The 144179-nt window shown below is 42.4% G+C and overlaps 1 protein-coding gene across 1 annotated transcript; it reads right to left on the bottom strand.

Moving 5' to 3' along the window:
- Positions 1–91102: 91102 nt before the first annotated feature.
- On the bottom strand, positions 91103–136291 carry KCNK1 (potassium two pore domain channel subfamily K member 1). The gene is made up of 3 exons (XM_062211378.1): positions 135936–136291; positions 95497–95892; positions 91103–92083 (listed from the first exon to the last, which is right to left on the bottom strand). The coding sequence occupies exons 1-3, from the start codon at positions 136288–136290 to the stop codon at positions 91824–91826; spliced, it is 1011 nt and encodes a 336-aa protein (XP_062067362.1). The 5' UTR covers position 136291; the 3' UTR covers positions 91103–91823.
- Positions 136292–144179: the final 7888 nt, after the last annotated feature.

The following is a 144179-nucleotide window of genomic DNA, read 5'->3' as shown; positions in this document are numbered from 1 at the left end:
GTGCAGCGTACGGGCTGAATAAATAACGCTGCAGTAAGGAGGCAGAGCCCATAAAGTGTGACACCTTGTGGTGCAGGAGCACTGCTGGCCTTGTTGGCCTCTGACATCAAGGACACGCCTGGCAGGGCTGCCTTTGAGGCAGAGTGGGTTCCACAGCATCTGGTGTCTGGAGGCAGAGACACAAACACACCAACAACCTTATGCAGAGCTCAGTGCTCTGGCTCAGGCAGAGCAGGGATTTCAGCTTCTCCACTCAACACTCACATGCACTGTGCACCCATTCTGTTTGCCTCACCAAAAATTACCACTGCCTCCCGCCTTGCCACACTGTGTGCAAAAGCACATTTTGTAACCATGATATAGTTTATTCTATGGTGTATCAGCTCAGAATCTAGCCACGGAAGAATGCACAGAGTTTTATCTTCCCATTTATATTGAGTTCAAATGATAACTTACACCTTTTGAAAAGTGAACTTATTTTTGTAAAAGATCCAAGAAAGCTGAACTCCACATTCGATTATTCTTTACTGTTCATCTACAGGGTAGGGTTTTCCTGATATTGCCTCTGAAATTTGAAATAACCATTTAACACACCCCCCAAAAAAAACTTTTAAAGAAAACAATGTGCAAAATAGTAACTTCTGCACTGGTATCAGGCTATTTGGACCTTTGTGTTGTGCTCTTGCAGAACCACTAGAGGGAGCACGAGTTAACTAACATGCTGCGTCCTCAGAGCCCGGACGCATTTGAGGATATCCACAATTAAATTGGAGAAGATAAAACGTGCATTCATCTTGGCATCTGCTCTATAAAAACACTGAGGGAACTGGAGAAGAACTAGGTCATCAGACAGAATGCACCCGTCACCATCAGAGTGCCCTTAGTTCCTAGAAACTCCAGGCACATCATGAGTTGCAGCAAAATTCTGGGCTTGATCCTGGTTGAGAAGCTCCGGGGCAAGAGCACCCAGGGACACCTGGGGCAAGAGCCCCAGGAAGGACAACCTCTTTCCTGCTCTCCTTCCCTGGGGTGGTCGGAGCAGGTGTGGATTCTGGTGCAGAATCCAAGCTTGTACTCATGGAGAGAACGGAGGTGTAGAAAGGGAGATTGTGTCTGTGTGCGTGTGCGTGCGTGTGTGTGTGTGAGTGTGTGTGTGTGTGTGCGGGTGGACGCTGGCTCTGATCTGCCAAATTCTTCCTGTGGTCTCTTGCCCAGTCAGGAGCTGGGAAACACCTCCTGAGTCCTAATTGCCAGAAAGAGTTCCCAACGAGGGCAGTAATGGGGTGCTCGTTTTTGGTTACTTTTAAAAACTAGCAGCATAGCCACGGCTCACTAGGCTAATCCTCCGCTTGTGGCGCCGGCACACTGGGTTCTAGTCCTGGTCGGGGCGCCGGATTCTCTCCCGGTTGCCCCGCTTCCAGGCCAGATCTCTGCTATGGCCCGGGAAGGCAGTAGAGGATGGCCCAGGTCCTTGGGCCCTGCAGCCGCATGGGAGACCAGGAGGAAGCACCTGACTCCTGGCTTCAGATCAGCGCGGTGCGCAGGCCGCGGCGGCCATTGCAGGGTGAACCAATGGAAAAAGGAAGACCTTTCTCTCTGTCTCTGTCTCTCTCTCATTGTCCACTCTGCCTGTCAAAAAAAAAAAAAAAAAAAAAAAAAAAAAAAAAAAAAAAACAACTAGGAGCATAGTAAATACTGTCTAGCTAGTTTGGTGAAACTGATAAGCAGTTGATTTCTCCCAGGAAGAAAATACCATGCCCAAGTTACATGGTCACTTTCTCATTTGTTTTCTAGCAAGAGGGATTCTTCCTTTTTTATGCTGAAATTAGACTTCACAGGACTTTTAGAACCCCCCAACATGGTTTTGGCAGAAAAGGAGCCCAGCAAGTTCGCTTTAAGATAATATTCATGTAAGTAGGCATTTCTTCATCGAGCCATCACTTTCTGAGTATCCACTAGAGCCACTTGGGTAAGACACCCTCCAGGGGCTGGTGGACAGACAAGTCGGTGATGTACGGAGTCTGGCACGTGGTAGTCAATCAATCAATGTCTTTTTAAGTGAATGAGTGAATGAACAGATCAATGAATGTTCTGAAAATTCCAGGATGCCAAGGAATCGAGAGAGGACACAGAGCCTGGACTGGGGTGAGAGTGGGCTTAGAGGAGGAAGCACTGGGCACATCTGGGCAAGATGAGACCTGAGCAAGGCCTGAAGGGTGACAGCAAGGCAGGGGCCAGGAATATGAGGGTGGCAGGGAGGGGTGGGGTTGGACTTTCTAGGCAAATGGTGGTGAATGTCCAAAGGTAATGAACGTGATGGAGTAAGTACATTGGAGAAACTGCAGGAAGCTTAGTATAATAGAACAAAGATGAGCAAGATATTACAAAAGACTTAAGTAGAAAAATTAATTCATAGGTAATTTTGACATTTGTTAAGCATTGTAACAGCTAACATCTAGGCTAGTACTAAAGGTTTTCTGCATATCAGCACTTAACTTCATATCTACATTTGGTAGTTATTCTTTTTTTTTTTTTTTTTTTGACAGGCAGAGTTAGACAGTGAGAGAGAGACAGAGAGAAAGGTCTTCCTTTTGCCGTTGGTTCACTCCCCAAATGGCCGCTACGGCCAGGAGCCGGATGCTTCCTCCTGGTCTCCCATGCGGGCGCAGGGCCCAAGCACTTGGGCCATCCTTCACTGCACTCCAGGGCCACAGCAGAGAGCTGGACTGGAAGGGAGCAACCGGGACAGAATCTGGTGCCCCAACCGGGACTCCGCAGGCGGACGACTAGCCAAGTGAGACGCAGCGCCGCCGGCCATGGTAGTTATTCTTATCTCTTACTCTCCTCATTTTTACAAAAGAAGAAACTGAGGTGCAGAGAATTTAAGAAACTCACAAAGTCACATGAATTTAATGTGCTACTACTATCAGGTACCTAAAGATTTTTCACAGTAGGATGACACCCTGGGAGCCTGATATCACAAAAAGATGTTCTTACAGTCTATAATAAGCTACCTCTTGGCATGACTTCAAGGATTGAGATGAATGGATCACTGCTTTGGCTAATTCTGCTATTATTGGTATTTAGTGGGGGGGGATTATACAATTTATTCTAAACAAAGACCTCCACATCTTAGGTTAAATCATTGTCTAAAGCTTCTATTTTAAATAAGAGAGGTATGGCATTATGTATGATTTAATTTACTCATTCATGAGTATTAATGAATTCCTAGAGAGTTAAAAAAAAATCCTCAAAATCGAAAGAGTAGAGTTGGGGAAGAGAAAACCAATCAATATTTGGACTGAAGAACACTGTTAACTCAGGAAAAGTAAAGCTTCAAATAAATATATATATATATATATTTAAATTTATATAAATATATACATAAATATATGAATGATATATGTAAATATATAATATATATTTGAAGCTGTGTGTGTCTATATATATTGCTTCAAATAAATATATATAAATATATAATATATATATAGAGAGAGACACACACAGAGCTGGTATTTAGAGGCACACATCCTACATCAGAGTGCCTGGATTTGATACCCAGCTCTGATGCGTAAGTCCAGCTTCCTACCAATGCAGATCCTAGGTGGCTCAAGTAGTTGGATTCTTGGCCCCTATGTGTTAGTTCTGGATTGTGTTCCTGGCCCCTTGCTCCATTCTCCAGTCCTGACTCGGCTATGGCCATTGTGAGCTTAAAAGGACTGAACCAGCAATTGAGATTTCTCTTTCCCTCTCTCCTTCTCCTCCTCCCTCCCCTTATCTCTCTTTTTCTATGCCATCCTACTTCCAAAAAAAAAAAAAAGATTTAAAATAAATTAATAAGATTTAAGTAAATTGCCTAGATTTTAAAAAGGACTCAAACCTTAAATATATGCAAAATACAAAAAGAACATTTGCAACATATTGGCATTCCAAAAAATTATAAGAAATGCATCAAAATACAAAAAGATATGGGATGAAAACAAGAATAGAGTATTTATTTTTCTAAAAAAGTAATATAAGTAATAAATGACTGGGAAAGATGTTTAAATTCACTAGGAGCAAAAGAAACACCAATTAAAATATAGCACTTGTTAATGGTCATTTTAATGCATTTATTGGCAAGATAGCAAATCAGTTTTAAATTTTTGGAGGAATATTTGGAATATCTAAAATATTTACACTAAAATATGGCAGGATGCAAACTAAGTCATCAGCATGGAGGGTCTGGGTGGGAAGCATGGGGTGGATTGAAGTGGCTGCCTGGTACCATGGAAGGTAAAAGGAACCAAAGAAAGAGGGCAGAACTAAAATGTGTGTGTGTGTGTGTACATAAATGTAAGGGAATAGAGGAGGATTGAGATAGCTGCCTAAAATTTGAAAAGAAGAAAACTTGATTTTTGGGTTTTTTTGGACAGGCAGAGTGGACAGTGAGAGAGAGAGAGACAGAGAGAAAGGTCTTCCTTTGCCGTTGGTTCACCCTCCAATGGCCACTGCAGCCGGCGCACCGCGCTGATACAAAGGCAGGAGCCAGGTGCTTCTCCTGGTCTCCCATGCGGGTCAGGGCCCAAGCACTTGGGCCATCCTCCACTGCACTCCCGGGCCACAGCAGAGAGCTGGCCTGGAAGAGGAGCAACAAGGACAGAACCCAGCGCCCCGACCGGGACTAGAACCTGGGGTGACGGCGCCGCAGGTAGAGAATTAGCCCATTGAGCTGCGGCGCTGGCCTACTTGATTTTTTTTTTTTAGAGGTTTATTTATTCACCTGAGAGGCAGAGTTACAGACAGGGAGAGGGAAAGACGGAGAGAGAGGTGGTCCATGTGCTGGTTCACTCCCCAGATGTCCGCAATAGCTGGAGCTGAGCCAATCCGAAGGCAGGAGGCAGGAGGCAGGAGCTTCTTGCAAGTCTCTCACATGGATGCAGGAGCCCAAGTACATGGACCATTTTCTACTGCTTTCCCAGGCCATCTCAGAGAGCTGGATTGGAAGTAGAGCAGCCAGTGTTTGAACCAGCTTCCATGTGAGATGCCAGCACTGCAGGTAGATGCTTAACATATTACGCCACAGCGCCAGCCCTGAAAACTTGATTTCTACCTCACAGCAAAGACACTTGAAAGTCTATCCATAGTTCTCCCTAGTCATTCCATTTCAAGAAATTTATTTTAAAATACATATCGTAACTTAAAAAATTAGAGACAAAAGGAATACACAATATGATAGCCTACAATTCAATGAAATTATTTTAGCCTAGAAAGAAGAGAAATGCCCATTAGCGAGGCTTTTCAGTTGAATGTCACCAAGCTCCCCTGTCTGAGAACTTCTGACCACCTTGTACTTGGATTTCTCATGGTAGAAAAATTATTTATTTTTGCTTGGAATTAGACAATTCTATCTGCTCTCAGTACCTTGGAATGTCTCATTAGATTGAAATTTGGCATCTTATTCTTGCCTTTAACTTTGTTGAATTCCTAGCCACTGCCTTGAGTCAGCTACAGCTCATATTACCACACTCCTTATGCACATCATTCAGACTCCCCTATAAAATGGCATTGCCATTTAAAAGTTTTTGTTGTGCTCTCTGAAAAATCGTAGAACACTGTGTAGAAAAGCAATTAAAATATAAAGGTCCACATTCTCCTTGAATAATAAATCATTCACAAACGGACTTGTCCCTTGTAAATTAGCCCATTGGCTAAGTTTAGTAGCTAAAGTCTGTGCTTTATGAAAGTTTATTGCATCTGGGCCGGCGCCACAGCTCACTAGGCTAATCTTCCGCCTTGCGGCGCCAGCACCCTGGGTTCTAGTCCCAGTCGAGGCGCCGGATTCTGTCCCGGTTGCCCCTCTTCCAGGCCAGCTCTTTGCTGTGGCCAGGGAGTGCAGTGGAGGATGGCCCAAGTGGTTGGGCCCTACACCCCATGGGAGACCAGGATAAGCACATGGCTCCTGCCTTTGTATCAGCGCAGTGCGCCGGCTGCAGCGGCCATTGGAGGGTGAACCAACGACAAAGGAAGACCTTTCTCTCTGTCTCTCTCTCTCTCACTGTCCACTCTGCCTGTCAAAATAAATAAATAAATAAACAAATCTTGAAAGTTTATTGCATCTATATAGTAAATAGCGTTGAAAGCTTATAATTGAAGTTGTAGCTAGAAAAATTTATGATGGCTCATGAAACAAGGTGTGTACTCATATATTTATATACAAACTCCCCACCAGTGAGGGAGATATCTCTATTTGTAGGCTGAAAACTAATATTTGGTTGTTGAGGAGGATATATAAAAATCTCAGTTACTATGATAGTTTTCAGCCCTTCAAAGCCCAACCCTACCAAACAAAATCTTCTTCTTTAGTATTAAATTTGTGACTACATAAAAAATTAATTTAATGTGAATTTCTACAATTAAAAATCGTTGGTTGGTTTAGATTTGTTAATTTAATCAATACATATTTAAAATGAATTTCAGTTTAGTGGTACAAAACAAAAAAAGGAAAGTTGAGAAACACTGCAATAGAGCAGTAAGGTGAAAAAGGGGAAAGGAAGGCTGATTGAGGAGACAGCAGTAAATGTGCATTCTTAACCTTCAGGCAATGGGACAACAAACTGAGAGCAGGAAGAGGCAGAGTAGGCAGTACAGGGAGGGGTAGAACACGGCAGCCATAACCGGGAGTTTTCTTTCATCAATGGCCTGCATGCGAATGCTTGTGTCTCCTATTATTGACTTCTGTCCTGTCCCTATGATGTCTTCTCCATCGATCAGATGGGGCTGTAAATACCAAACTGGGATGTTCCCAAGCTCTGTAAACAGGATAACCACCCCTGTCACTGTGTATCAAGTGATCAAAGCATTCTCTGAAACATTCTTCTGGCATTGCCAGTGTATTTTGTAAACATCACAACCTCTTCAAATGAGTCTCTAATCATCTAACAGCGAATACTGTAAAGTTGCCCACAGAACTGTCACCCATTTCTGTCTCTGCGTGGTCTTCCCTAAACTCTATTTAACAGCCTTAACCCTCACCAAGCTCCTTTCACCAACTTCTCTAAGGACCACAGAAGATGCGACATGCTCTAAACTCAGCTTGCACCCAACTGTATCCATCGGCCTAGCCTGTATGGGGCAGGGTTTTGGTGCAATGGGGTTAAGATGCTGTTTGAAATGCCTGCATCCCTTATCAGAACGCCTGAGTTCAGTTCCCAGCCCTACTCTATATCCAAGCTATCTACTAGTGCTCAGCCTGGGAGGCAGCAGGTGATGCCTCAAGTACTTGGGCCCCTACCATCTCTGTGGGAGATCCAGACTGAGTTCCAGCCTCCTGGCTTTAGCCAGGCCCAGTCCTGCCTGTTACCTCTATTTGGGGATTGAACTAGTGATGGAAGTGCTTTCTCTCTCTCCCGTTCTCATTCTTCCCGTCTCTCTCTCACTAACTTTCAAATACATGCAGATAAATGAATGAATCCAGCCCATACCTAGGCATGTCCACTCCTTTGCTCTGACTTCCCTATTTTTCTAACTTGTCTGTCTGCAACGGGTTCAAAAAAATATATACATGATTATTTGATAGACAGAGTTACAGAGAGAGTGAGCTAGAGAAAGAAATCTTCCATCTGCTGGTTCACTCCACAAATGGCTGTGGGCCAGGACTAGTAAGGCAAAAGCCACGATACTGGAATTCCATCTGAGTCTCTCACACGGGTGACAGGGGCCCAAGAACCTGGACCTTCCTCTGCTGTACTCCTAGGCACATTAGCAGGGAGCTGATCAGAAATAGAGCAGCCAGGATTTTCACTGGTGCACCGAGATGGGATGCCAGTGTTGCAAGTGGCATCTTAGTTCCTTGTGCCCCCTTTTTTGCAATGGTTTGGGACAGGGCTGAGCTGGGGAACAGGTGCAGAGCTGTTGCAACTAACTCCTTCTGTGAGCAATAAAGAATACAATGGTACTTGTGCAAGTCTGTGAGAAAATGGAATTAAAGGATACTCTTAGCTTCCCAGGCACGTTAACTTCAAACCACGTCAAGAAAAATTCAATTTCAGACCTTGCAAACAAACTCTGACATTCACACACAGCAACCAGAGAGCAGGCTAGCTAGCATTTAGTGTTTATTTTCTCAAAGACGAGAAAGACATCTCAAGTGTGAAGAAGTGATTTTCCCTTTCGAATGGGCAAGATTGGAAAAATAATAGTGTGTCTACATACGAGCCCTGGAGCTCTGTGGTTTCATTCTGGTCTAAATGCCAATAAACACTGAATCTGGTTGTGCCTCGGTCCAAAAACAGGAAAGAAAGGGATGTGAGGGAAATGTTCTCTATTTGGATTGTAGTGGTTATTACAAGACTATATGTGTTTTCTGAAATTCATTAAGCTATACACGTTAAAACAGGTGAATTTTTTGTGCATAAATGGTACCTCAATAAAGCTGCTAAAAAAATGACAGTGAAGAAAAGGTTGGGTTGTTGATCACTTTTGAATATTAGACATTTACAGCAAGTAGAAGATGTAAACTCAGTAAGGCAATGGGGTGTGTGGGGATGAGCTCCTGTCTTCTCTTTTTCTCACAAAATTCAGACAAAACATAGAAGAGAGCAATGTGGCAGAATTTCATGTGCTTTGTGAGTCTGGAATTGATGCTGATGATCTAAGCTCTAGGGGTTATTTTTAAACTTCTGGTGATGAGATTCTGCAGATTTAAAAGACTAAAAATTGTGTTTTATATACTTTTTAGATTTATTTTATTTATTTGAAAGACAGAGTTACAAAGAGAGAGGTAGAGACAGAGAGAGAAAGAGCGGTCTTCTATCTGCTGGTTGACTCCCAAAATGGCTGTAATGACCGGAGCTGGGCCAGGCCAACCTGGAGCCAGGAGCTTCTTCTGGGTCTCCCATATGAATGCAGGGGCCCAAGCACTTGGGCAATCCTCCACTACTTTCTCAGCACATTACCAGGGAGCTGGATTGGAAGAGGAGCAGCCAGGACTCAAACCGGTGCCCATATGGGATGCTGGTGCTGCAGGCCAGGGCTTTAACCCACTGCTCTACAGCGCAGACACCATGTTTTTATATTTTGGATTATCAGGTATAAATAAATTTTATTCTATATTGTTTTCAAAATGAATTCACTTATAAATCCACCACTCCAAGAAAAAATGTGTGGGAAAGGTACAAGAAATATTTTTGCCAGGTTGGACAAGGAAAGACCAAACTCTCAGCCCACATATGCCTAACATAGGTTAGGCAAGGAAAAACAAGTTATCATCCTGGGAGGGTAATCATCATCACTGGTTTATAAGATCACATTGCAACCATTCCTCTCACTTGGTTTGGATAATAAAGGAGATGGTAATGCTGTTACAGTATTGCAAATCTGAAGTCCAGTGGAGGGGCCCACACTGTGATACAATGGGTTAAGCTGACACCTGGAATGCTCACATCCCATATGGACGCTGACTGGAATCCTGGCTGTTCCCCTTCTGATCCTGCTTCCTGCTAATATGCCTGGGAAAGTGCTTGGGCCCCTGCACCCACATGGGAGACACAGATAGAGTTCCTGACCCTGGTTTCAGCTTAGTTCAGCCCTGGCCATTGTGGACATTTAAGGAGTGAACCAGTAGATGGAAGATTTCTCTCTCTCATCCCTCTCTAAACTGCCTTTCAAGTAAATAAATCTTAAGAAAAAAATCCAATGGAATGTTTTAATCCCTATCCCTGATGCTATTTAAGTGACAAATAAGGAATAAGTTAACACAATTTGAAAGGTAGTTAGATGATTCACATTTTCATCTCTGCTAGTCACTGGGATATAATTTTTTAGACAAAAATGGCTCTCAGAGTTAATATGTGTCTCTTTTGATAATTATTTTTTGCATCCAAGCAACATACCTGGATATCAGCATACAGCCTGAATAATGTTCCTTCAATTATTTGTTGAAAAAACAAAAATATCCCTAAAACATTTTTTAAGCAAAACCATATCTGTTCTAGGAGTGTTGTACATTCAGGTAGAACATATATGTAATTTATATAGAACATATATATAACCTACATCTACACAAAGATTGAACAATTTGGAATCAGCAATGTGTGGCTTGCACATGCACACCCATCTGAGCACAGATGGATCCTGGGAGCACAAACAAGGGTGTTCCTCTTGCTCCCTACCTTACTGTTATATAAGACTTTGCAGCTAACTGAGTCTGGAGGCTAAAAAATCTGGAAGGTTGAATACTGAGTTCCCATTTAGCATGGACCTGCATTGCTCATTTGACCAGAGACCTACCCACTATTGCAGAAGTATCCATTAAATATCATACTTGAGGCAAGAAAAGGCAAAAAAGAAATCTAAAAATTAATTTGAGAGATTAGATGTACACACAGGATGTACAAACATCGAAATAATAAGGCATACTTTTACAAATCATAGTGAAGCAGCCAGTGCTGTGGTGCAGTGGGTTAAGCACCTGTCAAAGGTTCAAGTCTTGGCTGCTCTACTTCCAATCCAGTTCCCTGGTAACACATATGGAAAAGCAGCAGAAGATGGCCCAAATCTTTGGGTCCCTGCATCCACTTGGATGAAGCTTCTGGTTCCTGGCTTTGGCCTGACACAGTCATGGCTGTTGCAGCCATTTGGGAAGTGAAAGCAGACAGAAGATCTCTCTTTTTCTCTCTAATACTTTCAAACAAATAAATAAATATTTTAAAAAGTCATAGTGAAGTCTTCTTCTTTTTTGACAGAGTGTCTTGTCTTTCCATGCCTAAGATATGCTCATGGGCTCTTAAGCCAGATCCGAATGTCTTAAGGGCTGATTCTGAGGCCAGAGTGTTATTTAGGACATCTGCTATTCAATGGGTCTGCTGTGTGAGTGAGATCCCAGTGGAAAGAACAGGACCATCAAAGAAGGAGGTACCTTTCTCTGAAGGGAGGAGAGAACTTCCACTTTGACTATGACCCTGTCGGAATAAGATCGAAGTTGGCGAACCCTAAAGGCTTCCATAGCCTCGGCAACTCATGACTAGAGCCTGGGGAGATTACTGACACCATAAACAAGAGTGTCAAATTGTTAAATCAACAACAGGAGTTACTGTGTACTTTCGTCTCATGTGGGATCTGTCCTTAATGTGTTGTCCAATGTGAAGTAATGCTATAACTAGTACTGAAACAGTATTTTTACACTTTGTGTTTCTGCATGGGTGCAAACTGATGAAATCCTTAGTTAGTATATACTGAAGCGATCTTCCGTATATAAAGATAATTGAAAATGAAAAAAAAAACAACTTGGTTTTAAATTGGAAATTGCATAGAAAATTAAGCAATTTTTAAAAAATATCATGTAGGATCTCTGTCCTTAATGTGTTGTACATTGTGATTTAATGCTATAACTAGTACTCCAACAGAATTTTTCACTTTGTGTTAATGTGTGGGGGGAAACCATTGAAATCTTTACTTAATATATACTAAACTGATCTTCTGTATATAAATAAAATTGAAAATGAATCTTGATGTGAATGGAAGGGGAGAGGGAGCGGGAAAGGGGAGGGTTGCTGGTGGGAGGGAAGTTTTGGGAGGGGGAAGCCTTTGTAACCCATGGGCTGTACTTTGGAAATTTATATTCATTAAATAAAAGTTTAAAAAAAAGTCATAGTGAAGCTTAGATATAGTGAAATGCTCTAAACATTTTAAAAAAGAAACATTAGGACTGTCGTAGTCCATCTGGACAGCCTTATGGAGGCAGTGAGACTGAAGCCTGGGGAGATGGCACCTGAGCACAGCTACTTGCTATGGGAATTATGTAGAAAGTAAGCTTATGACACTGATTTTGGATATTAGAGCAATGAACACAAAGAGGAATATCTAAGTCCCAATGCCTAAATCCTTACAACTAAAAACATTCACAAACCACCCAGGTTAATTCCAACACTTGCACAGTCTAGCACAAGGGTATGAATGGAAGCTATATACCAGACAACTGAACCACATAAAAGTCATAAATCCACCCAACAAACTTACTTGAAATATTCTCTTTCTATCTCATCACCTATGGCTTTATAGTGATCTGAAGATTATGTTGGTATTGAGATTCCTCAGATTAATGAGAGTTCGGGGCTGGATGGTCATGGGCAGGAAAACCTGGCCCCAGGCCTGTCTCTGGCCCACCTCCTTTTCTTTCTGCCTCTGGTTCTAGTCTATCCTACCAGCTCTTTAAGTACAAGTATGGACACCTGCCCTCTCCTCCCAAGTGACATGTGCTTTCAACACTCCCTTGTAGACACTTGTCCCCTGGATCAGCAAGATATTGTACTTTCTGGAGAACAGATGCACCAAAGAGAACCAAACAGGTCTCAGAAGTAGGATTGGGGCCAATTGGGCAGGGATACTTGGAACACACCTAGTGGGGACAGCAGGGTTTCTGCAATGACATGCCCCACTGGTTTATGGACTCCTCATTCCTTTGCAGAGCCACAAAACGAGGAGAGAGACAGAGACATATCTTTTATACTTTGGTGTCCAGGTTAGTGACTCTTACTGCCTGGACCTACAGATGGTACTTGAATCACTAACAATGATGCTCTAATTTGCCTTAGAGACATGGTAAGCACAGGGAAAGGAGAGAAACGGGAAGTTGTGCCTATTATATCCAAGAATTCCAGATGATAGAAAGATGAAAAGTCAAGATTGTTAAGAGATAGTGATAACCACATACACATGGGCTCCTTAGAATGGTACGTGATAGTTTCTCCTGGAAGATCTGGAATGAAACATGGTACAGATATACTCTTCTAGAATGAGAAGATAGGGGATACAAGCATATCTTTTCTACAGAGGCTGGGAAAGACACTGAAACCAAAGGTAATACATGAACCCATTCGCTTACTGATTCATTGAGGACCTTCAATGTGTTAGGCCTTGTTGTAGGCACAGAAGACACAACAGTGAGCAGAACAGACAAAAGCCAAGCTCTCCTAGGATATAAATCCCAGTGAGTAGATGAGGCAGGCAAATGAGCAGGAGAACAAGCAAATCCATTTCTGTTTGGTGCAGGTCCCTGAGGTGAAACTGGGAGGGACCAGAGAATGATGAGGGCTGGTGTGTGTGTAGTGGAAGCTGCTTCAAGGACAGGGATGACCTCAAAGAAGATGATCAATGACCAATGACCACTGGTCCTGCTGCTCTAGTTGTTGGTGTAGAAGTGGCCAGGCTGCAATGGTGGACCAGGACTCTTTGGGGCTGATGTCAAGAATCTGAGAAGCACAGAGTTTCCATTCTGGGTTGAAATCTCAGCTGCACCCCCTCCCCCCACCCAGCCAACTTGTTCTGTGTCTTGGAGTTAATCACCTCTCTTTCCCATACCTCATTAAGGAATTTATGAATGAGGAGGAGAGTGTCTGTTGGAGAATTGTACACGCCCTAAATGAGATCATTCTCGTTAAATAAATAAGCCCAGTGTACTTCTCAATAATAAATGACAAACATTATCGGCATTTCAAATAAGCCTTGATTGCTAGGAATTTTCTTTATTCTCATATGGAGTGTGGTGAGCTTAAATTTCCTAGAAAAGAAAATACAGTTGCAAAATAAAGTGGGTCTCTTCCTCAGATTGAGAATGTCCACTGAGGCCCTCAGCTGGCATGCATGGGTGATGACAACTAGGGAACAGGAAGACCAAGGCTGAATGACAAAGTGACTGGCTGGCTCTGAAGTCCTTGGATGGAGTGCCAGCTCCGCAGTGTTTAGCTACATGGCCTTGGTTCAATCTCTTCATCTTCCTGGGCAGTTTTTGTTTGTTTATCATCTCTAAAATAAAGAATATGTGGAACCAGGATTTTTCACACTGAGTACTACTGGGATCAAAGAAGCTCGTGAAAGTCTGATTCCACGTCCTTCCCTCTCAGAGACTCCGATGCAGCAGGTCTGCAGTGGAGTGAGGCAGGTATGTTTGTCAAGAACCCAGGTAATTCAAAGCTAGGTGACCACAGAACCTGCCTTGAGCAACACTGGGCTAGGTGATGATTTTGTGTCTTGGTAAACACTTTTAGTGAAAAATCTAACCTACGTGTTCATACTACTTGCTCACGCTAAGCATCAGACTACCCCTACATTTTAGCAGAATGGGAATTTACCTTGTTTTCAACTCCCTTCAACTCCCACTAACTCTAGAACGGGTTACTGAATAGATTAATACATTCAAATGGTTTGGGCACCACTGAAGGCCGGCATTGTCTCAACATGGAAATGGATGAGTGGATGTTTGTTCTAAGCTCTAAGGTCCCCAGAGGAAAAGAAAGCTGTGAAAATGCAAATCAGTCTTCTATCCTGGGTTGTAATTTTTAGCAGCTTGGAAGAAAGCAAACCTTGATGCTCCCTTAGGCTCTTCGGAATCCAGTTTTTCCAGTCTGGGGAAGAACATACAGTTTCTGTGCAGCTCACTATTAAAAATGGTAAAGATTTGCTCTCAGAACAATTTTGGAAAACATCACTACCCCATCTCTAAATCCAAAGGATCCTTTTTTATAAAAAAAAAAAAAAATAAGTAAAACAAACAAGCGAACAATGACAATACAAGGCACAACACAAGCCCCAGGACTCTGGCATTTCTGGGTTCCAACTAGTGGCTAAGCAGTTCCCTGACTTGGGGTTCCTTGAGATTTTGTTTTGCAGCATCAGCTCTTTCCACGAATTTGTGGGTCAAGTGAGATGACGGCTATGAGATGCATCCGGACACAGTGAAGTGTTTCACTTCCCTATGTCATCCTAAATAACAGCATCTCTGAAAACAGAGCACCTGTGAGCTTTCTGTGAAGTCTGCCAATCCTAAATGCTGGAGGATGCTGGGAGAGCTTAGGATGACTCAAAGTCAGGGTGGGGGACCACACTGTGGTCCTGTGGGAAGGAACGGGAGCCAAGACTGTGATTATTCTGCTGACAACTGAGAAAATCATCCAACCGCATTCTCTGGGCTGACTCAAACCACAGGGCAGAAAGGAGAGAAGAGAGGCTGGGGCAGGTCACCTGTGTAACGTCATCAGGTAGATGCTGAGCACGGAGGAAGGAGGCCCAAAGACCAGACACATTCCAAAACTGCTTATCCATAGGCGCAAAGTCATTTTCTCAGGCCAACGTAATTCCTCGTCTACTCTTTCGCCCCTCATTCTGTTTGGATATCTGTTTCTATTGTATTGCCCACAGTGGTTGCCTGTCATGACCCCCTTCCCTTCAAGACACCCCTAGTAACCTTGCCCCAAAGCTGACAATTTCCACCTAGAATTTCCTAAGTCACACCTCTGTCGCTCTCTGGAGTAGACACCCTGGCTTCCATGTGGATCTGGCTTCACACCTGTTTTCTTTGTCACCTGTTCCTTTGCCTTTTCCCCACCACTGTGCTGAAAATTATCCTTTTTCTCATTCCTGCTCTCCTTTCCTCCTCTGTTTCCAGCCTTGCACTTTCTCCTCTGAGTTCCAATATTATGTCACTTCCTGGAAGTCCTACTTGATGGGCCAACATTGCTGCAAACTCTGATACTGAACTTATCTGTTATCCTCTCTATCCCCTACCCCAAGACTAAAGCGAACCCAGGATTTCTCCTATAGCATCTCTTCATTTCCTTGTATCACCCAGACTCCAGGCTTCAGGCACAGTTTTGATAATTCTGTATCATCCCTTCATATCTAAAAGGCCAATTATTGGGATTTCGGTTTGAAGACTTTATCTAGTCACGACACAGGAGCACTATACCTCACATACGCAACAGACTCAAAAAGAACAAAAATCCAGATGTCACTACACAGCTCACCCTCTGCAAAGTTACAGCTGCTCTCACCCAGCGAGGCAGCCAATGTCTATTATGGTCTGCTCAGCATAGAAATGTGCAGGGGCTGCTCTCATGTTCCCCTTCGCCTGTGGGCATTAGGCTGGTGTAGCTGTGACGCTGCAATCAGACGGGGCGGGATCTGGACCTCTCAGTGCAGTGTCAGAGGAGAAAGGGATTTGTGGCCACTTCTGATCCAGCTCTCTGCTGTGGCCTGGGAAGGCAGTGCATGATTGCCCAAATCCTTGGGCCCCTGCACCCATGTGAGAGAGCCATAAGAAGCTCCTGGATCCTGGCTTCGGATTGGCACAGCTCCAGCCATTCCGGCCAATTGGGGAGTAAACCAGTGGATGGAAGACCTCTCTCTCTCTCTCTCTCTCTCTCTCTGTAACTCTGACTTTCAAATGAAATAAATAAATTTAAAAAAAAACTTCCATCTTTTATAATTCTTTAAAAACATTTTTAAAATTTATTTGAGAAACAGAGAGACAGAGAGACCCACAGAAATAGAGTAATAGACAACTACATGTGTAGAGAGCTTCCATCCACTGGTTCACTCTCCATATGCTTGTAGTAGCTGGGGCTGGGCAGGAACCCGGCCAGGGCCAGAGTAAGGAGCCAGGAGCTCAATCCAGGCGTCTCACATGGGTGGCACGGATCCAGTCATGTGAGCTATTGTTGTTGCCTCCCGGGGTCTGCTTTGGCAGGAAGCTGGAATCACAAGCCAGAGCCAGGAATCAAACCCAGGCACTCTGACATGCAATGTGGGTCCTATAACTGCTAAGTGAAGTGTCTACTCCCCTCCTCTACAATTCATTACTTCCTATTTATAGCATAATTTGGAAAATGTATATGTTAATGCCTATAGCAATTTTTTTCTACCTAAAAATGACATGATAGGCAAAATAATCTAATTTGTTTTTATCCTTTTGACTAAAATTCACTAACAAGAAACACATTGCAACAACTCTGATGAAATAAATGCAGAAAATAAAAGTGAAAACATTTTTCAGAATGTTCTCACATCATATGTCCTGGACAATACATCCTATTCTTGGTAAAAGTGTACAGTTATACACATAATGGAAACTGAAAATGATTTTGGTTCAATGGGTAAAGAAGTTAAACAATATGAGCTTGAGGGAAGCTCTTTAATAAGATTTATAAATAATGGAAGAACTTATTTCTGCTACTTATTTCACAAAGGGCTTTTTGCCTTGAATTTTATAAATGTCATAATCACTCTCATAAGCAATCCAATGCCAATTTGAAATTCTTGCAGATAAATTAGCTTTGGAGAAAAGTTAGTAAAGATGACCATGACTAATGTCAATGATGGCAAAGCTGGAGGAGGCAGTAATAGTATCCATTCCTTTTAATGCAATGAAAATAGTGAGGAAAATAGTGAATTGTCTTTTTTGTCTCAGAAAATAGTGAGGAAAGCATAAAATACTCAGAAAAACATAAAAAAGCCAAATACATTAAAATGATCTATAATCCAACCATTCAGAAAAATGTAATGTTAATATTTTGCATATTTTAAAAAAAAGATATACATAGCATAGCAAAATTGAGATCATACTGTATTTCCAGTTTTGTATCTTTTTTGTGTTATATATTAGGAAGGATTTCTCATCAGTGGACATGTTCTTTTGGCAGTTTGATTTTTAAAGATGCATATTTATTTGTGAGACAGAAACATGTGACATAGGCATCTTTTCTTAAAAAAAAATTACGTATTTTATTGGAAAGGCAGAGTTACAGAGAGATGGGGACAGAGAGAGAAAGAGAGGTCTTCCATCCGCTGGTTTACTCCCCAAATGGCATCAACGGCAGAGGCTGGGCCAGGACAAAGCCAGGAGCCAGGAGCTTCATCGTGGTCTCCCATGTGAGTATAGGGACCCAATAATTCAGGTCATTCTGCGCTGCTTTCCCAGGTGCACTTGCAGGGAGCTGGATTGAAAGTGGAGCAGCTGGGACACAAATCAGTGCCCATATGGGATGCTGGCACTGCAGGCAGAGGTTTAACCTTCTTCTCTACAGCACCGGCCCCCTTTGTGACATTTTGATACATGTATACATTGTGTAATGCACAGTGTGAATACATCAATTTCTTCAAACATTTAATATTTCTTTGTGGTGGAAACCTTCTAAATTCTGTCTTCTAGGTTTTTAAATAGACAAATGTACAGTAAATTCATATCATATATAGTATATAGTTCACATATATGTGCAACAGAACCCCAGAACTTCTAAGTGCTGCATGATCTCACTCATATGTGGAATCCATAGAAAGGTGATCTCACAGAGGTTAAAAGTATAAGGATAGTTAACCTGAGGCTGAAGAGGAAAGAGGTGGGGGGGAAGTGATGGGGATAAGTTGATTAATGGATACTAAGTTACAGCTAAAGAGGAGTCAAAAGCACTAGGTTTCTTTTTACTTTAAAATTTTTTTAGGGAAGCTCTAGAATAGCCCTTACTCTGGGACTAAGCACATACCTCATCAAATCTCCACCAAATACTTAGGGAGTTCAGTAAAACTTCTCTCCATTTGGGTTGTTGGAAGCCAGTATCTCCCAGAAACGTAGGAACTCAAGACCCATCCTCCAGCTCACATCTTCCTACGAGCTCTTCTTTCCCACATCTCGCCTTGTGCTTGAATGGACTTAATTCCTAGTACTCTAACACCTGACCATGTACCACAGCTTTATGCCACCATCTCAGAAGGCCAGCCTAGGGGTGAAATGGTTGTTTAAAGTACACTCCAAAGATATAGCTAGTGCTTAAATCTGAACATCAGTCTCTGCCTTCTCTGTAATTCCCAAAATGTTCTGTAGCCAAAAAAGAGAAGTAAATTTCAGGAGAGATTTACAGCTTGGGACATGATTAAGAGTTTGCTCTGTAATAATTAGTTCTTGTTATTTCTTCTAAATGAGACTTTGTTTGTTTTGACCAGAAAGTGAAGCTTGAAAAATTAAGCAGTGATTTAATCAACTCTCCTAAGGATTAAGTCAGCATGACTTTTCTTGAGTTACAAGTGGAGAAATGGAGGTGCAGACTGCATGCTAAGTGCATGTGAGTAATCTAATAGTTATTCAAGTACAATAACACTATTGTGTTAGTATTTTTTCCAGTAGACAAATTCTTAGATAATCAATAGTTCTTGTGTCCCATTAGTAATGCTAATGACATGCACACTAATGAAAAACTCAACACCAAACAAATAGTGGGTCCAGCGCTCTGGCATAGCAGGTAAAGCCACCACCTGCAGTGCCGACATCCCATAAGGACGCCAGTTCGAGTCCCAGCTGCCCCACTTCTGATCCAGCTCTCTGCTATGTCCTGGGAAAGCAGTAGAAGATGGTTTAAGTCCTTGGACCCCTGGGCCTGCGTCAGAGTCCTGAAAGAAGCTCCTGACTCTTGACTTCAGATTGGCACAGCTCTGGCCATTTTGGTCATCTGGAGTATGAACCAGCAGATGGAAGACTTCTCTCTCTGTCTCTGCCTCTGTCTCTGTAACTCTGCCTTTAAAATAAATATATAAATCTTTTTAAAAAATAGCACAATATTAAAGTTTAAGTGTTTATTTAAAAAACAGAGGGGCCGGCACTGTGGTGTAGTGGGTAAAGCCGGTTTGAGTCCCAGCCGCTCCACTTCCAATCCAGCTCTCTTCTATGGCCTGGGAAAGCAGTAGGAGATGGCCCACATGCTTGGGCCCCTGCACCCACATGGGAAGCTGCACCCACAGAAGAAGCTCCTGGCTCCTGGCTTCAGGTTGGCACAGCACCAGCCATTGCAGCCAACTGGGAATTGAACCAGCGTATGGAAGATCTCTAGCTCTCTCTGCTTCTCCTTCTCTCTCTGTGTAACTCTGACTTTAAATAAATAAATAAATCTTTTTTTTAAAAAAAGATACCCAAATGTATATTATAAAAATCCATAACAGAGGATCACTAATGAAGTTCAGAGAGTCTTTGAATGCCAGGACTATGTCTGATTATGAGCTGTCATGTATTTCCTGGAGATTGTTGCATAATTGCTCTTGTGTTCCCCTAACAAATCTTTGAAAATAGAAAATCATTTTGTGAAATGGGGAAAAAAAAACTTTAAAAATGATTACCTTATAATTCAACCCCTCTAGTCATCAGTTTTCCTGGGGAAAAGATATCAGGACTGTTAAACAATTGGGAAATTGGATCAGGGGTTCCATAGCTACTGGATGGATAGGGAGGCAAGCACACTGAGCTGGAGGTTATGCCTGGCTCTGGGGCTCCACGGCACCAAAGAGCTATAGAGATATTCAAGAGTAAAAGCTCTACAATCATCTTCAAAATGTTGTGCTTGTGTGAACAAGCTCAACTTTCATCAAACTCTCAAATGATTCATGTACTCCTGGTTACAGATGTTCAACAATGGCACAACAAGGAGTACTCAAGCCAGGAGTGGAGATGAAGACCAGGGTGACAGTGGTAACTGAGGCTCAGCCCAGATCCTGGTCTGGTCAGGAGTGCACAGTGGAACACATCTCCCTGCCCTCCTGGTCACTCCTGAAGCCTGGGGGACTTGCTAGTGATGACATCTGAAAAGCACAGCCATTGCAGCCCTGTCAGTGTCCTGCCCTAACCCTTAGACCATGCCCTGTCCGTGCCCTCCAGGCTACTTTCAGCTGCCAGTTTGCTGTCCCTGGCACCTCTTCTGCCTCCCTGCGTGCTAGACACAAAGTCCAGGAAGCAGCTTTTAGCTGGTGACCTGTGAGAGTTGCTTTGGAAATACTGCATCCCTCACTCCTCAGGTAGGATAACTCTGAAATGTGTGGTTTGTAACACTTCCCAGAGTTCCCGCACAAGACTACATCTGCAAAGCTCACTGTGGGATCAGGCTCCCTAGCACACGTTTATGGGCCAACTTCTCCTCTTCCCTTCACTCCTGCTCTGCCCTACTGGTCTCCTTTACACTTGCCAAGCAAACGACTTGCGTTTGAACCCTTGTCTCAGGGTCCACTTACCGGGGACACAGGAGTAAGAGCAGCCGACCGCTGGTCTTTGCCCCTCAGTGCCAGCAGCTCTTCAGCAAGCACTGTATTTTCAGGCCAGTCATCTTGAGGATGAATTCACTCATGGCATTTCCAAGGGTCTCAATAGGGACAGAGCTTCAACTACCAAGAAATAGCAGAAGTAGACTTGTTTTCCTCTACTCTGAACATCTCCTGGGTCCAGCCTTCTCCTGCATCCCAACCCATGACAAGGGCACAGCCACTTTCGGCCTCTTCACTTCCTTGAAGGGTCCATTCCTGAAGAGCCTTGGTGCCCTCAGGAGCACTCTCTGGGTGCTGCAAGCTTTGCCTTATGTCTCATTTAAGTGGATACCAAGCCTGAGTCCTCCTGGGGAGCCACAGTGATCTCTAGATCTCAGAAGCCCACTCCTATAACTGATCTCTTGCTTTTTAGCCTTGTCTTTCCACGGAGGCATCTGAATTTTTCTTCCAGAAAGAAACCAAATCATTTATTTCCTGAGCCACAGGCACTTTTACCCATAGGAAGAAACTATGCTCATGTGGAAAGCTGCAGAACACCTGCTCTGTGTTCTATTGCTAGCTTGGTGACCTGCAAATCATTCAACCTCTCATCAACAAAATGAGCAAAATTATACTAACAGGGGAGTGATGCACATTCAGAGAGATGAGTGGTTGTAACTGAAAACTAAAACAATCGAGATAACATTTTTCAACATCAGGTTTCCTAAGATAAAAATGCTTGATAACACACCTGGCTGGTGAAAGTGGCAGAAACTGGAACTCTTTCGGATTGCCAGTAGGCATGTGAATTATTTTCACTTCCCTGAATGGGGAAAAACACTGGGCAAAAGCTGTCAGAATTACATAGGCACGTTTATGCCCTTTATTTTAGCAATTTCTCACATTGGAATGTGCTCTTCACTCACACACACACACACACACACACCTGCATATATAGAAGCCATGATTATAATTGCAACATCATTTATGATGGACAAACATTTGAAACAGCCTAATTAACAACAAAAGAGAAAATGTTAATTAAGTCCCAATTCAGGGGCCTGATCTGATTCCACACAACTGCTATAAAAACAAAGCAGCTCCCCGTATCCTGATGCTGGATCCCCACTGCAAAGTAAGTGAAAAAAATGTAAGATGCAGAACACTGTGAATAATGTGTAGTTTTTTTTCTTTTGTGTGTGTGTGTGTAAAATATATATATATATATACATGCAAATAACACACCCCTGGAAGAGATGGGGGGGTGTATTTAGGCAACTAGATAGGTGTGTATGAGAGGCAAGCTGCTACAAGTCCCCAAATGCAATTCTATTCTCCCACTTGTCCATCAAAACACCCCCTTCCCCAGGACACACCTACTTCATCAGGGATCTAAGCGGGGGGGTGGGGGGGGATCAAGAAAATACGGAAATGAAGCTCCACATGGAAGTTGTGGAGGTATCATAAAATCCCCAGATGTCTTCATGCATGTAGAGGCCCCATCCCTACCCCTTATGTCATAAGAGGAGTTAGCCCCAGGGGAAGCTCTTTCTCTCTCTCCCACCATGGACTATGGCTGGAGATGCTTCACAGTAGTCTCTCTCCCTCCTCCATTTCTCCTCTCTTTAGGTAATCCTCTAGCTCACTCATAATGGGTATTTCTCCACGTGCAGCAACCCACACTCACATATATATGTGTGTTCACCTTCTCACCATTTGAATACATTTTCTTATCACTTTGTGTACTTTATATGTGTCTGCAGTTAGAATGCTTGTATTTGTGTGATGCAGAAACCTGGAAAAAAATTAATACATCCTTGCCCACATCAGGACAACAAAACACTGTTAGTGCATGTAGGCACCTACATAGGAAAATTACATGGCTGGTGGACAAGTGAGGTGGTGAGGGGGAGTTACCATCTTCTCTGTACCATTTGACCCTCCTATCATACAGAAAGATTACCTATCCAAAATTTGCTAATAAAAAGCCTAGAAATGTGCATATGATGCATAACATTATTAGATATAATTAGCAATAAGAACAAAAACGAATAATAGTGTTTGAAAAGCAAAAATCCTTCTGGACCTGTACAAAAGGCTGCTCACCACCAGAGACAGCCTCCACACCAAGATGGTGCCAGAATGCTCTTGAGGCGTTGAGATTCTCTTCAGCTTCATCCCAATGTGACACAGCTGTGAAGCAGGAGCCACTTGGCTTCCTCCCTAGAATGTGATACCTAGCAGGTGGCCAGATGATTGGCATGATCCCATCAGAGATTTTCCACATCGCCTTGCTCCATGCTCCTTCTACACACTCAGGTGTTGGCCTGTTGCTGGAAAACCTTTGCAGGGATATCGGCAAGATAACCACTGGTGTATTTACTTATTCTGGCTCTGCACTTGCACTTGCCTGTTTGCCCCAAAGTTGGTTCCCCGAGACTGTTTGGAAGCCCTGTGCAAAATGCAAGATGGGCATCTTTTGGCCTTTCTTTGTGAAGTGTTGCTACTGTGGGTCCCAACTTTCCAAGGGACAGTTAACAGTGCTCAAATACACCTGAGTGGGCTTCCTTTTGAAAGAAGAGCACCTGCAGAGGCTGCCACCCACCAGTCCAGGAAGGGGCCCAAAAGAATCTTCAGAGAAACCTCAGCAGTGGCTTAGGGGTCACTTTGGCTGTGCAAGCTGGTGAGATGATGGTCTTGAGAGCCAAGAAGTGGAATGGGCTAAGGAGCTCTCGGCATTACAGGTTGGCAATTCTCAGTCCTGCTACACCAAGTCTCCCTTCTTATAACAAATGAGAACGCCCTCCTTCCTGTTTTGAAGTGAAATTTATATATAATAAATATATATATTTTTGCCTAATTATGGCAAAAAAGAAATCCACCTGCAATAAAACAATCCACATTTCCATATGCAAATGGCCGGAGTGATTGGCTAGGTGTTTGCAGCTATATGCTGAATGGCCAGGAATGCAGCAGCTAACTGGAGGTGTGGTATATTAGTGACACTGAAGCCAAGAAGGCAATGACAGAAACAACAGGATTTTAAGAAACCATAAATTACCACAGATTTATGTTCTAGATAAAACAAAGTACAATCCTATATTGCATTTTTGGCAATTTTAAACCATGTGGAAAACACTTTGAGTTTATATGTAAAAGGATTTTTATGTGGAAAATGGACTTAGATAAATAGAAATAATGCTTTCACTAGCATAAAGATGCAGTAGGGTACTTAAAAGGTAGGCTGTATTGCAACCCCTTTACTGGGGTCACCCACTTTATTGGGGGTGACTGTCTCATGAATTAAAGATTATATGTCATTCTTGCTCTCTCTCTAAATGCCAGTCAAGAAATGTTCACACAGATTTCAAAACCCACTGAAACAGCCCAAGCAAGTCCTGTCTAGGCCATGCTTGCCCCCAGAGATCTCCTCAACTGGCATCAAAGATCCCCTAGTTTTCCACTCTTAGAATCACTTGTTTAGGTTAATATATTTTCCTCAGAGCATCATTACAAAATGTATGCTACCTGGGAAGGGGTGAGGAGCCAACATTCATTACACATCCATACACTGAGAAGATTAACTGCTATTTTTGAGAATGAATGCATCTTTGAGAGAACTTGAGGCAATAGAAAGTGGGCAGACGTGCTCAGATATGGACCTGGAGAGGAGTGGAGATGGAGCTCCCCCCACATAAAATTCCACAGGGAGGAAGCAGGTCCAGTAGAAACAGCTGGCCTCAAGTGACCATTAGTTCACTCGTCTTCAAGTTTCTTTGTTCAGATAGCCTGAAAGATTGGTAAAATCTACCACCTAGAATGTTGTTAAGACACCAAATATTTTTATCATAAGTTTAGCTTCAAAGGATACAATTTCTGAAGTCTTAACATATTAGTACTTTAAAAGTAACAGTTTTACTTTTCTTTTATAGCCTAAGTACCAAGTTTTTAGTACTATCATCTAATTTATTTCTTTTATGATAAAAATTTTCAAACACAGAAAAGTTGAAATAATTGAACACCCATATATCCATATACTTAAATTCAACAATTAAAATTTACTTATTAAGATGTATGTTATTATATGTATATATCCATCTCTCCATCCCTCTAGCCAAATATCTTTATACATTTCAAAGTAAATTGGAGGGGCTGGTGCTGTTGCTCACTTGGCTAATCCTCTGCCTGCGGCACCGGCATCCCTAATGGGCGCCAGGTTCTAGTCCCAGTTGCTCCTCTTCCAGTCCAGCTCTCTGCTGTGGCCCGGGAAGGCAGTGGAGGATGGCTCAAGTGCTTGGGCCCCTGCACCCGCATGGGAGACCAGGAAGAAGCTCCTGGCTCCTGGCTCCTGGCTTCGGACCAGCACAGCGCCGGCTGTGCCGGCCATTTAGGGAGTGAACCAACAGAAGGAAGACCTTTCTCTCTCTCTCTCTCTCTCTCTCTCTCTCTCTCTCTCTGTCTATAATTCTACCTGTCAAATAAAAATTAAAAAAAAAGTAAATTGGAGATATGAGATATTTTTCCTCAAAAAACTCTAGCACATGTATAATTAAATGAAATTCAATATTTGCTTACAGATTTCTTTTAAGATAGAAATAAAATAAATAAGTAAATAAATAAAATATAAAATGTAAAAACGGAAATAAAATGTAAAAATCTGTATCTGCATCACTTGGACATCACACCTTTCATGATAGAGTTCAGGAGCAGAAAAGATATCACAAAAAAGAAAACTATGAACTAATAATTCTTACGAGTATAGATGCAAAAGTCCTCAACAAAATACTTGCAAACTGAATCCAGCAGCACATAAAAGATTATAGACCATGGCCTGGTGGTATTTATTTTAAGAATGCAAGGTTGGCTTAACACATGAAAATCAACTAATATAATCATTGTTGTGGCACAGCAGGTTAAGCCACTTCTTGGGATGCCCACATTCCACATGGGAGTACCAGTTTGTGTCCCAGCTACTCTGTATCTGATCCAGCTTCCTGCTAATGTGCTTAGGAAGGCATCAGATAATGATCCAAGTCCTTGAGAGCTTGCCACCTATGTGGGAGACCTGAATAGAGTCCTGTGCTCCTGACTTCAGTCTAGCCTAGCCCTGGTCATTTTAGCAATTTGGGGGGGTGAACCAGTGGCTGGAAGATTATCTGTCTATCTATCTATCTATCTCTGTTACTCTGCCTTTCAATAAATAAGTAAATATTTAAGAATACAGGAATAAAAAGCCTATGATCAGCTCAATCAATAAAGAGAAAATATTTGATCACTGTAAAATCCTTTTATGATAAAAAAAATTCCAACAAACTAGGAAGAGAAGGAAATTTCCTCAGCTTGCTTAAGAGTGTCTGTGAGACCCACAGCAACCAGGAAACACTGACTGCTTCTCCTTAACATCAGGATGAAGTGTCTGGTCTCACTACTTCTCAATACTGCATTGGAGGTTCTAGCTAACGCAGTAAGTAAGAAAAAGAAATAAAAGACATCAAGATTGTAAAAAAAGAATGAAAATTATATTTATCTGCAGATGCCATAAACTTATATAAAGAAAATTCTATGGAACCTATGAGTACTAACAAAACTACTAGAATAAACGAGTTCAATAGGTATCAGAATACAAGATGAACTTACAAAATAAATTATAATTGCAATGAATGACATTTACATTAAGGAAATAGATTTATAATAGCATGACAAAATAAAATACATAAGAAAACATTCAATACGAGAAGTAGAACACATGTACACTGAAAACTGCAAAATACCAAAAGAAATGAAAGAAAATCTAGATAAATGGAAAGAATTCCAGTTCATAAATCAGAAGACAATATTGGCAATGTTGTAAAATTCCCAGTATTTATCTATAGATTCAATGTAATTATTAGTATAAAAAATGAGTTGTCTTATAAAAAGAAATTGACAAGTTTATCCTAAAGTTCATACAGATTAGATGTAAAAAAGCTATTGTTAGCTTTTAAAAGAACAGAATTAAAGACCTATGTATCTTTTATTTCAAGACTTTCTACAAGGTTACAGTAACCAAGACTGTCTGGTATAGCTTAATGCTATACATATAGATCAACGAAATAGAATAAAAAATCTAGAAATAAAAACCTTAAATTTATGATTGATTTGTTTCTTACAAGGATGTCGAGATAATTTCGTGGGACAAAGAATAGTCTTTTACACAAATGATGCTAGGACAAGCGGATATCTACATTCAAGAGAATGATGTTGGAACCCTACCTCATACCACACAAAAACTAACTGAAAATGGATCATGAGCATAAATATGAAAGCTAAAACTCTAAGAGGAAACATAAGATTAGATCTTCATAAATTTGGATTGAGCAAAAGTGCAAGTAAAAAAGGCAGAAATAGCAAGCAAAAAAGGTAAATTGAACTCTGTAAAAATTAAATTTCTGTGCTGAAAATATTAAAGGAAAAATGAGAACAGGAGAAAATACTTATAAACTATATATCTAATAGAGGACTTATTAGCTAAAACATGTAAAGAATTTACACAACTCAATAGCAAAAATATAAATAACTCATTTTAATAAATGAGTAAAGGACCGTGGTAGACATTTCTCCAAAGATTATATACAATAAGCACAATGCTTAATACCACTAACTATTGGGGAATTAAAAATCAACAACTCCATTAAATATGATTTTACTCCCATTAGGATAGCTATGATTAAAAAGACAGACAGTAGAGTTGGCAGGGATGTGAAGAAGCTAGAAAATGTAAAATGATGCAGCTTTTGTAGAAAACAGTCTGGCAGTTTCTGAAAATACTCAACCTGGGGGAATCATATAATCCAGCAGTTACATTCATAGATATATATTCAAGAGAATTGAAAACATATTCACCTAAAATATGTGCACAAATGTTCATGACAGCATGTGTTTATAATAGGCAAAAAGTGAACACAACCCAAATGTCCATCAACTGATATAGATAAATAAAATGTGGCATGCACATACAATGGAAGATTGTTCAACTGTAGAAAGAAATGAAGTACTGATTTAGGCTATCGCATGGGCAAACCTTGCAAATATTGTGCTAAATGTAAGAAATGGATCAAAAGACCACATGTTGTCTGATTCCATTTATGTATATTGTGCAGAATAGACAAATCCTTTAGAGACAGGAAGTAGACCAGTGGTTTGCTGTGCTAGAAAGGATGGGTGGGGATAGAATTAGGAGTGATTGCTAATGGGCTTCCTTTTGAGATGGCAAAAATGTTCTAGAATTAGTTAGCCATAATGGTTGTGCATATCTGATTATGCTAAAAAACAACTGAATTGTATATTTAAATGGATAAAGTGGGTGGTATGTGCTAAGGCTTGAATGTTTGTCTCCTCCAAAACTAAAATTGAAATGTAATTATCATTAATTATAATATTAAGAGGTAGAATCTTTAAGAGTTGATTAAGCCATGAGAGCTCTGCCCTTAAGGCTGAATTACCATGGAAGAGAGTTCCTCATAAAGGCTGGCTGATGGGCCATGCTGTGGCATAATAGGTAAAGCCACCGCCTGCAATGCCTGCATCCCATATGGGCTGCTCCACTTCTGATCCAGCTCTCTGCTATGGCCTGGGTAAGCAGTAGAAGATGGCCCAAGTCCTTGGGCCCCTGCACCCACGTGAGAGACCTAGAAGAAGCTCCTGGCTCCTGGCTTCGGATGAGCCTAACTCTGACCGTTGCAGCCATGTGGAGAGTGAACAGTGGGCAGAAGACCTCTCTCTCTGCCTCTGTCTCTCTGTAACTTATCTTCATTTCAAAGAAATAAAATTTTTAAAAAAGAAAAGAAAATGGAAATTTAACTAAAAAAATTAAGATACTATTGTTTGATAGGATTAACATAATAAATTTAACTTGTGTTGGGGCCAGCGCTGTGGCGTGGTAGGTCAAGTATCTGCCTGTGGCACTGGCATCTCATGTGAGCACTGGTTTGAGTCCCAGCAGCTCCACTTCTGATCCAGCTCTCTGCTAACGGCCTGGGAAAGCAGTGGAAGATGGCCCAAGTACTTAGGCCCCTGTTCCCATTTGGGAGACCTGGTAGAAGCTCCTGGTTAATGGCTCCTGGCCTCAGATCAGCACTGCTCCGGCCGTTGTGGCCAACTGGGGGAGTGAACCAGTGGACGGAAGACCTTTCTGTCTCTCCATCTCTCAGTAACTCTGTCTCTCAAATAAATAAATAAAATTTTTTAAAAAATCTTAACTTGTGTTTATTTCCCTTACGAGGACCAAATTATCAAGAGTAAATCTGAGTCAAACATTCCATGTACAAAAAAATTCAGACACTGAGACTACTAGAAGATTAATACATGCATGAACACAAGTGTATTCCACAATGGTGGAGTCTGAGTTGGCTGTGACGTGTGTGGAAATTCACCAAAGGAAGTATATTAAAAATAATAACCCCAGGGCCGGCGCCGTGGCTCACTTGGTTAATCCTCCATCTGCGGTGCTGGCATCCCATATGGGCACCAGGTTCCAGTCCCAGCTGCTCCTCTTCCAGTCCAGCTCTCTGCTGTGGCCCGGGAAGGCAGTGGAGGATGGCCCAAGTGCTTGGGCCCTGCACCCACGTGGGGGACTGGGAAGAAGCACCCGGTTCCTGGCTTTCGATAGGCACAGCGCCAGCTGTGGCAGCCATTTGGGGGGTGAACTAGCAGAGGGAAGAACTTTCTCTCTGTCTCTCTCTCTCTCACTGTCTATAACTCTACCTGTCAAATAAATATAAAAAAATAACCTATTTTTGTATAACTTTCTGTGATTTTTAAATCCACTTTCTGTCTTTACTGTGACACATTGATCCTCTAGCAGGCACTAACATGGCTGAGCTTCACCCTGAAGTTATCTGTCATCTGTTATCATTTATTATTCCATCAAGTCAGTGACATCACAATTTCTCTGCTTTGGGACAACTTGCCCTTCCAGCAGACACAGAGCCTTAATCAGATGCCTGCTGCTATTTCTCCTAATTCCTAAAATGATTATGCTGTGATTTACATTTTGTTTTCATCTTTTCTCCACTTGACTAGATGCAAAACGGAAGCAATTTAAAACACAGTCAATGAAAAACAGACCAGCAGGAGGCCTCCTTTTTGCTGTGGGTTGCCAAGGATCCTGATGTACATTCATTCTTAAACCACTGGACCAGGCTTGCACGTAACTCTCTTGCAAATGGCCAATTTCATTTGGGTAAGTAAAGGATGAAGTGGAGTCATAACAGAAGGTGACCAGAGGCTAGAAACACAACAAATTGATTGGATTGGATACTCTCCTTTGGCTGATGGATGTTTCAGTGAAAGATTTTGCTTCTCTTCCTTTTTTGTGGTGCTTTGCTGTACATGGATGTAAAATATTGGCAGTCATTCAGAACATCCCTTTTGTGATTGGTTCTGGATCTCTTGCAAGGGTGGATTTCACAGACGGACAATTTGGGTCACATTTTATAAATAGTTCAATCACGTTTTCCTAAGAGATGGATCTATTTTTTTTTCCAATGAAAACCTCAAGGAGGAGCAAATAAAACACATAATGATTCCCAGGATATCATTTTTAGAAGTGTTAGGCAGTCTCTACTGTAAGCAAAAATTAATTTCTGATATCTTTTCTCAAAATAAATCCTTGTAAGCACAAGTTCCACCAACACATGGAAGCACAGAACAGCATTAAAAATGTCTTGGCTTGAGAGGCCCAAATCCTATATCAGAGTGTTTGTTCCAATTCCAGCTACTCCACTTCTGATCCTGCTTCCCACTAATATGCCTAGGAAGGCAACAAGTGATGGAGTTCCTGGCTCCTGGCTTCAGCCTGACCAGACTAACTGTTGGGTGTCATCTGGGGAATGAACCAGTGGATGAAAGATCTCTTTCTGTCTCTGTCTCTCTCTGTGTCACTCTGTCTTTCAAATAAATATATTTTTTTGACAGGCAGAATTAGACAGTGAGAGAGAGAGAGAGAGAGAGAGAGAGAGAGAGAGAGAGAAAGGTCTTTCTTCTGTTGGTTCACCCCCTAAATGGCCACTATGGCAGGCGTGCTGCGCCGATCTAAAGCCAGGAGCCAGGTGCTTTCGCCTGGTCTCCCATGTGGGTGCAGGGCACAAGCACTTGGGTCATCCTCCACTGCCTTCCCAGACCACAGCAGAGAGCTGGACTGGAAGAGGGACAACCAGGAGAGAATCCGGCGCCCAACTGGGACTAGAACCCTGGGTGCCAGCACCGCAGGCGGAAGGATTAGCCTAGTGAGCCACGGCGCCGGCCCAAATAAATAAATTTTGAAAAACGAAGATTGAGCATAAATAGTTTAATGTTTAAATAAAATATAATGTAGTTGAAGGAATCTGGCACAAACATTGGTATTGCACAATTCAGCAATTACAGGATATTGATAGATCATTAATCATAGGTGGAAGTTATTGGTATTTAAATTTTTATTCATTTCCATTATATTTAAAAGACAGAGACAGAAAGAGATTTTTCCTCTGCTGGTTCACTCAACTGACTAATAATAACCAGGGCTAGGCCAGTGTGAAGCAAGGAGTCTAGAATTCCATTTGGGTCTGTCATGTGGGTAGCAATACTTGAGCCATCACCTGCTGCCTCCTGTGGACCCCAACTCGGGGCACTCTGATATGGGATGTGGATGTCCCAAGTCTTAGCCACTGTGCTAAACACCTGGCTCATAAATGGAAGTTATGCTCAAGTATTGGGTCCTGATGCATAAGTCCTTGTGCTTCATCTGTCCAGGATCAGCAGCTTCTAATTAGAGCTGCCAGGTTTAGAAAACACAGGATCAAACGGTGTGTGGGATATACTTATACCAAGCAATTATTCAGTGTTTATTTGAATTTATCTAGGCATATTGTCATTGGATTTGATGACCCTATTTTACATGAGTGGGCATAGTCAGAGATGAACAAAATATGGGCATTGGGAAAGTATCATCTAATAAAATGGTAATAAATTTAATACAACAAAAAAAGAAAAACTGACCCCAGTACCCCAGTTTGTGTAATAATAGTATCATCATCAGAAACGAATATTCTAAAAAAAAGAATATGGTTTCATGGATTTGGATTAAACATTAGAAATACAGATCTGGTGATAGATTTGAGTCTATTATTAATTTTTGTATGACTCAGAAATATTAATGGTTTTACAGCTATCAACATTTTGATTGGTAGGCACGTATAATGGAAGAGAGTGGTAAAGCTGGGAAATAAGACTAACCTCTAAATTGAGATTTACTGCTTTATCGACAAATAATTATACAGTCTTATTTTAGTAGTACTGTGCTTTATAATTTTTCCCAGTACTTAGTCCATGCTTAATTTTTTCTCCTGGAAAATTCTGTAAGAAGCTGCTTTCCATATATTAATTTCTATTAGCAACACAGAGATCACTATAGATCCATTTGGAAGTTCTAATGTTAATAGCAAACAGTGGAGCCAGTGCTGTTGCACAGTGGGTAAAGCCACCACCAGCAGTGCTGGCATTCCATATGGACGCAGGTTCAAGTCCCAGCTGCTCCACTCCAATCCGGTACTGCTATGGCCTGGGAAAGCAGTGGAAGATGGCCCAAGTCCTTAGGCCCCTGCTCCCATGTGGGAGACCCGGAAGAAGCTTTTAACTACTGGCTTCAGCTCGGCACAGTTACAGCCATTGTGGCCATTTGGAGAGTGAACCAGTGGATAGAAGACCTCTCTCTCTCTTTGCCTCTGCCTCTCTGTAACTCTGCCTTTCAAATAAACAAATAATTCTTTCAAAATATATATATATATATATGTTCCTGTCTTAGTTCATTTGATTTGGAAATTGCTTTTACTAATATAGTGATTCATTATACCTCACATTTAGTCCCAAAGAAAAATACACTTGTTTTGAGATAAAAAAAAAATTAAAATTTACATTTGGCAATGAGATCCGCATTTGAAAAAGTTATATTGATTCTATTTATAAAAGTAAATGAGGCAGCAAAACTATGATGATTCCTTTATCTCTAGTATGTTGTTTATAAGCTGTCAACTTTGAAGATATTTTAATATGCATTTTAAAGAGAGAGGCATATTAAATATTTCTTCAACTGAAAAGTAAATTCTAAGTTTCAAGAGGAACAATATCTATAAAAGAAATCATTGAACTATATCACTAATAGGAGCTCTTTTGGCATGACAAGTATACATGCAATATCATTTATCTCAAGTGTAATATTTGGCAAATGGAATTAAAAGATAAGCTCACTTTGGTGCCAAGCTTTTTTTGAAATCATGCATATAATGAATCTTTTAAAAGTCCATGAAAATGTGTATTATGAAAAATATGCATGTAGTTATATTAATATCTCCAAGAAAATGAGGGGTCTTTAATTGTGATGAAGTGTTGCCTTTAATACAAAGACACAAAAATCCTAAATACATATGCATCTAACAGGAGAGCTTTCAAGCAGAAATGAGCAGAACTGAAGGGACTAAAAAAACAATGGCATAAATGGCCATAGCTATGGTGTAGTGGGTAAAGCTGCCACCTGCAGTGCCGGAATCCTATATGGGTGCCAGTTCATGTCCCCGTTGTTCCACTTCCAATCCAGCTAGCTGCTATGGCCTGGGAAAGCAGTAGAAGACGGCCCTAGTCCTTGGACTCCTGTACCCGTGTGGGAGACCTGGAAGAAGCTCCTGGCTCCTAGGTTTGGATTGGCTCAGCTCCAGCCATTGCAGCCATTTGGAGAATGAACCAGCGGATGGAAGATCTCTCTCTCTCTCTCTCTCTCTCTCTCTCTCTCTCTGCCTCTCCTTTTCTCTCTGTGTAACTCTGACTTTCAAGTAAATAAATAAATCTTTAAAAAAAAATCAAATCTCATGTCAATTAAAAAAATAAAAAATAAAAACAATGGCACAGCTATTTTAAAATATCTCCTATCTCAATAATTGATAAAGCACTTAGAAATAAAATCAATAAGAATATAAAATATTCTAACATCAACAATAACTACTCTGATCTAATTGATATTTATAGAACCCTGTACCCAATAACTGGAGAGTAAGCATCTTTTCCAGATCCACTTGAAACATTCTCCAAGATAGACTACATGCTGGCCAATCAAGTAAGTGTCGATACATTTCAAAGGATCAAAACCACACAGAGAGGGGCCAGCGCCTTGGCGCAGTAGGTTAATCCTCCGCCTTTGGTGCAGGCATCCCATATGGGCGCCGGTTCTAGTCGTGGCTGCTCCTCTTTCAATCCAGCTCTCTGCTATGGCCTGAGATAGCAGTAGAAGATGGCCCAAGTGCTTGGGCCCCTGTACCCTGGCTCCTGGCTTCGGAATTGCTCTGGTCGTTGCAGTCATCTGGGGAGTGAACCAGTGGAAGGAAGACCTCTCTCTCTGTCTCTCCCTCTCACTGTCTGTAACTCTCTCTCTCAAATAAATAAATAAAATCTTTAAAAAAAAAAAAAACACACAGAGAATGCTTTGTAATCACAATAGCATTAAGTTAAAAACCAATAATAACACAATATCTAGAAAACATCAGGATATTAGAAAATAAGCAGCACATCTCTAAATAACTCACATAGATCAAAGAAGAAAATACATAGGAAATTGCAACATAGTTTGAACTGAATAAAAATGGAAATAGAACACACCACAGATTTTGGGAATGCAGTTAAAGCAGTACTCAGAATGAAAATTATGGTGCTAAATGCCTACATTTGAAGAAAAGGTGAAAAATTAAAGATCAATTTTTCATTTTAAGAAATCTAAAGAAGAGAGAAAGAGAGAGAAAGAGAGAAAAGAAACCCAAAAGTACTAGAAGAAAGGATAGAACAAACAATAAGAGCAGAACTCAACAAAGCAGAAATGAAAGAAAAAGTTGGTCATTTAAGAGATCAATAAAATGAAAAATCTTTAGACAGGCTAATAATGAAAAAGTATACATAGATGCAAGTTACCAGTATCAGGAATAAAACAAGAGACATCACCAGATGCTACTTCTATTAAAAGAATAATAAAAACATAGAATGAACATTGTTATTCTGGTAAATTCAACATTTTACCCGAAATAAGAAAAACTCTGCAAAAAAACCTGAAAATCTACCCAGGCTCACACTCAGAGTGATAGGCACCAGAATAGTCTATGTCTAACAATTAAATTAAACATATAATAAAATTAGTTAAAGAAACATAAAGAAATCTTTCCACACACAAAAACAAACCCAGGCCCAGATAGCTTCACTGGTGAATTAATACTACTGTTACACAAAGTCCTTCAGAAAACTAAAGAGGTGAGAACGGTTCCCAATTCATTTTTTTGATGTCAGCATAATCCTGACACCAAAATCTAATAAGGAACATTACAAGATGCAAACTTCCTCAGCAAAATGTTAACAAATTGAATCTAGAAGTATAATAAAAAGATAATTTACCATCACCATGTAGGATTTATCCAAGGAAAGTAATATTGGTTTAATGTTCAAAAATCAATTTAACTTGGCACATAAATATGATAAATATGAGAACGAAGGCAAAAATTATAGGATCATCTCAACAGATGTACAAAAAGCACTTTGGGAAAAAATGTACATTCCTACAAGGGAATTTCATAATCACTCAGCAAATAGGAGCATGAATACCTTCTCCACCCTTGTGAAGGATCTGTAGGAAAACCTACCTCGTACAAACTGTTAAACTATTTAATGCTTTCCCCCTAAGATCAGGAACAATCTTTGGAAAAATATATCTAATTCCATCACTTTCACTCAGGATTGTCCTGGAGACTACGATCAGTGCAATACAGCAAGGGAAATAAAGAAAGGGCATTAAGATTGGAAAATAGAAGTAAAAATACCTTTATTTGCAGATGACAGGATCATGTACATAAGTAAGGCTAAGTTATCGACAAGGCAACCATTAGAAGTAATAAGAGAATTTTAAAAGGTTGCATATGAGGTCAATATATAAAATATATATTGTTCTACATAATGGGCACACTTACAGAAGAGAATTTTAGAATGATACCTTTTATAAGCATATGAAAGTGTTCAGGGACAAAATTTAAAGAGATAGGAGACATATGCTGCAAACTAAAAAAATGCAGACAAAAATATTTAGGGAGCTCTAAATAAATGGACATGTATAATATGTTTATAGATTGGAAGGCAATATTTTAATTGGTTAGTTGTCTCCAAATCTAAAAACTCAATGCATTCCCAAACTTAATCCCAGTAGCTTCCTGGAGATTTTATCAAGCTCATCCTAAAAGGTAGATGGAGATGTCAATATCTTTCACTAGTCCAAACAATACTGAGAAAGAAGATCTCAGTAGGAGGCCTTCACCTGATTCGGACACTGATTACAATTCTACACTATTTAAGATAGATACTGAGGTAAGGAGAGACGAGCAGATCAGTGGTATTGGATGAAGTTAAGAAATATACTCATATATTTAAAAATATAGTAAATATATAATTAAATATTGATTTAATTAGATATGAATATTTAATATATATATTTTTTCGTTCCTTCGCTCACTTTTCTTTTTTTTTTAACTTTTATTTAATGAATATAAATTTCCAAAGTACAGCTTATGGATTACAATGGCTTTCCCCCCATAACTTCCCTCCCACCCGCAACCCTCCCCTTTCACGCTCCCTCTCCCCTTCCATTCACATCAAGATTCATTTTCAATTCTCTTTATATACAGAAGATCAGTTTAGTATATATTAAGTAAAGGTTTCAACAGTTTGCCCCCACATAGTAACACAAAGTGAAAAAATACTGTTTGAGTACTAGTTATAGCATTAAATAACAATGTACAGCACATTAAAGACAGAGATCCTACATCAATTTTTAATATTTAATATATATTTTAAAGTATATTAAAATAATTCATTTGCAACAAAGATAACAAGACAATTCAACAAGGAAACAAAAATCTTTTCAACAAATACAGATTCAGTTACTGAATAAACACATATAGGAAAATGTGAACTTTAATCTTTATTTTGCACTCTGCAAAAAAAATTAAGTCAGACTGGATCACAGACTTAAATATAAAGCCATAAAACTTCTAGAGGAGAATACAGATTCACTGCGCAAACTTGAAGTGGGTAAAGATTTCTTGATAGGTCATTAAAAATATGGATCATAATAGAAAAGAAAGTAGTCAAATGAGCTTTATCAAATCAAAAATGTTTTTGATGCAATTAAGAAATGAAAAATAAGAAATTAAAAGAAAACACCTCTAGCATACATACATACATTCAGAATATTTAAAGAACTCTTGTAAATCAATATTTAAAAGGAAAACAACCGAATAAAAGTCAAGCAAAAGTGTAGACACTTTATAATAAATAATATAAAGATGTCTATAAGCACATAAAAGGATACTCAGAATTATTAGTTGTTATGAAGATGTTAAGTAAAAAATGCCATTATCCACAAATAGAATGGCAAAAGAAAGAAAAAACAAGCAGAAATCTGACCCATATAAATATGGGTAGGATGGACAACAAATGGAATTTTCATACAATGGGAAGGGGAATGTAAAATAATACAGAACTTTGGAAATTTCACCAAAAAAAGCTAAGCATCTATAAGTGGCCTTGCAAGTCCGCTCATGTATTTCTTGAAAAGATGAAAAGACATGAACCTTGAAAGACTTGCAAAATAATATTCACAATAACTTGTAATAATAAAAAATTAGAAACAACCAAGCGTAAAAAGCAAGAGCGAACGACCTAGGTTTCCCTGCAAAACAAAAACAGCCACGAGTCTGGACAGTCTGCGTTCAGCCAAGAGGAATGTCCCCGGGACACGCACGTGCTCTGCTTCTCCCACAGGCCCTCAGCACTCACCATCATTTTTCAGCCAGCAGCTTGGGTTCCCAACCCCTCAGATTTGCTGTATTTACCATCCGTTTTTCAAGCAGTGCAAGTTCCCTGTTTAGACCGACTTTCCTGACGTCACAAAATCTGGAACCGAAGCTTGGAGTGCATCTCTAATGTCCCGCCTTCCGTCTGCTCTTTTCCTTTCCTGCACAAGTTGTGAGTTTGGGCCTGAAAATTCTGGATTCTAGATGTTACTGAGGAGGCACAGGTATTTGTCCACTACCTCTGCCTTCCCTGACATGGTTTTCTAGGAAAGTGACTTTTAAAATAGGTTAGGGTCCAGCGCTGTGGTGTAGCAGGTAAAGCCTCTGCCTGCAGTGCTGGCATCCCATATGGGTGCCGGTTCACATCCAGGCTGCTCCACTTCCGATCCAGCTCTCTGCTATGGCCTGGGAAAGCAGAAGATGGCTCAAGTCCATGCAGTGGAGGATGGCACAAGTGCTTGGGCCTCTGCACCCACATGGGAGACCCAGAAGAAACTCCTGGCTCCTGGCTTTGAATCAGCTCAGCTCTGGCTGTTGTGGCCATTTGTAGAGTGAAACAGCAGATGGAGGACCTTCCTCTCTGACTCTCCCTCTGACTGTCTGTAACTCGACCTCTCAAATAAAATCTTAAAAAAAAAAAAATTCAGTCATTCTGCATTTATGGCAAACATGATCTGGGCAGCTATTCTCATGTGGGCTGTCAGACCTAGGAGAGAACTCACAAGGTTGGGAATAGAAAACCCGGATTCTAGTGTTGACTGTGTTATATAGGGGTGATTTGGGATCAGTTCCAATCTATTTCCTGATCAGTGTCTACAAATGCAGTGTGAAGGATTTGGACTAAATATTCTCTTGAGTTTCCTTCTCAGTTGAAATTGTTAGTGACTGTGTAAACCTTTAGGAGGGCATTATCTTATTTTATTTTATTTTTTCTGACCAACAAACCTTTGGAAGGTTCACATGGGATGAGAAGGAGACATTCTGAGACTTTACAGAGGAAAGAGGTGCACCTGTTCCTGGGGCTTCCCACACTTAAAAGTGTCATTCAGTGAGCAAAGCAGTCTGTTTCTTTCACTACCATATCCACAGCACTTAAACCAGGCCTGGCACCATGTAGACACTCAGTGCTTATTGGGAAGAACTGTGATGAATTCAATCTTTACATAACAGAGCTAGCACTGTGTCCATCTTGTTCATGTGCATGGTAAATTAATATTTGCAGGGTAAAATGTCATTCTCATCAAATTGTTAGCTACAGAGCCATGACTAATATTGGAAATGTCTTTCTTCCAAAAAAAGAAATTAAAAAAAAAAAGAAAAGAAAATTTGGGGAAACACTCAAAAGAAATAAATTCAGGATCAACAATTCCAGCTATAGCTAACACCCCGAGAGAGCTCTTTGTAGTTCCTCCTTTAGTGGAATGCCTGGAGGGCATAGCTGAGATAAGAAAGGTCCAAGGCCCAGGCAGTGATGGGAATGGAAAAAACTTAAGAAGCACCACCTCCCACCCCCCAGATGCTCTGCACAGGACACCACAAATCATTGCTGAACATGAGAGTTGGATTCAGATGAAGCAAAAGTTAATGAGAACAAGTAGAGGCCAGTGGTGTAGATTGCTCTCCAAAGGTTGGAGACAAAATTGACTTTCTTCTTGGCCAAAGTAACTTCATGTTGAAATCTTCACTATTGGTTTCTGGTTGTCAACTTTGACAAAAGGTTTTGGCACCTTTTTTTTTTTTTAAACTTTAAATATTCAGGCATATTTAAAAGAGGTGAAATTTGCAAGTTAGCTGGGCAGGAGTTTGATGCAGTGCTTAGGATGCCAGCATCCCATATCTGAGCACTTGGTTCAAGCCTCAGCTCCTCTACTTTGGATCCAACATCCTGTTGATGCACATTCTGGGAGATAGTAGCAATGGCTCAAGGAGTTGGATCATTGGCACTCGTGGGGGAATCCAGATCGAGTTTCAGACTGCTGGCTTCAGCCTGGCCCAGCCCTAGCTATTGTGGGTATTTGGGGAGTGAAATAGTTGAAGAGTAGATAAAAGGTTCTCTCTCTCTCTCTCTCTCTCTCTCTCTCTCTCTCTCTCCCTTTAAAATAAAATGAAAAAAATTTAAAAAGTTGCAAGTAGGTAAAAATCGAAGAATGAAAAGACAAAATTTAGGCAAAATCAGGAATTTATTTTTAATTTTTTTATTTTAAAGCTTTTATTTAATGAATGCATGTTTTATAGGTACAACTTTAGGAACATAGTGGCTAAACGCAGAAATTTATGAGAGGTCTGGCATAGCCCCAGGAAAATAAAAATATTTTTATTGGCCTCAGGGTTAAGTTAATCCAGGGACTCAGGACTCCTGAATACTGTTTTCCATTATTAGCTCTAATTTTCTTTCTCCAATAGGCAGAGAACATGGATGTTGGCAGTTCCTATGTCTGCTGCAGTTTGTTGAAAGTTTACTATGTGCCAAACATATTTCTCAACACCTAGGTTATTAAGTAAAATTTCATAACAACTACGTCAGGTATGTACTATTATCATCCCTATTTTATAGACAAGAAAAACTTTATTGGTAGGACATTAGGAGACAGAGAGTTGGAGTTGCCCAAGGTCACATAGATAAAAGTGGTGGAACTGGGATTTCTAGCTCTACTCCCAGAGAGACATTGATTTTTATTCTTGCTCTAGTTTGAAAAGTCTCAGAACATGACTCTGGCATTTCTTGGGTCATAAACCCCTCTCTGCTCCTCCTCCTCCCTAAGGACAAGGCAAATCCCACTAAACTCATACCTAGAACAGAAGAAGGAGCCTTTCCCAGAAGGGACGTGAGGACAGGTTAGGAGAAGATAAGACACATGTTAATAGCCAGGTGGAGAAGCTATTCCAATAGATTGTAGAATGGAACTAACTCTTATCTAACTTGACCAATCTCATTTTGGGATTACTTGTTCCACTGAGTGTATAATTCCGTTTCTTAAATATTCTCTGACACAGATCTTGTGTCTTCCCTTTAGTACTTCCTGTTTGCTCACCCATTAGTTGCTAAATAAGGCTTTTGTATATCCTATCAAATTACATGTTGCCTTTATGTATAGAAGGCACGTGCATTTTCTGACCTAGATAAAAAGTGTGATATTGGCCAGGTGATTCTTTCTGTCCTCTTTTCGTGCAGAACATACTGTCAAATACACCAGCATCCTGACACCACAGCCCACTTGTCCCTTTCGTGGAAGGCTGCCTGTGAGAGGAGTCATGCAGGAAGAGGTGAGGTATGGGGCTAGCAGGCCACAGGCGGGGCGCATCTAGTCAGAGATGATGTTTTCAAATGTGATCTGAGGGGCTGGTGCTTTGGCTCAATGGGTTAATGCCCCCACCTGCAGTGCCAGCATCCCATTTGGGCGCTGGTTTGAGTCCCAGCTGTTCCACTTCTTATCCAGCTCTCTGCTATGGCCTGGGAAAGCAGTGGAAGATGGCCCAAGTCCTTCGTCCCCTGCACTCATGTGGGAGACCTGGAAGAAGCTCCTGGCTTTCGATCAGCTCAGCTCTGGCCATCATGGTCACTTGGGAGTGAACCAGCAGATAGAAGACCTCTCTCTGTGTCTCTACTTCTCCCTGCCTGTAACTCTGCCTTTCAAACAAATAAAATAAATCAAAAAAAGAAGGAAGGAAGGAAGGAAGGAAGGAAGGAAGGAAGGAAGGAAGGAAAGAAGGAAGGAAGGAAGGAAGGAAGGAAGGAAGGGAGGAAGGAAGGAAGGAAGGAAAGAAGGAAGGAAGGAAGGAAGGAAGGAAGGAAGGAAGGAAGGAAGGAAAGAAGGAAGGAAGGAAGGAAGGAAGGAAGGAAGGAAGGAAGGGAGGAAGGAAGGAAGGAATGTGACCTGAGAGTGTTGTCTATTTCTGGCATTCCTACGGCCATGAAACTGTCTACACGCTGAGACTAAGACCAGCTCCCCTGTTTCAGCAGAACAAGAGCCAAATAAGAACAAAGGAACACAGTCACTTTTTGACATCCAAAAGTATTCTTGAAGCCCTTTGCAGAGATAATATTTGCAACAAGCTAGTGCTAGACTTTTCTGAGAGAAAAAGAAATGCTTCTTAGCGCCTACATTTATAAAATAAATCCAGGGAGGGATGATGAGGATTTAATGTTGGACAGCTTCCCTGGCTCACAGGACACGGGGACCAGTGCTGGCATGCAAAGGAGGCAGGAAGGATGTGGAGTGAGGTAGTACTGGATGGACCTTGTAGGGCCCCAATGCCCAACAACATTCCAGTCCTCTTGTGCCTGTGTGTGGGCATGTGTATGGAAGATGTGAAATTAAGGAAGAGCCAATAGAACTTGCCTTCTATTTCCTGTTTGGAACTCCTGAGGGGAAACTACCTCAGGAGGTGCTCCAACCTTATGACAGGTTGGGACAGTGACATAAAAATACGGCCTGTTAGGTTAGAGTGCCAAGGGCCTCTGAAGCCTGCCTGGGGGAAGTAGCAAATGCTCCTGCAAGTCCAGGGTGGGGCATAGGAATATAAAGGTGATGGCAGATTGGAAGAGGCCTAATGTTGGCAAGAGCGTGTTGCAGAGTGCACAGCCTTGGCAATCTGACAGCTGGCAGGGACAAGGGACATCAGCAACAGCTTCCTGCATCCTCCCAGAAGCTAGGTGGGACCAGCGAGATCTGCAGCAGCAATACAGTGACTGGAGAGCATCTCACAAAGATCAAAGGAAATTGTGCTATAGAGAGAGAGATAGGTAGGTAGATAGATAGATAAGATGGAATACCACTCAGCCATTAAAAAGAATGAGATTGTGTCTTTGACAACAAAATGGAGGCAATTGGAATCCATTATGTGAAACAAGCCAGTCCAAAAAGACAAATAACTCATGTTTTCCATGATTTGCAGCAACTAATATACAGAATCCAAAAAAATATAATGCATATGAGCAAAATTAACAGTTTGAGATGTGTTAAGTGTTTATAGCCTTTGACTTTACTCTTGAGGAACAGTGGTTTTTCTACTTACTGCTGGTTGTATTCTTTATTTAGTGGAGGGTTAAGCTTGTGATTATAAGGTAAACTGAAAATATGTCATTGTGGGGCTGGTGGTGTAGTGGGTACAGCCGCTGCCTGCAGTGCCAGAAACCCATGTGGGCGCCAGTTCAAGTCCTGGCTGCTCCACTTCCAATTCAACTCTCTGCTATGGCCTGGGAAAGCAGTAGAAGATGGCTCAAGTCCTTGGGCCCCTGCACTTGCGTAGGAGACCCAGAAGAAGCTCCTGGCTCCTGGCTTCAGATTGGCACAATTCTGGCCATTGCAGCCAATTGGGGAGTGAACCAGCTGATGGAAGACCTCTCTCTCCAGACATCTCTCTCTCTCTCTCTCTCTCTCTCTCTCTGCCTCTCTGTAACTCTGACTTTCAAATAAATAAAATAAATATTTTTTTAAAAAAGAAAGTTTGTCATTGCAAAAATTAAAAATAAAAAGGAAGGTCAAGGGATTAACTGAGGACATCAGAGACAAGTAAAATTACTTTAGGAAGAGAGAGCCATGACTCTACATACCTAGAAAGTCCCCCAGCAAGTCACTAGATAATTCCTCAACTGTGGGAGGCCTTGGCCCATGTCATTCTTACCACCATTAGATCTGATCTAGGACTGTGTGCAAATACCTGTTAACATTAACCAAGGGCAAACACCTGGATTTAAAATCTCTCAGTAGAAACAAAGCTTATTTTGTCCTAGCTTTCTCTATTCACCCGTTAAGTAGTTTCTATTTGACTCATCGTAACCGTCCACAGGCCATTAACTCGCAGAGCTCTCATTCCTTGGAAATATATATAATTAAATTAAAAATATTTGTCTTGTGTAATGGAGTGTGATTCCTTTCCTTCTGTGAGCTCTAGACCTTCTCTTCACTCCTAAGAAGAAGGTGTGGCGTTTCCAGAGAGGTGGGGATATGAAGAGTAACAGGAAACCCAACAGGAACTGAGATGGGAGAAAGTTCAACTGTCCCTAACAGGGCTCTCTCATTTGCACGCAAGCTGAAAGAGAAGCAAAATGGGGTACGCTCCCCTGTGGCCAGGCTTTGTCTGGTGGGGTGAAGAGTAACTCAGCTCCTAACAATCCTTGCCCGTGACCTTCCTCGGCCCCTCTACTGCTGGCTGCATGCCCTTTCTGGCTCTGTGCCTTTCTATTATGACACCATGTTAGCATGGCCTGCTTGTTTGTCCGGCACCCTAGTAGATGAGCTCTTTGAAGATAGTAACATTTGGCTTAATAAACTTCGGTTATAATCCTAGTGTCTTGCACACTGCACAAAATACAGTAGGAATGTAATGTCAAACCAGTGGTGAGAAATGTTAGACTACTAAAGCTTCAATGACCTGTGATTACTTTAAAATTTACTGTATATGAGTGAACTGTTCATTTTTCCATCATTCAATTATTGCTTATAGCCATTGTCTATATTCCCACCAAACTTAGGTCTCTTTGCTCTTTACTTGTTAAATCTCTTATTTAGTAAAGTAGCATGCCTTTTTACTGTAATGTAATTTTAAAACATATTATCTCAAAAACTAAACTTAAAAAGAAGAGAGAGAAGGAAAGAAGGTAGGAGGGAGAGAGGGGGAGGAAGGGAAGGAAGTAGGAGGGGAATATCATTAGGTTCTTAGAATCGTAGCTACAAACCACATTGAATCTGTTAAAAACTAATTAAAAATTAAGATTAAAAAATAAACGAGAATTGAACTATATAAAAGTAGGAAGGAAAGAGAAGAAGAGAGAATGGGTAAGGGAGAGAGAGAGAGGGAGTGAGACAGAATGAAAGAGAACAATACTGGGAGAGAAAAGGTAAGGAAAGGGAATACAATGGGAGGGGGATTTTCAGGGCAAACCTCTGACCCTGAGGATCCTTCCTCTCTGACATTGACTTGGAATTCTCTTAACAGGAGCAGGCGGGGCCTCTGAGCACCCACCTTGCTAAAATTCTCCCCTGCGTCTACACCTTGCCAAAGCTGTATTGAACGGCCTCCATTCTTTTCAGTTTCTCCCCAGCGCAGCATTTTTCAGTAGTGGAGTTATTTTGGGTTCCACAGGCTGCAGAGATCAATGCCTGCCCACTGTCTATGACCTTGCAGGTGAAGGGAAGCTGTTTTAGGTGACGCAAGTACAAAGGGAGAGTGAACGAAGCCATAGGCAATTTGGCCTGCTAAATATAGAGTGGCACTTTGAAAAATGCTATCTTGGCCACTTCGCCTGTCGGAAAAGACCTGTCGGTCACTGCCAAGGGCAAAGGCTCAGCTTTTTTCGGGACTGTATGAGATCCAAGGACCTCTATGGAATTGAAACAGATCATTTGCAACACATCCACTGAAAATTACCACAGTGAATTCCGTGCATGTTACCTCCCAGCATAATTGCCCTGCAGGTGGCTAGGGAACCATTCCTTAAAAAAAAAAAGACCTGTTTCTCCGCAGCCAGCCTTGGAAGTGGGCTGGGGTGTGGCTAACCAGGTTTTATAAATGGGGAAACTGAGGTCTGGAGCTGGTGTCACTTTCTCGGACATCACTGCTGCTGAAGTCATCTCGGAAGGAGATGTCGCTGCTAGAAGAGAAACGGTCACATGAAATAAGGCATCTGCCACAAAACAGAAGGGTTTGGCAACAAAAGGGCAGATTGTTTGTAGCTGCACTAAGTGGCCTGGATGCCAGTGAAATGAATTCCTCACTCGCCCAAGCTGCACTAGACCATGGAGTATCACTCAGCTTCATCCATTTGGGTAATACCTGGAAATCAACAGGAAGTTGTTTATCTACAATCTACAGGTTTTACCTCCTAGCCTGCCATGCGGCTCCTACTCTGAAAGCTGGGGAAAACTGGGTGTTGAGCCAAAGCCAAAGTGTGAGCTTACTCAGAAGTTTGCACAGATGAGTTTGCTTAACTTTAGGCATGGAGACAAAGAGAACAAACTGGATTTGGAATTTATTGTATCCCAAAATCTTTAACCAGGACATAATGCTTGTTTATTCAAAATAGATGTTTCATGCTTCTATGTTTGTATCACTTTACTAAATTATGTACAAATAAATTTACACAGACACTGTCTTAATTTCTAAGATAAATGAGTCAGATATAGGATTTCATTGTGGCATAAATTATGGTTTCTGAATGTTTAGTTTTTTTTTTTTTTTAAGACAGAGTCACAGAGAGAGGTAGAGATAGAGAGAAATGTCTTCCATCCACTGGTTCACGCCCCAGATGGCGGCAACGGCCAGAGCTGCACCGATCTGAAGCCAGGAGCCAGGAACTTCTTCTGGGTCTCCCATGTGGGTGCAGGGGCCCAAGCATGTGGGCCATCTTCTACTGCTTTCCCAGGCCATAGCAGAGAGCTGGATGGGAAGAGGAGCAGCCGGGACTAGAACCAGCACCCATATGGGATGCCGGCACTTCAGGCCAGGGCTTTAACCCGCTGTGCCACAGCACTGGCCCCTCTGAAAGTTTAATTTAAATCCATCTCTATCACTAAGAATCGAGGTGACATCAGCAAACTACTTAACTAATGCCTCCTCTAAAAAAAGGAGGTAGTTCTAAAGCTATTACTATGAGAAGATTGAGTCAAGAGCATGTAAATTGACTGGCACTTGGTATATGGTGGATAAACCACTGTGGTTCTGAATGCAGAGAGCATAGAGAAATTTCAAGAGCTGAGTTTTACAGACAGACACAGACAGAAATAGCATTTCCTGCATTCACTTACGACCAGGGGCCATGGCCTGCTGTCCAGGAGGGCCCCAGCCTCTCTCAGGCAAGCATGGCCAGATTCCGTGTAGCTCCGATGTACTGGGTATACTTGGAAAAACATTCCTACTCTGCATGAACAGAACCACCGTGTCCCACGTACTGAACCATAACTTGCTGCTTCTAATTTCTTCCTCCTACAGAACTTAAAGCAGCTAACAAGACAGAGAATGCCGAAGTTTGCCTGTCTCAGGGCTTTATGAACGCCTAGAAGGCAAAGGGATAGAAGCCTTCCAGGTTTGTATCTATGAACAATACATCAACAACTTTTAATAATTTTCATAAGCATGTTTCAAATGCTTACCTTAAGGATTAAGGCTGCCTGGTGACAGCAGTTCTGGGAGTTAGAAGGGGCCTGGAGAAGTGCCATCTGGCTGACTCAGCACAGTGCGGCTGGTGTGTCTCTGTAGACACTGAGGCATAGACAGCACGGAAGGAATCCAAGCCCCATGCCAGAGAAAGCTATGTGTTTTTCCTTAGGCCTGTGCCTTCCAGAACAAAAATCAGATCAAATAAGAGCAGTAATGATACCTTCTGGCAGGAGGCTCCTTTTTAATCTTTGAAACGGTGTCTGCAAAGGTAGGATAAGGAGCCCGGCTACTAGTTCCTGAATAGAATTACAAATGCATGCACTCATAGGACATTACATTCATTTGCTTAACAAATACTTATTCAATGCTGATTGTACAAAATGCACTGGGATATGTACTCAGGTGGTTCAAATTTTCTTTGGCAAGATATTGAGCATCTAAAAGCAGTCACCCACAATGACACAGCCAGCAGCCAAGCAGTGCTGGAGCAAGTCCTGGTCCGTAATGGAAAGAGCCACCCACTATGGTGATGGTATCTCTGGGGAAAGGCTTTTTGGAAGTGGTTCTTTGAGACACAGAATTTCAATTGTATAGGCCTACTGACTTTGGAGTAAAGATATATATGCTGAAGTACAGCAGGCCTCCTGGGCAATATTGAGTGGTCCACTAATACACCTCAAAGTCTAAGACAATAATATTACTAAACAGATGATTTCTCCTGCCACATCTCTGAAATTGGCTGAAATCTTCCTGGGGAGAGGACCAGAGAAAAGAAGGCAGGGGTTCAAGGGTTGTTAACATTGTTTGAAAACTGAATTATCACCAGTCCCCCAACCCCCTCCTGTGGCATAAAACACTAACTCTATAGAGATAACGATGATTAAGGGAAATGAAAACTCTTTCTTCGCCATCCCACCAAGAGGTTGGAGATGGTTTTGCGAGTTTTATTTTTGCTTGACCTACAAAAAGCTATAATTATGATTGTAAAGCCTTAACATCAAAAGATGGCAAAATCTTAGTGATCAGAATGGAGGAATGTATTCTGCCTAATACCCTATATAACTCCATTCAAATCCTTGTGGATGTAGAGTCTTGAGTAGTCTATACTTTATATTGAAAAGAAGAAAGAAAGAGAAAAGCTAAAGCCGACAATTTATAAATTTGATTCCTTGGAATTTGGATAGAATTTTCTCTGAAAACCAGTAATCAAGTTCTTTGGCCTCAAAAGCACATTTAAGCAATTAAAGCAAAAAAAAAAAAAAAAAAAGAAAAGAAAAGAATATTCTGAAGAAACTGATCCTATTTGAGACCTTAGCAGGGAACAATCCATGCTTACCCTGGTAGACAGCCTCCACGAGGGTCCTTAGTGATCCCTGGCTCTTGGCCTGTGTGCCTTTGAGCGGTGCTCTCTCCCTGAGTGTGAGCAAGAGTCTAGGGACTCTTTCTAATGAATAGAACATGGCGAGATGATGGGATGTCACTTCTGACATCAGGCTCCAGAAGGACCGTGGCTTTCATTCTGCTTCTCCCCTCTTCCTCTCTGATCCTTACTCTGAGGGAACCAAGCGGCCATGTCGTGTATAGTCCTACTGAGAGGCTACAGAGAGACAACAGAGAGATCCAGGGATTGGTAAATCCAGTTGGCAGGTAATGAGGCACTGCAGCCTACAACAGCCACTACGTGAGGATGGTTGGAACTGGGTGCTTCCCCAGCCAAGCTTTCGGATGAGACAGCTCCAGGACAGTCCCGCAAGACCCTGGAGCGAGAACCCAGCCAGGCCGCACTCAGATTTCCAACTCATAGAAGCTGTTTTCAAGTCACTAAGTTTTGGGGTGATTTTTTTTTTATACAGCAAGACAGCAGCACCTCAAAAAGTTTGCAGAACATGGAACTGGAACAAAAAGATAAGTTTATCTTGTTGCAAAAAAGTTGAAATACGTAATTTTGTCACATTACATACTTTTCATGAATTTCTTGAAGACTCCTTGTATAATGGGTTTCAAAATTTTTTAACACTGAAATAAACAGCTTTTAATTTGTTCTCTATGAACTTTTTGAAGTACCCTCCTAGATATCTAACATAATTTCAAAGCCCGTAGAAATGTGTTAGCTGCCAGATTTGTGGTTTCTAAGTAAGGTATTTTGGTTAAGAATGTAATTCCTGGAGTCAGATTGTCTGAGTTTAATTTTCAGTACTACATCTTTTCATTTGCATGTCTTTTGAGAAACTTAAATTCTTAGTGGCTTAATTCTCTTATCTGTGAAATGGAGATTAAGTCATAGGGTTGTTACACAAATTAGATGAGTTTTTACATGCAAAATATTTAGTGTGCAGTCTATTCTAAAAACTCAGTAGCTATGAGTTACTATTATTCAATCCTTAATAATTCTGTAAGGTAGATAATTATTCCTCTTTTATAGACAAGAAAATTGTGGTTAAATTAGAAATGCAGGAATCTCATTACCTACCACAATATACAAAAATCAGTATACAAAAATTAATCTAAAATGGATCATAAACCAAAATGTAAGAGCTAAAATGATAAAACTTCCAGGAAAAAAAAATTAGACAAAAAAACTGAGACTTGGTTTTAGGCAAATATTTCTTAGAAAAGATACCAAAAGAGTATTTCAGGGTTTATCATCTCGGCACAGTGGTTTAAGCTGCCACCTGAGATGCCCGCATGCCATATGAATATCAATTTGAGTCCTGGCTCCTCCAGTTCTGATTCAGGTTCCTCCTAATGGACCTAGGAAGCAGTGGAAGATGGCCTAAGTTGTTGTCCCTACCCCCAACGTGGGAGACCCAAATGGAGTTCCAGGCTTCTGGCTTCAGCCTGGTCCAGCCTCAGGCATTGCAGCTGTTTGAAGAGTGAACAAACAAATGGAAGATCTCCCCCAACTCTGTCTGTCTCTCTGTGTGTGTGTGTGTGTCTCCTTCTCTCTCTGTAATTCCATCTTTCAAATAAATAAATCAATCTTTTAAAAAAGAATAGTTCATAAAATTAAAAATATATAGACTTTATCAAGATTAAAAACTTCTGTATCTTGAAAGGTATTATTGGAAAACTGAAAAGTCACATACTGGGGGAAAAACATTGAGAAATGTATATTAGAAAGAAGACTTGTATCCACAATATATTAAAGGCTCTGTCAATACAATATTAGAATTTTAAAAAGGACAACATATTTGAACAAACACCCACCAAAGAAAACACACACATTGCAAATGAATACGTGTAACAACATAGATATAGCTCATAAGCATTATACCAAATGAAAAAATCCAGGCAAATTTTGCTTACATGACATTCTGAAAAAGACAAAATAATAGGAACATAAAAGCAGATTAGTCAAGGGATGGACTGCAAGGATATGAAAAAACTTTCTATTTAAGGGGCTGTTGCTGTGGGGTAGTAGGTAAAGCTGCTGCCTGCAGTGCTGGCATCCCATATGGGTACTGATTCAAGTCCTAGTTGCTCCACTTCCAATCCAGCTCTCTGCTATGGCCTGGGAAAGCAGTGGAAGATGGCCCAAGTCTTGGGCCCCTGCACCCATGTAGGAGATCTGGAGGTGGCTCCTGTCTCCTGGCTTCAGGTCAGCTCAGCTCTGACCTTTATGGTCATTTGGGGAGTGAGCCAGCAGATGGAAGACTCTCTCTCTTTGGCTCTACCTCTTTCTGTAACTCTGTCTTTCCAATAAATGAATAAATCTTTAAAAAATCTCATCGAACTGTGCATGTAAAAATGGTGGGTTTTATTGTGTAACTTATACCTCAATAAACTGGCATAACAAAATCAAGGATTTGAAACTCAAAGAGATCACATCAAATAAACAAGCTAACACAGATTCCAGGTAGAAGAAATAGCATTCAAATCCAGATTGAATGAGTATAGAAAAATCACTAGCTTCTCAGGGGACATCACATTTGGAGCCCTGAATCTCCAACAGGGGTCATGCAACTGTCCTGGGGTCTTCACAGAGAGGAAGCCTGGCCCATACGTAGGTGTTTTGGCCATGGCCCCACCTCAGGCCCTAAGCGACAGCCAGATATGTGAAAGAAGATACTGCCAGTTTGTTGTAGTGCTCAGGCACTGACGCTTTCTAAGAGGAAACCTCAGACATCATAGCGCAGGGTCAACATAATGCCTTGTCTGAACTCTTGACCCACAAAATCCATAAATGTAATTAGATAGTTTTCTTGTGCCAGCAGGTCTTAAGGTAGTCTGTTACATAACAATGGTGACTGAGCATTGACTATGGTAAAGAGGCTGGGTTTTCGTGTTATTCATAGTGAGAAACCACTGGGAAGCTGTATAGGTGAGGGTGATGCTATTTGATTTATCTTTTAATTAACCTGATGATTATGTTATGATCTGATAAATAACTTTATACCTATTTTTATATTACATCTTTCTGTGTTCAGTTACTATAATTAGAACTATTTAATAACACAATGTGATATATTTTTTGCTAGCCAAAAGTGCATAAATTTATACTTTCACCAAGTTTATTTATTTCATGACACCAGCATTCAATCCTATTGTTTTTAGTGATCTTTCCTAATAAGATAAAAACAGTACCATTTTTTAACAGGACACTGAGTAACAGGACACTGAATTGACATACTTTTCAAACTTTCTCTGTGCTTAATTGGAATCACCTAGACAGCGCAACTAAGCTGTCACCAACTAAGACAGAAAGAACAACTATGGCGCCTGGTCCTGAGCCCTTCAAACAATGGGGAAAATCACAAGTAAGTTGCATTCTCAGAGTATCATTCATAATTGGGTGGGTCTTAAGGACAATAATACACAACTGAAGACATAAAGCTTCTAAATTCTCCTTTAGCCACTTATTTTCAAAGGATGCTTTAAAATATTTCCTTTCAAAACAAGGACTAATACACATGGAAGGTCAACTTCCTGAATTAATAGGTGGTCCCTGATTCATAGCATCCAGCTTATAGATGAATTGCACAGTAAAGTCATTTCTATCCTTTCTCACTACTCTTTGACCCATCCAGATCTCTAGAGAAGCCAGAGAGAAGTTGTGGCCATGGAAAAATAAGGGAATATTTGGCTCAAATGATGGGGTGATCTGGGATTGGAGACAGGAGATACAATGTGACCTGAAACCTAGTGGTCAGTGCAAAAATTTAACGGGGAGGGAACTGCATCCTTTTAGTTGCAATAGCTGTCCTTTTGGGTGGGGAGTTTCTCCCCAGTGACTCTGTAATTAAGCTGCTATTCATTTTCAGTGTGGCCTTGTTCCTATTCAGTCGTCACATGTCCTGCTGAAACGTAATAACATAAGTGGCTCCAAATCACTACAACAGTGGGACCAGCTTTTCAGCTGCAAACAAAGAGTGGAAGTGAGTGTTGGAGGAACATCTCCTCTGATGGACACCCAGAGTAATCAGCAGCAGCAGTAGGTGGAGACCTGCCAAACCAAATACATGCGACAAGCTCGCCATTTTCTCAGGTCATTTTGATGAGTTTTTGCCAAACCATAGATTGTGAGGCATAAGCATATTTGTATTAAAGAGAGATATAGAATCAGCCTGAGAACTGTTCACAATGGTAAAAGTAATAGTTTTTTATTTTAGATTTATTTTTATTTATTTGAAAGTCAGAGTTATACAGAGAGAGAAGGAGAAGCAAAGAGAGAGAGAGAGAGAAGTCTTCCATCTGTTGGTTCGCTCTCCAATTGGCCGCAACAGCCAGAGCTGTGCTGATCCGAAGCCAGGAGCTTTTTCTGAGTCTCCCATGCAGGTGCAAGGGCCCAAGGGCTTGGGCCATCTTCTACTGCTTTTCCAGGCCATAGCAGAGAGCTGGATCGGAAGTGGAGCAACAGGGACTTGAACTGGTGCCCGTATAGGGTGCTGGCACTGCAAGCAGCAGCTTTATCCACTATGCTGCAGTGCTGGCCCTGGTAAAAGTAATAGTTATCAACCTTTCACTGAATTTGACCAACATGGATAACAGAGAACTCAAGTGATTCATCGGGAGTAGGCAGAGATATTCTCAGACTCTCTGTAGGGTCCCTGTAGGAACCGTGTACAGCCAGTAAGCAAAGTATTATTAAAATGCATCTAATCTAGGGGCTGGTGAGTGATACAGATGTTCAGTCCATAAACAAAATTCCAATATCTGCACAAACTCATAGAGCTTTTCCTTTCACTTCCAGTACCACTGCCATCTCTGAACAGTACTCCTGCTGCACTGTCAGTGTTGTAACTTAAATGAAAAATCCTTTAGAATGAATATATGATGCATGTGCTACTTGGATTCCATCTGGGTGTGAAGGGTATTCAGTTGGCATATAAAGTACCTACCATCAATTGACATTCACTCCATCAGTCATCCAAATGACAAATATGTCTTGAGTGTGTAAGGTCACTTAGCAGCTATTCTAGGAGATAAAGAAGCTAAAGCACCTGCCCCGAAAAAATTCACACTCTAGTTACAACTGATAATGACTCTATTGGGTTACTGAGGTACTTCCAATGTGGCTATAGAAGTCCCATTTGGGGGATTTGGGAATGAGACAAGATTTGAGAAACAATTTTTCCATTGATAAATAAGTAGTGCTGAAAATATTTAGTGGGCAAGAAATATTCTGCAGCCCCTACTTACCCACAAATAACAAGACCTAAGTAACAGGGAGATCCAGCAGCCCAGTGAGTTCCCAGCAAGGGTTGAATCTAAGTTCCTGTTGGTCCTGTCAGTCAGTGACCTCCACGTCTTGCAGGAATCTGCCACACGACCTTAGTGTGCAGCTGGCTGATCCCACCCTCACAATGTTGTTGCTGCCACCATAGAGTGACTGATCTGTGCCAGGTGCCAACCAGAGCGCCTGAAAACAGAATGGGTTTCACTGAGTTTACAAGAAACCTCTGGGGAGCCGGCGCTGTGGCGTAGTGGACCAAGCCTCCGCCTGTAGTGCCAGCATCCCAAATGGGCGCCAGTTCGAGTCCCGGCTGCTCCACTTCCGATTCAGCTCTCAGCTATGGCCTAGGAAAGCAGTAGAAGATGCCCCAAGTGCTTGAGTCCCTGCACCCATGCAGGAGACCTGGAAGAAGCTCCTGGCTCCTGGCTTCAGATCGGCGCAGCTCTGGCATTCTGGGGAGTGAACCAGCAGATGGAAGATCTTTCTCTGTCTCTCCCTCTCCATGTAATTTTACCTCTCAAATAAATAAATAAAATCTTAAAAAAAAAGAAACGTTGCCTGAGGTTTCTGTGACCACTTGCTTAAAAATGTTTGTACATTTGATTAAATATTTGCTTTCATTATAACCTACTACTGAAAACAGTATTCTCAGGGAAGTGATGTTTAAATCCTATCTTTCTCTGTCATGAGAGGATCCCCAAGTTTATCAGAGGATCCTGACAACTCAGTTTACCGAATGAACGGAGTCAGTTCTGACATCCCAATGCTTTATTCTTCTCCAGACCTTCAGTCTTTTTTTGTTTTAAAGATTTATTTTAATTTATTTGAAAGGCAGAGTTATAGAGAGAGGTAGAAACACAGAGAGAGAGAAATCTTCCATATACTGGTTCCCTCCCCAAATGGCCTCAACAGCTGGAGCTGAGCTGATCCAGGAGCTTCTTCCAGGTCTCCCATGCCGGTGCAGGGGCCCAAGGACTTGGGCCATCTTCTACTGCTCTCCCAGACCATTCTGAGAGCTGGATTGGAAGAGGAGCAGCTGGGACTCGAACCAGCGCCCATATGGGAAGCCGGTGCTTCAGGTCGGGGCTTTTTTTTTTTTTTTTTTTTTTTTTGACAGGCAGAGTTGATAGTGAGAGAGAGAGAGACAGAGAGAAAGATCTTCCTTTGCCGTTGGTTCACCCTCCAATGGCCACTGTGGCTGGTGCGCTGCGGCCGGCGCACCGCGCTGATTTGATGGCAGGAGCCAGGTGCTTCTCCTGGTCTCCCATGGGGTGCAGGGCCCAAGGACCTGGGCCATCCTCCACTGCACTCCCGGGCCACAGCAGAGAGCTGTCCTGGAAGAGGGGCAACCGGGACAGAATCCGGCGCCCCGACCGGAACCCAGTGTGCCGGCGCCGCAAGGCGGAGGATTAGCCTAGTGAGCCGCAGCGCCGGCCCCAGGTCGGGGCTTTAACCCACTGTGCCACAGTGCTGGCCCCAGACCTTCAGTCTTAGAAAGAGTCCACCTGATACCTCAATCCCTTCTCTCTGCTGGTCCCCAAGAGGTTAATTAAATCTGCAGATCACTATCTAGCATGCAGGCATGCAGAACTCTCACACTTGAGCAGTTTAGATCAGTTAGGGCTGAGCTCAGTGAGGGTAGATTGTAGGCACTGAAAGCCACCTATTCAGAGCTGGAACTGGTTGGGAAGCTGAGTCTTCCGATTTCTCTCACAATGTACAACTCAGAGAACTGTGCACCCTCTTAGGGTCATCCTGAAACAGTTTGCAATGCCATGCATTTACTTCATGGAATCCAACCATTTTCGAAAAATGCTTGATTTCCTCTTGACAAGATTCATGGTTTGTTTTTTCTTTGGGCATGAGATGCCTTAGAAAATGTTACAATAAATCATCATTAATGATGACAACTAATAATTATTGAATGCCTCCTATATCACTTGAGGATATGAGTATGAATGGGCAACAATGAGGTGCCAAAAGTACCAAGAACTAAATCCTCTGTACTGTAGCAGGGATTACTTAATTCCTGTTAAAGAGACACAGAGGCCTCGATTTAAAGCCAATGGAACCCATTGAAAGTAATGTGTATATCCAGACACAGTCATTCAAGGCTGGGGATGTGGTTCTGGGAGTGGGAGCCTTAATGACCCATTACTAAATAGGCTCATGACACACATTTAAACATATTGTGAATACACAATATGTATATCATTTCATAATATCATTTCATAACATAATATATCATATGAACACCCTAAAAGTTTATTGACTGGTATCTATAGCGCCTCTGCCTTCTTTAGAATTGCCTTAGTGATCATCATAGTATGTCCTCTGCTTATTGTAGGTTACTATATCAAAACACATAGACTGGCTGGCTTACAAAACAATGGAAATGTATTTCCCACAGTCAGGGAGGCTGGAAGTCCAAGATGAACAAGCAAGCAGATTCCGTGTCTGATGTGGGCTGTTTCCTGGTTCAAAGACAGCCATCTTCTTGATGAGTCCCCTCATGGTGGGAGCGAGGAGGGAGTTCTCCAGAACCTCTCAAAACAGGAATTCCAAGGGCCACTTCCAGAAGCCCCCCTTCCTAACACCATCACCTTGGGAGATGGAATTCCAATGTCAGAATTTCACAAGGACACAAACATTCAGTCTATAGCTGTAATGAATCTACTTAGTTCTAGAGCATGGCCCATGTCCACCTGAGTACTCAAGGGAGCACTACGTGCAGGGAGTCCTCACTGAGGCAGAAAGGGTTGGCTGGCACCAGAACAAGGGCTTTCTTTGATGAACTATATCCAGAAACCGTACCACATGCTATCTGCTAACTATGGGAGGTGTGTGTTAGTTAGAAAGATGGGTGGGTCAGACACGTCGGTTAGAGAGAAACATGGGAAAAGGAGAATCTCAGACTCTGTGGTGTTAAGCCAACTACTGTCTGTGTATTTCTCAGGATTCTCTGGATATAGGATATATCTAGATACATAAGAAGAGAGTTGTTAGGAGAATGGGCTGATGTGATTATGGAGACCAAAAACATCCCACAATATGCTGTCCACAAGCTGAAGAACCAGGAAAGTCAACCGTGTAGTTCAGTCCACGTCTGAAGGCTAAGGGCAGAAGATGGATCACAGGTACTGGCGCTGTGGTGCAGTAGGTTAATCCTCCACCTGTGGCACCGGCATCCCATGTGGGCACCGGTTCTAGTTCTGGCTGCTCCACTTCCTATCCAGCTCTTTGCTATGGCCTGGGAGAGCAGTGAAAGATGGTCCAACTTTTTGGTCCCCTGCACTCATGTGGGAAATCTGGAAGAAACTCTTGATTCCTGGCTTTGGATTGGAGCAGCTCTGGCCAGGATGACCATTTGGAGAGTGAACTAGCAGATGGAAAATCCCTCTGCCTCTGTCTCTCTGTAACTCTGCCTTTCAAATAAATAAGTAAATCTTTTTTAAAAAAGGATTTATTTATTTATTTGAAAGGCAGAATTACAGAGAGGCAGAGAGGGAGGGGGGGAGGGAGGCAGAGGGGAAGAGAGAGAGAGGGAGAGAGAGAGAGAGAGAAGAGATGTCTTCCATCCACTGATTCACTCCCCAGATGGTTGCAATGGCCATGCAGGTGCAGGGGCCCCACTTGGGTCATCTTCTATTGCTTTCCCAGGCTACAACAGAGTTGGATTGAAGTGGAGCAGCCAGGACTTGAACTGGCACCCATATGGGATGCCGGCACTGCAGGCAGTGGCTTTACCCGCTATGCCACAGCGCTGGCCCCAGAAGACATAGCTTATTAATATCATATTAACATCCCTCACTTTCATTCTTTCCTCTCCAGACCACCTGCTGATTATTCAGCGTCTATTAACAACAGTAAAGCAAAATTAAATATTCTTTAAAATAACATTGTTCTGGCTGGACTCCATAGTGCAGCCAGAGAGAAAGAATTAAGTCACAAGTTGGAATGCACCTAGATCTTTAATCACTCTGTGGAAAACCACCCACTCATTACACATTGTACTGCTGCTGCTTCGGTACAAATTGAACTTTTATCACCATAAATCTGTGACTTTTTACATTTCTTTGTACAAAGAAACTTTGTACAAAAGTTTGTATTATCTTAACTGATACATACAGAAATTTAGAAAACTCCTCATCTATTGAAGTTAACTGCATAGTATTCATAGATTTGATATTTCTGGTAGTATATGGATTACTAATAAGATGATAGAATCCCATTATACGAAGCAACAGAGTACCTCTGTAGATGCATTCAGACATAATAGGAAATACCTACCCATTATCAAACTTACGCAATAAATTAAAAATGAGTTCAATAAAAAATAACTTTATTCTTTGAAGAAAAGATATTTGATGGGGCCAGCACTGTAGCACAGAGGGTTAAGCTGCCTCCTGCAATGCTAGCATCACATGTGTATGTTCGTCCAAGTCGCAGCTGCTCCAGTTCCAATCCAGCCTCCTGCTAATGTGCCTAGGAAGGCAGTGGAAGCTGGCCCAAGTACTTGGGCCCCTGTACCCATGTTGGAGACATGACTGGAGTTCTAGGCTCCTGGCTTTGCCCTAGCCTAGCCCCAACCATTGTAGTCATTTGGGGAGTGAACAAGTGAATGGAAGACCCCTCTGTCTCTCCTTCTCTTGCTCTCTGTAACTCTCCCTTTCTAATAAATAAATAAATCTTTAAAACAATTTGATAAGCAAAAGGATTAATAATCCTCTTTCTAGGAATGAATGCTACATTAAAAGAAACTTCCAGTGCTAGAGCAAGACAAAATCCTGTTACTGAAAATAACACATTATCACAGAGAAAATATAAAAAACAAAAAACATTAGGACAGAGTGATTGACAGCCAGCCTGCTTTCCTTTGTCTTCCTGGAAAAGAAGGGACCTGGGGTGATGGGGAATCAGCTAGTTATTGGAGAGAACACTGATCCAGGAAAAGGGCGCAGAAAACCATCAGTCTTGGTTTCCATCACTCACAAGTTGGAAATCCCTCTAAGTTGACTTCTCTCCTTGTTAAATGTTTATTTACCTCATACATAAAATAAGAACCTAAGTGTGTATTTCCTACATTGGTTGTGAAATGTAAGTAAATAAAATTTACTTTTTTAATTTTTATTTTTATTTATATTAAAAATTACCTCATTCCCCTTAGCTATTTGTAAATTTAGAAAGAATACTAGAAGACGCAATAGATAGTTGTGATGTCCGGGGATCTAATACTAGATTAGTCTGAATACTGTAAGATTATGGTTGTAATAATGAGGAATGTTTAGTGTTAAAAACATGTTTATACACCTTCAATTTGTTCTTCAGTTTTCACTGTACTGAGCCCCCTTTTATGAGTAAGAAAATCAAGGCACTGCAAGGCTTGTGAATAGCAGAGAACTAGGATCTAGAGCTACTCATACCCATTGTGCTTACTGGTACAACAGAAGGAATAATTTGATGTGCTTAGTCACACAGACAGTGTGTCATTGCAGAAACTTACTAAAGCACACAGAGGGGCCCGCATTGTGGCGTAAAGGGTAAAGCTGCCACCTGTGATGCTGGCATCCCCTGCGGGCTCTGATTCGAGACCTGGCTGCTCCGCTTCCGATCCAATTCCCTGCTAATGCACCTGGGAAAGCAGCAGAAGATGGCCTGAGTGCTTAGGCCCCTGAACCCATGTGAGAAAGCTGGGTAAAGCTCCTGACTCCTGGCTTCTGTCTGGCCCATTGCGGCCATTTGGGGAGTGAACAGCGTAAGGAAGATCTCTCTTGCTCTCTTTTCTCTCCCTCTCTCTCTCTGTTAACTGCCTTTCGAGTGAATAAGTAAATTTTTAAAAATATTTTTAATAAAAAAAAGCACCCACATGAAATATTCCAGAATAAGGCAGAGCTTACACACACCTGATACCAAACCATGTGCTGCAATAATCATGTTGACACAGAGTATCTGGTATCTGGTATCCAGAGTTTTACTGGAGTTTCACTACAGGCTTGATTAAATCCTTGTTAATGTGACTGAGCTTAGTAACTTAGTCTCCTAGCCCTGATCCTACCCCTGCAAGCAGAGTTGGCCCACAGTTTCTGCTTCCTACCCATATGACTGAGACTGGCCTCCCATGGCAAGGCCAGCTGAGTACTCCTTGCCAGGCATCTCTCTGCATTGGCTGGGTATTTAGCCTTGGATATGTCTACACAGGTCTTTTTTTTAAAACAAGGATTGTACATTTTAATGTGTGATTCTGTTTTTTTTTTTAAAATTTTATTTATTTATTTGGAGGAGAGACAGAGAGAAAGGTCTTCCTCCTGCAGGTTCACTCCCTGGATTGCCGCAATGTCTGGAGCTGTGCCAATCCAAAGCCAGGAGCTTCTTCCTGGTCTCCCATGTGGGTGCACAGGCCTAAAGACTTGGACCATCTTTTACTGCTTTCCCAGGCCATAGCAGAGAGCTGGATTGGAAGAGGAGCAGCAGGGACTAGAACCGGTGCCCAGATGGGATGCCAGTGCCGCAGGCAGAGGATTAACCTACCGCACCATGGTGTTGGCCCCTACACAGGTCTTTTAAGAGTGAGACGTCTCCCTTTACAAACATTCAACTTCTGCTCCTGACCTTAGGCCTATCTTTTTAAGAGGTTTATTTACGTTATTTATTTGAGAAGCAGGGAGACACACACACACACACACACAGGGAGAGAGAGAGAGAGAGAGAGAGAGAGAGATCCTATATTCACTGGTTCACTCCCCAAAAGCCAGGCCAGGAACAGGAAACTCAAGCCAGTATCACACAGGAGTGGCAGGAACCCAGCTACTTAAGCCATCACCACTTTCTCCCAGGGTCTGCATTAGCAGGAAGCTGGAGTCACAAGTTGGAGTTGGGTATCAAACCCAGATACTTCAATATGGGACTGAAGCATCTCAATCAGTAGACTAATTGCTGCCCCAAAATCTTATCTTAAAGCAAAAACAAAACAAAAGAAAAATTAAAAAAAAGGAGATGGAGTTGGCTGATTGATTTGATATAGGGCTTCTCCTTCTTTGCCAATTATACGAGGTATCCAGAATTAGTACAAGGTGATCTTGGCTCATGGATGCAGAATGGCTGCTCAGACCATCCTGTATTTGCCGGCATATCTCTATCAGTCAAGGAAGTGTGGCAGGGCCTTCTGTGTTATACACAGCCAAGGCCTGGAGCTCAGACCACTGTGTACCTGACTAGCAGAGGCATCCTTAGCCACCAAACTACGAACAATTCACCATGTGTCAGCATCATGTGACAGCTTCAACCTTTCTCTGCCCATCGGCCTTGCTGACACAGGGAGCAGTGAGTTGTGTGGAGAAATGACTCATTCAGAGACGACTTAAGTGCTAAGTGGATGATTTATCAATGTGTCACTGAGCCTCGCACCAGCAAGAACTGCTCCCCAAGGCCTGCCTTCTAGGTCTGTTTTCCTCTGAGAGCAGCAGCATTGGTGAGCTTTAAGATGTTTTCAGGCTTTAGTAGTTTGTCAGCAACACAGTTTTTACTTTGTCTCCTTGGCTTCTTTCCACATAACTGAAAGAACTTCCTGGGAACCCACATCAATGTTGGCTCTTTGCGTAGGAATACATGACCACTGTAGAGCAGTCGGTTGGACAGCCAGTCTGGACTGGAAGTGCAAGGTGGTGATATGGACAAAGTGGGGAACACACGGGAGCCAACGCCTCCTCCTGGAGCCAAAGGACTTCAAGATATTTCCTTCAGCAGAATTGGGGTCAGCTGTAAGGAATAGGTTCTTCATTCTACTTTATAGAAAGCACAGCCATGGTAACCAGAGCCCAGAGTAGCTGTCACACATCACTGCCGGCCCCTGGGTGAAGTTTTTGATTAAGATGAACGTTTCAGTTTTCCATTCAGGCCCCTGTTTGGTTTGACAGCAGACTTTGAGATCATAGGGACACAGCAGAGTGCAACACTGAATCAGAAGAGCTCATGGGGTGAGGAAAAGATTCTTCACTTTAGAAACAAAACGGGCCGGCGCCATGGTTCACTTGCTTAATCCTCTGCCTGCAGCACTGGCATCCCATATGGGCACCAGTTCTAGTCCCGGTTGCTCCTCTTCCAGTCCAGCTCTCTGCTGTGGCCCGGAAAGGCAGTGGAGGATGGCCCAAGTGCTTGGGCCCTGCACCCTCATGGGAGACCAGGAAGAAGCACCTGGCTCCTGGCTTCAGATCGGTGCAGCGCCGGCCATAGCGGCCCCTTTGAGAGGTGAACCAACGGAAGGAAGACCTTTCTCTCTGTCTCTCTCTCACTGTCTATAACTTTACCTGTCAAATTAAAAAAAAGAAGAAACAAAATAGTCACTGGCTGGAGATGCTTTCCCCAGCCTGAATGCAGCGATGCTGTATGCTCTGTCTGTCTGTCAGGAAAACATCCAGGAGTTGGTCTCCCTGAAGGAGGAGGGGTCCCTTGGGGTGAGAATCAGCAGTTCTCAGCTTCAGGCCCCACGGGGTTGGGTGTGAAAGCACGGTGGGTACACCCTGTCTGTAGCATGCCTGTGGCTCTTCCATCCCAGCATTGCTCATTTCCACTGGGTGCTTTCTGCTTGTCTTGAAACATCACAAGAGTCCCAGGGTATTTTCAATTTCCAGTGGAAGGTACATTCACATTTCACAGAATTTAAGAGTGATGTAGAAAGTAACAGGTCATCCGAGAGAGGAACAAAACCAGGACATCCGTTGGCCCTGTGCTTAGAGCAGCCCACTGGGGCCTGGGAGCCCTGGGGTGCTCCAAGCTGTCATCCTGCTTGTTGGAAATGGACCCCTGCTGCAAGAGAAAACTGACAGATTGACTCCAAACTAATCCACAGACGTATCAAGGAATGACATGGATGCAATCTCATTTCCGTGGAGCACTCATGCTTGAGAATCTGGGAGCTGATTTTTCATTTGGGAAAGAGAGAATCTGTCATGTGCCATGTAGTGAGGACAGTTACATAATCTCATCTTCACAGAGGGAACAGAAAAGCATAGGAGCAGTGGCTGGTGGGCTGGGGTATAAGAAAGGCCCAGTTTCTGTCCCAGCGTCTACCCTGCTGAGGCAGACAAAGATAGTGCCCTCCCCCGTCCTCCTCCAGCTTCAGCTCCTGGTCCAGTCATTTCACAGCTGCTTTGCTCAAAGGCTGGCCCCTGCAATCTCAGGAATTCCAGATGTATTCTGTTGGGGTCATGGGAGTTGGGAATCCACTCATGGCAATTGAATCCCAGTGCTAGAGTGCCCACTTGGTTCTGTATTATTCAACCTCCAAGAAACAATACTTTTGAGCAATTTGTACACTTTGGATACACTTATTTCATCCAATTTTTTTATTTGACAGGTAGAGTTTAAGACAGTGAGAGAGAGAGACAGAGAGAAAGGTCTTCCTTCCGTTGGTTCACTCCCCAAATGGCCGCTACGGCCAGTGCTGCACTGATCCAAAGCCAGGAGCTTTCTACTTGGCTCTTCTTCAAGCACTTGAGCCATCCTCCACTGCCTTCCCAGGCCACAGCAGAGAGCTGGACTGGAAGAGGAGCAACTGGGACTAGAACCCAGCGCCCATATAGGGTGCCAGTGCTGCAGGCAGAGGATTAACCAAGTGAGCCACGGCACCAGTCCCTCATCTAATTTTTGAAAGCACAAGTGATGCACCACAAAATTTGAGAAGAAGATTTATCCTCATCAGTCACTACCCAAGCCTCAGATTTGAGACTCCATTGCCCTTCATTCCAACATTGGATTTCAAGACCGAGGCATTGTAAATAGTAAATTTTTTGCTAAATGCCTTTCCCCGTAGGAATTCTGTTTCTGCTTGTGATCTTGTCCACTACACTGGAATCCTGGCCACTTCTTAGGTCATAAAGTTTTAGGCAACAATTGCTTATGGTAGTGGTGGTGACAATGGGGACAAAGCCACTCATCTCAGACACTGAGATAGTGGGAATGGGTCACATCAATCTCTGTGGAAGAGATATCCTTGCCTGGTGACTCCTCCAACAAATAAATGCTCATTGATCCTACACCAGGTCTGAGGATACAACCAAGAACAAGAAAAAGTCACTGCTTTATGGAGATTCTATTCTTCAGAGGACATGGACAACAAGCAAGTAGTTCTTAAATTGCTTAAGTGCTATAAAAGAAATTAACAGTAGAAGGGGGAGGAGAACTTGGGGATAAGGAGATACTAAGCATAGCTGAGCTGCTATGAGGAAGCTGAGCTAGGCAGGAAGCCAAGGCCTGAGACAGCCGCGCCCCGATCTGGGGAGTGCCATTAGATTTAAAACACCACTATTGTACCTCCAAACAAGAAACAAAAACCCTGTATTTATCATTGTAAATTACCACTCCTTATGAGACACATTTGGATTAAAGTGACATTAAAAGGTGTTAAAGGACAGGTGTTTCCTGTGATGGGTAAGCTGCTGCTTGGGGTGCCCACATCCCAGATGGAAATGGCTGGGCTTGAGGCTCTGCTCTGCCTCTTATCCTGGCTTCCTGCTAATACACACTCTGGAAGCTAGCAGGCGATGGCTGAAGTACTTGGGTCCCCGCCACCCATTAACAAACCTCGGTGGAGTTTCAGGCTCTGGGCCTTCACTTGGCCCAGCCCCAGCTGTTTCAGGCATTTGGGGAGCAAAACAGTGACTAGGAGATTCTCTCTCTCTCTTTCTGTTACTCTCTGTGCGTTTCAAATTAAATAAATGAATAAATAAGTAAAAAATTTAAAAGATAACATGTTAAAATACATGTCTTAGAATCAATATATTAGTTCAAAAACCTGGAAATGGGGAGGAAAAGACTGATCTTGTCTGAAAAGAAACTGAAGTATACGTAGCTAGTGAATGAAGGAGCAAATGAGGTAAAAGGATAAATCTTGGGTTTTGCTTTAAACCGTCAATTGAGATAAGAGAGTTTGGGGTTGCCAAGACACCAATTGGGGACATATTTTATATATTTTCAATGGCAGTTGAGAGAGGAGGATTAATAGGCGGTCTAGGAGTTATTGACCTCCTGACTTATGAAGAGGCTTTGGTTGTGTATCCATCAGGAAACCAGGGACTCCTGAAATTGATGGCTACAGAAATTGAATAAGGTTCACCTTGCTGTCCTATCCTTTTCTGCATGTCATTTGCATACCAAATCACCACAATCTGTAAAACGTTAGAGAAAATGCTTCTGGATTTTTCATCCTGATAAGCAAATGGAATCAGCGTGTCCTCTAGAAAGTGGTGTTCCTTCGAGATTCACAGCTAACTTCACAAACTAGAGGAATACAGTTTTCATTCAGGCCATTGGCCTGCGCAATGATTGTGCCTAAGTGGAGTGTGTATACTAAATGTCACTGCATCTGTTATATCACTTTAACCCTGTGACCTTCTCAAAAGGCACTTAGGGACTGGAACTATTACCCACAATAGCACAGATCTGAGGACCGATGTCTGGCTCCTCGTGACGTGCACAGGCAGCAGTAGAACTGGAAATAGAAGCAGCTCTCTATAACTGCAGCCCTGGTTCTTTGCTCCAAATACTAAACCCTTGGCTCTTATATTTCCCTGTTGTCTGTGTCCAACTCCCAAGCTCTGCTTGTACTTCTGCAGTTAAGGTTAAGTCCATCCACATGCTGGACTTTCTTAAATAGCTTTTCTACTCTTCCTGCTACTACAACCGTAAATGACAGAATACAAACGTATTCAAGGTCATTAGCACCCCAACATAAGGGAGGCTGGTGGTTTGCTTTGGAAATATATCAGTCTTTATATTGAGTGTTGTTTGAACAAAGGTTGACTGAGTCTGCTTTCCTCCCCTAAGTACTCAGACCCAGAATATATTGCCTTCATCACAAGAACGTGTTTGAGTGTATTTTCTGGAAAAGATTAAGCGAAAGTACTCTTCACAAGCTTAGAACCCATTAAAGCCAATAGTTTGAAAGCCAGCTATGCAGTAGACTTCCTTGGAGGGCTTTAAAATAATATAGGTTACTTTATTTTTATAGTATTCAAATTTCCATGTTTATGAAATTAAAGTTTCCACGGCTAGTGGAGGAGAGGAGAGATCACATTTTGTCTTAGCTCTGCAGGGATTCCGATGAGTGTGCATTTGGGGAAGCACAGCTTAGATAACCTCCAGGAGTGATTTCAGCTGTTCTCCAGATGAAGGTCCACCACTCTTCACTCTCTCCATTCGCATACCCTCAGGGACTTCTCTCAATCAAATTATCCCATTTTCCTCGTGCGTTATAAATTAGTCCACTTTACTGGTTCCTTCTCAAGACTGCAACGTGTTCCAATATCTTTGAAAACAATCTTTCTTCAATGCTACATCGCCTTCCAGCTGACGCTTTGCTGTAGCTGTGGGATGCCTGCTTTTCTCCCCTCTGCCTCCCACTGCAGCTGCTACACAGTGGGTTCTGCCCTGCTGAGTGTCTCAGCGTGGCTGTCACCATGACTTGCTGGCCACTGCACACTTAGCTCCCTCTTGCTGGACTTCTTGCCAGCGTCTGTGACTCTGACCCTCTCTTTCCTGTTTGGAGCACTGCTTGGTTTTCATGACGTCTTCCACTCTAATTCTTCCTTTTCTGGACACTGCTTCTCAGAGAATTAACATTTCCTCTCTTCTAGCTGACCCTTAGAAGCATTTTTTTTTTATTTCTTAACGTTTTATTTTTGGAATTTTTAAGTATACATAAAAGTGAAGAGAATAGTATGAATTGGGTGGACATGCAACCCCCTTTAGCCCCTCTTAGCAGTTATCAACACACAACTTTGTCACTTTTTCTATACTTCAACACCCGCCCCCTCCCCCTGGGTAAATGTGAAGCACACCGCAGACTTTATCTCATTCAGTATGTAAAAATTTTGATCACATAGAATATCAGAATTTCTGTGAAAGGAAATATAGCCACAATATTGTAATCTCATCAAATATAATTTGAAATGATTTCTTAATAACAATCGAATAACAATCCTGTTTCCATAGTTCCTTCTCTTACAGTTTTTAATGAATGTTTAAATTGAAATCTAAATAATATAGAAATTGGAATTCATTGTGATATCCTTTAAGTTTTTTAAAGATCCTCCTAATATTTTCTCTTTCTCCCTTTGCATTTTATGTTGACCTAGTTGAAAAAAATTGGGGTCATTATTTCCTATCAATTTCAAAAGGCATGCAATTTGATGATGGCATCCTTGTGGTTTTATTTATTGATTGATTCATTTATTTTCACTATTCAAGGCTTGTTTGGTGATTTAGTTGGTATGATGGTTGGATAACTAGTTGCATTGTTTATATGTAGATTTTTCCTTTAATATTGCATGGCAATGTGTATAACTCATACATATAAGATACAAAATAAAATCTTTTAGAACATTTATATGTTATGCAGTAATGGGTTTATATAATATTGGATCCCTGGATGTGACTGGGAAAATAAGTTGGATCAAGCACATTTGGTGAAGGAACCAGCACATAGTAAACACATGCCTGATTGGAAGGCAGCTGGAGCAGGTGCAAAACTGGCAGTGGTACCTCAGAGGTGGTGACCTATCTTACACTAGTCAGTTTAGAATGGCACAAGTATTGGGGCCAGCGCCATGGTGCAGTAGGTCAATTCTCTGCCTGAGGCGCCGACATCCCATATGGGTGCCCGTCCTATTCCCAGCTGCTCCCCCTCCAATCCAGCTCTCTGCTGTGGCTTGGGAAAGAAGTAGAAGATGGCCCAAGTGCTTGGGCCCCTGCACCCGCCTGGGAGACCTGGAAGATGCTTTGGGTGACCGGGAAGAAGCACCTGGCTCCTGGCTTCGGATTGACACAGCTCGGGCCATTAAGGCCATCTGGAGAGTGAACCAACGTAAGGAAGACCTTTCAGTCTCTCCCTCTCACTGTCTGTAACTCTACCTCTTAAATAAATAAAATATTAAAAAAAAAAAAAAAAAGAATGACACAAGCCAGCACCGCGGCTCACTAGGCTAATCCTCCGCCTTGCAGCGCCGGCACACCGGGTTCTAGTCCCGGTCGGGGCTCCGGATTCTGTCCCGGTTGCCCCTCTTCCAGGCCAGCTCTCTGCTGTGGCAAGGGAGTGCAGTGGAGGATGGCCCAAGTGCTTGGGCCCTGCACCCCATGGGAGACCAGGAGAAGTACCTGGCTCCTGCCATCGGATCAGCGTGGTGCGGCGGCCATTGGAGGGTGAACCAACGGCAAAAGGAAGACCTTTCTCTCTGTCTCTCTCTCACTGTCCACTCTGCCTGTCAAAAAAAAAAAAAAAAAAAAAAAAGAATGACACAAGTATCATCCAACATCAGGATGTAGCTGTAGGGTTTTTATGCCGTTCCTATGTCTTCTATTTCTTAAATATAAGAAAGTGATGTTTTCTTCCCCATTCCCAGGACATCACAAATATTACTTTAATTATGGGTCAGATAAAAAGAAAAACATGCACAATCTTCAACTAAAATCCTGTTGTAGCATAGACAGTGAAGTGGTACAACATTAAAGACTTTAAAATTGCTGCTTTTTAAAAATTTCCCCATAGTGTACCTGCGCTCTTATTCAACTGGGCACTTTATCAGGCAGTGGAGTCACCCTCACAACATCTGAGATTCTATTTTGTCCCAAGACAGAAGAAAAACTAAGGAAGTCATAATTCTTTGCTCTATAGAGACTCTTAGTCATGGTGGAAATTGGATTCACCTGCCTGAAATTCTTTAACAGGATAATTTCTATGAGGCCGTAAGGTAAAAAAGAGTGGGAAACATTGTCCTAGATGATTTTGATATGAAGCCAAATTTGAGGACCGTGGCCTTGAATGTTGGTGTTGTTTGGATTCTCCTGCCTGGACCAGCTTCTTTTCTCCTCAACAAACGTATCTGGAAATCACTCCACAGCTCCAATCCCATTGCCACAGATTAGCTCGATCTTCTGGCTGAGATCTATAATCATACACCTAATTGCCTTTTGCCATAAACTTTTCAATGTCCCAAAAGCCCCTCAAAATCAATATGCATCATCAAGAGATAGAAGACAAAACTCTATGGGTCCTAAATCTGAACCATATACAATCTTCCCATAGTTTATTAAATCTCTTTAATTGTAACACTTTGGATGAAATTTATCTTCCCCATTCAGTTGTATGGTTATTCATGGAAAAACTTTATCTTCTGTGATTTTAATATTTCTCAGTACCATAGTATTATATTTTACATAAAAGGTACTCAGTAAACAGCAACATGAAGCTGGATCCATTTCTCAGCTAGCAGCTGGAATCAGATAACAGTAGGTTTAGAGTCACCTCTGCCACATAGTAGCTCTGTGACTATTGGCATGTTTTTCTAGTATTCTGATCACTGAATTTCTCACTTGAAAATTGGGACAATTTATTTCATAGGGTTGGTGAGGAAAAGCTTATACAGAAGCTATCAAGGTGCCAGGCAAATTATTCATGTCCTGTTAGGACCTTCACCTATCACGGGTGAGAGAATGAAGACCCAAAAACACAAATGAATGTTCTCAATGCTATTTGGGGATGGCTTTTACCTCATGGAGTCCATATGATAATTAAATGGGATAACATATGTAAATTAACTAAAATAAGCCTGGCATATAGTGAGTATCCCCTTAAATATAAACTCCATCAAGCAAAGATTTTTGTCTCTTCTTTTCATTACTTTGACCCAAGGACATAGCATGTGTCTACTGTGGAAACACAATACTTCAAGTGTTTGCTGATAAAATAAATATTAGTCCTCTTTTCTCATTTCCAATATTTCACTCACTGTGCGGTTGACATCAAGAGATTTCTGCTCCCACGTATCTTGCTTGTTTTGAGTGTATACGGAGTTCAATTTTTGTCAAACACAAGAGGTAGATAGGCTTGGTGATAGCTCATGTTCATGGCCTGACAAAAATCATTTAGTAGCAAAATATAAAAATCTAACAGGGCAAAAAATAAAGATACAGTGTGAGATGTAGACAAATCTTGCAAGGAAGTGGATTAAGAGAAAATATTGGGATTGGACAGCCGTACTCGATAGAGCAGTTTTGAAACAATAGCAGAAGGCTCTAAAAACAGCAGGTGGTGGCATAAAAAGGAAGAGATTGGAAGCAAAAAATTGGAAACAGCAGGAACAGAGCTGTAACTGGCACTGGCACAAGTGCCGAGGTGAAAGCTGGCTCTGGATCAGGATTAGGCTAGAAGAACCCCAGCTGGCTGCAGTCAGGACAAATGAGCATCAGGCCGGTGCTAACAATGGCAGCAAGTAGTGGAGAGAGAAGATGGAACCCGAAGTGGCAGTGATTTAAAAAGTTAGACAGAGGAACGCATAATCTCAGGCTTGTTTGTTCATTCAAGCATACATGCATCATGCAATTACTCCTTCATTGGCAATATATGTGGTAGCCACTGTGCTAGGGCTGGGATCTGGAACTTTGGTGATAAGACATACAGTGGAGGTATTTACACAGCAAATTTCCCAGCCCAAATACTTAGATTTCCCTTAAAAGTCTTGACAAAATAAACCAAAGAAGACATTTCAATTAAGATTCTTTTGAGATCCCAGACACTACACATTTTCTAAAGGAACACTAGGACCCCAGGATAGGATGGCCTTCTCTGACGTCATCTCACAAGAGTTGAAGGGGGACCTGTGGAATGAAGTCAAGCCCTACCGACATTGTGTGTGTGCATGGGAGTGGGGTGTGAGACTTATTAGTCCCGAGTGGGCAGTCCAGAGCTCTCGAGGTGGCCTTCGCTGTCAGTACCCCAGCAGAGACACTGCAGTGCAATCATGCCAGCCTGGTGATGGTAACAGCCACGGCTCCCTGCTCAGTCTGCAGCCATAGAGTGGGTGGGACGTGAGGTTGTTTCCCTGTGGTGTTTGGTTGGCATGTTTTCCTGGGGTCCCACATTTCACAGCTGATCTGCCTTCTTCTGCCCCCTCTTCAGAGTCTTTTTCCTTTATTTTACACGTAACATCCAGGGTTTGAACTAGAGGGAAGAATAAGGGAAAATATCTCTGTAGGCTCTTTCTAGATGCAGAATTCCAAGTGACTTTTAAAGTTTAGAACAGGGGCCAGCACTGTGGTGTAGCAGGTAAAGCTGCCGCCTGCGGTGCTGGCATCCCAAATGGGTGCCAGTTTGAGTGCTGGCTGCTCCACTTCCGATTCAGCTCTCTGCTACGGCCTGGGAGAGCAGTAGAAAATGGCCCAAGTGCTTGGGCCCCTGTACCCATGGGGGAAGAACCAGAGGAAGCCCCAGGCCTCTGGCTTCAGATTAGCACAGCTCTGGCCATTGCAGCCAATAGGGGAGTGAACCAGTGGATGAAAGACCTCTCTCTCACTCTCTCTCTGCCTCTCCTTCTCTCTCTGTGTAACTCTGACTTTCAAGTAAATAAATCTTTAAAAAATAAAAAGTTTAGAACAAAGAGAAGTGTGGGGGAGTCAATTCTACATAGAAAGGAAAGGAAATTTAAGCAGCAAGACTGACTGTCCAGTGCCACCTTGGAGCCTGTGATAAAGATGACACAGAATTCACATTCTCTTAGGAGGCTGTCTCATTCTAACTTATGTCACCCTTGTCATTACGAAAGTGTCAAACCACCTCAGGAGGTGAGGAGACAATCTAAATTTGGGGAAAGAAAGTCACATAGAAGGTTTTGACCTGAGAATGTTTGAGAAATCAAAGTTGTGGTTAGCAGTCTGTTTTGTCAGATGTCAACACCAAGGAGGAGGGCTAGAAGTCACAGTGGGGAGCCCTCCAGCACTCCAAGGCTCTGACTGCCCTTGGGCCTCTTCCACATCTCACCTTTAGCTGACTCACGTTCCTGGCACAGGCACATCCTCGCCCCGCCATCGTCTGCACACGGTTCATGAAAGCCCTCCCTGGGTCTCTGTAATATCGATAAGGTTCTCATCCACTTTAGGTGCCCCGTGGCTCAAGTCAGGGACAGACTCACAGGAGGAGAGATCCAACAGCCCATCTCTGGGTGGCAGAAATATCTGAAGTTACGAGGCTGTGTTTGGAGTCCCCAGATCCCCAGGCTTTTCAGGACAATAAAGAAGCAGCTGTGGTGACAGGCTCACCTTACCAAACACCCTGTGAAAAATGCTGTAGTCATTCCAAGTCTTGCTTCCCACAGAAATGACGAGGTTTCAGATGATAGATGGAAACTTAAGTCTTCCTGCTACATCTGAAGTCTGTTTATTTGGGAGGAGGAAACAGTGACAGTAAATGTGCTTTGAGAACTCCATGGAAGAAGGCGGTGGGGAGAGAAAAATACCCCCTTACGATGGCAGGGTACAAGATTCTCTGGAATGGGAAGCAAACATGCTTTCTGTTGCATTGCTCGTACTCATCTTTAGATCTGATAATGTATTTCAATTTTCAGGTCACATTTTAAATGGACATTTAAAAAAAATTTTTAATCCAATGAATGTTTGTACTTAAATAGCTTGAGAAACCTACTCTGGGAGCATTTGAATGATATTTTAATTATCTTCTCCTGGGAAGAATCTTGCTGAAAAGAGAAATAGAAATGGTAAAAGAGCCAGTGAGCTACACAGAGAGATAGAATAATGAGTCAGTTGAAAAGAAACAAGGGGAGAGTTTTATTCAATTTGTAGAAAGTAGTTGAACCAGGAGCCCTAAAATGTTAAATTCTGTTTCTTCAGCCTTGAGGTGATCATATCATCAGTGGCACTAAAGCTATTAAGCAAAATGTCTCTTACTCTAAACTCATCAGGCCTAAGCCAGTGCCACATAAAATCTACTGATAAAATGAAATACTCTTTGTGTTTCTGGAGTTTCTTCACTCTAGTTACTGCACTGCTTCATTTTCATTACTCTGTTGAAATCTCTGAGGCAGGCTGCTTTACAAAGAAAAGAAGTCTGGGGGCTGGTGTTTGGCACAGCAATTACGATACTGCTTGGCACATCTATATCCCGTATCGGAATGCCTGGGTTTGATTCCTGGCTCTGCACCTGATTCCAGCTTCCTCCTGTATCAAGAAGGAGGACACCCCTAATGAGTGAGCCTCCCCCATTTTAAATCTTAAACAACAAAATTTAAGTTGTATGGACAAAGTGATATAAAAATATAAAAAAATTCTCTGCCTTCCTATGATCATCTTGCTGGCTCTTTGCCCCCAGATCCCACTGGGCTCAGATGAAGCTCTGTGGCCCTTGTTTGTAGGCTCAGCCATTTTTCAAACTGGGCCCAACACAGGCCGTAGGAAGTGGGGAAGTCAGGCCTAGGAGAGTGTCCAGCACTCCGTCCTGCTTGCTGTGGGCACTAAGGTAACCTTGGCATCCTAAAAATTTAATTTTCTGTACTTGGATAAGACCTTGTTACTACCTGTGTAAGACCCATCAATGACCTCTCATTGCTCTGAGGATGTCTCTGAGGACAATCCACCATCACTTGATCTGTAAGGCCCCTGGCCCCAGCATGCTCCTCTCTTTCTCTGCATGAGCACACATCCCAGGATCAACCTAATGGTCCCTCTCTCACCACAGGGCCATTGTTCCTGCCATTGGCTGTGAATAGAACAGTCTCCCTTTCTTCTTTGCCTAGTTAGTTCTTGTTCATCCTTGACTCGCTGATAATGACCAGGCCAGATGACCCTTCTAGGCACCCAGAACACAAGGCACCTTTGCTTCAGAATACCTGGCACAGCTGCATGTTAGATGGTGATCGCAGGTTAGCTCCCCTGGGGACTGACTCTGAGACACTGAGGTTTGTTTAGATGAAGCATGTTGATGAATGTTCCCAGCGTGAGGGTGAAAAGCCAAGGAATTGGGTGGGATGTCTCAGATAATCCCATGGGGTGCACTGGTGTTGGATGAGCCTTTAGAGTTGTCTGGAATGGGGCAATGGGACCGGGCCTTTACAACACACATTTGACTGACACCTCATACAGATTCTCTCCAGGCAGGGCCTGTAACACTGGGCAAGGCAGCTTCCTTCAGCAGAGAGCAATTACTCTGAAGGACTCAGCAGTGAGCCTTTAGGAGGAAGCTAGGGGAGGGAATGCTTTGTCCTGAAGGGGAACCTGGAGTGTCCACTCAAGTGTCCACTATGGCATTTGTGTTAGTCAGTGCCTTCTTCAATCACCATATTGTAAACTTCTTAAAGAAAGTTTTTGTGTTGCAAACGCTTAACATAGTACTTTGCCCAGTGTGGGATCTCAGTACCTGCAAAATTGAATGAATTGGGCTGGCGCTGTGGCACAGCGGGTAAAGCCACTGTCTTCAGTGCCTGGCATCCCATATGGGTGCTGGTTCAAGACCTGGCTGTTCCACTTCCATTCCAACTTCCTACTAGTGCACCTGGGAAAGCAGTGGAATATGGTCCATGACCTTAGGCCCCAGCACCCATGAGGGAGACCCAGAAGAAGCTCCTGACTATTGGCTTTGGATCAGCCCAGCTCCAGCCATTGCAGACATTTGAGGAATGAACCAGTGGTTGATCTTTCTCTCTGTTTCTCCCTCTCTCTCTTTAACTCTGCCTTTCAAATAAGTAAATAAATTCTTTTAAAAAAAAAAAAAGGAATGGCTCTTTTGATGAGACAGATTGATCAAATATCCAGATTTTCCTGAAGCTATTTAGGTTTAAAACTTAAAAGTCCAGCCTCAGGAAACTCCCCAGTTCTGGACAAACTGGTTTAATGGGCCATCCTGCCACTAAAATTCTTAAATACTGTTTACTGACCCTGAACAGAGTTCCCCAAAGCACTGACATACCCTGTCAGTAGTATATTTGCCAGAGATTGGCTGGAATTATGTCACTACCCTCTTAACCCTAGGAAGGCAGCTAAAACTTGACTTGGGTTTAGTTTTTCTGTGCTTAATACATATATCCTATTATCCCCCCTTTTTTTTTGCAACAACTCTAATATGTTCAGATTCTTGCAGTTAGGATTCTCTAGTCTGGTTTACCCTGTTACCACCTGTGTACTTCTTATTCTCTTTCCATTTTTTTCCCATGTAGAAAGCTTTGGATTGCCGTGATGTGTTTTCTCATGAGAGGTGCTGCTTCACAAAGAAATGATTGTGTGTCCTTTCAAATCTGCAGACTTGGTGAGAATCCTCAGCTGTCTAGATCAGAAACAAGGCCAAAACTGTAGAGAAAATTGAGAGGTCTAGGTAACCCTATTGAATCTGATCCCTTTAGAGATGTGAAGGTTCAAAGAAGAGCTTGCAAACTCTGATACAGATGGTAAGTCAGTATTCTCCAACTTGCACTCTACATAATGCTGGGAGATCACTGGTTGATTCAACAAATATTTATGGCATCCTATATGCAAGGAACTGTAATAACCTCTATAGGCTAACCCCTAACAAGGCTAGGAAACCTCTCTAATCATTCCCAATACAAGACGCTCGGACAACATCTAAAATGCGAATACGTCAGTTTTCCTGGCAACCAATTTTTGGCTTCTTTGGCATGTTTCATTCTTACACTAGTGGTCTAAACAACGAAAATAAGGATATCCCTGCCCCAGTCCCATTCCATATAGCTCACTCCGTGCTATAAGTCTGTTGTAAATGTTACAATCCTTCAATAGCATCCTTTACCCTTGCATTTAACCACATAAATCATTTTATTTTCCATCTCTTACAAATTCTTTTGAATGTGTATAATGGGGTCTCAAATAATTTTAATAAATGACATCCCTGATAAATGTGGAGGTAATTTTTATCTATTGCATTCTAAAGAACAACCGATTAACATGCTGAAAAGACTTGTGACCAGTCTGGCTTACCCTAGCACACAAACCTAGACTTATTGTCTGGAACAGGTGGTAATTTTGGACTTCTTGGCCCATCTACAGGTGAAAACATGCCATCTTCCTTTTAGAAATGTTCTCTCGGAGGGGCGGAGCCAAGATGGCGGATAGTGAGGACGTGTGCCTTAGTTTGGGAAAATAAACTTTCATAAAAGCGGAATTACTGTAGCATCAGGAAAAAACTCAAGAAAAAAACTGCAGAGGAATCGCTTCCGGATCTTGTGGAGGAAACACAGAGGACTTACAGGGAACCCACCGCGTGGAAAACCAACCGAGACAAGCCGAGCGGCAGCGGCGGGAGAGGAGGCAGAGCCACAGAATCTCGCCAGCGCGGGAACCGAGGAGGGTAAGAGAAGTCCGAGACATTGGGGGGAGGGGGAACAGAGGCCTCTCCCTTCACTCACCAAGCAAAACAAAGAGCACCGCGATTTTACATATGTAAAGCTCAGCCAAACTCAGTATCTTTAGCGAAACTGGAGAACACATTGAGGGCTGCATAAACTCTTTGTGTGGTCCCAGGGGTAAATCAAACGAATACTCACAGAGGCTAGATTTCAACTACCCTCAACTCCACTCCCAACTGAGTCAAAAAAAAAAAAAAAAAGAGAGAGAGAGAGAGAGCGTCCCAGCAAGGAGCAAATAATCTGGGAGAGTCGCTCTTTACACAGCCTTAAACCTCAAGAAACAAGCATAGCTCTCTGGCCATACCCATCACAGCCCCTAAGGCTCCAACAAAACAGACAGCTCACTTAGAGGCATAGTATAACGAGAGAAAAAAAACCAAAAACAAAAACAAAAACACCACAAATTATCTCTAACTTGCCAAGCGGGAACGGAGGAGGGTAAGAAAGACAAAAGACCTGAGAAGTCCGAGACATTGGGGGGAGGGGGAACAGAGGCCTCTCCCTTCACTCACCAAGCAAAACAAAGAGCACCGCGATTTTACATATGTAAAGCTCAGCCAAACTCAGTATCTTTAGCAAAACTGGAGAACACATTGAGGGCTGCATCAACGCTGTGTATGGTCCCAGGGGTAGATCAAACGAATACTCACAGAGGCTAGATTTCAACTACCCTCAACCCCACTCCCAACTAAGTCAAAAAAAAAAAAAAAAAAAGAGAGAGAGAGAGAGCGTCCCAGCAAGGAGCAAATAATCTGGGAGAGTCGCTCTTTACACAGCCTTAAACCTCAAGAAACAAGCATAGCCCTCTGACCACACCCATCACAGCCCCTAAGGCTCCAACAAAACAGACAGCTCACTTAGAGGCATAGTATAACGAGAGAAAAAAAACAAAAACAAAAACACCACAAATTATCTCTAACATGCCAAGCAAGAAACATAGAAGCGGAGCTACCAAGAACAAGGAAGGCACTATGACGCCCCCAAGTGAACAAGACATGCCAATGCAAGATTATGAAGATGAAGAGATAGAGCAAATGCAAGAAGCAGATTTCAAAAAATTCACAAGAACATTAAGAAGTTCTCAAAAACAAATTCTTGAACTACAGAAATCCTTAATGGACAAGATAGAAAATCTCTCCCGTGAAAATGAAATGTTAAGGAGGAATCAAAATGAAATGAAACAACTAGTGGAACAGGAAATTGCGATAGTGAAAAAAAACCTCAATGAAATGAAGAACTCAATAGATCAAATGGCAAACACATTAGAGAGCCTTAAAAACAGAATGGATGAAGCAGAGGAGAGAATATCGGAATTAGAAGACAGAGAACAGGAAAGGAAACAGTCAAATCAAAGAAAAGAAGAAGAAATCAGAAATCTAAAAAATACTGTCAGGAATCTACAGGATACTATTAAAAAACCCAACATTCGGGTTCTAGGAGTTCCTGAAGGCATGGAAAGGGAGAAAGGATTAGAAGGCCTTTTTAGTGAGATACTAGCAGAAAATTTCCCAAGTTTGGAGAAGGACAGAGACATCCTAGTACAGGAAGCTCAGAGAACCCCTAATAAACATGATCAAAAGAGATCCTCACCACGACACGTCGTAATCAAACTCACCACAGTGAAACACAAAGAAAAGATCCTAAAATGTGCAAGAGAGAAACGACAGATTACTCTCAGAGGATCTCCAATTAGACTTACAGCTGATTTCTCATCAGAAACCCTACAAGCCAGGAGAGAATGGCGAGATATAGCCCAGGTACTAAGAGAGAAAAACTGCCAGCCCAGAATATTATATCCTGCAAAGCTCTCATTTGTGAATGAAGGTGAAATTAAGACCTTTCACAGCAAACAGAAATTGAAAGAATTTGTCGCCACTCGTCCAGCCCTGCAAAAGATGCTTAAAGACGTGTTACATACAGAAACACAGAAACACGGTCACCAATATGAAAGAAGGTAAAGGAAGGAAACCTCAGAGCAAAAGATCACAGGAATCTCAAACCAGATATTAGAAAATATCTTTGGCAAATGGCAGGGCAAAGTTACTCCTTCTCAATAGTCACATTGAATGTTAATGGCTTGAATTGTCCAGTTAAAAGACACCGATTGGCTGATTGGATTAAGGAACAAAACCCATCCTTTTGCTGCTTACAAGAAACCCATCTATCCAACAATGATCCATACAAGCTGAGAGTGAAAGGCTGGAAAAAGATATACCACGCCAACAGAAATGAAAAGAGAGCGGGCGTAGCCATCTTAATATCGGACAACATAAACTTTACTACAAAAACTGTTAGGAGAGACAAAGAGGGGCACTATATAATGATTAAGGGATCCATTCAACAAGAAGATATAACGATTATCAACGTATATGCACCTAATTACAGGGCACCAGCTTATTTAAAAGACTTGTTAAGGGACTTAAAGGGAGACTTAGACCCCAATACAATAGTACTGGGGGACTTCAATACTCCACTCTCAGAGATAGACAGATCAACAGGACAGAAGATCAACAAGGAGACAGTAGATTTAAATGACACTATAGCCCAAATGGATCTAACAGACATCTACAGAACATTTCATCCTACATCTAAGGACTTTACATTCTTCTCAGCAGTACATGGAACCCTCTCTAGGATTGACCACATACTAGGCCATAAAGCAAGTCTCAGCAAATTCAAAAGAATTAGAATCATACCATGCAGCTTCTCAGACCACAAAGGAATGAAATTGGAAATTGGCAACTCAGGAATCCCTAGAGCACGTGTAAACACATGGAGATTGAACAATATGCTCCTGAATGAACAACGGGTCATAGAAGAAATTAAAAGAGAAATCAAAAATTTTCTGGAAGTAAATGAGGATAACAGCACAACATACCAAAACCTATGGGATACAACAAAAGCAGTGTTAAGAGGAAAGTTTATATCAATAGGTGCCTACATCAAGAAATTGGAAAGGCACCAAATAGATGAGCTTTCAAGTCATCTCAAGGATCTAGAAAATCTGCAGCAAACCAAACCCAAACCCAGTAGGAGAAGAGAAATAATTAAAATCAGAGAAGAAATCAACAGGATTGAATCCAAAAAAACATTACAAAAAATCAGCCAAACGAGGAGCTGGTTTTTTGAAAAAATAAACAAAATTGACACCCCATTGGCCCAACTAACTAAAAAAAGAAGAGAAAAGACCCAAATCAATAGGATCAGAGATGAAATGGGAAACGTAACAACAGACGCCACAGAAATAAAAAGAATCATCAGAAATTACTACAAGGACTTGTATGCCAGCAAACAGGGAAATCTATCAGAAATGGACAGATTCTTGGACACATACAACCTCCCTAAATTGAGCCAGGAAGACATAGAAAACCTAAACAGACCAATAACTGACACAGAAATTGAAACAGTAATAAAGGCCCTCCCAACAAAGAAAAGCCCAGGACCAGATGGATTCACTGCTGAGTTCTACCAGACATTTAGAGAAGAACTAACTCCAATTCTTCTCAAACTATTCAGAGCAATCGAAAAAGAGGGAATCCTCCCAAATTCCTTCTATGAAGCCACCATCACCTTAATTCCTAAGCCAGAAAGAGACGCAACATTGAAAGAGAATTACAGACCAATATCCCTGATGAACATAGATGCAAAAATCCTAAATAAAATTCTGGCCAATAGAATGCAACAACACATCAGAAAGATCATCCACCCAGACCAAGTGGGATTCATCCCCGGTATGCAGGGATGGTTCAACATTCGCAAAACAATCAACGTAATACACTACATTAACAGACTGCAGAAGAAAAACCATATGATTCTCTCAATAGACGCAGAGAAAGCATTTGATAAAATACAACACCCTTTCATGATGAAAACTCTAAGCAAACTGGGTATGGAAGGAACATTCCTTAATACAATCAAAGCAATATATGAAAAACCCACGGCCAACATCCTATTGAATGGGGAAAAGTTGGAAGCATTTCCACTGAAATCTGGTACCAGACAGGGATGCCCTCTCTCACCACTGCTATTCAATATAGTTCTGGAAGTTTTGGCCAGAGCTATTAGGCAAGAAAAAGAAATTAAAGGGATACAAATCGGGAAGGACGAACTCAAACTATCCCTCTTTGCAGATGATATGATTCTTTATTTAGGGGACCCAAAGAACTCTACTAAGAGACTGCTGGAACTCATCGAAGAGTTTGGCAAAGTAGCAGGATATAAAATCAATGCACAAAAATCAACAGCCTTTGTATACACAGGCAATGCCACGGCTGAGGAAGAACTTCTAAAATCAATCCCATTCACAATAGCTACAAAAACAATCAAATACCTTGGAATAAACTTAACCAAAGACGTTAAAGATCTCTACGATGAAAACTACAAAACCTTAAAGAAAGAAATAGAAGAGGATACCAAAAAATGGAGAAATCTTCCATGCTCATGGATTGGAAGAATCAATATCATCAAAATGTCTATCCTCCCAAAAGCAATTTATACATTCAATGCAATACCCATCAAGATCCCGAAGACCTTCTTCTCAGATATAGAAAAAATGATGCTGAAATTCATATGGAGACACAGAAGACCTCGAATAGCCAAAGCAATCCTGTACAACAAAAACAAAGCCGGAGGCATCACAATACCTGATTTTAGGACATACTACAGGGCAGTTGTTATCAAAACAGCATGGTACTGGTACAGAAACAGATGGATAGACCAATGGAACAGAATAGAAACACCAGAAATCAATCCAAACACCTACAGCCAACTTATATTTGACCAAAGATCCAAATCTAATCCCTGGAATAAGGACAGTCTATTCAATAAATGGTGCTGGGAAAATTGGATTTCCACATGCAGAAGCTTGAAGCAAGACCCATACCTATCACCTTACACAAAAATTCACTCAACATGGATTAAAGACTTAAATCTACGACCCGAAACCATCAAATTATTAGAGAGCATTGGAGAAACCCTGCAAGATATAGGCACAGGCAAAGACTTCCTGGAAAATACTCCAACAGCACAGGCAGTCAAAACCAAAATTAACATTTGGGATTGCATCAAATTGAGAAGTTTCTGTACTTCAAAAGAAACAGTCAGGAAAGTGAAGAGGCAACCAACAGAATGGGAAAAAATATTCGCAAACTATACTACAGATAAAGGATTGATAACCAGAATCTACAAAGAAATCAAGAAAATCCACAACAACAAAACAAACAACCCACTTAAGAAATGGGCCAAGGACCTCAATAGACATTTTTCGAAAGAGGAAACCCAAATGGCCAACAGACACATGAAAAAATGTTCAAGATCACTAGCAATCAGAGAAATGCAAATCAAAACCACAATGAGGTTCCATCTCACCCCGGTGAGAATAGCTCACATTCAGAAATCTACCAACAACAGATGCTGGAGAGGATGTGGGGAAAAAGGGACACTAACCCACTGTTGGTGGGAATGCAAACTGGTTAAGCCACTATGGAAGTCTGTCTGGAGATTCCTCAGAAACCTGAACATAACCCTACCATACAACCCAGCCATCCCACTCCTTGGAATTTACCCAAAGGAATTTAATTTGACAAATAAAAAAGCCATCTGCACATTAATGTTTATTGCAGCTCAATTCACAATAGCTAAGACCTGGAACCAACCCAAATGCCCATCAACAGTAGACTGGATAAAGAAATTATGGGACATGTACTCCATAGAATACTATACAGCAGTAAGAAACAACGAAACCCAGTCATTTGCAACAAGATGGAGCAATCTGGAAAACATCATGCTGAGTGAATTAAGCCAGTCCCAAAGAGAAAAATATCATTTGTTTTCCCTGATCGATGACAACTGAGCGCCAAAGAGGAAACCTGTTAAGTGAAATGGACACTATAAGCAACAATGAACTGATCAGCTCCTGTCCTGACTTTAGATGTACAATGTAATACTTTATCCTTTTTAGTATTTGTTGATGTTGTTGTTGTTGTTCTAGTACTAGTGGTTGAACTCAGTAATTAACACACAATTATTCTCAGGTGTTTAAATTTTAACTGAAAAGTGATCCCTGTTAAATCTAAGAGTGGAAAAAGAGAGGGAGGAGATGAACAATTTGGTACATGCTCAATCAGACTGGCCGCAAATGGTGGAGTTAGAAATGTGCAGGGGATTCCAACACAATTCCATCAAGATGGCATGTACCAATGCCATTGCACTAGTCCAAGTGATCAATTTCAGCTCACAATTGATAGCTCTGATAGGTCTAAGAGTCAAAGAGATCACACAAACAAGACAAGTATCTGCTAATACTAACTGATAGAATCAAAAAGGGAGAGAAAGATCCAACATGGGAAGTGGGATACACAGCAGACTCATAGGATGGCAGATGTCCTAAACAACACTCCGGCCTCAGAATCAGCCCTCAAGGCATTCAGATCTGGCTGAAGAGCCCATGAGAGTATAGCAGGCATGGAAAGCCAAGATATCATGGGAAAAAAAAAAAAAAAAGACCTAAATGAATGATCTCTGTGAGTGAGATCCCAGTGGAAAGAACGGGGCCATCAAAGAAGGAGATACCCTTCTCCGAAGGGAGGAGAGAACCTCCACTTTGACTATGACCCTATCGGAATAAGACCAAAGTCAGCGAACTCTAAAGGCTTCCATAGCCCTGGCAACTCATGACTAGAGCCTAGGGAGATTACTGACGCCATGAACAGGAGTGTCAAATTGTTAAGTCAGCAACAGGAGTCACTGTGTACTTACACCCCATGCGGGATCTGCCCCTAATGTGTCGTCTAAAGCCAAGTGATGCTATGACTGGTACTGAAACAGTATTTTTATACTTTGCGTTTCTGTGTGGGCGCAGACTGATGAGGTCTTTGCTAATTATATACTGAAGTGATCTTCTGTATATAAAGAGAATTGGAAATGAAAAAAAAAAAAACAACCTGGTGTTAAAATGGAAATGGCATAGAAAATTAATTATTTTGAAAAAAAAAATTATGTAGGATCTCTGTCTTTAATGTGCTTTACATTGCTATTTAATGCTATAATTAGTAATCCAATGGTAGTTTTTTCACTCGATGTTGCTATATGGGCAAAATGTTGAAACCTTTACCTAATATATACTAAATTGATCTTCTGTATACAAAGAGAATTGAAAATGAATCTTTACATGAATGGAAGGGGAAAGGGAGCGGGAGGGGGGAGGGTTGCGGGCGGGAGGGAAGTTATGGGAGGGGGGAAGCCATTGTAACCCACAAGCTATACTTTGGAAATTTATATTCATTAAATAAAAGTTTAATAAAAAAAAAAAAAGAAATGTTCTCTCACAGATGCCCAACACAAAAAAGAAAATCACAGATACTGTGGTTCTGAAGCATGGAATGTTCACTATTACACGTGTTTGCACTATTGTAGGTGGATGGAGTTGGGGAATGCTGTGTAAACTCAATGGAGTAATCCATACTACTCATTATCAAAGAATTGGTATACATTGAGGTTCATATAAAACTACTACTCTAAGAGGTATTATTTTATCTTTCACTAATGACTCAAAAGGCACTTAAATATTCTGCCTAGTTCCAAGAGAACTGTTGTGAGCATTAACTATCATTGTGCAATAAGAGCCAGTGAAAATAAATTCACAGTTGATAGCTTGTTTGCTATTACCTGAACATAAACTGTGGTGAGGCAGAAGGAAATGTTATTTTGGAATTCTGTCCCTTGTAGTAATGGATTTTAAAATGATCTTCACTCTGAGCAATTCGCATCCTCTGAGCTGCAGCATTGGGTCTCACCACAGGCCCTGGGGACTGACTTCTGAAGTCTGGTCTCACAGCATGGTGGTCATAGTCAAGTGCTCAGTCTGCAGGGTGTCTTGGATAGACAAATGGATTTGTTTGACAAATAACTTCCAGCAGTTAATGGGGTGGGATAAAAATAAAATATGTAGCATAATATACTATACAATATCCAGATACAATTGCTTCTCTAATCAGCCAACACCATTTTGTCATAACCTTCTGAAATTAAGACTCTAACAACATAATGATAAAATAGAATGACATTAGATGCTACATTTGTATGCATGAATGTGGGTATATGAGTGCTGTGTGAAAAACTGGGATTTTATGCAGAGTACAAACATAATATTTAGAGATGGCTAAATATTTCAGAAGATGTAGGGATGTCTATGTCTTTTGCTTCTAATTATTAAATTATACTATTTAAAACCTTTGTTAGGAGCATCCTGTTGTAGGTATTAAGGTCACTATTCCTTTAATTTCCATATCCAGACTGAAAGCCTCTCTTGGTATCCTCACTAAAGTTCTGCTTTCACAAAAGTCCCCAAGTCCACTTTGTAGTTAAATCCAGTATCCTTTTCCTCAGCCCATTTGGATGTTTTCCACCAGTTGACACTGGACATTTTTTTGAGTGTTCACACATTCCTTCCAAATATCAGGCTTTGTACCCATAATCTCATTTCGTCTGCGTGAAAGTCTCCATTATGCCACACCCTACATTATTAACAAAACAACCTCTCCCTGCCTTTTTGAAGTATTGTTATTTTGGTTTTGGGTTGGAAACTTCTGTCTCTTCATCATAATCTTTATGGGTTAGGAAGACATGTTAATTACTCCAAAAACTGCCCATGGCGTCTTACCCTCCCCTATTCCTCCCTTTGCATTCCAGTCAGTCTCCCCTGAATCACCGTGTGCCTTTCGTTCTGTAACAGGGTCCCTCTGGACTCAGGCCCAAGTATGCAGGCACTTTTGCCAAGTTTTCAAAACCCTGTGTAACTCACTTTTCCTAGCCAATTTTTGCCCCACTGCTCCAAAATATGCTTTAGTTGTTATCATTATTATTTAATAAACAAGCTCAGACTTTCTCCATTTGGAATAGTGATTGACTCATACTAGCAACTACATTTCATTATGACACATAATGTTCCAACCACCCTGCTAAATATTTTCAAAAAAATCACTGTTGTCCTTGGGTGGATGAGGAAGCTGAGGATGAGAAGCGTGCCTAAAGTCCCACACTTGCAGTTAGTACCCATGACCTCTCACATGTGATGCACTAAGGGGAATAAATGCACAAGATTTTACCATTTTAAGACTTGGCTGAAAAGTTTCTTTACAATCACTGGACCAGATATTCTGCATACCACTCATAAAATACTCTCCTTTAACTGCCTTAGATATATACTCATGAAAACTTGAGATCCATAAACTCGTGTAGCACAGATCAGCTGCAAAGAAAAAAACAATGTAAGGACCTAGGTTAAGCAGCTGTTTTCCTGAAGTCCTCCCTCAGGGATCTGAAAGTGTTCTAGGTGGTTCATCCAGGACCACTTTGACTGCTGGGCTTGTAATCCTCTAGCCAGTGTCCCTTCCCAGAGGGTGTCACTAATGGGGACTTGGGATGTCTGTTTCACTTGTCCCAAGATAGAGGTGCCTGGGGCAGCCTGTTCCCTTTCTCAGTCCCCCGGATTCATAGGGAATAGCATGGAAAAAAATGACAAACCATGATAAAATGTCAGTCAAGTAGTTTGTAATTGAGTTCTGCCAGCTGCGGCACCTGCCATCAATTACAGTTGCCTTTAAATCTAGCTTGGTCATTGCAGAATGGGTGGGGATCGGCTGAGTTCCAGCTTTTAAGGTCACACTGTTCTAAACTGCAATGCATCACGTTGCGTACTAGGTTGGTTATAACCGCTTAGAGGAAGGCTTTCGTTATGCAACAGTGCACACTAAAAGGGGCTGAATTCAGCAATTTAAACCAATGTTGTCTAGACAGAGTGAGAATAGAGCAAAGCAGGAGTTAACAGTGAAATACACTGATGTTTTTCACTATTCATGGACATATTGAGGCTGATGAGCTCTGGGTTTCTACCAGCTGCTTAGAAACAGAAATCAAGCCGGGTTATATATGTGAAAATACTTATGTTTGTATTTACATATATCATTTATATATATATATACACATATAGACATCAATCATGGAAGCAAAGGGATAGAGAAGCCCAAAGCTCAGCTCATTTCTTCACCTAAAAGTAAATAACCCAGAGGTTCCCTTTATTTACACAAGAGGTTAGCAGCGGTGTCATCCTCATCTGTCACTGACAGCCAGGTGACATCAGTGTTCCGAAACGACATGCCTAGTCCAAGCGAATTTTCTAGGCAATGGACATCGCCATTTAAACAAGTCCCCTAAAGCAAATCTCAATCATTTTAGATGGAAATACGGTAATCCCCTCTTGCGATTTTGCTTCCCAGAAACCAAAGTCAGCTGAGGTCCAAAAATATTAAATAGACAATTCTAGAGATAAACCATCCATAGGTTTTAAGTAATTTTTATTCTTTTATGTTGTAATACTTGGCCTATTATATTACTATTAATCTCTTGCTTGCCTAACTTATAAATTAAGCTTTACCATTGGTGTATATAGGAGTTTGGGGAAAAATGGGGCGTGCACAGAGTTTGGTACTATGCAATGTCACGATCCAGTGGTGGTCTTGGAATGCACCCCCTGCAGATGCTGAGGGATGATGATGGGTCTTCGTTTACTCCGTTGCCTTAAGTGAAGCACATTAAACATGGTTTAATGTTATGAAAGCTGGGTTATTGAAAGAACATCAAAAGAGATGTGCTGTCCTAGAGTTGTCCTGTCCTAGCCATCTGCAGCTGCCTACAGGGTTCCTCTTGGTCTTCCAGGGTGGGGGTGCGGCAGTCAGGGACACTGGTTGCAAGTGTGTATTTGCTACCACATAACATGGTTCTCAGTGAGGGTGTACAATGCACTTGGTTCCATACACTGTACACGGGTGACCAGCAGATGTTAACATGGAAAAATGGGTATTTTTTGAACCAAGCAATTATTCCTATTTTTACAATCATCTTGACCTGAGTATGCCTTGCCATTTGGTCTAGAATAAGTAAAGTTCACTACACGTATGAGACAGATTGTTATGTCTCTGGACGATATGACTGTATACAACTTTCTCAGTATACAAAAGGGTGATGAGACTGTGCTATTCAGACTCTGAGGGCCCCAGGATGCCAGGGGACCATGCAAGGCATGCAGGGGTGATTTGTGGTAACTGAGAGACACTGCTGCTTTATGACTGTGTAAGAATTGCATGGTAGTCATCACCAACTTGCATCTTGAGAATTCACTTTTTTTTTAAAAGATGTATTTATTTATTTGAATGGCAGTTACATAGAGGCAGAGGCAGAGAGAGGGAGAGAGGTATCTTCCATCCACTGGTTCACTTCCCAGATGGCCTCAACAGTTGGAGTTGTGCCAATCTGAAGCCAGGAGCCAGGAGCCTCTTCTGGGTCTCCAATGTGCTGGATTGGAAGTGGAGCAGCCGGGACTTGAACTGGTGCCCATATGGGATGCCCGCACCACAGGCGGCAGCTTTACCTGTTATGCCACAGCGCTGGCCCCACTTTTTTGTTTTTTTGTACCATTGGGAACTGTAACATGGAAAGTGTGCTGACATAATCCCGGAGGGCTATTGGATAACAACTCTCTTTATTTTCTGTGGGTTGGGAAACCAGAGCAATGATTTTAGCAAAACTGTGTGCAGAGTCACTATGCTGAGGCGAAGAGAGGGTTTACTTCCTATTCAGTGCCTGGCCGTGAAACATTCTACTTAAAAGCAGTTTTATTGACTGCCAGGTTTCTTACTATATTTTAGAAAGCTGAGGTAGCCTGACAACACATATTAGATACGTGAGATGTTAGGAATATGTCTTTAGCAAACAACTTCATGTTTTGCTTCACACAAAAGCCTCGGGCATACCAAATTTCCGTAATGTAAAACACTTGGAAAAAAATAAAATGAGTCACTACTCTAGGAAAAACTCTATGTATTATGGAGACAGATTTAAAACTTTACTGTGCCTCATCCAGTAAAGGAAATGGCACATTTTGATTCCAGTTGTGAAGTCCCTAAGACATTTTTGTTTCCCAATTTGTATGTACGTTTCTGAAACCAGATCCTGAAGGGACCACCTTTCCCTAAGCGAGGACATGAGTATTCATCACAGCGCTTCTCAGCGGAGGCGGGATTTGGCAAGAACAAATCCCTAAATGGATGTATCATGCCACACAATCGGGACACTCTGTTCTCCCTGAATTGTGAATAGGAGAATACCACCCGCCAGTGCATGCCTGTACCATACAATGAGCTGTTCTTTGGGGTAAGTATTAGCTGCTTTTGGTAAGAGGCCATTGAACTACTGATAACTTTTAAGGGTTAAAGAGGTTTTGCATGGACTATTTCAGTTATCTTGAGGTCTCTAATTTGTAAACCTGCATATCTGCTTACTCATAGTTTAAAAGGCACAGACTATAGGATGGGTGTTTAGCCTGGTGGTTAAGGCACTGCACCCTAAATTGGGGTGCCTGGGTTCAACTCACAGCTCTTCTATCAATTCTAGTTTCCTACTAATGCACACCCTGGATGGCAGAGGTGATGGCTCAAGCGTTTGGGTCCTTGTCACCCACAAGGGAGACCCTGAGTGAATTCCTAGCTCCTAGTTTCAGCCTAGTCTGTTGTGGGCACTTGGGGACTAAACCAGTTTTTGCAAGCTCTGTCTGTCTGTTTTCCTGCCTTTCAAATTAAAATGAAACAAAAAATAAAGCCACAAAATACACATACCCAATGGCACAAGGTTTGTAGAAATAAGTATGACCATTTTTCAGGCAAAAGAAAAACAGTGATTTCATGTCTTGGTAACCTAATCATCCCCGGGAGGTTTTTTTTTGTTGTTGTTGTTGTTGTTGTTGTTGTTGTTTTTCTAAAGTAAACCTGAGTTTATCTGTTCAGAAATGCCCCCTCCTTTTCTCCCACCTGTCTTCCTCTAAAATTTTTGAACAAAGCCCCTTTTAAATATCTTGAGGCATGACTGCTATAGAGAGAAATCACAGTCTTAGAGATCAGTGTTTACTGGATTCTTTTAGAGAGTGTTCCCATGCTTTGGCCCGTATTCCCTTTTGGAGAGGTTGAGAACTCTCACTGAGGTACTCAGTTCTCTCCTCAAAAATCAATATTCCTACCAGGAGGTTACAACCTTCAAATTCACACAGGTAGCAGTCTCTCTCTTTTTTTTTTTTTAATTTAATTAATTTATTTTTTGGCAGGCAGAGTGGATAGTGAGAGAGAGACAGAGAGAAAGGTCTTCCTTTTTTTTTTTTGACAGGTCTTCCTTTTTGCCATTGGTTCACCCTCCAATGGCCGAAGCCAGGAGCCAGGTGCTTCTCCTGGTCTCCCATGCAGGTGCAGGGCCCAAGGACTTGGGCCATCCTCCACTGCCTTCCCGGGCCATTGCAGAGAGCTGACCTGGAAGAGGGGCAACTGGGATAGAATCCGGCGCCCCGACCAGGACTAGAACCCGGTGTACCAGTGCCACAAGGCGGAGGATTAGCCTGTTAAGCCATGGTGCCGGCTAGCATTCTTAATGACAGTGATCTCTGCTGGTTTTCTATTCCAAAAGCATTTTGTAGGATTCTTGGGAATTCAATCTAGAACACTCGTGCCCCACAGGCAGATCTTGAACTCAGCTCATACTCATCACTCAGAATCCTCCAGATTCACTCTCACCTCCAAGTATAGTCTCTCACCTCCCACTAAAGTGTTCCCAGTGTCAGTTCTAGTACAGTCACATTGCCCTTCCAGCCGCCACCATGCTCCAGGGGGCCCCAGCTCTGTCTGAGAGGTTGATCCAGAGCTCCTCATGGTTGACACAGCTCATTTCTCCCTAAGGGTAGAATCTGTTCGTTAGCTGAGGATAACAAGAAAGCTAGGGGAAAACACTCTCTGGTTTATTTCCTATCTGTTGGGGTGGAGAGAGGCTCAAAACTCATTCCCATGTCTGTGTCTCACCCTTTACATAAACAATAACAACAACGTGAAGGGCATCAAGGTTAAGTGTATTCCTTGCAAATACAACCACTTAAAATTAAGTACCACACTCTATTACTTATTAATGACAGTCGGATTCAGAATTGTTCCCTCATGTGCTTCCTCATTTTCCGTACTTTGAACTCCCCTCTCATATTAAAGCCAAGCTGCTGTGGCACACAATGTATTCTTTCTGCATTGCGTAAAATAGAATGACACCCTCCAAGTACAATCCACCATCTGGGAGATTATATTCTTCAGTGCCTTAAGCCGCTGCACCATACCAAGCAGTGTGATCACCATGAATTTTGCAGATCAATCATATCCATGATGCAAGCCTCTGTTCCCTAAGAAGGCTCTATTTTCTTCTGCAGTCCATGGTCTGCCCCCAGGAGAAGCATGGTCAGAATGGAAGAAATGTGTTTGGGGAGTAACATAACAGATTCTGAACACTGGCAATGACCGCTGACAGAGCTCACCAGCACAGGAGTGAGGAAGTGCACAGGGAGCTACAGAATTGTGGTGACTCTTTGTTACAGCTCCCAAACACGGTTTCATTGTTTGGAGACAAGATGTCTCCTTCTTTATGCAATAAAGAAGGGTCATGTTTCCTAAGTCAGGGGATGTGACGTTCAAAGACATCAGGGCTGGTATGGTTTGCTCATGGTGCTTGACTCAGCAGATTACTGAGTGTCCTAATGTGAGAAAGCATTGCCCTGAGATCAGAATGCTTGGCTGTCTCATCAGCAGGGTACAGCTCTTTATCAAGACCTTATCCACCACTTGGACAGCTTCCCACAGGTGGTAGGACTCAGTCACAGGTGTTTGTTACTATGCAGAGTCTTTCTAAAACACTTGATTGTGGAATAGGCATTTAGCCTAGTGGATAAGATGCCAGCATCCCATATTGCAGGAGCTGTTTCATACTTTGGCTTTATTCCTGATCTAGCTTCCTGCTAATGCAGACCCTGGGAGGCAGCAGTGATGGTTTGTGATTGGGTCCCACGTGGGAGACCTGGTTGTGTTCCTTCATCCCATGTTTGACCATGGCCTGGACCCAACTGTTGCAGGCATTTGAGAATGGGAGTAGATGGGAGCTCTTTCTGTCTATCTCTTTCGGTGTCTACCTCTCAATTAAATAAGCTTAAAATTCAAATAAAAAGTATTAATAGTATTCTGTGTACATTAACAAAGTATTACCTTATGGTTCCCATGAGAGAGTATACTCATTGCATATTCCTACACATTTCCTACAGAGGAAAACATTTGATATATTAAAGCATAGGATTTCTACCAACTAAGATTTTTATTTATTTCAGCTTATAAATTTAAAATTGTTGGATTAATGCAACATAACCTGTTAGCTTGGAGCTTTTATGTTCCAGTTCTGTGCTTTAATACTAGGAATCTGTAAATCACAATTTACTTTCAAAGCAAAATATCTTAACCTTTTAACAAATGCTATCTTCATTGCTTGTTCACTTCCAAATAAACATTGACAAACATATTTAGACATCTGATATCATAGTATTGCAAGAAGGTAGAAACATTTATTGTAACAGAACACCAGGCTATTCACTCTTAAATTTCTTTTTCTGCTTGGTGCAGCAATTCTGGATTGTTCAGTATAAAGAGAGATCAAAAGAAAAAAAAGAAAACTACAATCTTGAGTTAACAAGTAGAATGTGGTTACCTAAACCCTATGTACAGCATATAAACATATTTATACTTTGTATGTACATAGCTAATGGTTACCTATTCATTATAAATAGTAGACTTAACTTAGATTCTACAAAAATAATCATTTAGCATGGCACATGCAAACCAGTACACAGAAACCTATTTATAAAACACATCTCTGCCTTTTTGCTTTTAAATATAAATGTTGCTATTTAGCCATCAGCTAAATGATTTAAATGCAAACCCCAAAGTCCCCAATTTTAAAAGTATAAAATATGTTCTATCCACAGCTGCACGCTGTTTTCAAGCCTTCTTCTCCTATTAGTAAAGTCTAGATGATTTTGTCACATGTGAGTTATAGATACACAACCCATTTCCTCAAGACAGTTACATCCCACCAGACTCAAAGCTTTCTTCATTCTATTTTTTACTTTTCAAAATATTGCAAATAGTAGCTATTTCTTAAAATAACATCATCTTGGCATTTACGTTCTTGTCAAAATGAACACGATTAAGCCTTTGTCTCAGGCCCTGACCCTGGACACTCAGGACAATGCGGCCAAGCCCGTGCTCAGTGGTTAGCTGGGCCATCTGCACAGGCAGATGATGGCGTGGCCACGAAAGGCTCATTTTGCTTCTGATCGTCTTTCATGCCAGCTGCTTGTTCTGTGATGGAGGAGAAGGACAGCTGGTCATGCTCTATAATGTGCACTTGATCTTCATCCTTGTCCTTCTTCACATAGAACATTTTTCTGAATTTTTTCAGCTCATGGAGTTCACAGAAGGTTTCCAGAACTACCAACATGGCAATGAGGCCAAGTAGCAGGTAACCTGTGTGAGAAATATGACAGTGTCATAGCGGAATCTAGTTACAGCCAAATCAACTATCAGATGGCTTACCCACTCCCGGACAAGCCAACACAGAACTGTTAATGGACAAATCAATTGCCAGTTTTTTAATATCTAGGAACATGTTGACGCCCTGGGCTCCAAGTGAAAAGATCCAGAGAAAGACAATTAAGCTTCTAAAACCTTAGATTATTTAGAATCACAAGCAACCATATTTGAGAAGAACCAGAAGTTGGGGCTCATGTAGCATTGCTAAAGACAGAGAACAAACTGACCTTCCATCCAAGGAGGGCTCCAGCTCTACTTTATCAGTGGCTCACAAAAGGCCAGGGGCATTTTAGAAAAGTTTGCTTTATGAAGGAGTGTCCGGAAGAAAGCTTGTCACCTTTTTAGCCCTCAGTGCTCTTATTATTATTTCTCCCACAGAATAAGAAAATTTAGTAATAGAATTTACAACCTGGTGCAGTGGATTAAGTCACTGTTTGGGAAACCTACATCCCATGTGCCAGGGATCCAGTCCCACCTCTGCTTCCCATCCAGTTTCCTGCTAATGTGCATTTTGGGAGGCAAGAGATGAGGGCTCAAGATGCTTGAGTTTCTGACACCAGATGGAGTTCCTGGCTCCTAGCTTTGGCCTGGGCCATCCCTGGCTGTTGTGGATATTCTGGGGGTAAACCAGTGGGTGGAAGATTTCTCTCTGCATTCTTCCCTTTTTCTCTGTCATTCTGTCATTCAGATAAATAAATTAATGAATTACAATAAAGAATTGGCAACAATATTGAATAGGTCCTTGTGTGTGGCTGTATACACTTAACCTACAAAACTACTTGCAAACAGAACTTAAACTACTTGTAAACTGAAGCTCTCCGTTACATGACAGTCATTTTTTGGACATATGACCCATTCACTGGCTAACTCTACCAGCATTTTGTTCTTAAAGAAAAAGATACCTGCTGATTCTGGTACAGTACTATTCCTTGGAACTTGTGATGGGAAAATGATGATTTTAAGTTAGCTCAAAAATCAGTTTCCAAAAGAAGAGAATGTTTATCATGGAAAGAAACAGAAAAGTGAAAATGAAAACTTTAAGAATAACAAAAATCCCAATTTTGTGTCATGGCAGTAAAAAAGTTGAGGAATATTTTCAGAAAATATATGAGCCAGGAAAGCTAGAATTGGCAGAACAGAAATAAGAAGGTTGATTAGCTCAAGAATGCAAAGTTTTGGTATCTTCAGAATTTGTAGGCTCTGATAATAATATAGTGCACACAATGTATTTTCTCATATTTTAGACATAGCAATGAACATGTCAGATTGATTGAATCTATTACATTCCTTTATCATTACTTAGTCAAATTCTCGAGTGCTGTCAGAAATATCCATAGGGTTTTAGTGAAAAGCTGAGGGATTTTATCCTACCCATAACTAATATACCTTTAGAATATTCATTTGTTAGATACTCAAGTTGTTGATATGCAAAATAGAAACCAACCCTGTAAATTGTAAAAAAATATAATTCTATGTTGTTACAACTGATAAAGTGTTATTTAAGGATTTGATATCATATAGAAAAGAAAAAATTGAACTGTTAGACAAAATTTATGAGAAGGCAATTTGCACAAGAGAGAAGTACAGCTGTTATGAAAGATTTTAAAAATTACTATTAAATACAAAGAAAGTTAACGTAACATTTATTGTGTTATCAAATTCACACACACACACACACATACACACACACACGATTCTACTGACCAATATCACCTCAAAGCATTGAAACTTAACACATAGATGGAACTAGAACACTGTAAACTTGTAAGCTCATTTGGAAAGCACAAGGTCAACATGTTCTTTGAGTCACAAAAAGGCATATTCATTTTGGGATAGCAATTCCACTTCTTAGAAGGATAACAAATAGGGAAAGGAAAAGTATAAATATACAAAGATGTCTATTTCAGTGTTATTTATAATACTCTCAAATTAGAAGAAAGCCCAGTAGCCAACAAGAGGGGCATGGATGGATGTTTGTATAGACACCTTGTGAAATATCATAAAGACTCTTAAAATAATAATTATGGTAACTAAAGGAAATAAGAAACTATCTTTGAAATCATTTGGCAAACTTCTATTGAACTTGTACAGCAGCCAGGCACTATGCAAAATGTTGAAGCTTTATGAGTGAAATCTTTGTTCTGAGTGAGCCTGTGGTTTCGTGGAAATGTTAAGATACACAAAATTCAAGCATTTCATGAGGTTGAGACTACAAGGTGAGGCCAGGACAGAGCACGTGACTGCCTGTGTATCTGCTTTGATTTCCTAGAAGATTTGGTCTGAGCTAAATCACGAACTGAAAAAATCATGAGAGGGCAGGAAAAGAAAACTATATTTATGCCATGACTGCAATCCTTTGCATCTTGAAAAGCATGGCAAAGTCTCCTGCAAAAATGAGCGGTTTCTCAAAAATGGGTAACTAACTTTTCCAAAATATTATATTGAATTGAAAGCAAAAAAGATGTTTAACTATTATGTCATTGGCTACCCAAATTTTAATGCCTATTTTATTTTACAGATGTAACATCCTGAAAACAGTGTATACAAGCTAACATTTTCAAAAAAGAACCACATGCACAAATGAGATTAAGCAACTGTTTTCCGATTTTCCTGGTTAATTAAATGTTTTATAGTAACATGTTTTATAGTAACAGGCTCTGAGACCTGACCTAGTTTTGGGATGCTTAACATATTTAATAAAGTAGAGCAATTTTTTGTTGTTATTAAAAATTAGGACTGGCATTGTGGCATAGAGCGTAAAGCTGTCACTTGCAGTGTTGGCATCCCATATGGGTGCCCGTTCAAGTCCCAGCTGCTCCACTTCCCATCCACCTCTCTGCTATAGCCTGGGAAAGCAGTGGAAGATGGCCCAAGTCTTTGGGCCCCTGTACTGGCTCAGCTCCAGCTGTTTTGGCCATCTGGGAAGTGAACCAATGGATAGAAGACTTTCTCTCTCTCTCTCTCTCTCTCTTTCTCTCTGTAACTCTACTTTTCAAATCAAATAAAGAAATCTTTTTAAAAAAGTTAGTCAACAAGTACATTTTGTAGGGAGTATATTTGGACCAAACAGAATTTTTGATGTATTTGTAATGCTTCTTACATTATTTGTAAGAAACTGGTCAGTAATTTTAGGGTGCCTGGTAAAGCAAGTCAGTAGTAGTATTTATGCATAAAGAATTTTCAAAGGAATCATGAAATAGAAGAGTTACAGGAAGATAGTAAAAATGGGAAATGTGTCAATGAGAAACAATTAGCGCTTTTATGAATGATTATTCATGAGTAGACAGAGAGGAGCTTAGAACAGCAAACAGAGACAATAGGTGCAGTCTACGAATCTGGATACTCACACGTGATCCCAATCTTGTAAAGCTCCCTGAATTTTTGGTTGTAGCCTTCTCCAGGAACGTAATCTCCTAAGCCAATAGTGCTCAGGGAAATAAAGCAGAAGTAAAAGGATTCCAGGAAGTTCCAGTCATCCTCCAGGACAGAGAATACGGCGGCTGGGATGAAGAAGAAGCAGGACACGGTGATCAGCCCGAGGAGCACAGCGTGCACGATGGCCACCACCTGCTTGGAGAAGCCCCAGCGGACGTGGAAGTAGAGGACTGGCCTGCGGGTGACGTGCACAGTGACACGCTGGACCACGGCCGTCAGGAACAGGAGCGTGAAGGGAATGCCGATGACCGAGTAGATGATGCAGAAGGCCTTCCCCCCGTCTGACAAGGGCACGGTGTGACCATAACCTGCAAGGGCAGAAAATAATTGAGGTGAAGAGGAACAGAGAGTAGAAAACTACACGTGTCCAAGCCAAGCAGAGGAATGGCCTGAGGCTCTGAAGGTTTTGTACGACCCTTAGGCAGGTGAAGTTCAACAATGGATGTCATAAATTAGGGAGGTACACCGCACTTTGCAAAATCGGATCAGCTCTCCTAACACACCAGAGTCTCTGTTTTTAAAGTTTTATCTATTTTTTTGAGAGTCAGAAACACAGAGAAAGAGAGAGAGAGAGAAAGTTCCCATCTGGAGGTTTCCTCTCCAGAAGCTTACAATGGCAGGGGTTGGACGTAGTCTGAAACTAGGAGCTGGGAACTCAATTGAGGTCTCCCATGTGAGTGACAAAGAACCTACGACTTGCACCATCACTGCTGTCTCTCAGAGACTGCATTAGGAGTCAGAGCCAGAGGTGGGAATCAAACCCAAGCACCCTACAATGGGACATGGGCAACATAACCACCAGGCCAAACTCTTGTTGCAAATCTCTGGTTTTGAATTCACCATCAGGCTGAATAGAAGTTCTGTGTGTGTCAGAATGAAGTCTCACACCATCTCAGATTGCTGCAAAAAACTCATCGCAGGATTTCTCCTTCACCAGAGCTGATCTACCCACTTTTCACTGGCTCCGGGATCCTAACTAGTCAGGCTCAAACAGCAGTCTACATTCATGTCCAAAACAAATTACTCATAGAACGTTCTAATGGGAATGACTGACAAATAAAGAGTGTATGTGTAGGACTAAGCTGATAAGAGTACACTAGAAGGGCGGGGAAACCTCACCTAAGACACACACATAAGAGGAAGGAAAATGAAGATTAAAATATACCAGGCCACAAAACAGGGTAATTCTTTAAAAATATTTTGCCAAATTATCTGGTTAAATGGTACATTCAGAAACCTACCTATTTCCTCTCTTGTCATTTTTGCATATTCAAAGATGCCACAAATTGCTCAAAACATTTAAAAAATTACATTAGGACTAGTAATCAAAGCACACATCTATTTTATTGCCTACTAGGTTTGTGTCATTTCCAAATCAAGCCAATCAACAGATTCCTTTTTTTAAAAGGTTTTATTTATTTATTTGAGAGGTAGAGTTACAGGCAGTGAGAGGGAGAGACAGAGAGAGGTCTCCCTTCCTTTGATTCACTCCCTAGATGGCCACATCGGCTGGAGCTGGGCCAATCTGAAACCAGGAGCAGGTACTTCCTCCCTGTCTCCCATGCAGCTGCAGGGGCCCAAGGACTTGGGCCATCTTCTACTGCTTTCCCAGGCCATAGCAGAGAGCTGGATTGGAAGCGGAGCAACCAGGACCAAAACCGGCACCCATTTGGGATGTTGGCGCCACAGGCGGAGGATTAACCTACTGCGCCACAGTGTCAGCCCCTCAACAGATTTTTCATCCAAGAAACGGCAGCAAGAGAGAACCCTGCTAGGCATGAGGCTTGGTAGACTATTTTAAAAATCGCATGAGCATATTATTCTGAGAGGACTAACATGTCTGAACGAGTCAGTTCAAGAAAAAGCCAAATAAATGCATTTTTTATGAAATAGGATTCTGAAATCTCTCAAGTATGCAAGTATAATTGAAATGTGGTTCCAAAAGCTGAACTCTAAAATACGCTGTAAAAGAAACAATTCCAAAACATTCAGTTGCAGATCCCCCAAATTCTCTGTGTTGTATCTATGGCCCGGAATGTGGTTGTTGAAAGGCTTCCTGGATCACTCTGAACCTGCTGTTCCAGAAGGTATGCCGTTTATGAATAAACCATAGCAAGCTATAGGAATCCTCTGAAATTGTATGCAAATTTTTATATTCACCCACATATGCATGCTTTTGCGGACAGATTCTAGAGCTTTGATTCTTACAAGGAGTACATCATCTCCAAATGGTTAAGAATCATTGTTCAACCATCGGTTCCTGAATCCAGCTGGTCTCTGCACACGCAGCAGCTCCTGCAAAGTCATGGCTAATTTTGAGCACAGCATTGAAGGAGGGAAATGGGTAAGTTGGACTATCCAGAGAATAATGTGAGGTATGCAACATATGGGAGCTGGAAAATATGAATGTTGTTTCATTTTAAGGAAAAAATGTGACAGAAGAAGAAGATTGAGAATGAAGCAGCCCACATCACAGAAACGCCAGAACTCACAGGAGCTATGATTTTAGAAAGGATGTTCTGATATCTGGAAGTAGAACCTGAAAATGGAATTTTATTTAACAAATGGAAAGGCTAGTACAAAGTTAGTTACGAGCCTGTGTCTAAAGTAGTAGGAGGTAATAGTGTTTAATATGGGTGGAGGGTCCAGTAGAGACTGCACAGGATGGATTTTACCTTGGCCAGGATTTTGTAGAGGACTGGCTGAGTCAGCTAGACTCAGACTATGCAGAAGTCTTCAAGTCCATGATTTTATTATCCTTCTGGTAGTATTTTGATTTACTAGCTTTACTAAAAGTGTAACACATCAATTTCGCACAGCCTACATGTTCTGAACCATCTGTTCTGGTAAATTTCATGATTTAGGTTCTAGTAGAGAAAAGTAAACAAATTTCTAGTTTTCAAATCTTTTAGCATACCATTTTTTCTCTCCCAAATTTTGGAAGCTCTTTTTATTTTAATGTTAACTAAACCTCATTCACTAAAATGCTATCTCCAAGCAATAAAGATCATCATCATTACAATACCTTGGGATATCTTTCTGCAGTAATGACATTTTTATGCCAGTCATATATTCTCACTATGAGATTAAAAATCATCAACATGTAGATTCTCACTGGAAGCCATTTTTCTTCTCTTGATGCTTACAGAAATGTGGTTAATAGAAAGTAAAATGTAAAGTTTACATCCCATTTGTACTGTCCACACTTTCAGTGCAGGCCATATCAGGAAAGCCCTCCTCTCTACTGACCACATGGCAATTCTGCTGCAGTAGACAACTTCATGCACCAGATGGAAACTTCCAGTCCTATTGAATTTTAATGAGGTGGTAAATAATTTACTCAAGTTCCATCAATTGAACCTCTAGATAAATCATGAAGCGAAGCTCATATTTTTAAATCTTGGAAAAAATAAAACCCATTACAAACCATGAATTTTTTAGCAAAGTGTTAACAAATCTTCTATATTTGGGGTTCTTCAAATTTTTCTAAGGCATTCATATAATTTTAGGGTTCAAAAAGCCTATTGAGAAGAAACTGACTTCAAAACTTTGGTTATGATTCTGTGATAAATCCCCACATACTGATGTCCTTGTGTTCTAGCCTCCTACTACACAACTGGTAGGCTTCCTGCTATGATGGTGCACCTGTTGGGTATGCTGGAGTACATGGTTGGCCATACCAATAACTGACAGTCTCCTATGAAATCTGGCTTCCCATTTGGCTATTTTATTTATTTTTAAAGATTTATGTATTTATTTGAAAGGCAGAATTACAGAGAGTCAGAGGCAGAGGGAGAGAGAGGGGTCTTCTATCCCCTGGTTCACTCCCCAGATGGCTGCAATGGCTGGAGCTGTTAGGTAGGAAGTCAGAAATGAGCTTATGTGTGTGTGACAAAGGCCTAAGGAGTTGATATCTAGGTCCAGCATCCACATCTCAAAGTCATCCCAATAACCTCCCAGGTACAGCCCAGTATCTGCACTTCAAATGCCCTGCCCCTTCTACCCAATAACCATCCTTCCTCTAGGGCTCCTCTGGGGGCACGGGGTGGGTGGGCAATGCCAGCCAGGCTTCCCCCTGCCTGATAACTTCAGGGGGAAAACTCAGATAGGAATTTTTCATATTTATATCCAAAAGTCCTTTGTTCCAGGAGGAGAAGGCAAGACCCATCCCCTTTACCTCCCCCAACCCCTGCCTCAACTGGACTGCGCACCCAGCCCTCTGCCTCTCTGCTGAGCCGCCTGCCTGGCCTGCCCAGGTGTATTCTTTCCACTCAACCATGTAACCTCGCTCTCCCCCAGTCTGAGTGACTGGGCATGCTCTCTCAGGTTCTGTCTGGAGAGGTGCCCATCCGTTCTTACTGATGTCCCTGCCCTAATAAACCTTGCTATTTTGCTTCCCACTACTCTCTGTCTCATGCCTAAATTCTTTCTTGCGCGAAGACAAGGACCCTAGCTTCTCCAGTAACTGAGCCACACTGATCAGAAGCCAGGAGCCAGGAGCTTCCTCCGGGCCTCACATGTGGGTGCAGGGACCCAAGGACTTGGGCCATCTTCCACTGCTTTCCCAGGCCACAGCAGAGAGCTGGATGGAAAGTGGAGCAGCCAGGACTCAAACCAGAGCCTAGATGGTATGCTGGCACTGCAGGAGGTAGCTTTACACTGGCCCCTTGGCAATTTTTAACTACAATAGGCCTGACACTGTGATAGCTAATATCCAATCTGGGGCAATGCTATGCTGAACATGGCCCTTCTGGTTTTTCTGAAACTTAAGTCCTCCTAAGTGAGGTCCAAATCAGGGAATTTTTTGGGCCCTTATTTAATACACCAAAGCAAGCCAGTGATACTTTCTTCACTTATAGAGATGCTTTAAAGAGAGGTGCAATTTATCCTGTTACAACCCTGTCCATATACTATTCTCATTTATTTATAGCAGGCTATAGAACATTGTGCATTTTCTACATCAAGTTAGCTTGAAGTGCTAACTGAAAACAATGGAGACACTGAAAGGCCACCACAAAATACACCAAACACCAGAGTAAGGAAGAAGGTTTATTGTTCGGTGGGGAAAAACGGACAGGGTGCCTCCCGGTGCACAGTGGCCTGTACTAGGAGAACAGGTCTTATATAGCTTTGCAGAGCTAAGGAAATGGGAGCAGCAAATCCCGTTAGGGTGGGGGTGGAGCTGACGCTTGTGATTGGGCCACTTGGTCACCTGATTTCTAGCAAGCCAGGCTGCGCTTAGGAAGGTGGCACCACTTTACTAACAGACACTCGTATCAGTTCTAACATTTCCTCTTCTATAAAACAGACTTTACGTCTCAATCCTGGACTCCACCTTACTCATTATCTCTTTCCCCCTGGACTGTGTGCTTCTTGGGAGGGAAAATCATGTCTTCCACTGTAAACCTCTCCAGGCACCCCAGCCACACACCACTACCTAACCAGCACTGAGCAGTGACACTGAAATTTAAATCCTGGAGTCCAGAGGCTGGAGAATGCTGGTGTCCGGTGGCAGAAGAAGGATGCCCCAGCTCAAAAAGAGAGAGAATTCACGAGTTCACTCTTTCTTCACGGTGTTGTTGTTTGGGGCCCTCACCAGATTAGACAATGCCTGCACACTTGGGAGAGGGTTGCTCTTCTTTATTCTGTCTACTGAGCCAAATGCTAATCTCTTCCAAAAACACCCTCATGGGTATTATCCCAAAATGAAACTTTACTAGCTATCTAGCATCCCTTAACCTGGGGAGACTGACACATAAAATTAACCATCACAGTTGGAAAAAGTGTTTGAAAGCATAGATTTGATTATTATTCAGGTATGGAGAGGCCAATAGGATACAACTACTCTTGAAGAAAGAGCTTTGCTAATCACAGCTCCCAAGAGTAGTGGACACACATAGGAAAGCACCAGGTCTGTTGGGAGACAGAGCAAGGGAAGCACTTATTCTGACCTCTGCAAAGAAGGGAAAGGCATGATAGGCAGGCTTAGGGCTGTCTTTGTGGATGACTTCCTCAGGCCCTGTAATAAAGGCTGTCCCTAGACATTTGGTACCTTACTCTGGGGTGATGAGGGCAGAGGGATAGAGGCCTAAGTCTGATAAAGTCAGTGCTTGAGGGCTTGGGCTCTGGATTGTTTGTTTTGCATATGAAAAGCGTGCTCACAGGTGGCTTCTTTACTATGTTTAGGGATAGGCTACAATCAAGCGTACAGAACAGAGAGCAAAACAGGAGCCAGGCTCTGGAAAGGTAGCCCGTTGGCTTGCCTGGAAGTAGGACCCTGTCTGGAGAGCTTGTTCTAGTAACAAACCAGGAGGAACCCAGTGTACTGGATAGGAAGTGCTTGACATCACTTCACAAAAGGTCAGGGATTATGGTCCCAGGATAATTTTCATGCCATTATGATGAGCTCCAAGGACCTTTAAATTACCCATATAGTTGTTAACTCTTGTCTTCCTCCCAGGCCTGGGAAAAGTGTTTCAACGAGGAAAGAAATATAAAACATGTGGCATGTTATGACCCAGGCACTGTGCTTTGGCCTTTATATACATTATCTTCACATCAGCTCTCTGAGATAGGCACATGTATGTCCCTACTTTACAAATAAAGAGACTATACAGTTTACTTAGTGTACCAAATAACTAACAGCAAGTGCATCAGAGAAGCAAGATTTGAACCGGGCTTACCAATGTTTTGAGTCTGGCCATGGGTTAATAGTGGTGAGAAGGAATGAGAAAATAAGAGGTGACCTCCAGCTATGTAGAAAACAAAAGCTGGAGAAATCCCTGGGTGCTTCTAGAAATAAAGCCACTGATAGAACAAAGCCATAAGCCTCAGCCATTCTGCTCATTGCCCAAAAGATAAACATTGGAATTTATCTCTTGCCCTTGAATCTTAATTGGGTCTCAGACTCTATTGCCTTCATACCCCATCCCCCAGGGCCACCTGAAAAACCAGTTGCTCCAACACTTGAAAGATAGTTCTAGGAATTCCCTTCCTTCTGCTGCCCCCCCCCAAAAAAAATATAAAAAGGCCTGGCCCCTGGGGTTTGGACCTTCTGCAACGTGTTCCATCAGTGCACGGGGCAGTTGGTCACCCACCTCTATGAATTAATTTTCTCTGAATAAATTTGGTCTGGCTGCAAAATCGTACATTGCTTCGTCTCTAGTCTGCACCTCTTTTCCTAACATTTATGATGTCCCGTGTGAGGAGGCGCCAATCTGCAAATCTGCAACTCTTAACAGTGACACTTTGAGATATATTGTAACTGAAGACAGTAAGGTCAGAGATCAGCACCCCTAAGTCAAGAGCTTTCAAGAACTTGCCCCAGCCCACGTGATGTGTCAGCCTTCAGTGAGGCTGGGCTACCTCTGCAGAACACTGCCTCACCCAGGTGCTCTGCTGGATGTTAGCAATGACATCTGCATGGTGCAGTCTGTATCTCGCTCATTGCCATGCTCCATGGGTGGGTTTTTTTTTTTTTTTTTAATCACCTCTGTCCTCCACTGGTCTAACCTAGATGCAATGTCTAGGACACCTCCAATCTACCTGCCCCAGTTCCAGAAGAATAGCAATAGGAGGACTCATGCTGAATGCATTTGACATAAGCCTCCTGCAGGCATCAGCACTGTGTTGCAGATGAGACGCTGCCAGCCACATGCCCTGGCATTCTCATTCCAGTTGCTGTTGCCATGCAGTGGGCAGCACCTCCACTCAACCCCTGTAGGAATCGGTACACCTGCGAGTGCCTATGCTCCCACCTGCTTGTCTGTCACACAGGGACCCATGTATCAACCCCTGGGGACATTTGAAGCAAGAAAAACCTGACCCAAAGTCTGATCATTGCAGCAAACAGAAAGCTAAAGAAGAATCACACAAAAGACTCTCACATACCCTGTTTTCCTTTCTCAAAAAAAATTTGCCCCTTTCTCTCTTTCTTGGTGACTTAGAAATTTCAACAACAGAGGGAAGAGAAGTTGAGCAGAAGTCAGAGAAGACAGACCCAGTTTTTCCTAAAGCCCTGAAACCTTACTAGGCCTCTCCTACAATTAACCAAAGCAGTATTTCCTCTAACTGCTACTTTCCCCTGGTTGGCCTTCAGGTTACACACAATTATCCTGCAGCCATCACTACCCTGAGGTTTACAAGTGATTATATTGTAAAGGCTTCTCAGCGATGCCCTTTTAGAACAGGGCTTTAACATTCATGCTGTAGGCATTCCCCTGGACATGGATGCTGTGTAAGCAACTCAGGATGAATTTCTCCTCCCCTGAGAACAGTCAGGCACCTTGTCCTGTCCAATACAGGCTCAAAAGGTATCTGGAAAATTCTGGCTGACAAGGAAAAGACACTATTCATTTGTTTGCTGCTGAATTTCCAACTCCTCCCTTCCCAAACCCACAATTAATCAATATGTCTATTGTTTGACTAGAAAACTTTAGAAGGCAAAGTGGTCCTAAACTCTCCTACGTGTAACGGGATGGGAGAACCCCGGATGCACCACCAAATCAAACCAAAGCTCCACTCTGCCATCACAAACTCAAAATCATCACTTGCTAAGGCTTCCAGAGATCCTGGGAAGAACACACGGTGTCCTTTTGGTCTTGGTGGGAACCTACAACTTTTGAAGGCAGAGGAGTCTGGAATAAAGCCAACTCTTCTTGTTTTCTGATGTTTAAAGACTTTGGTTATGGGGATAAGCTGAACATAAAAGAAAACTTGAGCAAATTTAAATTTTAAATAGTTTATTTGAGCATTCATCAATTCATAAATCTGGGCAGCATAATGTATTTGCAAAAAAAATTTGATTGGTTATAATGTAAAGTTCCTAGTTGGAGGTTAGTTGGTGGGTTTTGATTGGTTCCTAATTCCAATTTACTTTTAAAGTACCTGAGCCATCCCAGACGAATGGCTTCCCAATTATATATATATATATATATATATATATATATATATATATATATATGATACTAAAGACTCACATTTCCTACATTTGCATCCTGGTTCTGCCTCTTACTAGCTGTGGGCCCTAGGAAGAATTATGCTTTGGTTTCTTCAATTGACAAATATGAATACCACTTCCTACTTCATAAAGATGCTAAAGGGTTAAATGAAATAATCCGTGTACCACAATTAGCACATACCACACACATGAAAGACCTTGAAGGGAAACTCCTCTATTGATGCTGAAAGACTTAACCAAATGAATTATCTCAAGAACACATATGCTTTATGTGTTGGCCATGCTATTCCTGGTTATACCAGTTAAAAGTTATTGGAGCTGGCACTGTGGTGAGGTGGGTTAAGCCACTGCCTGCAGTGCCAGCAGCTCATATGGGTACCGGTTCAAGTCCTGGCTGCTCCACTTCTAATCCAGCTCTCTGCTATGGCCTGGGAAAGCAGTAGAAGATTGCCCAAGTCCTTGGAGCCCCTGTGCCCAAGTGGGAGACTGGGAAGAAGCTCCTTGCTCCTGGCTTCGGATTGGCGCAGCTCCAGCCGTTGCAGCCATTTGGGGAGTGAACCAGCAGATGGAAGACCTCTCTCTCTATCTCTCTTTCTCTCTGTGTGTAACTCTTTCAAATAAATAAGTAAACCTTTAAAAAAAAAAGTTGTTTGTATGCTCCACTCTGTTCTGTGCACCCATTTAAATTTTCTTTATTCTAATTAATATACTTTCTACTCTAGATATTGAATTACTTTCTGAGTTAGGGCATTTCAACTGCTGACTACATTTTCATGGAGTATATGTTTCTAATTAGAGAACTTCAAAGGTTAAATCATTGCTCCTAAGTTGCAGATTAATTGATAGAAATTCTAGCACACTATTGAATCTATGTGGAAAGAAGCAACACTTTTTTAAAAAATGTTTGATGAACAAGTAAGATCTGTACATTTTAACGGGGTACAGAGAAATATTTCAACACATCACATAATGCAAGGTTAAGCCCACCAAATCAGGTAATAAGCATGTCAACTGCCTTTTCTTTATGTGTGGAATCTGTAAGCTCCTCTCTTCTAGTTCTTCATAGAGTATATAAAATACTATTGCAAACTATATTTGTCCCAGTGTGCTATGGAACACTAGAACTCATTACTGCTACTGAACCGTATTTTGGTATCTTTGTCCAATATCCTACATCCTGCCTTCCTTCACTCTTTCAGCCTCTGCTAATCACTATTTTATGTTCAGACTTTTTTTTCACTTCCATACAAGAGAGAACATGGAGCCGGCACCGCGGCTCAATAGGCTAATCCTCCACCTGCGGCGCTGGCACTCCAGGTTCTAGTCCCGGTTGGGGCGCCGGATTCTGTCCCGGTTGCCCCTCTTCCAGGCCAGCTCTCTGCTGTGGCCCGGGAGTGCAGTGGAGGATGGCCCAGGTCCTTGGACCCTGCACCCCATGGGAGACCAGGAGAAGCACCTGGCTCCTGCCTTCGGATCAGTGCAGTGTGCCGGCCACAGTGCGCTGGTCACGGCGGCCATTGGAGGGTGAACCATCGGTAAAGGAAGACCTTTCTCTCTGTTTCTCTCTCACACTGTCCACTCTGCCTGTCAAAAGAGAGAGAGAGAGAGAGAGAGAGAGAGAGAGAGAGAGAGAACATGGGGCTGGTGCTGTGGTATGGTGGGTAAAGCCGCTGCCTGCAGTGTCAGCATCCCATATGGGCACCAGTTCAGGTCCCAGCTTACTCCACTTCCAATCCAGCTCTCTGTTATGGCCTGGGAAAGTAGCAGCAGATGGCCCAAGTTCTTGGGCCCTTGCACCCACTTGGGAAATCTGGAAGAAGCTTCTGGTGGCTGACTTCAAGACTGGCACAGCTCTGGCCACTTTGGCCATTTAAGAAGTGAACCAGTGGATGGAAGACCTCTCTCTTTCTCTCTGCCTCTGCCTCTCTGTAACTCTGCCTTTCAAATAGATAAATGTCTAAAAAATTTAAAAAATAAAAATGAGAGAACATGTAGGACTTGTCTTTCCGTGTCTGGCTTACTTACACTTATTCCTCCCAAGAGTCTTACAGCTCCTTTTTAATAAGAAATCTACCTTCTCTGGGCTCTAGGTTGTGGCTTGAGTGGGATCTTTCATGAGTGAAGGCTCATCTCACCATCTTGGCCCCAGAATGGAGATGTTGAGGAACAAGAGCCACCTGTACCCATGGAGAATGTGTAACGTGAGCAAGAACTAGACTTTGCTGTTATAGCCACCAAGGTGTGGAGGCCATAATACTTCATTACCTCCTGGAAACAACTCACTACTATAACAAGTCAGGAAATCATTAAAAGAAAGTGAGGGAGGCATGTGGGATGAAGAAAACGGTAACAACAGTTCTCAGAGAGTTGGCAGCTGGCTTGTGTACTCTGTGTATTTGTTACTCGATTCTCTTTAGTTTTGTATACGTTGGGGAATAATGAGAATAAAAAGGATAAGTTTTTCATCTAGACAATCTTTAGTAGGGGTTCTGGACTCACTTATTCCTTAAAACCTTACTTTTGTATAGACAGTACTAAAAGCATCCCTCATCATATAAACAGAAGATAAATTACATTAGAGAGGTGTAGCACTTACAAACACTAAGGTGCTGCCAAATGTGATTTCTTCAAAGCCCTCCAAATCTGTAACGATTATATAACCTCCTCAGATAAAAACAGTTAAGACCTCAGAATGTTCTTCGAGGCCAAAAGTGCAGGGGACAACTGAGCAGAGGGCAATAAATTCTGAGATGTCCTCAGTAGGATTTCTAGGGATTTAAAGTAAATCAGCTGTCTTTCCCTGGGGCAACACGGCCCAGAATTTTCACAGGAGCCCAGGACGGAGGGGTGCAGCACAGGAAGCGTTTCTTACCAGCCTGCCGCCGCTGTGCAGTTTCCAGCAAATGCTATTTCACGGAGGCTGAGGAACTGCCCACAGCCACTCTCTAGCTTGCTGCCCATGATGCTGAGTCTGATTGCTTCCATCACCCTGTGAGCAACCACTACCACCCAGGCACCATGGATCCTTCATAGGCAGAGTGCTAGGCGGACCAGAGAATTTGGAGCCCAGACTCAAAGGGCAAGGCAGCCTTCAGTGTCGTCTATCACGAGCATACCAAGATCCAAACAGAGGGTGAGCATGTGAAAAGAGGAGAGGGCCTTTTGGGGCAGGCAATCTCCCATCCATAACTGTAAGGGACCCAGAGACACGCCCCTTGCTCTCGCTGGTACAGTGCGGAGTCTACGGGTTACTTTAGCCCTGATTTCAACTCCTGTCTATTGAACCCCAACTACATTCCAGCTGTGAGGTTGGACAACACCATTTCCACTTATGTATGAGGCAGCCTTGATTCATTAAGCTAAACGATCTTGCTCAAGGCAATAGCTAGAAAAAGCCAAAGGATCTGAGACTCCCAGGGAGAGATCAATAGGATTTATCTGTGACAAAGTCCTGGGAAAAAGGAAAAAGATCCAAAGGAAAGGAACAGAGGCCAAGATGACATACTGTTCACAAAACCCACTCATTCATAAGGGGATTCATGTACCACATTCCGGAGGGTTAAAGATTTGGTCCAACAAAGTCATTTCTCGGGCTCACTGAAATGCTGGATTTCAAGAAGGAGAGCAGAAGCAATCTGACAGTAAATGGCTTCCTCACTGTTCCAGGTTTGATGTGAAGATCTACCTGCTCACAGAGCACTCACTTCCCGCCCACTGGTTCCACCTGAGCCTGCAATGAAACCACTCTACCGAAACAAGTCTGGTGTCCCATGGCTTGCTACATCCTCAGATTAATTTCATCCCTTTCTTAACCTCCTTTTTTTTTTTTTTTTTTGGTGGGGTAGGGGACTACTTTACTAAGAAGTTGCCAGGGGGTGGGGGAGGGGGCACTTGAAGATGCCTGAGAATGACAATGAAATTGACATCCTGGACTGGGATCTTCTTCTTTTTCTTCTTTTTTTTTATTTGACAGGCAGAGTTAGACAGTGAGAGAGAGAGAGAGACAGAGAGAACGGTCTTCCTTCCATTGGTTTACTCCCCAAATGGCCACCATGGCCGGCGCTGCGCCAACCCGAAGCCAGGAGGCAGGTGCTTCCTCCTGCTCTCCCACGCGGGTGCAGGGGTCCAAGCACTTGGGCCATCCTCCACTGCCTCCCCGGGCCACAGCAGAGAGCTGGACTGGAAGAGGGGCAGCCAGGACTAGAACCCGGCGCCCATGTGGGATGCCAGCGCCGCAGGCGGAGGATTAACCAAGTGAGCAGCTGGCCTCGGGATCTTCTTTTAAAAAATGATTTATTTATTTGACAGTCACAGTTCAGAGCGAGAGGGAGAGGGAGAGGGAGAGGGAGAGGGAGAGGGAGAGGGAGAGGGAGAGGGAGATCTTCCACCCACCAGTTCACTCCCCAGATGGCCGCAGCGGCTAGGGACGGGCCAGGCTGAAGTCAGTAACCAGGAGCCTCATCCAGGTCTTCCAAGTGAGTAGCAGGGGCTAAACACTCGAGTCATCTTCTGCTGCTTTTCCCAGGCCTTTAGCAGGGAGGTGGATCAGAAGTGGAGCAGCCAGGACACGAACCAGTGCCCATATGGGATGCCAGGGTCAGTGGGAATTGCATATAATGAAATAACTATGCATGGATTTCAACAATTTTTTGCTCTAAAATAAAACTTTTAATTCCATTTTTCTACAAATGCCTTGAAGTACTCACATATGTTGGCTGAGTGGTAGCTATGGTTTGTTAGTAGTGGTTGGGAATGAGGCCTAGATGTGATAAGAGAAGTCTTGCAGTAGAGACTAGAGATTTTGAGGGGGAACACTGCTGTGGTTTGGATGTGGTTGGTTCAGCAAGGGTTGATGTGTTGGAAGCTGCGCCGATCCAAAGCCAGAAGCAAGGAGCTTCTGCTGCGTCTCCCATGTGGGTGCAGGGGCCCAAGCACTTGGGCCATCTTCTACTGCTTTCCCAGGCCATTGCAGAGAGATGGATCAGAAGAGGAGCAGCAGGGACTAGAACTGGCACCCATCTGGGATGTGCTTTGGGCCAGGGCTTTAACCTTTTGCGCCACAGCACTGGCTCCCCAAAATATGCTCTAAATCATAGTTCTTTTCACCATTCCCACTGCTACCGATCTAAGCCAGATGACTTTTTTCCTGGATTACTTTACCAGTTCCCCACGTTTTCCCTCTGATTTAGTCCTCCACCCCTGAATCTACCCCGATTCCCGGAGACACTTGCATTGCTTTCCTGTGGCTTCTGTAATAATCACAGCTGATCTTTTTGGTACCGCAGCCCCTGAAAGCATCTTTCTCAACTTCCAAGTGCCATTGGATCCAACTGAGTCTCTCTCCTTCCTCAAACACTTCCTTCCTTCGGCATCACCCTTCCCGCCACACTGCAGTCTCCAGGCTCATGGATCTTTTTTTTTTTTTTTTGACAGGCAGAGTGGACAGAGAGAAAGGTCTTCCTTTTGCCGTTGGTTCACCCTCCAATGGCCGCCGCGGCTGGCGCGCTGCGGCCGGCACACCGTGCTGATCTGATGGCAAGAGCCAGGTGCTTATCCTGGTCTCCCATGGGGTGCAGGGCCCAAGCACTTGGGCCTCCTCCACTGCACTCCCTGGCCACAGCAGAGAGGGCCTGGAAGAGGGGCGTTGGACAGTTCTGGCTACTGCTGCCAACCTAAGACTCTGGCCAGCCCACAGCCATTTACAAGATCCAGTTCTTTATCCTTCCTCCTATGTGAACAGGTAGCAATAGGTATCATAGCTTCAGGATGAGATAAGGAATGGCAACCACAGAAAGGGAGGAAGGAAGTACACCGTTTAGGGAACTGACTATAAGGAAAGTCTGTACAACAGGAACACTATTTTTTGGAAGAAAGTATGAAACTATGAGCTCATATCTAGACATCAACTTTGCTCTGTTCAGGGACTGGGCCACTCATGTGGCTATCCAGTCCATGTATTCAATGTATTCATATAAAACTTTCCCATCCAGTCAATGTATTCCCACTAATACGAATACATCTGTTTTCGTCAGTTTTTTTGTTATTGTAATGAAATAGCTGAGACACAGTAACTTAAAAAGAAAAGAGGATCATTTAGCTCAGTTGTGGAGGCTGAAAGTCTAAACAGCACACCACTGGCTCTTGTTAGGGCCCCCAACTACATCACTTCATGGCAAGCAGCGTCACAATGGGTACACCTGTGAGAGGAAAGATCACAATAGCAGGGAAGGAAGCCAAAGAGGTAGGAAGTGGACAGCCCTCCTCTTTTATAACAATCATCTCATGAGAACTACCTTAATCCTACCAGGCCCTACCACACCATCTCCATCACCACCACTGGGGGCACCCAGCTTCCAACACATCAACCCTTGCTGAACCAACCACATCCAAACCACAGCAGTGTTCCCCCTCAAAGCCTCTAGTCTCTACTGCAAGACTTCTCTTATCACATCTAGTCCTCATTCCCAACCACTACTGACAAACCATAGCTACCACTCAGCCAACATATGTGAGTACTTCAAGGCATTTGTAGAAAAATGGAATTAAAAGTTTTTAGAGCAAAAAATTGTTGAAATCCATGCATAGTTATTTCATTATATGCAATTCCCACGAACTTTTTGAGGACCCTTCATATGAATGAATTTCAAATTCTTTTGAACCAAAATAAATTTACCATTAAAAAATTATTTATATGTTTGGGAGGCAGAGACACAGGAGAGAGAGAGAGAGAGCAAGCTTCCATCTGCTAGTTCACTCCCAAAATGCCCAAAATGATTGGAGTAGGACCAGGGCCAGAGCCAGGAGCTAGGAATGCAATTCAGGTCTCCCACATGGTTGGCCAGAATTTAATTGATTACTTGAGCCATCACTACCTCTTCCCTGGTCTGCCTTGGTAGGAAGTTGGAGTCAGGAGTCTGAGCCTGGTATCAAACCACTAGACAAAATACCCCTCCCTAAATTTATGTTTTAATTCTGTTTCTCCAGAAACTTTTGGAAGTATTCTCATATCTATGTCTCATATAAAACTACCCCGCCTAACCCAAGTTTGCTCCAAGAATGGCTCCACCATCCATCCACCAGATGCCTGAGTCATCTGTACCTTTTCCTGCCCTGACTTTCAAGTGGACACCAAGAGCCCCTGATTCTGGGAGAATTTCCCCAACTCATTGCTTTTTCCTTTTCACCACTGCTATGTCTTAGTTCTGGCTTTTCTCCTATGCAGGCCAGCCCACACAACACCATTTCCCACTGCCACTGCTGAGAGCACAGCTTCTTGGGGTAACACTGGGTGCCCCTCAGCAACAGGCCCGACTTGTCTGTCTGGCCTTCCTGCTCATCTGTGTCAAGATTGAAGTGAACCAGGACACAGGCTCAGAGCATGCCTGCCCTTTCACAGGTGCATGACTGTGCACGTGCCACCCTCTTCATCTTCCTGAGCTACCTACAAGGCCTGCAGGACACACCCCTGGCACATGGTACCACTCTTCCTTGCCTGTCTCTAGCACTCAGCCTGGGAAAGCTACACCGTTCCTTTCCTCATCTCCCCTGAAGCTGAGGGTGACAGGATGGAGCTCTGGCTAATGAGATGTAAGTGAAAATCTGCCGGAGAGAAGGTGATTTTAGGAAATCTTTGTTTCTTCCTGCCTTTATCACAAAAATAAAATAGCTACCGTTGGGCGGCCATCTTGTGTGGCTGGGGGAGAGGGATGGGACAAAACAAGCACAGGAAGAGGTAGGGCAGCAGGGCAGGAAGGGCCTCAGGGACCCGCCATGCTGCAGCCAGCCCAATGCCAACAGCTGTTTATGGCCAGACCTGACAGTCTGACAGACTGCACGTCCCTCCCACCAACTGAAGTCACTGGAAGTTGGGATTTTTGCATCTGAAAGCAATCTTAATTGGTATAGTCACTTGTATTATAACAATCAGTTGGCATATTTCTTTTTTTTAAAAAAAAGATTTATTTATTTATTTGAAAGTCAGTTACATAGAGAGAGGAGAGGCAGAGAGAGAGAGGTCTTCCATCTGCTGGTTCACTCTCCAATTAGCCACAATGGCCAGAGCTGTGCCAATCTGAAGCCAGGAGACAGGAGCTTCTTCTGGGTCTCCCAAGGAGTTGGGCCATCTTCTACTGCTTTCCCAGGCCACAGCAGAGAGCCAGATCGGAAGTGGAGCACCCAGGTTTTGAACCAGCGCCCATATGGGATGCTAGTGCTTCAGACCAGAGCGTTAACCCACTTCGCCACAGCGCCAGCATATTACTCTGCGACAGAAATTGCTTGATTACTTGGACTGTATCCTATCCATCTCTCTAACTCAGAAGTCCTAGCACAGAGGCCTATGAGGACTCAAAACATAGAAGGTGGTACTTGATCAGGAGGATGCCTGTTCTGGCTGAAGATTCTCCAGCAACCTACTTAAGAGATTACAAATACATATGAAAAATGTCACCAAATTCCATCATGAAGATATCAATTCACATAATAAGAAAATACCTTTTGAAGTCAGTTTATTTTATTAACATCTAACTACAATTAATCACTTCTGAGTCTATTTCATCTTTCAAAGGCGGCGCAGTGAGAATAGTCTGCTGAAGTCAAGGTAATCACCTGTCAGAAACAAGGGTAGGCTTCCATGCAGTAGCTGAGTTCCGCAGTGAGAATTCCCGTACGCATTTATTGCTCCACCTGCCCGTCTGGCAAGAGATCAATCTCAGAGTTAAGCCCAGGCCGATATCAATAGTGCACAATTGGTATCTCTTGTCAGTGTTCCCACACCTTTTAGAAACTGTACATGGTTCAAAAACATTTTTTATTAGAGTAGATTTCCATTTTTTTCAAATACTATCCAAAATATTTAATTCTCCCAACCAGAATCATTTGGTTTCCTTACTGCCACTTCCCACACCCCTGGGGGATTCCAGTGTGTCCCCTTTGGAGAAGAGACTTCTCAACTCAGATCTCCCTTTGGATAGAAAGCTGACAGTCCACTTTGCAAATCTTCATTTGAAAAACGAGAACACTGAGGTAATAGCAGCAATCTCCCGCAGCCCCAATGTTTAATGTGAAGCCAGTCTCTTCTTCATTCATCTCAACACCCAAGGTGAGCAAGGGCTCTGGGGAAGAGAGAAGCAGGAGGAAGAACCCCTACAAAAGATGCCGACCAGGTGAGTCCTGACCTGGCACACCTGTAATGAAGAACCATCATGGAGTACTTCCAGGAAGTACATGCTTTCCAGGAATGAGTTCTTTAGGGTAAAAGTCAGGAGTACAAAACCAAAGCTAAAGCCAAAATCAAGCAAACATGCAAACAGCTCTATTTCCAAGTTCATGCGATAACCAATTGTTTTGAAGTTGGTTTTTTAAAAAGCTGGACAGCTTGTGGCTGGCATTGTGGTGTAGTTGGTTAAGCCTCTGCCTGTGGCACCAGCATCCCATATGGGTGCCGGTTTAATTCCTGGCTGTTCCACTTCTGATCCAGCTCTCTGCTATGGCCTGGGAAAGAAGTGGAAGACAGCCCAGGTTCTTGGGTCCCTGCACCCATGTGGTAGACCCAGAAGAAGCTCCTGGCTCCTGACTTCAGATTGGCCCAGCTCCGGCTGTCACGGCCATTTGGGGGGTGAACCAATGAATGGAAGAACTCTGTCTCTCCCTCTCTCTGTATGTAACTCTCTCTCAAATAAATAAATAAATCTAAAAAAAAAAAAGCTAGACAGCTTAAAAAGCATTGATGCTATTCATTATGATGTTAAAGGGAACGAGAAGCACACAAAGACACAGAGAATGCAAGTGCTTTGTCAGATATTAAAATTCTTTAACTTTATATATTTTTGTCAGGTGAATCAGAAAAAAGCATGGCAGTGAAAAAGAAGTGATGATATCTTATCGGGGGTGGGGGGTGGGGGGAGATGGGTTCCACAGGCAACAATAAAGTCAGAAACCAAACCCTCTCATATCTAGAGAATAAACACGGGAACACCCTTTGGTTCTCATGTTCAGGCCACCATGGCACACTTACTGTGTATCAGATACTTTTGAAATGTTGAATGTTCTTCAATGAAACAGAAGACCAGATCCACACACTCATGTCTTATTAAAAACAGAATAGTGGAGTAGGCGTTGTGGTGTAGTTGGTCAAGCTGCTGCTTGAGCCACCTGCAGCCCATACCAGAAAGCCAGTTCAGGTCTGGGGTACCCTGCTTCAGACACAGCTTCCTGCTAATGCATCCTGGGAGACAGCAGACAACAGTCAAGTGCTTGGTCTCCTGCCATCCGCATGGGAGACCTGGATGGAATTCCAGGCTCCTGGCTTTGGCCTGGCCCAGCTCTGGCTGTTGCAGACATTTGGGAAGAGAACCAGTGGATAGACGATCTCTCTCTCTCTCTGTCTGTCTTTTCCTGCCTTTCATGTTCATGAAAATAACATAAACATAACATAACATAACATAACATAACATAACATAACCATAGCAGAGAATATTTAGAAATACAAAACAGCACATACTTAGAGATCAAATGAGTGCAGAAAGAGGTGAGCAAGCACTGTGTGAAGTCAATGTTAGCCCCTTCTTTGAACTGATTTAGGGTCATGTGGTAAAAAAGTCACATCCTGTATATCTCTCTTCATTCAGTGCATCAAGACTAAAATCCACAAGTCACAGGTGAATATGAAGATTCTTCCAAAAGTTTATGAAAAAAATAGAGTTAAAAGATAAGTTTATTTTGGTGTAGACAATTGTGAAATCCATGCATTGATTTTTTCACACCTCATTTCCATAAGCTTTTTGAAGACCCATCAAATGAATGAATTACAAAATTTCACCAAAAAAAAAGTCTTTCTTTTAATTTCATTTTCATGAACTTTTTGAAGTATCCTCATATACATGCACACAAATGTGGAAAGACTTCCTAAGACTTTGGTCAGAAATTAATAATAATCATTTCTAGGCTTCTTTTTTATTTTCCCAAATAGGGAATGTTATAGTTTGGTTTGTAGGCAATTGCATTGAGGTAGCAGGAAAAATTGATCTGCCACTTCTGGACAGGTTCATTACCACATATAGCCAAATGTAGGAAGAAGAAGTTGCTTTGGTAGAATCAAGTAAATTCCTTCCTTTCAAAAAATATTACTTCCTGACATAGAACACTTTGCTGAGCATGGCTCCATCTAGTCCCAGAGCTCATGGGTGCAGAGCTGGAATATTCACCATGTTCTGTGGATTTCCAGGCTCCCCATAGCCCTGCACCTGTGCAAGATGGCAACTGAGCCCAAAAGGGGGCCAGGGAAGACCGGGTGGCTGGTAGTCTCCATACCTGTCAACTTCCACAGAGCTGCTGTACAGTGGAACTTACTCTTTAGTCCAACTAGGTTTAGGAAAGAAAGCATTCTGACTTCTGCACGATCATGATTTTTTGAGTTGGATTTCTTCTCTTTCCTTTTTTGGAAATTGGTCATCAAAAAAAAACAAGGGAAAGAGCAAAAAAAAGGGAAAATACTCACTTCTCCTTATTTTCCTGTCAGAAACTTCTTTGTGTGACCCCAGGAAGCAGCTTTTGGTGGGTTCACTTTAGATCAGGTACCCCAGATTCGGGGGGTCAGGTACACTGGGGTCTCTCATTTTTAAGCATTTCAAATCAAATGCTTTTTTCTTTTTTTGTTTTTCTCATTTAACATATGAACAGAGGCAACTACTTAAAACAGTATTTTATTAACAACTTTACAAGTATTTTATTAACCATTTACTAATTATTAAGTAAGTACTAATAATTTTAGGTACTTTACTAATACCCCCTTAGATAACTAACACAACAGAAAGAAATCTACCAGAGAGAAGAGGCTGCTTCTGCTGAGCAGGAGAGGGAGTAACTCTATCTTTTTTCAGTTTTCTGTAGCTCTGGACATTTGGCCCAGTATTAATTTCTGTGATTTACATAATAAATAATATCACTGGTCATGGGGCTGGCGCTGTGGTGTAGTGGGCCACCTGCAGTGCCAGAATCCCATATGGGCACTGGTTCAAGTCCTAGCTGCTCCACTTCAGATCTAGCTCCCTGCTAATGTGCTTGGGAAAGCAGTGGAAAACGGCTCAAGTCCTCAGGTTCCTGCACCCGCATGGGAGACCTGGAAGAAGCTCCTGGCTCCTGGCTTCAGATAGGTCCAGCTCTGGCCATTGCGGCCATTTGGGGAATGAACCAGCTGATGGAAGACCTCTCTCTCTCTCTCTCTTTCTCTTTCTCTCTCTCTGCCACTGCCTCTCTGTAACTTTGCCTTTCAAATAAATACATCTTTAAAACAAACAAACAAACAAACAAAACCTATCACATTGCTGGTTAGCTTTAAAATGAAAGAGAGAATTGTTGGTCTTAAAGGCTTCAAAGATTGGATCTTACTAGTCAGCCAAATAAAACCATTTAAAATGTAAAATGAGTGTCTTGCCCCTCAAGTATCTTAATTGGGCTACTCTTAATCCAGAAGTTCCCAAAGCTATCTTACATTCTAACTATTCCTTTGTACCAAAAAGCAGAATTCTTATTCTATAGGTTTTGAGGGAAATCAGGATATTTTCCCTCAGAATGTAAAGGGTTGTTGAGCTGACTTGGAGTGGAAATTCCAAATACACATGTAGCCTAAATAAACACTAAAGATGACTTTTAGTTTACCGTTAAACATCATAATTAATTGAGCTATTCCAAGTTACACACTCCTACCCGAGCAAATAAATGAGATAGTTACATGAAAAAAAAGCATAGCCTTTCCATTAGAGATTGGTAAGTGCTATTAACAGTACTGAAGCCATTCCTGAAAAGAAAAAAAAGCACCGGAATTTACTTACTTTAGCTACAATGAGAATGCCACTTTAAATAATTAGACTAAATATGGATAGATTGAAGTGCAGAACTACTTGTAAATAACATTCTTCCTTCTTTCAGAGTTGAGCCAAGGGGTCGATGCTTTGATTATCGATCAGGGTTATAATATCAATTTAACTTTGAAAAGAAAGAATCATTTCTTTGATAAGGTGTCCTGTCTGGATAACATGGTCACTTCACACTCATATGCCCCAGCAGGACACACTGGCCAGCTGAGAAACTTAGGCAGGCATATGTCTACTCCCAAGAGACGACCTGAGTTTTCCTTATTAAGTGAGTCTCAGAAAGTGTATGTGCAGGAACATTAGGAACTGAGGTCTCCCTAGTGAGCCTTATTACCAACTTAATAAAGTTAAAGTCACTGTTTGAGAGGCTCAGGTTCCCATGAACCCTGCTTCAACTTACTACTCTGTCATCAAGTCTGGCAGACTCAGAGAGTCTCTGGGACTGTCACTTGGGTGTGAGTCCTGCTTCATATTAGACAAGACATTTACACATCTTGGCCTCAGATTACACATCCAGAAAAAAGAGAGACAATTAAGGTCTGCTCTGCTATCCACACAAGAGTATTTTAACAATCAAAGGAAGTCATGTTAGTAACATCAGTTTGAATACCTGAAAAGTCATGTCAAAATGTAAGTATTCTCTTTCTGCATATCTATTTTTTAAAGATTATTTATTTATTTGAGAGGTAGAGTTACAGACAATAAGAAGGAGAGACAGAGAGAAAGGTCTTCCTTCCGTTGGTTCACTACCCAAATGGCCGCAACAGCCGGAGCTATACCGATCTGAAGCCAGGAGCCAAGAGTCTCTTCCAGGTCTCCCACGTGGATGCAGGGGCCCAAGCACTTGAGCCATCTTCCACTGCCCTCCCAGGCCACAGCAGAGAGCTGGATTGGAAGAGGGGCAGCCGGGACTAGAACCAGCGCACATATGGGATGCTGGCGCCATATGGGATTAACCTACTGTGCCACGGCACCGGCCCCTGCATATCTATTTCTTATTGTCTGTTTCTTATCTTTTTCATTGTTATTACCCAAGCAGCTGTCTACATATTTTCTTGCTCCCAGTTAATAATGAATAGTAAGTAGAACTACTACTTATAAACCTATGACCTCAAATAGTTTCCCCCTGGTACCTACTATCAGCAAGGCTTAGTGGCTTCTTCTTAAATCATGTGCTTTTTGTATCCCCTCTCTTTTAAAAAATGTTTTATTTACTGAGAAGGTAGAGTCACAGAGAGAGGGGAGACAGAAAAGAGGGAGAGAGAGAGAGAGAGAGAGAGAATCTTCAATCTGCTGGTTCACTTCCCACATGCACACAGCAGCCAGAGCTGGGTAAGGTCAAAGTCAGTAGCCAACAACTTCATCCAGGTTTCCCACATGCATGGAAGGAGCTCAAGTGCTAGGCTAACATCTGCGGCCTCTCAGGTGCATTAGCAGAAGGCTAGATCAGAAGCAGAGGTAGAACTTGATCTTGGGCACTCCAATAGGATATGCTGGGCTTAATCTGCTACTACATAATGTCCACCCTTGCATCTCCTCCTTTAAAATCTTTTCTAATCTCCCTAAAAAAACACTCCCTCCTCCACAAAAAAAAAAAAAAATGGAATTTCAGGCATTAGAAACTACTAAGCCTTGCCTCCTTTTCAAATGTCCTCCAAATTAAACATATTTAATATTTTAGAAAGTATCAGTCAAAATTTTAGACAAATTTGTACCATTTTTATTTTCCAATAGAGAAGAGATAATCCTATTTGACAATAGAACTGCAAAATCTATCATAATTTGGCAGTTTTAGGAGTGTAACAAAGTCAAATATTCTTAGATTCAAGAAATATTCCTCAGAAAAGCAAACATTAAGTTTACCGGACTGTTAACATTTCACAACTAGATTATGCTAATTGGGTTTATTTTAATGTGCTGACCTATATGAAAATACCCTGAGGAAGAATCCCATAATACACATTTTAATGGGTTTTCCTCCTAAAAATGCTAATTTTTAAAACATACTTGTTTGTTCTATATATTTAAGAGGCAGGCACATGACAAGTCTTTTGAATATGGAATTGGATGTCCAAGGGGCACAAAATGAACCAGTATTATTTGTAACCTTCTTTCCACTCCATATTTCTTCAGGATTTCACTGTTACTGTCCTATGATTCATTCACTACCAGTCAATAAAATTTTCATTGAAATGGCACATGGAATAAAACCCACGCTAACAATAATTAGCCTAGCCATTATGAGGGCCAAGGAGGAAGCTACAGAAGAGCAGAACTGACACAAGACACTGGTGTGAGGAGACAGATGGACCAATAGATGGTTAGGTCAGTCAGGGTCAAAATGAGGAAAGGGGAAGTCTTTTTAAGAAGGTGCATGGTGCTTGCTTCTCCCCAAAAGCTATCTTTAGCAAGATAAAAGTGCCAAATCCCACTCCTGAGTTTCCAGTTTTATTACAGGAATAGCAAGGAAGTAGGGATTCCAACCTGAGTTTTGGTTTATTGTGAGAATACAAAGGAGAATTTACCAATCACACCTTTCTGATGGTGTTTTGTTTTATCATGTACAAGCTAGACAGAATAGACAGGATTACAAATCTGGTCTTTTGATGAGTTTTTTTCTCCACGCTCTGATTGATTGTTAACTGCTATTCTGTTTTTCTCCCCCAAAATTGTGCTTAAAAGACTCCACTTCCACGGGTTTCTCAGATCTGCCTCTCTTGGAGTCCCCCTCCTGGCTGCTGCGGCAGGAGGTTTCTGACGAATAAATCTGGCTTTGCTCACTGCCTTGTCTGCTTGGAAATTCTTCTTTCATGTGAGACAGAACCAAGGTCACCTTTGTTCACCGCTGTTTAACCCGTAGCACTGGGAAGATGGATTTCAAAGCATGTTTGATGATGGGGGGGATGCTCTCCTAAATCATATCTTTCAATGGAACAACTGCCTAACAGATAGGAAGCTCCCAAAGTTAAGTTCTGAGAGTTGAATTGCAAATGAGAAGATGAACTGGAGGACCAAAAAGGCAAAGGTGCAGGTCATGAAATTGCCCTCTGAGATCCTTCTGAAAGGAAGCACAAAGCCCCAGTAATCAGAAAGAGCGGCTGAGATCACCACGACCTGCATGTGGACAGCAGAAGCTCCCAACTCAGTGAAGGCCCAGGCAGCCATGTCCACTGGGTAGCATGCAGTGTGTGGGCAGCAGCAATAGTAATTACTTGAACCACTGGACCAGATACCCTTTTGAAGTTCAAGCAGCAAATAGGAGCAAACCATTGCAAGGAGAGCCAGCAGCTGTGCCTGCACTGGTTCCTGACTGAAATTACTGACAGTTAAAAGAAATGTGAAACCCAGTACTGGAAGGGTTATGAAGAAATGAGCCCTTGAGGCCTCTAGCCGATTGACCTTACCAGGCTATTTGGTCAAAATGACTAACAAAACATTCTTTTTGATCTATGCAGAGAACTTGCTTGTTTGCATGTCAAAACTTATTAGCTTCAAATTAGAGCTGATATTTTTAGAAAAAAGCAGTAGAAAACAGGGTCACTATGTCCATGTAAAAGTGAATTCATGCAGAACCTATCATCAGAGAAATCATTAACTAAGGCAGCAGCATCCAAAGGGAAAAAACAAGAGAACTCCCTGACATGAGAGGACAAAGCTTGCATGTGGAAGTCTTCAAAAAGTTCATGGAAATCTATTTTGAGAAAATTATGCATGGCTTTAAAATACTTATAGGAAAATTAATCTTTTCATTCCATTTGCCCATCAACTTCTTGATGAGCCTCACATTAACCCATGTAAAGAATCTCTGGTCAAAAGTAATACTGTAATATTCTTAATTAGCAGAGGACACAGTAATATTTTCCTTTTGCCACAGTACAGCAGCACACCCAGGAAACAAAGTATAGGAGGGGCACACTTGCTATGGCATCCCAAACATGATGATTCTTCTGTTGGGATTAGGACGATGGTACCCTCTGCCCAGGCCAAAGGGACCAAATGGAAAGACAACCTCAGTTGTTGAAGTTTCTGATTGTTACACTTCCCCTACCTCTGCAAAATCTATTAGCATGAATAGACATATAGGACAATCTTAATATCCTCCTAATATCTGCAAACATGAGAATATTTCTATAGAAACACAGATTGATTCTACCCCAGCCTCATGTCACAGATGAGGAAATGAGTGGCAATGAGCTCAAAAACAAATGGGCTGTCTCACAGGGTACCCTTATACCCACCTCCTTTTAAGCATACTCTTTTTTAAGGTATCAGGGCACACAGTGAGTTAACTTTCTTTGCTTTGGAGCTCATAACTATGGGCTTAAAACCCTACCACTAAAGAGAAACACAGTGAGGTAGGTCTCATGAAACTCATGTGCCTTGGGAGTCTTCCTTGGGAGTCTTCCCTTTCCTCAACAGCTAAGCAAACATTAGACATTCATTGAGAGCCTCTCAGGGGCATATCATGTCAGAATCCCACACTTGCTGGCAAAGCAAAACATAGTCATACTCAGTAGCCAACGTGCCTAGTAGAGTTAGTAATCGCCACACAGGTAGAAGTAAAACAGACTGTGTGTGGGTGACACATAATTTCCAGGGCCAGAGGTAATGCACGGCCTTTTCCTTTCCAGGAATGGAAACAATTATGACATCATCATAGTCAACCTTACTAAGAGTCAACCTCACACTAATTGTTATAATTGTTTTAGAAATGCCAATAATCTACCTCTGATTTGCTGTAAGCAAGCTATGCATCAAGTTTCTATGGCACTCGACTGCCTTTATGATACCTGTGACTAATCAGACTTATGGGACATGTCTGACATGGAGATTTACAAGAGTGGATCCATGAAGTTAGATGGAGGGTCAGTAAGAGATTCAAAAGTGTGGTCAACTTTGCCCTGATTTTCAAATATTTCCACATATCTCTCAAACTTGTCTGTGAACCATGGAAATGCCTTGGCTACAGGGACAACTACAGGTTCAATATGGGACTCATTTCTTAATTTCACAGCTTATAAATACAGTAGCAAAAGGGAAAAGGAGTGTGATCCTGTGTGTACTCAAAAAAGTTTCACATAATCACCATCACCAGAAGAAAACAGAATAAGATTATAAATGTAAATATTTGCTCAAAGTGATGCCTTTTCCTTGAAGCATTTGCAAGTTTTCATACAATAGTTCTACCTTTCCAGTTCCTTGTGAAGTGAGAATGGATTTCGTTATACTGGGTGTCTTTCAGCAAAGATGAAAGCACGAAGAGATTAAAGAGAGAGAAGAAGGACATCCTTACTCTGAGCTCAGGTTACAAAGAATTATCTTGAACAACTACCAAATGCAAATAACTGCATTTATAACATCCATGCTTCTTTTAAAGGCAAGGGGGAAATACAGCTTAATTAAGTTACAACTTGGTAATACAGGGTCTACACTGAAGTTGAGGTTTTCCTATGACAAAAAAAACCTAAAGTCAATGAATATAACAAATACAGTTAGAATGCCTATTCTACCTAGATCATTTCAAAACTTCTTAAATGTACCTATGTGTGTCTAACTGGCACACTAATTACACGTAGTGCATCCTTGAGAGCTTATCTATCATCTCATCATCTCATCCATGAGATTTCTGTGTGAGGGACCCAGATCTTCCTGTATGTCCCCAAGAAGACACACAGAGTCTGGGGCTTGGTCAACTCACACAGGCTTGAGGAGGTGAAGGAGCACAGACCGGGGATCATTTCCGGAGAGCAGATAACACTCCTCCTTACAGCTACAGCTTTGCTACTTACCTAGGTCTCAAGTCCAATTAGGGTTGTGAAATTTGATGTGTCAAACCCAGGGCATATCCCAAATTCCACTGGGTCCTACGGCTTATGTGATGAATTGCCATTTATGCCTTCCCAAGCACTCTGCAAGAGAGGGTCTGCCAATGGCTTTCTCCCAGCCTTAGGACTCTGTCTTTACATCCTAGGGATCTGCTTGTCAGTGCTATCTCTTCAGTGCCAGCACCCTTGGGTTTGAGTGACTGCAAAAGCTTTATAGCTGTGTTGCCTGACTCCAGCTATTCTCATTTCAAGCCCATCTGTAGGCCAGGCCATTTGTCATGGAGCAGACCCAGGAGCCTACAGTGGCTCCCTATTACCTGTGAGATCAGGTATCAACCTTCATTCTGTATCCCACCTCCAGGTCAGGGCCTCTCTCACTGGCTACCTGTCAGCAGGTGGCTCCCAGCACTGAGAGGCTGGCACCCTTCCACTCTTTCCAAGGCCAAGTTCACATCCATTTCTGGTATTTGTGCTTAGCACATGTCCCTGCTTAGCAGATGTTCATGGCCCCCCAAACTCTTTGTCATTTGACCTAACCTTACCCACGTAAACAAGCAGGTTTATCTCAATTCACCTCCTCCATGAAGCTTCTCTGACCTCTTCAGCCCACAACCCATCTTCCTCTCAAGATTCTACAGATGTTTCCAGGGCCCTGAGCAGTATAGGAGTTAGGTACCCACACTCCACACAGCTGTCCACACAGCAGAGCCTTCCTGAGCAGCTGTGTACTATTTGAGGTCAGGGTAATTATTCCATTGGGCTGTTTTCTCATGTATCCCCACATGTTGGGATGTTGGGTATAGAGCAGGTATATGGTAGACAGTGAACACTCCAAGACCTACAGACAAAGAGTTAGACCTGGGTCTAATTCAACCCTCTCATTGTTCAGACTCTCCTCGACTTTCAATGAGGCTATGTCCTGATAATGTCATGTTAATTACACTAATTGCATTAATTATACTTAACACACTGAATATCATAGTGTACCTTCAACATGCTCAGAACAATTACATTAACCTATAATTGGCCAAAATCATTTAGCATAAAGCTTATTTTACAATTAAAAATATATAAAATTAAAAATCAGAAGATAATTTCTACTAAATATGTATTGCTTTAGCACCCTTGTAAGACTGAAAAATCTCAAGTTGGGGACCATCTATATAGGTGAAGGAACTGGGCTCTAGAGTTATGAATTTTTGTTGATGATGACTTGTCTGAAGAGAACTCAGAGCCCCATCCTGAGTTCAACGCTTTTGCACCTCCTTTCCAAACACATGTGCTTTGTCTACAAAGGGTCATTCAGTACATCTGAACATACACACTTTTCCTAACAACCCTCCACGAGACTCTGGACTTTTTCATTGTATGAATTCAGTCTGACATCATCCATGACACTCAGACTTACCAACTCCATGCCTGAGTGAGTGTCGGGTACAGGGGAGAGCTGCTCTGCCATGGTCTTGCCCTTGGCCAGCCAGGAATGTAGGGACTGAGACACTTGAGCTGGGCAGGTCAGAGTGCAGAAGAAATCCCACAGGCACTCCACCACCCTGGGTCAACAGCACACACAGCTGGGGCTCAGTGCACAAAGAATGAACACACACCAACTCAACAAAACATAGCTATGAGTGCAGGGAAGAAGCACACCTGCACTGGCAAGTGCCAAATACATCTCAGCCTCTTGTGTTTACCTTGACAGAGACGTGGGAGTTCAGCCTGAGTTGCTGAAAGAACAAATGCAAATTTCAGTCATGCCCCAGATGCTCCTCAACTTTCGATGGGGCTGTATCCTGATAAGCCCCCTGGAAGCTGAAAATATCACGTCCAAAGCTCAGAAATTACACTTCACATGCTGAACACCATAGCTCGGTCTAGTCTCCCCTCAGCAAGCTCAGAACACTTACATTAGCCTACAATGACCAAAATCATCTAGAGCAAAACTTACTTTATAATAAAGAATAACAGAAAATTGCCTCTTTAGTCTCCTCCCCTTTTCTTTAAATTTGTTTTCTCTCTCTCCATCTTTGTTGGTTTGACGCCTCACCATTAGCTGCCCTGAAGTGGCAGCGGAGGGCGAGGGGGAGTAGCAGCGGATGACAGATTGCTTATCCATGCCACAGCGCTCATCCCCGCTGTTGGCAGGGTGGGAATCTGCACGGCTCATCCGCACCGCCCACCTCCTGCAGCGAGGTGCATCTGCTGAGCTGGCCTGTGGGCGACAGGCTGTTTTTCTGAGATGCCTCGTTTGGAGCACTGGGTGGCAGGTGGGCAAGTGATATGGGGGCTTCTCGCCCCTGCTCAGAATTTCTGAGTCAGTCTGACATGTCGGCAGCTGCAGAACAGCCTCCCCAGCATCTTTAATTAACTTAATCCACCTAACCAAGGCCTTTAAATAATTGAGTGCCTTGGTAACTGGTGTTCAAACATTTGAAGAATTTCTATTGCAAGAATATTTTAACCTTTTAATTCTAGCTTAGAACAGTTCACTCCCCCTCCACCACCACCTTGTTATTCTCAAGCTGAGGCCACATCAAAAATATAGTATTTAAGGAGAAAAAAAGAGGATGCTTGGATCATCAACAATGAGCAAGGAACCATATTTAAACAGCATCATCTGAAACCATAAACCAGCCAATTTGAAAGCATATGGAAAAAATGAAAATGATGCAGTTGTTTTTCTGAAAGGCACATGACAATTTTCCCATCTTTTACAAACTGTAAAAACTATTCATGTGTTCATTTGAAGCTGCTAGACTCCAAAGATGTTAAGTTCTCTTGTGAAAAATAAATCGCATTTGCTTATTTACTTCCTTGATTCATTCTTTGGTAACTTTGTTTAATATAAGCCATTCCCAAAACATGTACTGAAAACATTTACTTATTGTTCTTTAGGCTACATAAAATGTAGTTTCTATACTGAATTATTACATCAAATACTAAGTATCTTACAGTTAAGTATAAGAAAACATGAAACAAGTGCTTTTTTTTCTCAGTTTTTCAGAGTCTTAAGTAATATTAAATTGGGAAACAATACTAGCTTTTAGATATTCTTTCTTAGAATACAAGCTGGAGCATTTAAATTGTTGTAAAATATATTCATGGAATGGCAACTAAGCTTATAAAGAATTCACACTCTCAATCTGAAATCTCTTCTAATGATTGACATTTTATTTTTCCTTCAAGGTCAAATTCAGATAGAAATTATCCTTCAAAAGCTTTCTTGGGCCTCTGAGGTCAGGTCACCAACATGTCTGATATAATCTGAAATCCTGAAATGCTGTACAAGTGGAACTCACTGCCACCCACCCCTAAGTGTGTCCTTCTTGATGCCACATAGTGGTGGGTTGTGTACCTCATGTAGACCCTGCTACACATCCAGTAGGGATCTCAAGTTCAACAGGCCTGAATTCCAGACCCTCCATCCAAAATCTGCTCCTGCAGCCTTCCCTCTGTCCAACGAGAGAAACCCCAACCTGCTGGGGCTCAGGACAAAAGCCTTAGGATCATTCTTGACTGTTCTTCCTACACTGCACATGCAATCCATCAGCAAGCTCTGTTGGTTTTGACATGAATACTTATCCAGAATCTGCCCACTCCTCATCACCCACTTCCACCTTCCTCTGAGCCACAAACAGGCCTCCCCTAAATTATTCTAACAACCCCTCTGCTTTCACCCTTGCCCTTCTGTAGAATCCAGAGTCACCTTGCTAGGATGGTTGGTCAGATGATATCACCCCCTTCACTCAAAATCTGCCAGTGCTGTCCACCTCACTCAGAGAAAGAACAAATACTTCATAATGGCCGAAGCAGTGCCCCACTATCTGATCCCTCCTTTCTGGGTATCTCATCACTCGCCCTCTCACTCAGCTCCAGCCCCAGTGGCTTTCTAATTGTACTTTCAATAGAGGCCTTTGTTCTAGAACACAGTTCCCCTGATAACTGTCTAATGCACTCTCTACCTCCTTGCTCTTTACTCAAATGTCATCTTCTTAGTATGGCCTTTCTGGACAGCTTAGTGCAGACTGCAATCCTACAGCTCATCACATCTCAAGCACACACTAATTCCACTTCCTCACTTTAGGAATCTCTCAAGCATTTATCTAACCGACTGTGCATTTTACTCATTATCTCCTGGGCTGTTGCTCCCTCCTGCACTAGGCTGACACACCCAGGAGGGAAACCACTGCCTCACTACAATAATCCTGGGTCCCTTATCAATTCAAGGGCTCAACACTTACTCAGGAACAAGGGCCTTCTCTTTAGATCATGAAGGGCCTTACATGGAGCACTGAGAATATATGAGGTTCCCAGATATTATTGATTTTCAATGAACAACTTCAAAAGTCATTTCAACATTTAAGCCTCTGTTTCTTCATTAAGACAATAAAGTTATATCTAAGGTCTCTTGAAAATGAGTAACATCTTCAGAATACTGATTTACAGAAAAGATACAATTGAGGGAATATGCCTTAAATTGCCCTTTCTGAGTGCCTATTAAGTGCTAAGAATGTCAACATAGTCTTCATTCTCAAGGAGTTCACTTTTGGGAGGAGAGACAGGAAAACAGATAACCTCAACACAGGTTATAGAGGTTTTCTATTAAAAAACTAGAATATTTCCATATAAGTTAGTATACAAGGTGTTATGGGAACCAGGAGGTAGAAGGCTAATGGACTGGGACAAAGAAAGATGGGGGAGAGACCTAGAAAGACAACCAGAAAAGAACCTGCTTCTAAGTCCTGTGTGTGCTGTGCTCAGCACGTCCTTGGGTAGCACTCTCTCCTGGGATACAGACACTGCTCGAGCCTCCCTTTCACAATGCATAGCTGTAACTAGAGATCTTGTTTGGACTGTACTGAGAGCCAGGCAATGAAACCAGGCTTGAATAAACCTCAAGAGGTTCCCGCAAAGCTCAGTGGAGAGGGGACGGTGGGTGGCATGAATATGAACAAACAGCTTAGCTCAGGCCACAGCCTAAGCATTAACAAGAATTGAGCATTGTAAATGGAGCCCCCAACTCTTATCTCTCTTGTGCAATCCATTGACACACTCAGATAAATGAAAAATAGCATTTTTATCGTTTGACAATCCCTGAGAGATACCCTATGTGCTTTTGCTGTCTTTCCTCTGAATCTGCCAGCAGTGATTCTATGGCATCTGCATTACCTGTGTGTCAGAGTTGCCTGGGAGCTTTATTACCCAAAACCCCTTGCTGGGTACTGCTAACTAACTCTATAGGGGCTTTACAAAGTGGTTTATTCTTTCACAAAGCAAGTCAACTCCAGTCAGTGCAGCTCATGCAAAAAGGTGCAGTCTAGCCTGGAATCAGAGAGAAGCAAGTTAAAAAGCACTGCTGATATCTAACATAAGCAATTAATTTCATCAATAAAACAATCGACTTTGTATTGCACGTTAAATAAGGGAAACATGAACACCACTGGAGAACAACAGATAAGCCCTGTCAGTCTGATTCATGTTCAGGGAGAGTTACATGCAGTCCTTTCAGGTGTACCAATTCCACCTCCAACCCTCTTCCCCTTCTGCCTTCATTATGACGTCAGGTCAGGGCCGTAACACTGCCATGTGCTACTGTCAGAGTAGCCCCTAACTGAGGATTGTACCAACAATAAGGAGCCTACCCAGAATGACCAACGAGAGAGCACTGATAGTATCCAGGAGATCAAGGGTCGTGGAAGTCAAGAAAACACCAAATATTTTGAGTTTTCCGATACACAGATAACCTTTCACCCATGCCAATAGTAGGCAACATGAACCCAGAACAATGGAGAAGTTAAGTACTTCAATACGTCATAGATTTAGCTGTAATTAGCATGAAAGAATGTCTCTTGAGAATGAAATCTAGCATGGTGCAACTTTCACTATGCCTAAAACAGTGTGTGAAGGAGATGGCGTTTTTGTGCCTGGAACCAAGCTTGCTGTGTCGAACCATATGGAATTGCCATTTTAAGAACCGAAGATTGGCAAGTGCACACGCTCCCACCTTATATCACTCTTCCCCACAGCAGTCCAAGGAGCAGAGCCATGACACAATGTGTCCTGAGTTCCCCTCAGGTTACCAGTAAAATATAAGATTCTGTCTTGACAAGACTTACAGGTATGTCATAAAAAGCAAAACATAATTTCTTTCAAGTTACAGCCATTTATAATAGTAACAGTATGTTCCAAGTGCTGTATAACAGGCACAGATAACAGCAAATTTATTGTTTGGAAAAAAAAAGCCCAACCATCCTTTAAACTACTAAAGAATTGATGCTGCATAGGCAAGTATGGGTTTGTAGATTTGAACATTAGATAAATATTTGCTCTCTTTGACAATGATTGGGTAGAAATGCTTACAGAATTTATTTCACACTTCTCTACCTTCTTAAAGAGAAGCATGCCAAAGTATTTTTCTTGATGACTCAAGAACATGAATAACTATATTGAGTTCTACAACAAGGATGTCCTATGAAGATACCTGTGATCGTTTGCTCTAATGGTAAAGACTCGAACATCCTGTCTTGTGCTCCTGTGTTTATTTCGTTTTTGTACAACTAACGGCTAAGTATCTGACAGCTAAATACTACAAAGTACCTGTAACAAGGGAAATTTAATTGCTCACAGTTTTGGAGGCTGAAGTCTAAGATCAAAGTGCCAACAGGTGTAGTTTCTTCTGTGGCCCCTCTGTGCTGGCAGATAGCCACCTTCTTGCTGTGTCCTCATTTTCTCTTAATCACCTTTTTAAAAGCTCTTTCTCCAGACACAATCACTTTCCCGGGCCTGGGGTTAAGAGTTCAACCCATGCATTTGTGCCCAGAGCAACCTCCTATATCCAGCTGCTCCATAAAGCTCAGGCTCTTAACTTAGTTATACCTGGAGTCAAAGGAAGACCACGTCGCTTCTAGCTTTGTGACCTGAGAATTCATTCAACCTTAAGGTCAGTTTCAGTTTCAATAGAGGGATGATGATACCTACAGCTCATTGGTTCCTTGCAATATATGGAAGATAACACATTTAAACATTGTCTAGTGCATGCAAACTGTTCAGGGAAACTGTTTTTCTACTTTCTGCCAAATGTCCATTCCTAGTATTTTGGTTTTGTTACTTATGTTTCCCTATAGCTATATCCTCTTTAATCTACTATGATCTCAAAAATCAAACACTTCAGGCAGGCGCCATGGTGCAGTAGTTAATCCTTCGCCTGCAGCACCAGCATCCCATATGGGTGCCGGTTCTAGTCCGGGCTGCTCCTCTTCCAATCCAGCTCTCTGCTATGGCCTGAGAAAGCACTAGAAGATGGCTAAAGTCCTTGGTGCCCTGCACCCACGTGGGAGACCTGGAAGAAACTCCTGGCTCCTGGCTTCAGATCAGCATAGCTCTGGCCGTTGTGGCCATTTGGGGAGTGAACCAATGGAAGGAAGACCTTTCTTTCTGTCTCTCTCTCTCACTGTCTGTAACTCTACCTCTCAAATAAATAATTAAAAATCTTTAAAAAAAATCAAACACTTCAATATATAGAAATAAATAATATAAATAGAAATATAGATTAAGTAAAGGCTTAAAGTTGAGACCAAAGGCTCTGCTATGAATAAAGATCACAAGCCAGTGCACAGGACTTCAGATATGTCTTCTAAATGATATAGAGTTGACTTGTTTATATTTGTTATTTCTATTCCAGATATAATATGGAATTTACTGTCCATTTTAGTTAAGAAAATCAAAGTGAAGTGTAGCTTTGTTACCATTTAAAAAAAGCAGTGTTGTAAAACTGACAGAGAACTAAGGGCATCCTAAATAAACAACCATTTGTTTGGAAGTGGTTGCTGGTGGTGATGCATAATTTAGATGTTGCATACCACTTAACCCAACATCACAAAGAAATCCGAGAAGCCAAAATGTCTTATAGAAAGTTTGCCAGAAGCAAGTACAGAACTCAGAACTACTCTTGAAGTGCCTTGCATGAATCATTCTCATGCAGCTGAAGTTTTTCCATAAAGGACCAGATGGTAGATATTTTAGGTTTAGTGGTCACATGGTTCCTGTCACAACTACTCAATCTGCCATTGTAGCCAGATAGCAGTCATAGACCAAACGCAAACGAATGAGTATAGTTGCATACCAACAAAACCTTATTTATGAATTATGAAATCTGATTTTCATAACGCTTGAGTGTTTTAGAAAATAGAACTTTTCTTTATTTTTTAAAATATTTATTATTTATTTGAAAGGCAGTGAGCAGACAGAGACAAAGAGAGATCTCCCAGCATCTACCTTACTCCCTCAATTCTCACAGCAGTTGGTGCTGGGTCAGGCTGAAGCCAGGAGCCTGAAACTCCATCTGGGTCTCTCCCATGGATAACAGGCACCCAACTACTTGAGCTATCTCCTGCTGCCTCCCAGGGTATACCTGAACAGGAATCTGGAATCAGCAGCAGACAAGACTTGAACACAGACACTCCAATAAGAGATGCAGGTATACCAAGTGGTGTCTTCACTGCTCTGCCAAATGCCTACTCTCAGTATTTTTATTTTTATTTTTTACACCACTTGAAAACTATAGAAACCAGGCAACACAAAGCAGGTGATGGGTCAGGTCAGGCAGAAGAGTGGTAATTTGCCCTGCTCCGTTCTAAACACTCAATAACTGTTTGCTGATGGTAATAACACATTTCTCCCAGTGAAAACAAGGTGCAGACTAAAGACCAACCCAGCAACCTGCCTCGCCTCCCCTCCCCCATTTCCTACCTTCTGTTTTGGAATACTACCAATGCTATAGTAGCTACCCACCTGCCTAAGTCACAGATCACAACAAAGCAAGCTCAAGTAAGTTCCCTTACTGGATACATGAAATAAGAGTTTCAAAACATCTCTTCACAAACAGGGCTAGGCGGCTTCCTGACTAAAGGCACCATGGCTACAGATGAAAGAAAACAAGCACTAAGCTGTCATGTGGTTCCCATTTACAAAGCAGGGACAAGTAGTGACAGCTTCTAAATTGTACGGATACAAAAACTGTATTTTACCAAACATCCATCATTATGCCATGGCCTTGCTTAGAGAAAATGAATAAAAAGTAAGCTTACAGTAAACCAACATTGCAAATTGTTAAGAATGAATGACATTGCTCAAAGTTTTAGAAGTCTATTATAAGATAACTTTAATTTAAAAAAATCTTACTCCTCAAGTATCATTGAGATCTTATTTCCTTGATCTTTAAGGAAAATTATCTTAGTATAAGTTATGTGGGAAATACTAGAGTCTATTATATCTCCTTTTACATTTATGCAACCTTCTTTGTGAGAAGCTCAAAAGTGCACTGCACTCTTTCTTCCACTCTAATATGATCCCTATGTTCATGTCACTATGTTTTCTTTTTAAATCAATGGTGATAGAGTTCTGGATATGCTATTCCAAATCTGGCACCTTGGCATTTAAGGAAACAGTAGGAGCAGGCAGATGATGGCCACCTCCTCACTCTTCTCCCTTGAAGGAAATCAGAAAAGAATCCTCTGACCTCCCTCAGATGAAGACTCTCATTGCAGAGAAGTGCACCCCTACCCTGTACCTGGAGGGAGGAAATGTCCTTATCCATTTCTGAAGGGTCCTGTGTCAGTAAAACTAGTATTAAATAGATGTGTATGATTCTCTGTTCTTAATTTGCCTTTAATCATAAGTGTGTCAGCAGCCATGGACCTTGGAATGGGTGAGAAAAGACATCTTTTAGGGCTGGCATTGTGGTGTGGAAGGTTAAGCCTCTGCCTGCAGTGCTGGCATCCCATATGGGGGCCGGTTCAAGTCCTGGCTGCTCCACTTCCAATCCAGCTCCCTGCTAATGTGCCTGGGATAGCAGCAGAACATGGACCAAGTGCTCGGGAGACCCCAGTGAAGCTCTTGGCTCCTGGCTTCAGTCTGGCCCAGCCTTGGCCTTTGCAGACAATTGGGGAGTGAACCAGCAGATGGAAGATCTCTGTCTCCCTCCTTCTCTCTCTGTATTTCTGCCTTTCAAATAATAAATAAATCATTTTAAAAAAAGTCATCCTTTCTCCCCTACAAGGGAAAGTAAAGAGATGTTAAATTGTTTGCTGGCCTTGGATGAGGAAAGAATGATGGGAGCATTGGTGAAATTACCAATGTAAATCTCTTTCCAAATAGACCATGAAGACTTCACCCTGTGACTTCCAGAAATGGAAACTTGTACTTTCTGGGAGTGAAAAATGCATTTTGACATAAATGTGGGTATGCACCTGTTATAGGATGACTTCCAAGAACACTGTCTTTATAATGCCCATCAATGCTGTCCTAGACAAGTCAAGGATGGATTATGCTGATGAACTCACAACTGTCTCAGAGACTCAGCATCAATGGGATAAGAAGAGTTTTAAAAGCAATTTAAAAACACATGGCTAATAGCCACCTGAAAAAATAAAAGTGATTCCAATACATTTCAGTAGTCACATAAAACAATGTCCTTTTCCAGGACATTTTTTTCCTTAGTAATTAAGTCTATCAGCTTTGCTCTAAAAATTGTCTGAACTTCTGGCACAGAATCAGTGTTTTGAGAATTAAGAATCTCAACTTTGTCAAATAATGGATGAGTACAAAACTAATAGGAGAGTACCTTTCATTCAGACTACTTTTATTCATATAACAAGAGCTTATTGACCCGCTAGTTGTACAAACCAAAAGGCACCTTTTTCACTTAGTCTATCCTCACATGTCCCTTGCCCTGATTTCCTAAATGACCTCTTGTTTTGCATGAATGCAGACTTTCTTAGGAACTGCAATGTAAACTGCATACCAATAATAAGACATCTATCCCTACCTTCATTTTTACAGCAGCTACATTTTTGTTAATTTAAAAAGGGGGGGGGATTATCAAAATCAAATTCACTTTTGACATTGAACTAGGTCCACAATGACGACAGCATATGAGCATCATCAGTGATAACAACACTCACCCAGGAAAAACACTTCCTAGCACTATTCTATTCCTGTTCCATCTTCAAAATACCATTACTAAGAAAACACTAAAAGCTGTCATCATTGTTCAAAATGTTTACCCAACACTGTGACCTGGCTGTAAACATTCAGCAGCCCAGTGGAGACTCTCACTTCTGGGAAGAATGAATGAGTCTCAATCTAGCACAAACATGCATCAAAAGAAAGGCATGGCAACTTCTAAGCGGTCTGAAAACAGAGCTGGAGAAAGACAACAGAGACAGAATTTGGCAAAAGGGTACACATTCTTTGGGAAGTGAGGTAACAGGTCTGTCTTGTTTAAGGCTACCTTAAACACAGTTTTAAAAACATCACAATAGCCAGCTAGAATTACACTTCTATTTTAGGAAAAATTCACATCGGCTTAGTAATTCACCCCAGACTCACGAATAATTGTTTTATGTCATCTACTGTATTATTACTCATCACCAAATGATTACCAAAGCAAGCAACTAGGTATAGCCCATAGAAGATTATAAGCAAATGAACCCCAGGAGGTGGACAAGAGGCCGGTAATCCAGGAAGTGTCCTAGTCCTAATCGAAGGGTTTGTTGAATCACCTGGAAGGGTGGAGGCGGATGGAGGGATTACAATGTGCTCCAGGCAGGGAACTCCCAAGGACCAGACGCCGGGAGTACACGGGGTAAGGAAGATGTGTGTGACCTTGTGCACACCAAGATTGGCCATTGCAAGGACTGGATCTCACGGATGCAAGAAGGGGACAGTGCCGGAGCCTCGGCCGGCGCCTCCGCCCAGGTGTAGAAGCCTGGCAAGCCGCAGCCAGGGAACCCGAGCCTCGGTTCACCTCGCTGGGCAGGGTCGGCGCCCTGTGGCAGGCGCCTCTTCTCCTTCACGCAGGGACGCGCCTCCCTTCCCGAGCGTCCTGCGGCTGCCGCTTCCAAGTTCACCTGCCAGCCTCCTCGCACACTTAAAAGTTGAAACACCAGCTGAACCAGGGTGCCCCCATTTTGGCAGATCACAGGCCATCGATGCTCCTTTTCCTCTCCTCTCCCCACCTGTCCTAGTCTGAAAAGAAACCCGATCGACCGGTGAGCTCAGAGGTCACGCGCCAAGGGCCGAGTGATGTCACCCGGCTACCCCTAAACTGCCTACCGGGCACAAAAGAACCGAAATAGGTACGCTTGAGCACAAGAGAGGTCACCCTTGGGAAGGTGACCCGTAAGCATAGTGTCCTCAGACTCTGCGGCCGCAGGGGCCCTCCTGAACCAGGGCAGGAGGAGGGTGAGCGCCAGCGAGCACTGGCCGGTGTTTCCCAGCCCACTAGCTGCACTTGGCTGCCAAGGGGCTACAGACCCAAACTCCAAGGCCCGGCGTAGGGTATCCCCACCAAAAAACGCGGCGGCAGGAGGCACCTGCGGCCGCCCAGGCGGAAGGGCGTAGGGACCACTTCCCAAGAGTTACGGGCGGCAACACCCAAGTCCTGTTCCGCGTCCACCTCGTGGTTTCCGGCTCGCAGCACCTGCCCTTCCCGAGTCACTGCAGCAGGGACCCGGGGAGGGACCTGGGAACCTGGGAGTGGGCTGGAGGGGCCTGAAGTGCCCTAGGGGTTGGAGGGATGGAGGGCCGGGGGCACTCTAGGGGCAGGTGCTCTCAGGCGACCGGCGGGCCAGGAGAGCCGGGACAGGGGTTGTGGGGCGAGGTGGCGTTCTGGGGGGCCTGCGGCGGCCGCCTACCTGTGGTGGACAGCACGGTGCTGGCGAAGAAGAGCGCGGAAGCGAAGTCCCAGTTCCAGTTGCCCGAGGCGTTGCTGCGCACCGACACGCCGTAGTTGCTGGCCTCCAGTACCCGGCCCAGGAACTGCTCGAGCTGCTGCTCCGACAGGCACTCGTGCTCCTCCACGAAACGCCGCTTCAGCTTGCGCAGCTCCTGGCGCAGCAGGTCCTCGTAGGGCAGCTCCACCGAGGAGAAGACCACGGCACCGAAGACCAGGTAGAGCAGATAGCCGAGAACCAGGAACCCGAAGCACCAGGCCGAGCGGTGCCGCTCCACCAGGCGCACGCACGAGCTGCCGGCCAGGGACTGCAGCATCTTCGCCACCGCCGCGGCCAATGCCAAAGCCGAAGCCTACGCCGCAGACCGGCCGGAGCGCGGCCTGCCGCCCCCTCCCGCCCGCCGCTCGCGCCCCGGCTCGGCTCGGCCCGGCCCGCCGCCTGCTGTCCTGCGCGCTCGCCCGCCCGCCACGCTCCTCCGGGCGTCTCCCAGCGATTGGCTCCCTCCGGCGCTGTTTTTCTTCCTTCTTTTCCTGTTTCCTCGCAATATAAAAAGCCCAGATGATGTGGCGCTGACGTGGTTGCCGGCTCAGGTAACCCGAGAGTCGGCGCGCAAACTTGGCCCGAGCGCCGGGGCGGAGGAGACTCGCCCGCCCCACGCCCGCTCGCAAGGGGTGAGCCTGGGACTCGGCGAAGCCAGACCTTCTGCCCGGCCGCCTCGGGCTGCTCCTGCTCGCTTCTGGGGGCCAGGAACCGAACCCCAGCAAACTGCTCCGGGGAGAGGAGGGTGGGGGATCTCGGGTCAATGCGCCCGCGGACCAAGCCCCTAGTGCCAGCTACTCCCGCTTCCCCACGTATTTCCTCCCTGTCAACCCCCGAAGCAGCGCCGGGACACTTGCCTTCTCTGTCTCATTGGCCAGACAGTGGAGCAGCCTGGTGCCAGAGCCTCCTTGGATGTCAGAAGTCTCCTCCCTCCCACGCATCCCCCTCCCTAGGAGGACCTGAGGGAGGCCCTGGTTCTGAACTCTGATTCTTTAAGATATGACCTTGGGTTTTATCGTAAAGAAAGTTTCCAGTGGGTCAGTTACTACAAGAAACAGCTTCCCCCGAGAGTTTCTTTCTAAGGGCGTGAGAGCCTTATTGAGTTAAAAATTGTGTCCCCTTTCTGGAAAGGCAATTCGGCGCTGTTTCAGAGCCTTGAAAGAGTATACATGTCCTGAGTGGTGTGTCCCAGAAAAACAGTCGGAGAGGCCACGGGTTCTATGTAAGGCTGTCCATAAACATCGATACATGCACGCATGTGATACACATTTATGAAATAATGAAGAATCAGAAGCATTCTAAATGTTCCCAAATAGGGTGAGGATGTCATATAACCATCAAGGTCACGTTTGCAGGAGCATAGGCAAAACAGTATAGAATCTCAGATATGCTAAATATTTATATTTCGTTCTGTATAATAAATAGACTGCATGCATGGAAATAAAACCAGATCCTCACAGCTGCCTTTGGGTGATTGTGGAGTATACAGGTGAGTTTTGTTTCCTGTATTTTGAAATATTTTTCAAATTTTCTACAGTATATGTATTATTTTTATAATCAGGAAAAAATATTAAAAATAAATAACACTGGAGCAAGTGTTTGGAATACTGGTTCGGCCACAACTGGGAACACCTGCATCCCATCTCAGAGTGCCTAGATTCTGGTCACAGTCCCATTTCCAATTCCAGCTTCCCGCTGCTGCACACCCTGGAAGGCAGCAGGTGACAGCTGAAGTAGTTGGGTCCCTGCCACTCATGTGAGAGACCTGGACTGAGTTTCCTGCTCCCCGTCGCAGTCCTGGCCAATATGGACATTTGGGAAGTGATTCGAGGAACAGGAGCTTGTTCTCTCACTCTCTCTCCCTCCCTCTCAAAATTTTAAACTTTAAACATAAATAAGTACAACTGAATTAGGGCTATGACTTAGTACAATAGAAAAATAAACATCTGCTAAGAAACTTCCATTTTGTATTTTCTTTTTTTATAATTTTTTAAAGATTTTTTATTTATTTGAAAGAGTTAGAGAGAGAGGTAGAGACAGAGAGAAAGGTCTTCCATCCGCTGGTTCACTCCCCAGATGGCCACAATGGCCAGAGCTGCACCAATCCGAAACCAGGAGCCAGGAGCTTCCTATGGGTCTCCCATGCAGGTGCAGAGGCCCAAGGACTTGGGCCATCTTCTACTGCTATCCCAGGCCACAGCAGAGAGCTGGATCAGAAGAGGAGCAGCTGGGACTGGAACTGGTACCCATATGGGATGCCGGCACTTCAGGCCAGGGCTTTAACCTGCTGTGCCACAGCGCCAGCCCCATCCATTTTGAATTTTCATAGCAACTCACTGAAACGTCCATCACAGTCATCAGTGACTTCGCTTTCAGTAAATAACCTCACCCATCAGTCAGGAGACCGAAACCATCCTTCCACTGGTCTGCACTTCAGTGTGTCCGGAGCGGTATTCCTTTTCTTCCCTTGCTCTCATCCCTCAGGAAAAGTGCACCCCCTTATTTTCTGGGTGAAGTCACTAACCCACCAACCCTCAAGAAACCCTCACCCTGTCATGGAGTGCCCAACATTTTTAGAGCCAGCATCACTTCTCTGCTAGCTAGTTTCTCTTTGCCTACAGGTCCCTGCACTTCCCCATCCTTCTCTGTCCGCTGCAGGGTGCTTTCTAACTCCCATTCTTGGTGTTTGCCCACCTCACCTGCTGGAGGACCTCAGTTCCAAGGCTGCCTCCCCTTGTGCCTGCCCTCAGAGTCCTCCTGCTTCTCCTGCGGACTTTTCTCTCCTTGTCTCGGCTCCCATGGATCCTTCTCCGTCTCCATCAGGGATACTGTATCTATCGTTAGGGCTTAGCTTAAACACCATCCATCACCTCACCCTCACCTCATCCATGAGACTTCTGCGGTCCCAATAGGATGTGACTTTTTCCTGGTCCCAAAGCACATAACCTCTTGAATGTTTGGTGGGATACTGTGATAAACTGCAAGTATAGGTGTGGTTATGTCATCATGCACTCAAATACATATGCATACACATATATGGCAACTATAAAACATGGTTGCCAATTCTTTGACACTCCTCTTCAAATAACAGAGTACAGCGAAGATGATACTAGCTGATTTTCACAGCTAGATGGTGAAAGGTCAGCGCCTCCCAGCCTTGTTCAGTGAAACACTTCTCATCTGGTGCTCTGGGCTATCACATAAGACATCTGGTCACCTTGAGGCTGCCATGTTGGAATGGCCACATGTAGGTGCTCTGGATGACAGTCCTGATTGAATCCAGCCTTCAGACCTTCCTCTAGACACGAATGTGGCCATCTTCAACTCCCCAGCCAAGGCTGTCCACCTGCCAAATACTGCCAGGTGCCTTGCCTCTGCCCATGCTTCTGGAACACAGGAATCTCCCAGTCAAGATCTGCTTGGCACCTAGGATGCAACTAGCTGGTTGTCATTTTAAGCCATTAAGTTTGGGGGTAGACTATTACACAAGGATAGATAACTGGAACAACGTGTATCTGGACTATGCTGAACTTTAAAAACCATCACTAAAGTTTTTTTCTTTATTGAATTTGCCATTCCCTCCATATTTCACCTCTCTGGCTGAGACCTTGCCCCAGTTTATATTACAACTAGGGCAAGAATACCAAATACTTTAAAATCGTGTTACTCTCAGACTTCTGGAAATATCATGGTAGTTGTCTGAGGGTGGCCTAGGTCCTGCCCTCCAAGGTGAGGTCAGTTGAGTAGAGCCTCAGGCCAGCTGAGTGTAGGGCTAAGGAATGCAAAGATTTCTATAATGCTGGCTCTCGGAGATGACATAAATGCTGATAGTTCAGGTTGGCTGTCTCCCTCCCTCTTCCTGGCCTACTGCTCTGGACAGATTCACCCATCTTCAAGGAAGCTAGCAAGCTCCAGAAAAAGAATTTTTATCTTCTGTTGAAGCCTTGACCTCATGTGAGGTTACTTGTGAGCCTCAGCTGGCTACTTTCCTCCACACTTCCTTCCCACAGGGATTCGGGAGGTCTTATGAGCTGACATCCCTGCTGCCTCACCCTTACCCCAGGGTACCAGAGGCTGCCTTCAATGTGGAAGAAAACTCAGAAGAGTGCAGAGATTCACAAGGGTGGAATTGGCATGGGGAAGAAGGTGTGAAGTGAGTGGGAGCAAGGCTGCCTCTGATTTATTCATCAGAGTTCCTGTGAATTGACATAACCTGCGGAATAGTAACCATGCTTTATAAGAAAAAAACTGCAGTGGATGATGACGTAAACGATCAGTATTGTGTTCCACGATAATTAGGCTTAAATAGGCATAATTATCTCAGTGGGTTGACATGATGAAAATAATTTGTAAACATGTTAGCTCTGTAGGCAAGTCTTTTACTTGGGCTCAGAAATTGAAGTTCACAAATACAGGATTGGGGAGACTCAGTCAACCAGCATCAAGTATAAAAATTTAGCTTTTGTGATTCTACTTCTGAGCACATAGCCCAAAGAAATGAGAGCAGGGACCTGAACAGATATCTGCATACCCATGTTCATAGAAGCACTATTCACACTAGCTAAAAGGTGGAAGTGGGTGACTGATATTTAGCAAATGTATAAAGAAGACCAAGGACATATGAATATTGGCTACTGGATGGGACATCCCCATGGATGTTAGAAATCTCTCAGGAAATGTTAGGAGCTAGGTTGTACAGAGACAGCCTCGGTCAAGGGCCAGTCTTCAGAGGCCTGGTGGGTAATGGATGAAACATCAGAAGCAGGCTGACAGGTGGTCCCTGAGTACTGTGACGAGGTGCAGGGAAACAGACGGACATTAAACCAGAGTTCAGAAGACTCAGCTCCGCTTCCTACAATCTATGCAGGTGAGCAAATCATTTAACTTCCTAAACCTCTTTTTCTTCATATGTTTAACAAAAGTGAACTTAGAGAAGTGGCAGTAACCTCTATAGTGAGAATCAAGGGAAGTAACTTTTTATACATAATTGGTAAGATAGAGCTGCTACTGGTTTTCTCCCAAGTATTCAGAAGATAGAAGGCACATTGTGAAATGGATTATGCTATCTAAAATCTCTCCCTGAGGGGACACACTCAAGCTAGGACTTCAAATACCATATGGTCTACATGAACTTTGGTTAAAAATTAAGAAAATATTGGAAGCAAGAATTAATAAATCAGATTGACCCTAAAATAGAAATTTAATTGAAGGCAAAGTATGAATAAATTTAAAAAGTAAAAACAAAAGCTACAGATCAGCTGCTGGTTTTTTTAAATGATGAAACGTGACCATATTCTCAAAAGTACAGAAAATGACCAGCTACTCTTTTCAGTATAAAGCAAAAGGTAAATATATTTTATTCAGGAAAGAAGGATATAACTGCATTAAAGTAACAGGAAGGAAGTTTGTAGCATATGTGTGCATAGATGACTTAGCAAGTAGAGAATATCAAGAGCTAAAATACCCATAGGGTGCCTATCCAGACCCTTTCCAAAAGTCCAACCCCTCGCCAGTCCCTCTGGTTTGGTGAAACCATACCCATAACTGGCCATCTTTGGGGTTCTGGTCCTCCAAGACATCACAGAGAGAAAGGCTTTGTGTTTCTTGTTTGTGGCAACTGAGCTGTCACTCAAGAATTCAGAGTCTTACTCCACTATTTTGTGTGCTTGTCCTACCTCTGTTTTTAAGGAAAACCTACTGGATTGGCAGTCACTCCCACTGACCTGTGACCTCCCGAATGGTGTATCAGCGTGCTAGAGCAGCTGGGAGGCAGGATTCCAGAGATGGCCCCTCCTGATTTCTACCCCCGCTAGGAAAAGACACTTTACAGATGGAATAAAGATTACTAATTGCTTACTTTAAAAGATTATCTTGGATGATCTGGGTGAACCCAATGTAGCCACTGAGCCCTTAACATCAGAGGAGGAATGCTGAAGGGTCACCCAGACACACGAAAAAGCAGATGGCAATATCAGACAGGTGTGAAGGAGGAGAGGGACTCAACCCTTTGTTGCTGGCTTTATGAGGCCCCTGAGCCAGGAAACGCGGTGCCTCTCAAAACTGAAAACAATTCCCATTCACAACCACTGGGAAATGGGGACCTTGCTTTTAACATCAGATTGAAGTGGATTCTGCCAACAAATCTAAATGAGTCTGGAAGAGACTTCAAAAACGGAGGCAGCCCTGCCAACACCTTGATTTTGGGCCTAGGCCATGTTGTACCCAGACACGTGACCTTCCGTAATTGTGAGATAATAACTTTATGGTTTTAAGCTACTAAGTCTGTGGTAATTTGTTATGGTATCAATAGAAAACTAGTACAAGTAGGAAGTGTATTGGACCCAGAATGAATGTCCTAAATTTAAATGCTAGGTCTTGCCCCAAGAGCATCTGTGTAAAATGTTTAATAAGGTATGTGACCCCTCTGATTCTATTCCCTCAGATGAAAATGAGGACAGTGTTAATTAGAATGCACAGGATTTGGGAGTGGATGTGTTGAGGGGTGGGTTGTATTTGTAAGGCTTAAGAAAGATCATGTTGTATTTGTAAGGCTTAAGAAAGTATTTTCTATACTAAGAAATGAGATAGAGATGTTACAACAAAGGAAAAATTTATTACCTTTACTCTCTATAATTATTCAACAATAACCAAAGAAGAAATAAATCCCTTTGCATTACTCAGCTTTTCACTACTATAGTGAAATACGTGAGACAAGCAACTTAGAAAGGAAAAGGGTTTATTTTGGTTCATGGTTTTGAACAAATAACCCAGTCCAAGACCAGGCAAGTCCCACTGGCTGGGCCTCTGCTGATGGTGTTAGCAGAATCCCAAGGCAGTGCAGAGCATCTTATGGTGAGAGGGAGTGTGTATGTCTATCTCTCTATCTCTGTGTCTATGTAGACTTTCATAAAGCCACCAGCACATAACCATGGAGCCTCATCCTAATGACCTAATCCAATCACCGCTCAAAGACCCCACCTCCCAACACCATAATTGGACAAAATTTCCACCCTCTTAGTACTATTAACATAGGGCTTTGGGGAACAAACCTTTAAAACATGTGCCTTTGGGGGCCATTCAACACCCAGACTTAATATCTAAACCATTGCATGTCTTATTTTTGTCCTTCCTGCCTCTGTGAACCTCTTCAATGCAAGGGTTTCTCAGGATATGTTGTAAATATGGTCTATAATCAAAAAGACTCAGCTTACCCTAGGCACAAATTCCTTGGGGAAAAAAACAAGCGTAACTTCTTTTAGCTTTTCCCAAGAACTTGTAATTTTTAAGTACATGATATCTTCTGTGGAGACAGAAGGGAATCTAGGCCTATTTACCAAAATCTAATCCTTAATTGACTAAAAAGGCAATCACAGGATTAAAATTAGCTGATAATAATAATAACAATACACATTACTTATTTAGAGTTAGGTATTGGACTAAGTAATTTATTTTTTAGACTCATTTAAAGCTTCAACAACTCCATAAAATAAGAAGAATTACTCCCATGGCAGCAATGAGGAAGCTGAGGGTTAGGGGAATTAACTAGTTTGCTTGAGGTCAAACAGAAGAGACAGAATTGGGAATAAATCAAGTTTGTTGAATACAATGCTTTCTGCTTTTCTATATTTTATCCTGCCCTCTACATCTATAGTTGCAAAAATCTGCAAAATGTAACATTCAAATCTATAGCGAAATTTTATGATAAATATTTCTCTAATGCATTAGTGATTTTATATTACTAGTTCTCACTATATTATTTTACACATGTATGTATTATTTTTACATATGTATGTATTATTTTTACATATTTATGTATTATTTTGTTTTGCTAGAAACTCTGAATTGGGCCTTGTATAATACACACACACACACGTACACATACATATGGAAATATATGCCTGTGTGCATGTGTGTGTGTATCTCCTTCTTTACAAAACTGTGTGTATAGCCACACATGTGTACTTTTTTCCCAGTTTAGTGTCTCTTTCATTCTTTCAATATTTATCATCCTATATTTTTCTGTCCTCTGCATTTCCTACCTGATCTTTCTCTTTTACAAGCTATAACTCATTTACAGGAGTTTTCATTTTCAGCTCTTAGTCTTTCAATAACTTTAAAATAGTGCTAAATTAAGTTACGTTTATGCTTTATGATTTTGCAGGCCCC

This window comes from Lepus europaeus, chromosome 14, assembly GCF_033115175.1.
Source record: "Lepus europaeus isolate LE1 chromosome 14, mLepTim1.pri, whole genome shotgun sequence".
Lineage (NCBI taxonomy): Eukaryota > Metazoa > Chordata > Mammalia > Lagomorpha > Leporidae > Lepus > Lepus europaeus.
The sequence above is the reverse complement of the archived record's forward strand: the minus strand, read 5'-3'. Positions and strand labels throughout refer to the sequence as shown.

What these genes read in the sequence shown, in the direction of transcription:
- KCNK1 (XM_062211378.1), bottom strand. Translation starts at nt 136,290, where the DNA reads ATGCTGCAGTCCCTGGCCGGCAGCTCGTGCGTGCGCCTGGTGGAGCGG. An exon ending in CACCGTGCTGTCCACCACAG is followed by an intron (nt 95,893 to 135,935) that starts GTAGGCGGCCGC and finishes CTGCCCTTGCAG; the next exon opens with GTTATGGTCACACCGTGCCC. An exon ending in TTACAAGATTGGGATCACGT is followed by an intron (nt 92,084 to 95,496) that starts GTGAGTATCCAG and finishes TTTCTCACACAG; the next exon opens with GTTACCTGCTACTTGGCCTC.